Source organism: Coregonus lavaretus, assembly GCF_964263955.1.
Source record: "Coregonus lavaretus genome assembly, chromosome: 30".
Classification (NCBI taxonomy): Eukaryota; Metazoa; Chordata; class Actinopteri; order Salmoniformes; family Salmonidae; genus Coregonus; species Coregonus lavaretus.
Window position 1 is genome coordinate 36206649 of NC_140017.1, and position 144179 is coordinate 36350827.

At 48.0% G+C, this 144179-nt stretch overlaps 4 protein-coding genes across 6 annotated transcripts in view; 3 read left to right on the forward strand and 1 right to left on the reverse strand.

The window, feature by feature from the left end:
- Positions 1–7360, forward strand: part of aplp2 (amyloid beta (A4) precursor-like protein 2) — a 96955-nt gene extending 89595 nt beyond the window's left edge. Inside the window, exons 7-10 of the mRNA XM_084148539.1 lie at positions 1297–1385; positions 4171–4251; positions 6237–6392; positions 6922–7360. Coding sequence (XP_084004665.1) covers positions 1297–1385; positions 4171–4251; positions 6237–6392; positions 6922–7023 — 428 coding nt within the window. The 3' untranslated portion in view covers positions 7024–7360. The remainder of the gene's footprint in view (positions 1–1296; positions 1386–4170; positions 4252–6236; positions 6393–6921) is intronic.
- An 8175-nt stretch (positions 7361–15535) lies between these two features.
- On the forward strand, positions 15536–63827 carry st14a (ST14 transmembrane serine protease matriptase a). 3 transcript variants are annotated; one of them, XR_014610280.1, is made up of 19 exons: positions 15536–15923; positions 28511–28670; positions 37519–37649; positions 40762–40832; positions 42392–42600; positions 45944–46178; positions 47060–47202; positions 47386–47489; positions 48052–48164; positions 52590–52723; positions 55696–55800; positions 55946–56053; positions 56270–56386; positions 57082–57207; positions 58573–58756; positions 59832–60103; positions 62124–62260; positions 62558–63095; positions 63415–63824. XR_014610280.1 is itself a non-coding variant. In XM_084147786.1 (18 exons), the coding sequence occupies exons 1-18, from the start codon at positions 15876–15878 to the stop codon at positions 62714–62716; spliced, it is 2556 nt and encodes an 851-aa protein (XP_084003912.1). In that variant the 5' UTR covers positions 15550–15875; the 3' UTR covers positions 62717–63827. The 3 variants fall into 3 exon arrangements, 1 of the variants encoding a protein (XP_084003912.1); XR_014610281.1 differs by having other exon boundaries at positions 15550–15923; positions 62558–63061; positions 63415–63827; XM_084147786.1 differs by having other exon boundaries at positions 15550–15923; positions 62558–63827.
- A 9552-nt stretch (positions 63828–73379) lies between these two features.
- On the forward strand, positions 73380–118808 carry dhx34 (DEAH (Asp-Glu-Ala-His) box polypeptide 34). Its single transcript, XM_084148294.1, has 16 exons — positions 73380–74450; positions 74704–74820; positions 77981–78175; positions 83812–84066; positions 89421–89523; positions 89725–89942; positions 90384–90558; positions 92000–92193; positions 92467–92568; positions 96320–96595; positions 96793–96966; positions 97039–97248; positions 98192–98494; positions 98768–98953; positions 116357–116504; positions 118360–118808. The coding sequence occupies exons 1-16, from the start codon at positions 73752–73754 to the stop codon at positions 118506–118508; spliced, it is 3504 nt and encodes a 1167-aa protein (XP_084004420.1). The 5' UTR covers positions 73380–73751; the 3' UTR covers positions 118509–118808.
- A 7571-nt stretch (positions 118809–126379) lies between these two features.
- The window catches only part of spred3 (sprouty related EVH1 domain containing 3), a gene marked incomplete at both ends in the record, with an annotated part of 27276 nt that continues 9476 nt past the window's right edge, over positions 126380–144179 (reverse strand). The window contains 4 exons of the mRNA XM_084148540.1: positions 126380–127420; positions 129523–129687; positions 139488–139718; positions 139981–140146. Coding sequence (XP_084004666.1) covers positions 126380–127420; positions 129523–129687; positions 139488–139718; positions 139981–140146 — 1603 coding nt within the window. The remainder of the gene's footprint in view (positions 127421–129522; positions 129688–139487; positions 139719–139980; positions 140147–144179) is intronic.

Sequence of the window (144179 nt, forward strand, 5' to 3'; positions counted from 1 at the left end):
CAGTTTTCAGCTCTCTCTCTCTTTCTCCGTTTTCAGCTCTCTCTTTTTCTCAGTTTTCAGCTCTCTCTTTCTCAGTTTTCAGCTCTCTCTCTCTTTCTCCGTCTTCAGCTCTCTCTCTCTTTCTCAGTTTTCAGCTCTCTCTCTTTCTCCGTCTTCAGCTCTCTCTCTCTTTCTCAGTTTTCAGCTCTCTCTCTCTTTCTCCGTCTTCAGCTCTCTCTCTCTCTCCGTCTTCAGCTCTCTCTCTCTTTCTCCGTTTTCACCTCTCTAGCTCTCTCTCTCTGTCTTCAGTTCTCTCTCTCCGTCTTCAGCTCTCTCTGTCTCCATCTTCAGATCTCTCTCTCTTCAGCTCTCTCTCTGTCTTCTGTTCTTTCTCTCGGTCTTTAGCTCTCTCTCTTTCTCCGTCTTCAGCTCTGTCTTCAGCGCTCTCTCTCTCTCAGCTCTCTCCGATTTCAGCTCTCTCCGTTATCAGCTCTCTCGGTCTTCAGCTCTCTCTCTCTCTCCATCCGACTTCAGCTCTCTCTCTTTCTCTCTCTCTCTCTCTCTCTCTTCCTCTTGCCATCTTCAGCTCTCTCTCTTTCTCTCTCTCTCTCTCTCTTCCTCTTGCCATCTTCAGCTCTCTCTCTTTCTGTCTTCAGCTCTCTCTCTTTGTCTTCAGCTTGCTCTCTCTCTCACTCTCTGTTATCATCTCTCTCTCTTCAGCTCTCTCTCTCTCACTTTGTCTTCAGCTCTCTCTCTTTCTCCATCTTCAGCTCTCTCGCCCTTTCTTCAGCTCTTTCTCTCTCTCCATCTTCAGCTCTCTCTCTCTCCAGCTCTCCGTCTCCAGCTCTCTCTCTCTTCAGCTCTCTCGCTCTTTGTTAATTTATTCATGGTGTATCTTCTTTGTGTGTATTAATAGATTGTTTTTTTTTAACCATATGGTTTGGTCCCTAGCTTCATAGCTTCGTGTTTGACTCTATGCTCCAGTAGATTCTATAACACTGAACGGAGTTATGAAAGTTATTATTAATGAAGAAGGTGAAAGGACACTGAGTTTAGAACATGAAACTGACTAAGTTTCCTGAAAAAAAACGTATGAATGACGGACTATGAGGAAGCCTGGGGCTCTTCATAGAGGATGGAGCAACTAATAGGAATGTGGTAATATTGCAAGAATTTGATTCAGACAATATCAGCAGTGCGTCCAGCGGGAACTACACAGTCACACAACCCACTGTCTCCCTCTATTTCCTGTTCCTCTATAACTCTGCTGCTGTCCTGTGATTGGCTGACCTCTAACCCCTCTCCTGCCCCCTACAGGTTCAGGGATGTACGGCCAGGACGGGCTGATCGGAGCCGAGGAGAGGATCATCAACAGCAAGCCCAAGATCAACAACAACAACAACATGGTGAGAGATCTGTCCGGCTTTCTTTCTGTCTGTTTTTCTGTCTGTGCATCCGTCTGTCTGGCTTTCTTTCTGTCAGTTTTTCTGTCTGTGCATCCGTCTGTCTGGCTTTCTTTCTGTCTGTTTTTCTGTCTGTGCATCCGTCTGTCCGGCTTTCCGTCTGTCACAGCTATAGACAACTGTATACAGTATAACTTCAATGGTAACAGCGTAAATCAGAGTAGACTACTGATCGCCTGATCAATAATCAATGATAGTGGACAGTGTCTGAGATCCCCCACTTCTCAACTAATGTCCTCCTCCCCCTTAAATACAGCGCCTTCAGAAAGTGTTCACACCCCTTGACTTTTTCCACGTGTTGTTGTTGTTGTTACAGCCTGAATTTTAAAATGGATTAAATTTAGATTTTGTGTCACTGATCTACACACAATACCCCATAACGTCATAGTAGAATTAGGTTTTTAGAAATGTTTACAAATGAATAAAAGCTAAACAGCTGAAAGGAAGGGAGAGGGGGATACCTCGTCAGTTGTACAACTGAATGCATTCAACTGAAATGTGTCTTCTGCATTTAACCCAACCCCTCTGAATCAGAGAGGTGCGGGGGGCTGCTTTAATCGACATCCACGTCTTCGGTGCCCGGGGAACAGTGGGTTAACTACTTTGCTCAGGGGCAGAACGACAGATTCTTACCTTGTCAGCTCGGGAAATGTCTTGAGTGAATAAGTATTCAACCCCTTTGTTATGGCAAGCCTAAATACGTTCAGAAGTAAAAAATGTGCTTAACAAGTCACATAATAAATTGCATGGACTAATAAATTGCAGGGGTTTTTCAGGATAAAAAATTAACGGAATGCTAAGCACAGGCATAATCCTAGAGGAAAACCTAGATCAGTCTGCTTTCCACCAGACACTGGGAGATGAATTCACCTTTCAGCAGGAAAACACAAGGCCAAATCCACACTGGAGTTCCTTACAAAGAACACAGGGAATGTTCCCGAGTGGCTGAGTTACAGTTTTCACTTAAATGTGCTTGAAAATCTATGGCAAGACCTGAAAATGGTCAACAACCAATTTGACAGAGTTTGAATAATTTTGAAAATATTAATTGGCAAATGTTGCACAATCCAGGTGTGGAAAGCTCTTAGAGACTTACCCGGAAAGACTCACAGCTGTAATACGCTGCTAAAGGTGATTCTAACATGCATTGACTCAGGGGGTTGAATACTTATCTAATCAAGATATGTTAGTGTTATATTAGTGTTAAATTTTTACAAATGTTAGAGTGTTTTGTGTAGATCGGTGACAAAATAAGTACAATTAAATCCATTTTAATCCCCTTTGTAACACAACAAAATGTGGAAAAAGTAAAGGGGTGTGAATACTTTCTGAAATGACCCTAAAACAACTCTGGTGAATAGGCTGGAATATCCAGATATAATATTAGATAGATCAAATATATCTAATTATAGATAGTAATGTATCTCTTTGACATCAGGCTGCTTAGCTCCTTAGCTCTGACATATCATCAAGCTTTAGATGAGTTGCATCATCCTTCTGGTAACTATGATGCCATAGTTACAGCAGCGAGCAGTGCTGCTCTTAGCAGTATGCCTGTGGGCCTCTGATCACCACCACCCTCAGATCACCACCCCCTCCAAACCCTCAGATCTCCAAACCCTCAGATCACCACCCCCTCCAAACCCTCAGATCACCACCACCACCCTCAGATCACCAAAACCTCGGATCACCACCTCCCCTCCCAAACCTTCAGATCAACACTAAAACAGAGAGGATATAGTCCATGGATCAACACTAAAACAGAGAGGATATAGTCCATGGATCAACACTAAAACAGAGAGGATATAGTCCATGGATCAACACTAAAAGAGAGGATATAGTCCATGAATTTCACAGTAGCCATCTTCTGCATGCTCTTATTTACCAGAAGCACCCTGTCTCCTCCTTCCTCTTGGATCCTGAAGTTGAATGTTTGTCATGTGTTTAGCATGCAGATCCAAGGACAAGCGTAGAACTGTGTTTGTAATGCAGTCATGTGCTTTTTGAGATGTTTGTTATGCATGACAGTATTATTGTTTTTGTACATGTGGAGTCCAAACACAGAACAATCAGTTAAAACATTACATTTATATTTTATATTACATTAAACTATAAATGGCTGTTTATCTGTAGCAGGGGCCTAAACATGTGTTCTAAAGAGAACCTCTAGGTATCCATTGACAACCCTAAAGCCGAGAACCTCTAGGTATCCATTGACAACCCTAAAGCCCAGAACCTCTAGGTATCCATTGACAACCCTAAAGCCGAGAACCTCTAGGTATCCATTGACAACCCTAAAGCCCAGAACCTCTAGGTATCCATTGACAACCCTAAAGCCGAGAACCTCTAGGTATCCATTGACAACCCTAAAGCCGAGAACCTCTAGGTATCCATTGACAACCCTAAAGCCCAGAACCTCTAGGTATCCATTGACAACCCTAAAGCCCAGAACCTCTAGGTATCCATTGACAACCCTAAAGCCCAGAACCTCTAGGTATCCATTGACAACCCTAAAGCCCAGAACCTCTAGGTATCCATTGACAACCCTAAAGCCCAGAACCTCTAGGTATCCATTGACAACCCTAAAGCCCAGAACAGACTGAACACACACAACCAGTCTCTGTGCTTCTCTGCCCCCCCCCTCTCAACCAACAGACACACTATGGTAGATAGGTGTAAACAGAGCCATGTCCGCAGTATAACCTGGGCCCTGTGTGTGTGCTGTCAGCAGGTGGTTGATGAGACTCTGGATGTAAAGGAAGTGATATACAGTGCTGAGAGAGTCAGCGTTATGCATGGTGATGAGCTGGTGAGTACACCACACCACAGTGCCCCCATCTGGTTAACATGGGGAAGTACTGGTGAGTACACCACACCACAGTGCCCCCATCTGGTTAACATGGGGAAGTACTGGTGGCAGGAGGGGGAAGCAGGGGGATGGAAAGAGAGGGAGGTATGGGGGAAGGAGGAGGGGGGGGGGGGGGGATAGAGGGAGGGAGGGAGGGAGGAAAGAGAGGGAGGTATGGGGGAAGGGGGGGAAGAGAGAGAGGTATGGGGAAGGAGGGGGGGAGGAAAGAGAGGGAGGTATGGGGGAAGGAGGGAGGAGAAAGAGGGAGGAGAAAGAGGGAGGTATGGGGAAAGAGGGAAAAGAGAGGGAGGTATGGGGGAAGGAGTGAGGAGAAAGAGGGAGGTATGGGGAAGGAGGGAGGGAGGAAAGAGGGAGGTATGGGGAAGGAGGGAGGGAGGAAAGAGAGGGAGTTATGGGGGAAGGAGGGGGGAGGAGAGGGAGGTATGGGGGAAGGAGGGAAAAGAGAGGGAGGTATGGGGGAAGGAGTGAGGAGAAAGAGGGAGGTATGGGGAGGGAGGGAGGAAAGAGGGAGGTATGGGGGAGGGAGGGAGGGAGGGAGGAAAGAAGGAGGTATGGGGGAAAGAGGGAGGTATGGGGAAGGAGGGAGGAAAGAGGGAGGTATGGGGAAGGAAGGAGGGAGGGAGGGAGGAAAGAGGGAGGTATGGGGAAGGAGGGAGGGAGGGAGGGAGGAAAGAAGGAGGTATGGGGGAAAGAGGGAGGTATGGGGAAGGAGGGAGGAAAGAGGGAGGTATGGGGGATGGGGGGAGGAAAGAGGGAGGTATGGGGAAGGAGGGAGGGAGGGAGGGAGGAAAGAGGGAGGTATGGGGGAAGGAAGGAGGGAGGGAGGAAAGAGGGAGGTATGGGGGATGGAGGGAGGGAGGAAAGAGAGGGAGGTATGGGGGAAGGAGGGAGGGAGGAAAGAGGGAGGTATGGGGGATGGAGGGAGGGAGGAAAGAGGGAGGTATGGGGGATGGAGGGAGGGAGGAAAGAGAGGGAGGTATGGGGGAGGGAGGGAGGGAGGTATGGGGGAGGGAGGGAGGGAGGGAGGGGGAAACACCCAGCTATACCTCACCACCAGGGCTGACTCCCACCTTTATTTACTGGCTCATTCTCCCATCGATGTTATTTATTTTCTGCATGGATGCATGTATGTAAATGTATTGGAATGTACACAGGTTCCACTGAATGTGTATGTATTTATTCACACAAAGAGTTGAGGTACCTCAGCGTCTGTGTGTGTGAGAGGGACCAGAAAGATCCTATGGCTGCCTTGTAGATGCACTATTCATTCTGCATCAAACTCAATGGGTTATTACCATCTCAGGGTAGGGCAGTGCATTAGATATAGTCACAATAAGGTAGATATTAATGGCATAATTGTTCAAGAGAAAGTTTGTTTTATATATCATGCATGTGTGTAATCTGTTCACTCTGTATTTGGTCTCATGTCTATGTCATGTCTGTCTTATAGTGTATGTTCTTGTCTTTAAACAAACTAACTGTCTCTCTCGTTCTCTCTCTGACTCTCTCTCTCTCTCTTTCTGTCTGTCTCTCGCTCTCTCTCTCTCTCGCTCTCTGACTCTCTCTTTGTCTGTCTCTCTCTTTCTCTCTCTCTCTCTCTCTGTCTCTCTCTCTCTGTCTCTGTCTCTGTCTGTCTGTCTCTCTCTGTCTCTCTCTCTCTCTCTCTCTCTCTTTCTCTCTCTCTCTGTCTCTGTCTCTGTCTGTCTGTCTCTCTCTGTCTCTCTCTCTCTCTCTCTCTCTCTCTCTCTCTCTCTCTCTGTCTCTCTCTCTCTCTCTCTCTCTCTTTCTGTCTGTCTGTCTCTCTCTCTCTCTCTCTCTCTCTCTCTCTCTCTCTCTCTCTCTGTCTCTCTCTCTCTCTCTCTCTCTCTCTTTCTGTCTGTCTGTCTGTCTCTCTCTCTGCCTCTCTCTCTCTCTCTCTCCTGTAGGAATCCTACCGCCCTCTGGGTGAGGACTTCAGCTTCGGGAGCTCTGCTCTGATTGGTCTGCTGGTGATAGCGGTGGCCATAGCAACGGTGATAGTGATCAGCCTGGTTATTCTGAGGAAGAGGCAGTATGGAACCATCAGTCATGGCATTGTGGAGGTGAGCTACAGCGACACATGCACGCAGTGTGGAATCATTAGTCATGACGCACACTACACACACACACACACACACACACACTACACACACATACACACACACACACTACACACACACACACACACACACACACACACACACACACACTACACACACACACACACACACACACTACACACACATACACACACACACTACACACACACATACACACACACACTACACACACACACACACACACACACACACACACACACTACACACACACACACACACACACATACACTACACACACATACACACACACACTACACACACACACACACACACACACACACACACAGCACTTGTAGCTCAATGGATTCTCTAATTCTAAGGTCTCTGTACTCAGGCTGATAACCTGTTCTCTCTGCTCAGGGCAAATACCTGGCCATAGAGTTTTATTACAGGACTGTTGATGCCTTGTCTTTAAGCCCTGCCTATTTCACCCCTGACCTCTGACCTCCCTCCCTGACCTCTCCTGTGATAGGTTGACCCCATGCTGACCCCAGAGGAGCGCCACCTCAGCAAGATGCAGAACCACGGCTACGAGAACCCCACCTACAAATACCTGGAACAGATGCAGATCTAGGGGTCGCTGTGGCAACAAGCAGAGAGGAGGGGGAACATACTACTGACCAATAATAAAAAAAACTCTCCCCAAAAATCATTTGCATAATTACATCAGATTACAATACATATATACTGGGTTTGTTTCAAATCAATCCTTGAAAAGAATGCTAATTCTACTACTACTACTGCTACCATTGTTATACAGCTCCCTTTGGATCTTTGGGTTTCTTTTAAAAGGTGATGTATGTATCTCTTATGTTTTATATAATATGTGATTCAAAAAATGACTTGGTAATTCATTATTTCATACGATTCTCTCCGAAAATCAAGATGTATTACATTTCTTCTGATGTTTTTTATTTGTTAAAACATGCAACAAGGTAAACCAAGCAACGCATTGAGACTAAATGTATCTCACCATCATCAGACGACATAACAAGGCACTACTGTTTCGTTTCCCGTCGTGCCAGTGTCCATTACCTTCTGATGGTCTTCTCATAATAACAAAGTTATTTTCTTTTCAATAGATTGCTTGTATATGAAGGTTCTTTGTACCTATTAAATGATGTATAGTGAAACTACAAATGAGAAAAAAAATGAAAACAAAATCATGAATTCAGTTACTTTCTGTTCTATATGATTACAAACAAAATATACATAAACAGTTTAACAAATATATATAAAAAGTAGCTGTTTTTATTCCACCAGGGAAGAGGTTGAGACTGGGGTGGTGACTGAGCTGGGTTGGGGGAAGAGGTTGAGACTGGGGTGGTGACTGAGCTGGGTTAAGTAGCTGTTTCTATTCCACCAGGGAAGAGGTTGAGACTGGGGTGGTGGCTGAGCTGGGTTAAGTAGCTGTTTTTATTCCACCAGGGAAGAGGTTGAGACTGGGGTGGTGGCTGAGCTGGGTTAAGTAGCTGTTTCTATTCCACCAGGGAAGAGGTTGAGACTGGGGTGGTGACTGAGCTGGGTTGGGGGAAGAGGTTGAGACTGGGGTGGTGACTGAGCTGGGTTAAGTAGCTGTTTCTATTCCACCAGGGAAGAGGTTGAGACTGGGGTGGTGGCCTGAGCTGGGTTAAGTAGCTGTTTCTATTCCACCAGGGAAGAGGTTGAGACTGGGGTGGTGGCTGAGCTGGGTTGGGGGAAGAGGTTGAGACTGGGGTGGTGGCTGAGCTGGGTTGGGGGAAGAGGTTGAGACTGGGGTGGTGGCTGAGCTGGGTTGGGGGAAGAGGTTGAGACTGGGGTGGTGGCCTGAGCTGGGTTAAGTAGCTGTTTCTATTCCACCAGGGAAGAGGTTGAGACTGGGGTGGTGGCCTGAGCTGGGTTAAGTAGCTGTTTCTATTCCACCAGGGAAGAGGTTGAGACTGGGGTGGTGGCTGAGCTGGGTTAAGTAGCTGTTTCTATTCCACCAGGGAAGAGGTTGAGACTGGGGTGGTGGCTGAGCTGGGTTGGGGGAAGAGGTTGAGACTGGGGTGGTGACTGAGCTGGGTTAAGTAGCTGTTTCTATTCCACCAGGGAAGAGGTTGAGACTGGGGTGGTGGCTGAGCTGGGTTAAGTAGCTGTTTCTATTCCACCAGGGAAGAGGTTGAGACTGGGGTGGTGGCTGAGCTGGGTTGGGGGAAGAGGTTGAGACTGGGGTGGTGGCTGAGCTGGGTTGGGGGAAGAGGTTGAGACTGGGGTGGTGGCCTGAGCTGGGTTAAGTAGCTGTTTCTATTCCACCAGGGAAGAGGTTGAGACTGGGGTGGTGGCCTGAGCTGGGTTAAGTAGCTGTTTCTATTCCACCAGGGAAGAGGTTGAGACTGGGGTGGTGGCTGAGCTGGGTTAAGTAGCTGTTTCTATTCCACCAGGGAAGAGGTTGAGACTGGGGTGGTGGCTGAGCTGGGTTGGGGGAAGAGGTTGAGACTGGGGTGGTGACTGAGCTGGGTTAAGTAGCTGTTTCTATTCCACCAGGGAAGAGGTTGAGACTGGGGTGGTGGCTGAGCTGGGTTAAGTAGCTGTTTCTATTCCACCAGGGAAGAGGTTGAGACTGGGGTGGTGGCTGAGCTGGGTTGGGGGAAGAGGTTGAGACTGGGGTGGTGGCTGAGCTGGGTTGGGGGAAGAGGTTGAGACTGGGGTGGTGACTGAGCTGGGTTAAGTAGCTGTTTCTATTCCACCAGGGAAGAGGTTGAGACTGGGGTGGTGGCTGAGCTGGGTTAAGTAGCTGTTTCTATTCCACCAGGGAAGAGGTTGAGACTGGGGTGGTGGCTGAGCTGGGTTGGGGGAAGAGGTTGAGACTGGGGTGGTGACTGAGCTGGGTTAAGTAGCTGTTTCTATTCCACCAGGGAAGAGGTTGAGACTGGGGTGGTGACTGAGCTGGGTTAAGTAGCTGTTTCTATTCCACCAGGGAAGAGGTTGAGACTGGGGTGGTGGCTGAGCTGGGTTGGGGGAAGAGGTTGAGACTGGGGTGGTGGCTGAGCTGGGTTGGGGGAAGAGGTTGAGACTGGGGTGGTGACTGAGCTGGGTTGGGGGAAGAGGTTGAGACTGGGGTGGTGGCTGAGCTGGGTTGGGGGAAGAGGTTGAGACTGGGGTGGTGGCTGAGCTGGGTTGGGGGAAGAGGTTGAGACTGGGGTGGTGGCTGAGCTGGGTTGGGGGAAGAGGTTGAGACTGGGGTGGTGACTGAGCTGGGTTGGGGGAAGAGGTTGAGACTGGGGTGGTGGCTGAGCTGGGTTGGGGGAAGAGGTTGAGACTGGGGTGGTGGCTGAGCTGGGTTGGGGGAAGAGGTTGAGACTGGGGTGGTGGCTGAGCTGGGTTGGGGGAAGAGGTTGAGACTGGGGTGGTGGCTGAGCTGGGTTGGGGGAAGAGGTTGAGACTGGGGTGGTGGCTGAGCTGGGTTGGGGGAAGAGGTTGAGACTGGGGTGGTGGCTGAGCTGGGTTGGGGGAAGAGGTTGAGACTGGGGTGGTGGCTGAGCTGGGTTGGGGGAAGAGGTTGAGACTGGGGTGGTGGCTGAGCTGGGTTGGGGGAAGAGGTTGAGACTGGGGTGGTGACTGAGCTGGGTTGGGGGAAGAGGTTGAGACTGGGGTGGTGGCTGAGCTGGGTTGGGGGAAGAGGTTGAGACTGGGGTGGTGGCTGAGCTGGGTTGGGGGAAGAGGTTGAGACTGGGGTGGTGGCTGAGCTGGGTTGGGGGAAGAGGTTGAGACTGGGGTGGTGGCTGAGCTGGGTTGGGGGAAGAGGTTGAGACTGGGGTGGTGGCTGAGCTGGGTTGGGGGAAGAGGTTGAGACTGGGGTGGTGGCTGAGCTGGGTTGGGGGAAGAGGTTGAGACTGGGGTGGTGGCTGAGCTGGGTTGGGGGAAGAGGTTGAGACTGGGGTGGTGGCTGAGCTGGGTTGGGGGAAGAGGTTGAGACTGGGGTGGTGGCTGAGCTGGGTTGGGGGAAGAGGTTGAGACTGGGGTGGTGGCTGAGCTGGGTTGGGGGAAGAGGTTGAGACTGGGGTGGTGACTGAGCTGGGTTGGGGGAAGAGGCTGAGACTGGGGTGGTGGCTGAGCTGGGTTGGGGGAAGAGGTTGAGACTGGGGTGGTGGCTGAGCTGGGTTGGGGGAAGAGGTTGAGACTGGGGTGGTGGCTGAGCTGGGTTGGGGGAAGAGGTTGAGACTGGGGTGGTGGCTGAGCTGGGTTGGGGGAAGAGGTTGAGACTGGGGTGGTGGCTGAGCTGGGTTGGGGGAAGAGGTTGAGACTGGGGTGGTGGCTGAGCTGGGTTGGGGGAAGAGGTTGAGACTGGGGTGGTGGCTGAGCTGGGTTGGGGGAAGAGGTTGAGACTGGGGTGGTGGCTGAGCTGGGTTGGGGGAAGAGGTTGAGACTGGGGTGGTGGCTGAGCTGGGTTGGGGGAAGAGGTTGAGACTGGGGTGGTGGCTGAGCTGGGTTGGGGGAAGAGGTTGAGACTGGGGTGGTGGCTGAGCTGGGTTGGGGGAAGAGGTTGAGACTGGGGTGGTGACTGAGCTGGGTTGGGGGAAGAGGCTGAGACTGGGGTGGTGGCTGAGCTGGGTTGGGGGAAGAGGTTGAGACTGGGGTGGTGGCTGAGCTGGGTTGGGGGAAGAGGTTGAGACTGGGGTGGTGGCTGAGCTGGGTTGGGGGAAGAGGTTGAGACTGGGGTGGTGGCTGAGCTGGGTTGGGGGAAGAGGTTGAGACTGGGGTGGTGGCTGAGCTGGGTTGGGGGAAGAGGTTGAGACTGGGGTGGTGGCTGAGCTGGGTTGGGGGAAGAGGTTGAGACTGGGGTGGTGGCTGAGCTGGGTTGGGGGAAGAGGTTGAGACTGGGGTGGTGGCTGAGCTGGGTTGGGGGAAGAGGTTGAGACTGGGGTGGTGGCTGAGCTGGGTTGGGGGAAGAGGTTGAGACTGGGGTGGTGGCTGAGCTGGGTTGGGGGAAGAGGTTGAGACTGGGGTGGTGGCTGAGCTGGGTTGGGGAAGAGGTTGAGACTGGGGTGGTGGCTGAGCTGGGTTGGGATGTTGTGGTGAGGGCATGCGGCTAGACAGACGGGCAGACACAGAGGAGAGTGCACAGACGGACTGACAGACAGACAGGAGAGTGCACAGACGGACTGACAGACAGACAGGAGAGTGCACAGACGGACTGACAGACAGACAGGAGAGTGCACAGACGGACTGACAGACAGACAGGAGAGTGCACAGACGGACTGACAGACAGACAGGAGAGTGCACAGACGGACTGACAGACAGACAGGAGAGTGCACAGACGGACTGACAGACAGACAGGAGAGTGCACAGACGGACTGACAGACAGACAGGAGAGTGCACAGACGGACTGACAGACAGACAGGAGAGTGCACAGACGGACTGACAGACAGGAGAGTGCACAGACGGACTGACAGACAGGAGAGTGCACAGACGGACTGACAGACAGGAGAGTGCACAGACGGACTGACAGACAGGAGAGTGCACAGACGGACTGACAGACAGGAGAGTGCACAGACGGACTGACAGACAGACAGGAGAGTGCACAGACGGACTGACAGACAGACAGGAGAGTGCACAGACGGACTGACAGACAGACAGGAGAGTGCACAGACGGACTGACAGACAGACAGGAGAGTGCACAGACGGACTGACAGACAGACAGGAGAGTGCACAGACGGACTGACAGACAGACAGGAGAGTGCACAGACGGACTGACAGACAGACAGGAGAGTGCACAGACGGACTGACAGACAGACAGGAGAGTGCACAGACGGACTGACAGACAGACAGGAGAGTGCACAGACGGACTGACAGACAGACAGGAGAGTGCACAGACGGACTGACAGACAGGAGAGTGCACAGACGGACTGACAGACAGGAGAGTGCACAGACGGACTGACAGACAGGAGAGTGCACAGACGGACTGACAGACAGGAGAGTGCACAGACGGACTGACAGACAGGAGAGTGCACAGACGGACTGACAGACAGACAGGAGAGTGCACAGACGGACTGACAGACAGACAGGAGAGTGCACAGACGGACTGACAGACAGACAGGAGAGTGCACAGACGGACTGACAGACAGACAGGAGAGTGCACAGACGGACTGACAGACAGACAGGAGAGTGCACAGACGGACTGACAGACAGACAGGAGAGTGCACAGACGGACTGACAGACAGACAGGAGAGTGCACAGACGGACTGACAGACAGACAGGAGAGTGCACAGACGGACTGACAGACAGACAGGAGAGTGCACAGACGGACTGACAGACAGACAGGAGAGTGCACAGATAGCCAGAGAGACAGAGGAGTGCGCAGAGAGACAGAGAGAGAGGAGTGCGCAGAGAGAGGAGAGTGTGCAGAGAGACCGAGAGAGAGGAGTGCGCAGAGAGACAGAGAGACAGAGAGAGGAGAGTGCACAGACAGACAGAGAGAGGAGAGAGAGGAGTGCACAGACAGACAGAGAGAGGAGAGTGCACAGAGAGAGAGGAGAGTGCACAGATAGCCAGAGAGAGAGGAGAGTGCACAGATAGCCAGAGAGAGAGGAGAGTAAACAGACAGAGGGAGTGGAGTGCACAGACGGACTGACGGACAGGAGAGTGCACAGACGGACTGACGCACAGACAGGAGGAGGAGAGTGCACAGACAGGAGGAGGAGAGTGCACAGGCGGACTGACGGACAGGAGAGTGCACAGACGGACTGACGCACAGACAGGAGGAGGAGAGTGCACAGACAGGAGGAGGAGAGTGCACAGACAGGAGGAGGAGAGTGCACAGACGGACTGACGGACAGGAGAGTGCACAGACGGACAGACAGGAGGAGGAGAGTGCACAGACGGACTGACGGACAGGAGAGTGCACAGACGGACTGACGGACAGACAGGAGGAGGAGAGTGCACAGACGGACTGACGGACAGACAGGAGGAGGAGAGTGCACAGACGGACTGACGGACAGACAGGAGGAGGAGAGTGCACAGACGGACTGACGCACAGACAGGAGGAGGAGAGTGCACAGACGGACGGACAGACAGGAGGAGGAGAGTGCACAGACGGATGGACAGACAGGAGGAGGAGAGTGCACAGACGGACCGACGGACAGGAGGAGGAGAGTGCACAGACGGACTGACAGACAGACAGGAGGAGGAGAGTGCACAGACGGACTGACGGACAGGAGAGTGCACAGACGGACTGACGGACAGACAGGAGGAGGAGAGTGCACAGACGGACTGACGGACAGGAGAGTGCACAGACGGACTGACGGACAGACAGGAGGAGGAGAGTGCACAGGCCCCCAGCTGATCTCACACAACTCAGACTTACCCTGACCCATCTAAATGAATGTGATCATACGCCCCGTTCGTAGTCCACACATTCATATGTGAATGTACTGTGGAAGTGTGGCCATATTTTGGCTCTTGATATGTTCTCTGATGGTCCTGATGGGTTGTAGCGGTCCAAGTAACGCAATGCTTTTAAAATCAAGTAGAAATGAATCTGAGAACCATTATGGATTCACATGAACAACTGCTGTCTTTGCTGGCCCTTAAGCACAGAACGGTTTGAATAGTATTTCTCAAATCAACCCCAACACTCACTGGGGGCTTTTGACAGACCGAGAGACAGACAGACTGATGGAAAGACAGACAGACAGACGGACGGACGGGGATGGAAAGAAAATGTGTGTAGGCTACTTTTAACAGGAAGAGAAGGAAAGGGTTGTTTTGATTTCTCAATGTCTTATACCTGTGTCTGTATAGTCGGAGTTGCAATCTGTATAGTTGGAGTTGCAATCATGGCTTCTCTTGGAGGATTATCTGTGGTGTGCATTGTTCTTATATGAAAATTGATATCTATTTTTACGTTTTTCTTTTCTATTTTTCTCCTGTGACAGTTCCTCAGTATGTCTGCCTCACTATGCACTCTAAAGGCTATCATCCTGTAACCTGCTTGACTGTAGCGATGGGAACTAATATTATATAACATATTAGTGATCAAATAAATTGATTTGATGAATTGATTGACACCAATGGAAACAAACAGATTCTGGTTACAGGGGGGGAGCACATCAATAAACCCACTACTTCCATAAGGTGCTTCCTGTCTCTTTATTGGGGTTCTATTATCTACCTGTATGTATTTCCTGTAACAGAAACCTGTGGGTCTACGTAGCCCCGCTGAGCGTGACGGGATACCGCAACGTGACTCCACCGTCCTGGCGCTAACAATAGTTCAACATAGATACTGAATTCAATCAACAATCCCAAGAAAAATTGGTTAAAGGCTACATTCTACATCTGAGATATTAAAATGTAATTGAATATGCCATGTTTATCAGCCTACCCTTATCTCAAATCGAAAAAAAAAAACACACCACAACAGCCCAAAGCCCTATCGCCACCTGCCGGCCTTTGGCTACCGCCGCAACAGAAACCTGTGGTACCTGTTCGGTTACACCTGTGACCCATATTTCAAACATTGTCAGGTTCTCGAACTCTTAATGTAAAGCGAATTCGTTGATCTAGATATGAGCTATTACGTTCAGTCACGGCTTTATTCTCTATATCTGGCGATAAGTGTCGTATAAACTGTCTCCTCCTGGTTGTGTCCTATAAACTCTGTCTCCTCCTGGTTGTGTCCTATAAACTCTGTTCCCTCCTGGTTGTGTCCTATAAACTCTGTGTCCCTCCTGGTTGTGTCCTATAAACTCTGTTCCCTCCTGGTTGTGTCCTATAAACTCTGTTCCCTCCTGGTTGTGTCCTATAAATTCTGTTTCCCTCCTGGTTGTGTCCTATAAATTCTGTTTCCCTCCTGGTTGTGTCCTATAAATTCTGTTTCCCTCCTGGTTGTAATGTCCGCTCCGCCACCACCTTCATGCAGGAGGCCAGGGGTGAGTATCGCTCAAACAGAAACACGCCCTGAAACCCGAAGCTCCGGAAAACCTGTATGCAGGAAGTAGACAACAGGTGTGTAATATAAAAAATCCAAACAGTTGTTTTGCAACTAAAACGAGAGTTTCTATTGGACAAATTCAGGTAGGTCACTCCCCGTTTCGTTACGTTTTCTCCCGTTTAAGAAACGTTTTGCAACCGAAACGGCGTAATGAATACGCCTCAGATCTCCGCGATAGGGGCATTTGGGAACATTCTCGGAGGACACTACATTACTAAAAGTGTGATTTGCTGCAAAGGAAATACTCTGATTTCATATTGATTGTATTGAAATTGGTTTCCTTAACCGTCTTCTTTCGGTTGCAGTGGTTGTTTGTTTTGTGCTTGTTTGTGGATCACCTGTGTTCGTGGAGGCCGCAGGACTCCGTTGAAGACGAAAGGCCTATTTTACACTCCCTCCCCTTGGAATTTACCTGAGGGGTAGTTAGCCGACTGGAAGCAGGAACAGACAGGCTTCTCGGGTCGCCAGCCACTATGGACTACATGGACTCTGGAATGAGATACACACCCAATAAGGGCCCGGTATGACCTTTTCTTCCTCTGGTGTTTATTTTGATGTCTTTATGTCTAATACATATGTGTGTGTGTGTGTGTGTGTGTGTGTGTGTGTGTGTGTGTGTGTGGACAAATAGCTTGTTTGATTAGAGACCATAGTGCACCTGTCACAATTAAGCTTCTATTATGTTTGTCATTCATTTGTTAGATAGTAGCGGTAAACTATCTATCAGAACTTGATGTCTAGAGAGCTGCCCAAGCTGGTCTGTTTATTGACGTTTTCATCAGCCACACCTACAGTCAGGAAGTGCCAACACTCATATATAATAATATAATATGCCATTTAGCAGACGCTTTTATCCAAAGCGACTTACAGTCATGCGTGCATACATTTTTGTGTATGGGTGGTCCCGGGGATCGAACCCACTACCTTGGCGTTACAAGCGCCGTGCTCTACCAGCTGAGCTACAGAGGACCATATTAACATTCATGTCCTGGTGACTCTCAGATCCACCTCTACGCAGACGACACCATTTTGTATACATCTGGCCCTTCATTGGACACTGTGTTAACAAACCTCCAAACGAGCTTCAATGCCATACAACACTCCTTCAGTAGCCTCCAACTGCTCTTAAACACTAGTAAAACTAAATGCATGCTCTTCAACCGAACGCTGCTGGCACCCGCCCACCCGACTAGAATCACTACTCTCGACGGGTCTGACCTAGAGTATGTGGACAACTACAAATACCTAGGTGTCTGGTTAGACTGTAAACTCTCCTTCCAGACTCACATTAAGAATCTCCAATCCAAAGTTAAATCTAGAATCGGTTTCCTATTTCGCAACAAAGCCTCCTTCACTCATGCTGCCAAACATGCCCTCGTAAAACTGACTATCCTACCGATGCTTGACTTCGGCGATGTAATTTACAAAATAGCCTCCAACACTCTACTCAGCAAATTGGATGTAGTCTATCACAGTGCCATCCGTTTTGTCTCCAAAGCCCCATATACTACCCACCACTGTGACCTGTACGCTCTTGTTGACTGGTCCTCACTACATAATAATAATAATAATATGCCACTTAGCAGACGCTTTTATCCAAAGCGACTTACAGTCATGCGTGCATACATTTTTGTGTACATGTTCGTTGTCAAACCCACTGGCTCCATGCCATCTATAAATCACTGCTAGGCAAATCCCCGCCTTATCTTAGCTCATTGGTCACCATAGCAGCACCCACCCGTAGTCTGCGTTCCAGCAGGTATATCTCACTGGTCATCCCCAAAGCCAACACCTCCTTTGGCCGCCATTCCTTCCAGTTCTCTGCTGCCAATGACTGGAACGAATTGCAGAAACCTCTGAAGCTGGAGACTCTTATCTCCCTCACTAACTTTAAGCGTCAGTTGTCAGAGCACCTTACCTTACCGATCACTGCACCTGTACACAGCCCATCTGAAATTAGCCCACCCAACTACCTCATCCCTATATTGTTATTTATTTTGCTCTTTTGCACCCCAGTATCTCTATTTGCACATAATCTCTTGCACATCTAGCATTCCAGTGTTAATACTAATTGTAATTATTTTGCACTATAGCCTATTTATTGCCTTACCTCCATAACTTGCTACATTTGCACACACGGTATATATATTTTCTGTTGTATTTTTGACTTCATGTTTTGTTTTACCCCATATGTAACTCTGTGTTGTTGTTATTGCACTGCTTTGCTTTATCTTGGCCAGGTCGCAGTTGTAAATGAGAACTTGTTCTCAACTGGCTTACCTGGTTAAATAAAGATTAAATAAAAAAAAAAAAAAATTGATGTCCTAAAGCATTAGGAAACTGGTGATGGTGGCATCTTAGTCACACAACATAATGATCAAATACTTTAATTGATAGTGCAATTGCATCTACTGTACAGCTTCGCATTAGCCTGATAAAGCCAGCCTGATGATTAATTAGCCTGATAAAGCCAGCCTGATGATTAATTAGCCTGATAAAGCCAGCCTGATGATTAATTAGCCTGATTAAGCCAGCCTGATAAAGCTAGCCTGATCATTTATTGGCCTGATAAAGCCAGCCTGATCATTAATTGGCCTGATATGCAAAAATGTATGCACACATGACTGTAAGTCGCTTTGGATAAAAGCGTCTGCTAAATGGCATATTATTATAAAGCCAGCCTGATCATTTATTGGCCTGATAAAGCCAGCCTGATCATTTATTGGGCTGATAAAGCCAGCCTGATAAAGCCAGCCTGATCATTCATTGGCCTGATAAAGCCAGCCTGATAAAGCCAGCCTGATCATTTATTGGGCTGATAAAGCCAGCCTGATCATTTATTGGCCTGATAAAGCCAGCCTGATAAAGCCAGCCTGATCATTCATTGACCTGATAAAGCCAGCCTGATAAAGCCAGCCTGATCATTTATTGGGCTGATAAAGCCAGCCTGATCATTCATTGGCCTGATAAAGCCAGCCTGATAAAGCCAGCCTGATCATTCATTGACCTGATAAAGCCAGCCTGATAAAGCCAGCCTGATCATTTATTGGGCTGATAAAGCCAGCCTGATCATTCATTGGCCTGATAAAGCCAGCCTGATAAAGCCGGCCTGATCATTTATTGGGCTGATAAAGCCAGCCTGATCATTCATTGGCCTGATAAAGCCAGCCTGATCATTTATTGGCCTGATAAAGCCAGCTTGATCATTCATTGACCTGATAAAGCCAGCCTGATAAAGCCAGCCTGATCATTTATTGGGCTGATAAAGCCAGCCTGATCATTGATTTTGCTTTGTAAATTGGCGTTATGGCCCTGGTCTGCTCGTAACCTAAAGAGATATCTGATAGATGATCCTATCATCAGTCCCATGCATTCACTGCTGTCTTCCAAGCAATCGGGCACCAACATTGTTCATTGAAAATGAAACCAATAAAAGGTAAACTATTTTTTTTTGGGGGGGGGCAGAAAAGCTAGAGTGAGGGGGTCTCACCTTGCCTATACAGTGGTAAGGGAATCACATGCCTGAAGGCTAGAGTGAGGGGGTCTCTCCTTGCCTATACAGTGGTAAGGGAATCACATGCCTGAAGGCTAGAGTGAGGGGGTCTCTCCTTGCCTGTACAGTGGTAAGGGAATCACATGCCTGAAGGCTAGAGTGAGGGGGTCTCTCCTTGCCTGTACAGTGGTAAGGGAATCACATGCCTGAAGGCTAGAGTGAGGGGGTCTCTCCTTGCCTATACAGTGGTAAGGGAATCACATGCCTGAAGGCTAGAGTGAGGGGGTCTCTCCTTGCCTGTACAGTGGTAAGGGAATCACATGCCTGAAGGCTACACTGACCCAAGCCGTGGGTCTCTCACTGTAATGTTCTCTGAGCTAAAGACAGGATTCCATCACATCAATCTCTTGTTAAAAGGCAGCGGCTGAGTAGTGGGGTTGTTTCAGGCTAGCCGTTGGTCTGAAGACTGATTAATGGCATGTCAATATGAAGAGTCTGTACAGATTGAGCTGTAGTGACTAAAAGGTATGTGATGCAGTATAGCTACTATTGTTACAAACTCCGGGCCCTAGTTATAGCTTACACGGTCAGGAAAAACTCTTGGACCTAAATTTAGCTCTGGTTAAATGCTGTGGAAAAGAGTGGGAGTGGAATTAACCAATCAGAAACCACAACACGGTGATGCACCGATCCGATTGTCCTGTCACGACATGTTCCCAGGAACCGTCCTCCAAACAGACAGACGAAGAATCCATTTTGATTGACTGACATGCTTAGTCGACAGGGCTCTAGCTGCCAAAATGGGAGTAGTCCATTCTCCCAACAGAAATGTTTCTACACATTCTACATTCAGTAAACACTGTCGGCAAGACAAGGTTTTTCAGTTGACAGACCGGGGTTGTCATGGATACATTCAACCGCACTATTCAACGATTATTACTGTGAAGTACATGGAGAGGGTGTGACTTACACTTAAAGGCAAAACATCAGTTGAACATTTTAAATCCCTTCGGAGTAGTGATGTTGTAATCTATACCGAAAAAATATATATATATAAACGCAACATGTAAAGTGTTGGTTTCATGAGCTGAAATAAAATATCCCAGAAATGTTCCAGATGCACAAAAAGCTTATTTCTCGCACATTTTGTGCACAAATTTGTTTACATCCCTGTTAGTGAGCATTTCTCCTTCGTCAAGATAATCCATCCACCTGACAGGTGTGGCATATCAAGAAGCTGATTAAACAGCATGATCATTACACAGGTGCACCTTGTGCTGGGGACAATAAAAGGCCACTCTAAAATGTGCAGTTTTGTCACAACACAATGCCACAGATGTCTCAAGTTTTGAGGGAGCGTGCAATGGGCATGCTTACTGCAGGAATGCCCCCTAAAGCTGTTGCCAGAGAATTTAATGTTAATTTCTCTACTAACGTCGTTTTTAGAGAATTTGGCAGTACGTCCAACCGGCCTCACAACCGCCAACCATGTGTAACCACGCCAGCCCAGGACCTCCCCAGACCAACGTGTAACCACGCCAGCCCAGGATCTCCCCAGACCAACGTGTAACCACGCCAGCCCAGGATCTCCACATCCAGCTTCTTCACCTGTGGGATCGTCTGAGACCAGCCACCCGGACAGATGATGAAACTGTGGGTTTGCACAACCGAAGAATTTCTGCACAAACTGTCAGAAACCGTCTCAGGAAAGCTCATCTGCGTGCTCGTTGTCCTTATCAGGGTCTTGAACTGATTGCAGTTAGGCGTCATAACCAACTTCAATGGGCAAATGCTCACCTTCGATGGCCACTGGCATGCTGGAAAAGTGTGCTCTTCATGGATGAATCCCGGTTTCAACTGTACCGGGCAGATGGCAGACGGCGTATATAGCATTGTGTGGGTGAGCTGTTTGTTCACAACGTTGCCATCAGCAGAGTGCTCCATGGTGGCAGTGGGGTTATGGTATGGACAGGCATAAGCTACGGACAACGAACACAATTGCATTTTATCTATGGCAATTTGAGTCCCATTGTCGTGCCATTCATCCGCCGCCATCACCTCATGTTTCAGCATGATAATGCACAGCCCCATGTTGAAAGGATCTGTACACAATTCCTGGAAGCTGAAAATGTCCCAGTTCTTCCATGGCCTGCATACTCACCAGATATGTCACCCATTGAGCATGTTTGGGATGCTCTGGATCGTGTACGACAGCGTGTTCCAGCCAATATCCTGCTACTTCGCACAGCCGTTGAAGAGGAATGGGACAACATTCCACAGGCCACAATCAACAGCCTGATCAACTCTATACGAAGGAGATGTGTCGCGCTGCATGAGGCAAATGGTGGTCACACTGACTGGTTTTCTGATCCACACCCCTACATTTTTTTTTTTACGGTATCTGTGACCAACAGATGCACATCCGTATTCCCAGTCATGTGAAATCGATAGATTCGGGCATAATGAATTTATTTAAATTGACTGATTTCCATATATGAACTGTAACTCAGTAAATTCTTTGAAATTGTTGCATTTTGCGTTTTTATATTTTTGTTCAGTGTAATTCATACCTGGGTCATTCCATGTCATTTCAGCAAGCCATGACAGCCACCATCTCAAATTGTTCTGAAATAGTTTATGTAGTTAGAAACAGATAAGATTAGCATTCCTGAAACATTATTTAGTTTATATTTAATTTGATCTCTGAGAAATTAATCTAATAGATTTCATCGAAATTGGCCCTTTTTTTTTAATTTATAGGATTCACATAATATTCAACAAATATAGGACCCAACATCTGATTAAGACCAAACTTCTTCCTGCCATTGAGGAATCCAATAAAATTACCAAAAGCCACCCACGGACCCGGCACACGCCATTCCCACCGCAACAACCAGTATACAGTATCGGTTCTCTGTCTGACAAGTAGTATGGAGCTGCGGCCTGGAGTATTGCTTTCTTCATCCTTTGTAATGTATTTCCTGTGATTCTGGTGATTTTTATTTTTTTCCCCTGTTTAGAGAAATTAGCCATTTGAAGTCTCTTTCATTATTTACCATAAATTAGTGTGAAAGTACCATGTTTTTCCCACCAGCAAAATAGATAGAAGTAGCAGGAACAGCGGCATCTAGTGGGCAAAACCTGGTACTTTCATACACATTTATGGTAAATAATGCAAGCAATTTATAATAATAATATGCCATTTAGCAGACGCTTTTATCCAAAGCGACTTACAGTCATGTGTGCATACATTTTTACGTATGGGTGGTCCCGGGTGGTCCCGGGGATCGAACCCACTACCCTGGCGTTACAAGCGCCATGCTCTACCAATTTGAGCTACAGAGGAACACTGGCTAATTTCTCTGAACAGGGTAAAAGAAAACATCACCAGATTTACAGGGAATACATTACATTATGGAGAAGCAATACTGGTTGTTGGGATTGGTGTGTGGGTGGCTTCTGATCATTGGATTGGATTCCTCTCCTCATGTCCTGTTCATTGTTAGGAAGAATTATGTTCCAAATCGGATTTTAGGTACTATATTTATTGAAGATGATATGAATCCTTGGCCATTAACATTGCCAATTTGAGTGCAATCAATTAGCTTAATTTCTCAGATCAAATTATGTTTCAGGAATGCTAAGTTTATGTTTCTAACTACAGAAACTATTTAAAAAATCTGAGATGGTGGGTGTCAATCTTCTTTCTTGTGCTTTTTGAGGTGGAATGACCCACCTGCTCCTCAGGATCAGAGAGAACTTATGACAAACACACAGGGAGAATATTATTGGCTAAGTCATGACGCGTAAGTGTTGTAGTGTTCAGGTCTGAGCCAACAGCAGAGGTCTTGGCACAGAGAGCATTGTGGGTGTTTGTAGTCAGTCAGGTTGGGTGTTGCATCACTAGAGGTGTTATTGCTGTTGGCTATAAACCAATGGAACAGGCCTGCTTTAGGTTATACAGTGTTGCTGAGTCCCAAAATAGAGCTTTGTTACTTTACGTAATAGTTTTCCATAGTCATAGAATAAGCAAAGAACCAACAAAACTCAAAAACCTTCTATCTGAAGTGAGTTATTTGACCGAGTGATTACTCTAGACCTCGCACCCCTAGCAGCCTCCCTTCTCCCCCCTAGCAGCCAGCCTGCCTGCCTGCTCCCTTCTAGCAGCCTGCCTGCCTGTCTGCTCCCCCCTAGCAGCCTGCCTGCCTGTCTGCTCCCCTCTAGCAGCCTGCCTGCCTGTCTGCTCCCCCCTAGCAGCCTGCCTGCTCCCCCCTAGCAGCCTTCCTGCCTGCCTGCTCCCCCCTAGCAGCCTGCCTGCCTCCCTACTCCCCCCTAGCAGCCTGCCTGCCTTCCTACTCCCCCCTAGCAGCCTGCCTGCCTCCCTACTCCCCCCTAGCAGCCTGCCTGCCTGTCTGCTCCCCCCTAGCAGCCTGCCTACCTGTCTGCTCCCCCCTAGCAGCCTGCCTACCTGTCTGCTCCCCCCTAGCAGCCTGCCTGCCTGTCTGCTCCCCCCTAGCAGCCTGCCTGCCTGTCTGCTCCCCCCTAGCAGCCTGCCTGCCTGTCTGCTCCCCCCTAGCAGCCTGCCTGCCTGTCTGCTCCCCCCTAGCAGCCTGCCTGCCTGTCTGCTCCCCCCTAGCAGCCTGCCTGCCTGTCTGCTCCCCCCTAGCAGCCTGCCTGCCTGCCTGCTCCCCCCTAGCAGCCTGCCTGCCTGCCTGCTCCCCCCTAGCTGCCTGCCTGCCTACTCCCCCCTAGCAGCCTGCCTGCCTGTCTGCTCCCCCCTAGCAGCCTGCCTGCCTGTCTGCTCCCCCCTAGCAGCCTGCCTACCTTCCTACTCCCCCCTAGCAGCCTGCCTTCCTACTCCCCCCTAGCAGCCTGCCTGCCTGCCTGCTCCCCCCTAGCTGCCTGCCTGCCTACTCCCCCCTAGCAGCCTGCCTGCCTGTCTGCTCCCCCCTAGCAGCCTGCCTGCCTGTCTGCTCCCCCCTAGCAGCCTGCCTACCTTCCTACTCCCCCCTAGCAGCCTGCCTTCCTACTCCCCCCTAGCAGCCTGCCTGCCTGTCTGCTCCCCCCTAGCAGCCTGCCTACCTGTCTGCTCCCCCCTAGCAGCCTGCCTGCCTGTCTGCTCCCCCCTAGCAGCCTGCCTGCCTGTCTGCTCCCCCCTAGCAGCCTGCCTACCTTCCTACTCCCCCCTAGCAGCCTGCCTTCCTACTCCCCCCTAGCAGCCTGCCTGCCTGCCTGCTCCCCCCTAGCTGCCTGCCTGCCTACTCCCCCCTAGCAGCCTGCCTGCCTGTCTGCTCCCCCCTAGCAGCCTGCCTGCCTGTCTGCTCCCCCCTAGCAGCCTGCCTACCTTCCTACTCCCCCCTAGCAGCCTGCCTTCCTACTCCCCCCTAGCAGCCTGCCTGCCTGTCTGCTCCCCCCTAGCAGCCTGCCTACCTGTCTGCTCCCCCCTAGCAGCCTGCCTGCCTGTCTGCTCCCCCCTAGCAGCCTGCCTGCCTGTCTGCTCCCCCCTAGCAGCCTGCCTGCCTGTCTGCTCCCCCCTAGCAGCCTGCCTGCCTGTCTGCTCCCCCCTAGCAGCCTGCCTGCCTGCCTACTCCCCCCTAGCAGCCTGCCTGCCTGCCTGCCTACTCCCCCCTAGCAGCCTGCCTGCCTGTCTGCTCCCCCCTAGCAGCCTGCCTGCCTGTCTGCTCCCCCCTAGCAGCCTGCCTACCTCCCTACTCCCCCCTAGCAGCCTGCCTGCCTGTCTGCTCCCCCCTAGCAGCCTGCCTACCTCCCTACTCCCCCCTAGCAGCCTGCCTGCTTGTCTGCTCCCCCCTAGCAGCCTGCCTGCCTGCCCTCCTGCTCCCCCCTAGCAGCCTGCCTACCTCCCTACTCCCCCCTAGCAGCCTGCCTGCTTGTCTGCTCCCCCCTAGCAGCCTGCCTGCCTGCCCTCCTGCTCCCCCCTAGCAGCCTGCCTACCTTCCTACTCCCCCCTAGCAGCCTGCCTGCCTGTCTGCTCCCCCCTAGCAGCCTGCCTACCTGCCTACTCCCCCCTAGCAGCCTGCCTGCCTGCCTACTCCCCCCTAGCAGCCTGCCTTCCTACTCCCCCCTAGCAGCCTGCCTGCCTTCCTACTCCTCCCTAGCAGCCTGCCTACCTGCCTACTCCCCCCTAGCAGCCTGCCTGCCTGCCTACTCCCCCCTAGCAGCCTGCCTGCCTGCCTACTCCCCCCTAGCAGCCTGCCTTCCTACTCCCCCCTAGCAGCCTGCCTGCCTTCCTACTCCCCCCTAGCAGCCTGCCTACCTGCCTACTCCCCCCTAGCAGCCTGCCTGCCTGCCTGCTCCCCCCTAGCAGCCTGCCTGCCTGCCTACTCCCCCCTAGCAGCCTGCCTGCCTGCCTGCTCCCCCCTAGCAGCCTGCCTGCCTGCCTACTCCCCCCTAGCAGCCTGCCTACTCCCCCCTAGCAGCCTGCCTGCTCCCCCCTAGCAGCCTGCCTACCTGCCTACTCCCCCCTAGCAGCCTGCCTGCCTGCCTGCTCCCCCCTAGCAGCCTGCCTGCCTTCCTACTCCCCCCTAGCAGCCTGCCTACCTGCCTACTCCCCCCTAGCAGCCTGCCTGCCTGCCTACTCCCCCCTAGCAGCCTGCCTTCCTACTCCCCCCTAGCAGCCTGCCTGCCTTCCTACTCCCCCCTAGCAGCCTGCCTACCTGCCTACTCCCCCCTAGCAGCCTGCCTGCCTGCCTGCTCCCCCCTAGCAGCCTGCCTGCCTGCCTACTCCCCCCTAGCAGCCTGCCTGCCTGCCTGCTCCCCCCTAGCAGCCTGCCTGCCTGCCTACTCCCCCCTAGCAGCCTGCCTACTCCCCCCTAGCAGCCTGCCTGCTCCCCCCTAGCAGCCTGCCTACCTGCCTACTCCCCCCTAGCAGCCTGCCTGCCTGCCTGCTCCCCCCTAGCAGCCTGCCTGCCTTCCTACTCCCCCCTAGCAGCCTGCCTACCTGCCTACTCCCCCCTAGCAGCCTGCCTGCCTGCCTACTCCCCCCTAGCAGCCTGCCTTCCTACTCCCCCCTAGCAGCCTTCCTACTCACCCCTAGCAGCCTGCCTGCCTCCCTACTCCCCCCTAGCAGCCTGCCTGCCTCCCTACTCCCTCCTAGCAGCCTGCCTGCCTGCCTGCTCCCCCCTAGCAGCCTGCCTGCCTGCCTGCTCCCCCCTAGCAGCCTGCCTGCCTGTCTGCTCCCCCCTAGCAGCCTTCCTGCTCCCCCCTAGCAGCCTGCCTGCCTGTCTGCTCCCCCCTAGCAGCCTGCCTGCTCCCCCCTAGCAGCCTGCCTGCCTGTCTGCTCCCCCCTAGCAGCCTGCCTGCTCCCCCCTAGCAGCCTGCCTGCCTGTCTGCTCCCCCCTAGCAGCCTGCCTGCCTGTCTGCTCCCCCCTAGCAGCCTGCCTGCTCCCCCCTAGCAGCCTGCCTGCCTGTCTGCTCCCCCCTAGCAGCCTGCCTGCTCCCCCCTAGCAGCCTGCCTGCCTTCCTACTCCCCCCTAGCAGCCTGCCTGCCTTCCTACTCCCCCCTAGCAGCCTGCCTGCCTCCCTACTCCCCCCTAGCAGCCTGCCTGCCTTCCTACTCCCCCCTAGCAGCCTGCCTGCTCCCCCCTAGCAGCCTGCCTGCCTCCCTACTCCCCCCTAGCAGCCTGCCTGCCTCCCTGCTCCCCCCTAGCAGCCTGCCTGCCTGTCTGCTCCCCCCTAGCAGCCTGCCTGCCTGTCTGCTCCCCCCTAGCAGCCTTCCTGCTCCCCCCTAGCAGCCTGCCTGCCTGTCTGCTCCCCCCTAGCAGCCTGCCTGCTCCCCCCTAGCAGCCTGCCTGCCTGTCTGCTCCCCCCTAGCAGCCTGCCTGCTCCCCCCTAGCAGCCTGCCTGCCTGTCTGCTCCCCCCTAGCAGCCTGCCTGCCTGTCTGCTCCCCCCTAGCAGCCTGCCTGCTCCCCCCTAGCAGCCTGCCTGCCTGTCTGCTCCCCCCTAGCAGCCTTCCTGCTCCCCCCTAGCAGCCTGCCTGCCTTCCTACTCCCCCCTAGCAGCCTGCCTGCCTTCCTACTCCCCCCTAGCAGCCTGCCTGCCTCCCTACTCCCCCCTAGCAGCCTGCCTGCCTTCCTACTCCCCCCTAGCAGCCTGCCTGCTCCCCCCTAGCAGCCTGCCTGCCTCCCTACTCCCCCCTAGCAGCCTGCCTGCCTGCCTGCTCCCCCCTAGCAGCCTGCCTGCCTGTCTGCTCCCCCCTAGCAGCCTGCCTGCCTGTCTGCTCCCCCCTAGCAGCCTGCCTGCCTGTCTGCTCCCCCCTAGCAGCCTGCCTGCCTGTCTGCTCCCCCCTAGCAGCCTGCCTGCCTGTCTGCTCCCCCCTAGCAGCCTGCCTGCCTGTCTGCTCCCCCCTAGCAGCCTGCCTGCCTCCCTTCTCCCTCCTAGCAGCCTGCCTGCCTCCCTACTCCCTCCTAGCAGGTTTGACAACATTTAACTCAGTGAAACTGTTCCTCCCCACCCACTCTGGCTTCTCTCTCTCTCTCCCTCTTCTCCCTCCCCACCCACTCTGGCTTCTCTCTCTCTCTCTTCTCCCTCCCCACCCCCTCTGGCTTCTCTCTCTCTCTCTCACACTCTCTCTCTCTCTCTCTCTCCCTCTTCTCCCTCCCCACCCCCTCTGGCTTCTCTCTCTCTCTCACACTCTCTCTCTCTCTCTCTCTCTCTCTCTCTCTCTCCCTCTTCTCCCTCCCCACCCACTCTGGCTTCTCTCTCTCTCTCTCTCTCTCTCTCTCTCTCTCTCTCTCCCTCTTCTCCCTCCCCACCCACTCTGGCTTCTCTCTCTCTCTCTTCTCCCTCCCCACCCCCTCTGGCTTCTCTCTCTCTCTCTCACACTCTCTCTCTCTCTCTCTCTCCCTCTTCTCCCTCCCCACCCCCTCTGGCTTCTCTCTCTCTCTCACACTCTCTCTCTCTCTCTCTCTCTCTCTCTCTCTCCCTCTTCTCCCTCCCCACCCACTCTGGCTTCTCTCTCTCTCTCTCTCTCTCTCTCTCTCTCTCTCTCTCCCTCTTCTCCCTCCCCACCCCCTCTGGCTTCTCTCTCTCTCTCTCACACTCTCTCACTTACTCAGCATGCACGGCACCCATTCATTCAAATGGACCAGAGTTAGTATAAATATTTTTCCTTGCTTTTAAACAACATAGTTTTGATTAATTATCCTAATAATTTGCTACTGGTGAAAACATAAAACGTCATTCAGAATGCTCCATTTTGTTGCATATATTTCCATAATAGTGTAGATATATTAGCCTCACACTGCGGTTCAGTCACATTACTGTCCTACTGGTTCCTCCTAACATGTGTCCGGTACAGTATACAGTCAGTCAGTGATAGGTCACAACAAAGTGGTCACATTCCTGAAACACACCTACTGGCCTCTGAGTGAGTGAGACTCCTTCCTTTTAGAAGAAACTAAACTGAGAGGAGGTATCACCAATGCGTCATTGTAAAGCTTTGCCAATACATTCAAAAGCAATGTGCAATAGGTCTTTGTTTTTGGATTTATACAATTGAAGTCTCAAGGCTGTCAAACTTTTTAAGACTAGTTTCAAGGTCTCCTAATATCTACATGGCATCTTGTCGGTGTAACAGTGTCTTACGTCTCTCTCAGGACAGGGACTGGGACCAGGCTGTTACGTTCCTCCCAGCAGCCGACAGTAAGAAGTTAGAGAAGAAGAAAGGACCGGGGAGAGTCGGGGCTGTGATCGGCATCGTTATCTTCGCTGCTGTCATCGCCCTCATGACTGGCCTACTGGTCTGGCACTTCCACTGTGAGTAGCCCTACCCTCTCTTCTCCTCTCCCTCTCTTCCACTGTGAGTAGCCCTACCCTCTCTTCTCCTCTCCCTCTCTTCCACTGTGAGTAGCCCTACCCTCTCTTCTCCTCTCCCTCTCTTCCACTGTGAGTAGCCCTACCCTCTCTTCTCCTCTCCCTCTCTTCCACTGTGAGTAGCCCTACCCTCTCTTCTCCTCTCCCTCTCTTCCACTGTGAGTAGCCCTACCCTCTCCTCTCCCTCTCTTCCACTGTGAGTAGCCCTACCCTCTCTTCTCCTCTCCCTCTCTTCCACTGTGAATAGCCCTACCCTCTCTTCTCCTCTCCCTCTCTTCCACTGTGAGTAGCCCTACCCTCTCCTCTCCCGCTCTTCCACTGTGAGTAGCCCTACCCTCTCTTCTCCCTCTCTTCCACTGTGAGTAGCCCTACCCTCTCTTCTCCCTCTCTTCCACTGTGAGTAGCCCTACCCTCTCTTCTCCTCTCCCTCTCTTCCACTGTGAGTAGCCCTACCCTCTCTTCTCCTCTCCCTCTCTTCCACTGTGAGTAGCCCTACCCTCTCCTCTCCCTCTCTTCCACTGTGAGTAGCCCTACCCTCTCCTCTCCTCTCCCTCTCTTCCACTGTGAGTAGCCCTACCCTCTCCTCTCCCTCTCTTCCACTGTGAGTAGCCCTACCCTCTCTTCTCCTCTCCCTCTCTTCCACTGTGAGTAGCCCTACCCTCTCCTCTCCCCCTCTTCCACTGTGAGTAGCCCTACCCTCTCCTCTCCTCTCCCTCTCTTCCACTGTGAGTAGCCCTACCCTCTCCTCTCCCTCTCTTCCACTGTGAGTAGCCCTACCCTCTCCTCTCCCTCTCTTCCACTGTGAGTAGCCCTACCCTCTCCTCTCCCCCTCTTCCACTGTGAGTAGCCCTACCCTCTCTTCTCCTCTCCCTCTCTTCCACTGTGAGTAGCCCTACCCTCTCTTCTCCTCTCCCTCTCTTCCACTGTGAGTAGCCCTACCCTCTCCTCTCCCCCTCTTCCACTGTGAGTAGCCCTACCCTCTCCTCTCCCCCTCTTCCACTGTGAGTAGCCCTACCCTCTCTTCTCCTCTCCCTCTCTTCCACTGTGAGTAGCCCTACCCTCTCTTCTCCTCTCCCTCTCTTCCACTGTGAGTAGCCCTACCCTCCCCTCTCCCTCTTCCACTGTGAGTAGCCCTACCCTCCCCTCTCCCTCTTCCACTGTGAATAGCCCTACCCTCTCTTCTCCTCTCCCTCTCTTCCACTGTGAGTAGCCCTACCTCCTCTCTTCTCCTCTCCCTCTCTTCCACTGTGAGTAGCCCTACCCTCTCTTCTCCTCTCCCTCTCTTCCACTGTGAGTAGCCCTACCCTCTCTTCTCCTCTCCCTCTCTTCCACTGTGAGTAGCCCTACCCTCTCTTCTCCTCTCCCTCTCTTCCACTGTGAGTAGCCCTACCCTCTCCTCTCCCGCTCTTCCACTGTGAGTAGCCCTACCCTCTCCTCTCCTCTCCCTCTCTTCCACTGTGAGTAGCCCTACCCTCTCCTCCCCCTCTCTTCCACTGTGAGTAGCCCTACCCTCCCCTCTCCCTCTTCCACTGTGAGTAGCCCTACCCTCTCCTCTACCTCTCTTCCACTGTGAGTAGCCCTACCCTCTCCTCTCCTCTCCCTCTCTTCCACTGTGAGTAGCCCTACCCTCTCTTCTCCTCCCCCTCTCTTCCACTGTGAGTAGCCCTACCCTCTCTTCTCCTCTCCCTCTCTTCCACTGTGAGTAGCCCTACCCTCTCTTCTCCTCCCCCTCTCTTCCACTGTGAGTAGCCCTACCCTCTCTTCTCCTCTCCCGCTCTTCCACTGTGATTAGCCCTACCCTCTCTTCTCCTCTCCCGCTCTTCCACTGTGAGTAGCCCTACCCTCTTCTCCTCTACCTCTCTTCCACTGTGAGTAGCCCTACCCCCTCTTCTCCTCTCCCTCTCTTCCACTGTGAGTAGCCCTACCCCCTCTTCTCTTCCCCCGCTCTTCCACTGTGAGAAGCCCTACCATCCCCTCTCCCTCTTCCACTGTGAGTAGCCCTACCCTCTCCTCTCCCTCTCTTCCACTGTGAGTAGCCCTACCCCCTCTTCTCCTCCCCCGCTCTTCCACTGTGAGTAGCCCTACCCCCTCTCCTCTCCTCTCCCTCTCTTCCACTGTGAGTAGCCCTACCCTCTCCTCTCCCTCTCTTCCACTGTGAGTAGCCCTACCCTCTCTTCTCCTCTCCCTCTCTTCCACTGTGAGTAGCCCTACCCTCTCTTCTCCTCTCCCTCTCTTCCACTGTGAGTAGCCCTACCCTCTCTTCTCCTCTCCCCCTCTTCCACTGTGAGTAGCCCTACCCTCTCTTCTCCTCTCCCGCTCTTCCACTGTGAGTAGCCCTACCCTCTCTTCTCCTCTCCCTCTCTTCCACTGTGAGTAGCCCTACCCTACCCTCTCCTCTCCCTCTCTTCCACTGTGAGTAGCCCTACCCTCTCCTCTCCCGCTCTTCCACTGTGAGTAGCCCTACCCTCTCCTCTCCCGCTCTTCCACTGTGAGTAGCCCTACCCTCTCCTCTCCCGCTCTTCCACTGTGAGTAGCCCTACCCTCTCTTCTCCCTCTCTTCCACTGTGAGTAGCCCTACCCTCTCCTCTCCCTCTCTTCCACTGTGAGTAGCCCTACCCTCTCTTCTCCCTCTGTTCCACTGTGAGTAGCCCTACCCTCCCCTCTCCCTCTTCCACTGTGAGTAGCCCTACCCTCTCCTCTCCTCCCCCGCTCTTCCACTGTGAGTAGCCCTACCCTCTCTTCTCCTCTCCCTCTCTTCCACTGTGAGTAGCCCTACCCTCTCTTCTCCTCCCCCTCTCTTCCACTGTGAGTAGCCCTACCCTCTCCTCTACCTCTCTTCCACTGTGAGTAGCCCTACCCTCTCTTCTCCTCTCCCCCTCTTCCACTGTGAATAGCCCTACCCTCTCCTCTCCTCTCCCTCTCTTCCACTGTGAGTAGCCCTACCCCCTCTTCTCCCTCTGTTCCACTGTGAGTAGCCCTACCCTCTCCTCTCCCTCTCTTCCACTGTGAGTAGCCCTACCCTCTCTTCTCCCTCTGTTCCACTGTGAGTAGCCCTACCCTCCCCTCTCCCTCTTCCACTGTGAGTAGCCCTACCCTCTCCTCTCCTCCCCCGCTCTTCCACTGTGAGTAGCCCTACCCTCTCTTCTCCTCCCCCTCTCTTCCACTGTGAGTAGCCCTACCCTCTCCTCTCCCTCTCTTCCACTGTGAGTAGCCCTACCCTCTCCTCTCCTCCCCCTCTCTTCCACTGTGAGTAGCCCTACCCTCTCCTCTCCCTCTCTTCCACTGTGAGTAGCCCTACCCTCTCCTCTCCCTCTCTTCCACTGTGAGTAGCCCTACCCTCTCCTCTCCCGCTCTTCCACTGTGAGTAGCCCTACCCTCTCTTCTCCTCCCCCTCTCTTCCACTGTGAGTAGCCCTACCCTCTCCTCTCCCGCTCTTCCACTGTGAGTAGCCCTACCCCCTCTTCTCCTCTCCCTCTCTTCCACTGTGAGTAGCCCTACCCTCTCCTCTCCTCTCCCTCTCTTCCACTGTGAGTAGCCCTACCCTCTCCTCTCCTCTCCCTCTCTTCCACTGTGAGTAGCCCTACCCTCTCCTCTCCCTCTCTTCCACTGTGAGTAGCCCTACCCCCTCTTCTCCTCTCCCTCTCTTCCACTGTGAGTAGCCCTACCCTCTCTTCTCCTCCCCCTCTCTTCCACTGTGAGTAGCCCTACCCTCTCCTCTCCCGCTCTTCCACTGTGAGTAGCCCTACCCCCTCTTCTCCTCTCCCTCTCTTCCACTGTGAGTAGCCCTACCCTCTCTTCTCCTCCCCCTCTCTTCCACTGTGAGTAGACCTACCCTCTCCTCTCCCTCTCTTCCACTGTGAGTAGCCCTACCCCCTCTTCTCCTCTCCCTCTCTTCCACTGTGAGTAGCCCTACCCCCTCTTCTCCTCTCCCTCTCTTCCACTGTGAGTAGCCCTACCCCCTCCTCTACCTCTCTTCCACTGTGAGTAGCCCTACCCTCTCCTCTCCCTCTCTTCCACTGTGAGTAGCCCTACCCCCTCTTCTCCTCTCCCTCTCTTCCACTGTGAGTAGCCCTACCCCCTCTTCTCCTCTCCCTCTCTTCCACTGTGAGTAGCCCTACCCCCTCCTCTACCTCTCTTCCACTGTGAGTAGACCTACCCTCTCCTCTCCCTCTCTTCCACTGTGAGTAGCCCTACCCCCTCTTCTCCTCTCCCTCTCTTCCACTGTGAGTAGCCCTACCCTCTCCTCTCCCTCTCTTCCACTGTGAGTAGCCCTACCCTCTCTTCTCCCTCTGTTCCACTGTGAGTAGCCCTACCCTCCCCTCTCCCTCTTCCACTGTGAGTAGCCCTACCCTCTCCTCTCCTCCCCCGCTCTTCCACTGTGAGTAGCCCTACCCTCTCTTCTCCTCCCCCTCTCTTCCACTGTGAGTAGCCCTACCCTCTCCTCTCCCTCTCTTCCACTGTGAGTAGCCCTACCCTCTCTTCTCCTCCCCCTCTCTTCCACTGTGAGTAGCCCTACCCTCTCCTCTCCCGCTCTTCCACTGTGAGTAGCCCTACCCCCTCTTCTCCTCTCCCTCTCTTCCACTGTGAGTAGCCCTACCCTCTCCTCTCCCGCTCTTCCACTGTGAGTAGCCCTACCCCCTCTTCTCCTCTCCCTCTCTTCCACTGTGAGTAGCCCTACCCTCTCTTCTCCTCTCCCTCTCTTCCACTGTGAGTAGCCCTACCCTCTCTTCTCCTCTCCCTCTCTTCCACTGTGAGTAGCCCTACCCTCTCCTCTCCTCTCCCTCTCTTCCACTGTGAGTAGCCCTACCCTCTCTTCTCCTCCCCCTCTCTTCCACTGTGAGTAGCCCTACCCTCTCCTCTCCCGCTCTTCCACTGTGAGTAGCCCTACCCCCTCTTCTCCTCTCCCTCTCTTCCACTGTGAGTAGCCCTACCCTCTCTTCTCCTCTCCCTCTCTTCCACTGTGAGTAGCCCTACCCTCTCTTCTCCTCTCCCTCTCTTCCACTGTGAGTAGCCCTACCCTCTCTTCTCCTCTCCCGCTCTTCCACTGTGAGTAGCCCTACCCTCTCTTCTCCTCTCCCCCTCTTCCACTGTGAGTAGCCCTACCCTCTCCTCTCCCCCTCTTCCACTGTGAGTAGCCCTACCCTCTCTTCTCCTCTCCCTCTCTTCCACTGTGAGTAGCCCTACCCTCTCTTCTCCTCTCCCGCTCTTCCACTGTGAGTAGCCCTACCCTCTCCTCTCCCTCTCTTCCACTGTGAGTAGCCCTACCCTCTCCTCTCCCTCTCTTCCACTGTGAGTAGCCCTACCCTCTCTCTTCTCCTCTCTGATGAGTAGGCGTCAGCATGCTTCAGTTCTACTGGCGCCTAGCCGACCTCGGCGAACCCAACCAGTCTGCTCCACACTCCCTTAATAGACCTTTCCTTGAAAAACAAGAAAAAAGATTCAATAGTACTGTTTGTCCATTTTGTGACGCCGTAGCCAGTTCCTCAAAATAGTCAGAATGAATCTAAGATAACTCAAGGAATCTGTCATTCATTTTGACGTTTTTGCTGAGGAGATCGTAGTCGCACAATTTTACATCTAACTAAGATGTTTGGTTCAGTGTTTCTGAAGTGAAACAATGTGCATGAAAACGAGTCGTCTCTCGTTGAATTACAGACTTTATTGAAGAATCCCTACTGTTGACCAATCACCGACTAAGGGGCGTAGACTTCAGCTCCGAACTTCGGCTTACCTCCAGAAAAAGGTTATTGTGCCAGATCAGCCGAAAAACCCTCACCGAAGTCCAAAAACGAACTTTACTGAACTTTTATCTCTGGGAAGCATGCGGATGCATTTACCCCCTCACCTGCCTTCCGCTCTCTACCCCTCACCTGCCTTCCGCTCTCTACCCCTCCCTTCCGCTCTCTACCCCTCCCTTCCCCTCTCTACCCCTCCCTTCCCCTCTCTACCCCTCCCTTCCCTTCCCTACCCCTCTCTACCCCTCCCTTCCCCTCTCTACCCCTCCCTTCCCCTCCCTTCCCCTCTCTACCCCTCCCTTCCCCTCTCTACCCCTCCCTTCCCCTCTCTACCCCTCCCTTCCGCTCTCTACCCCTCCCTTCCCCTCCCTTCCCCTCTCTACCCCTCCCTTCCGCTCTCTACCCCTCCCTTCCCCTCTCTACCCCTCCCTTCCCCTCTCTACCCCTCCCTTCCCCTCTCTTCCCCTCTCTACCCCTCCCTTCCCCTCTCTACCCCTCCCTTCCGCTCTCTACCCCTCCCTTCCGCTCTCTACCCCTCTCTACCCCTCCCTTCCGCTCTCTACCCCTCCCTTCCGCTCTCTACCCCTCCCTTCCCCTCTCTACCCCTCCCTTCCCCTCTCTACCCCTCCCTTCCCCTCTCTACCCCTCCCTTCCGCTCTCTACCCCTCCCTTCCGCTCTCTACCCCTCTCTACCCCTCCCTTCCGCTCTCTACCCCTCCCTTCCGCTCTCTACCCCTCCCTTCCCCTCTCTACCCCTCCCTTCCGCTCTCTACCCCTCTCTACCCCTCCCTTCCCCTCTCTACCCCTCCCTTCCCCTCCGCTCTCTACCCCTCCCTTCCGCTCTCTACCCCTCCCTTCCCCTCCCCTCTCTACCCCTCCCTTCCGCTCTCTACCCCTCCCTTCCGCTCTCTACCCCTCTCTACCCCTCCCTTCCCCTCTCTACCCCTCCCTTCCGCTCTCTACCCCTCTCTTCCCCTCTCTACCCCTCCCTTCCGCTCTCTACCCCTCCCTTCCACTCTCTACCCCTCCCTTCCCCTCTCTACCCCTCCCTTCCCCTCTCTACCCCTCCCTTCCCCTCCGCTCTCTACCCCTCCCTTCCCCTCCCCTCTCTACCCCTCCCTTCCCCTCCCCTCTCTACCCCTCTCTTCCCCTCCCCTCTCTACCCCTCCCTTCCCCTCCCCTCTCTACCCCTCCCTTCCCCTCTCTACCCCTCCCTTCCCTTCCCTTCCCCTCTCTACCCCTCCCTTCCCCTCTCTACCCCTCCCTTCCCCTCTCTACCCCTCCCTTCCCGTCTCTACCCCTCCCTTCCCCTCTCTACCCCTCCCTTCCCCTCCGCTCTCTACCCCTCCCTTCCCCTCCCCTCTCTACCCCTCCCTTCCCCTCCCCTCTCTACCCCTCCCTTCCCCTCCCCTCTCTACCCCTCCCTTCCCCTCCCCTCTCTACCCCTCCCTTCCCCTCTCTACCCCTCCCTTCCCTTCCCTTCCCCTCTCTACCCCTCCCTTCCCCTCTCTACCCCTCCCTTCCCCTCTCTACCCCTCCCTTCCGCTCTCTACCCCTCCCTTCCGCTCTCTACCCCTCCCTTCCGCTCTCTACCCCTCCCTTCCGCTCTCTACCCCTCCCTTCCGCTCTCTACCCCTCCCTTCCGCTCTCTACCCCTCCCTTCCCCTCTCTACCCCTCCCTTCCGCTCTCTACCCCTCCCTTCCCCTCTCTACCCCTCCCTTCCGCTCTCTACCCCTCCCTTCCCCTCTCTACCCCTCCCTTCCCCTCCCCTCTCTACCCCTCCCTTCCCGTCTCTACCCCTCCCTTCCCCTCTCTACCCCTCCCTTCCCCTCTCTACCCCTCCCTTCCGCTCTCTACCCCTCCCTTCCCCTCTCTACCCCTCCCTTCCGCTCTCTACCCCTCCCTTCCGCTCTCTACCCCTCCCTTCAGCTCTCTACCCCTCCCTTCCCTTCCCCTCTCTACCCCTCCCTTCCGCTCTCTACCCCTCCCTTCCGCTCTCTACCCCTCCCTTCCCCTCTCTACCCCTCCCTTCCGCTCTCTACCCCTCCCTTCCGCTCTCTACCCCTCCCTTCCGCTCTCTACCCCTCCCTTCCGCTCTCTCTACCCCTCCCTTCCCCTCTCTACCCCTCCCTTCCCCTCTCTACCCCTCTCTACCCCTCCCTTCCGCTCTCTACCCCTCTCTTCCCCTCTCTACCCCTCCCTTCCGCTCTCTACCCCTCCCTTCCACTCTCTACCCCTCCCTTCCCCTCTCTACCCCTCCCTTCCGCTCTCTACCCCTCCCTTCCGCTCTCTACCCCTCCCTTCCGCTCTCTACCCCTCCCTTCCGCTCTCTACCCCTCCCTTCCGCTCTCTACCCCTCCCTTCCCCTCTCTACCCCTCCCTTCCCCTCTCTACCCCTCCCTTCCGCTCTCTACCCCTCCCTTCCGCTCTCTACCCCTCTCTACCCCTCCCTTCCGCTCTCTACCCCTCCCTTCCGCTCTCTACCCCTCCCTTCCCCTCTCTACCCCTCCCTTCCCCTCTCTACCCCTCCCTTCCGCTCTCTACCCCTCCCTTCCGCTCTCTACCCCTCCCTTCCGCTCTCTACCCCTCCCTTCCGCTCTCTACCCCTCCCTTCCCCTCTCTACCCCTCCCTTCCGCTCTCTACCCCTCCCTTCCGCTCTCTACCCCTCTCTACCCCTCCCTTCCGCTCTCTACCCCTCTCTTCCCCTCTCTACCCCTCCCTTCCGCTCTCTACCCCTCCCTTCCCCTCTCTACCCCTCCCTTCCGCTCTCTACCCCTCCCTTCCCCTCTCTACCCCTCCCTTCCCCTCTCTACCCCTCCCTTCCCCTCTCTACCCCTCCCTAACAATTTCTTCAACTATCCCTCCCTACCTCCTTTCTGCTCTGCCAGATAAACCCGTTTCCTAGGGCCCAGAGTTTGTCCTGGTCAGGCCACAGGGTCAGGAGGCTCTACTCCATCCACAGAACAGCTTGTAATTTTATATAAATAGTTTTGAAACCATTAGGAATAGCTGGTTAATGACTGTTTCTCTGTCTTTCTTGATGACTCCGTGTAGATCGTAAGGATACGCGTATCAGAAAGATGTACAGCGGTTCTATGAAGATCACTAACCAGGTGTTTGAGGATACCTATGAAGACTCCAACAGCACTGAGTACAGAGCACTGGCCGAACAGGTCGTCAAACAGGTCAGAAAACACCTTGGCCGTGTCTGAAATCTGTCTTGCCTTCTACTTACTCAAACTGCATACTATTTAGAACAGGTACAGTGCCTTGCAAAAGTATTCATCCCCCTTGGCGTTTTTCCTATTTTGTTGCATTACAAACTGTAATTTAAATTGATTTTTATTTGGATTTTATGTAATGGACATACACACAACAGTCCAACTTGGTGAGGTGAAATGAAGAAAATAACTTGTTTCAAAACATTATAAAAAAATAAATAACGGAAAAGTGGTGCGTGCATATGTATTCACCCCCTTTGCTATGAAGCCCCTAAATAACATCTGGTGCAACCAATTACCTTCAGAAGTCACATAATTAGTTAGATTGCACACAGGTGGACTTTATTTAAGTGTCACATGATCTCAGTATATATACACCTGTTCTGAAAGGCCCCAGAGTCTGCAAAACCACTAAGCAAGGGGCACCACCAAGCAAGCGGCACCATGAAGACCAAGGAGCTCTCCAAACAGGTCAGGGACAAAGTTGTGGAGAAGTACAGATCAGGGTTGGGTTATAAAATAATATCTGAAACTTTGAACATCCCAAGGAGCACCATTTTAAATCCATTATTAAAAAATTGAAAGAATATGGCACCACAACAAACCTGCCAAGAGTGGGCTGCCCACCAAAACTCACGGACCAGGCAAGGAGGGCATTCATCAGAGCGGCAACAAAGAGACCAAAGATAACCCTGAAGGAGCTGCAAAGCTCCACAGCGGAGATTGGAGTATCTGTCCATAGGACCACTTTAAGCCGGACACTCCACAGAGCTGGGCTTTACAGAAGAGTGTCCAGAAAAAAGCCATTGCTTAAAGAAAAAAATAAGCAAACATGTTTGGTGTTCGCCAAAATGCATGTGGGAGACTCGCCAAACATATGGAAAAGGGTACTCTGGTCAGATGAGAGTAAAAGTGAGCATTTTGGCCATCAAGGAAAAACGCTATGAAACTGGTCAGAATTGAAGGAATGATGGATGGCGCTAAATACAGGGAAATTCTTGAGGGAAACCTGTTTCTGTCTTCCAGAGATTTGAGACTGGGACGGAGGTTCACCTTTCAGCAGGACAATGAACCTAAGCATACTGCTAAAGCAACACTTGAATGGTTTAAGGGGAAACATTTAAATGTCTTGGAATGGCCTAGTTAAAGCCCAGACCTCAATCCAATTGAGAATCTGTGGTATGACTTAAAGATTGCTGTACACCAGCGGAACCCATCCAACATGAAGGAGTTGGAGCGGTTTTGCCTTGAAGAATAGGCAAAAATCCCAGTGGCTAGATGTGCCAAGCTTGTAGAGACATACACCAAGAGACTTGCAGCTGTAATTTCTGCAAAAGGTGGCTCTACAAAGTATTGACTTTGGGGGGGTGAATAGTTATGCACGCTCAAGTTCAGTTTCTTTTGTCTTATTTCTTGTTTGTTTCACAAGAAAAAATATTTTGCCTCTTCAAAGTGGTAGGCATGTTGGGTAAATCAAATGATAAAAGTAATCCTTCTACCCCACCCCTACTCCACCCCGAAATAAAAAATGAAAAAAAATATAAAAAAATATGTGTATATATATATATATATATATATATATATTATATCCGAGTGGCGCAGTGGTCTAAGGCACTGCATCGCAGTGCTAACTGTGCCACTAGAGATCCTGGTTCGAATCCAGGCTCTGTTGTAGCCGGCCGCGACCGGGAGACATGGGGCGGCGCACACTTGGCCCAGCGTCGTCCAAGTTAGGGGAGGGTTTGGCCGGCAGGGATGGCGTTTTCAATGCCAGGGTTGTGGGTTCGATTCCCATGGGGGGCCAGTATGAAAAAAATAATGTATGCACTCACTAACTGTAAGTCGCTCTGGATAAGAGCGTCTGCTAAATGACTAAAATGTAAATGTAATGTAAATGTATATATTGAGAAGAAAAAAAAAATGTTAACATATACTATTGTTAAACATATACTATAAAAAATTAGAAAAAATACAAATTATAAAGTGGTTGTCCCACTGGCTATCATAAGGTGAATGCACCAATTTGTAAGTCGCTCTGGATAAGAGCGTCTGCTAAATGACGTAAATGTAAAATGTAATACAAATCCCCCCCCAAAAAACAATTTTAATTCCAGGTTGTAAGGCAACAAAATAGGGAAAATGCCAAGGGGGGATGAATACTTTCGCAAGCCACTGTATGGGCAACTCCAGTCCTGGGGCACCTGATTGGTGTCACACTTTTCCCCCAGCCCTATAACTAACACACCTTAAGCTAGTTGCATTCCTAACTGAAAACCATGATTGGTTGTTTATAGGAGAGCAGCAGGTCGCAACCAGGCCCCTGAGGACTGGAGTTGCCCATCCCTGATTTTACAACAAACTGTTTAGTAAAATCAAATGCAGTAAGCAACAAATATCAACATACTAGGCTCCTCCTACTGAGAATACGTCATCTACTGCACAATAGCATTGATTCCCGCCATTCATTTGGAAGGGGAGGGGTAGAGTGTGGAAGGGGAGGGGTAGAGTGTGGAAGGGGAGGGGTAGAGTGTGGAAGGGGAGGGGTAGAGTGTGGAAGGGGAGGGGTAGAGGGTGTCCCCTTATCACATTATGAGCTGATAATCAGTACACAGTAAGTCTGGAAAGACTCTTCTCTTCCTCAGAAGTATGCATCTAATTCTACTGGATGAAGAGCTGTAATGAGGATGACATCCTGGCATTTAAAGCAGACTACATTTTTAGAAATTTAACATACTATAAAACTGTATATTTTCGCGTACCCGAAAGGCCTACTATTTAGAACACAAGTATTATGGGTATTCAGACATGGCTCTTCTTTCATACTGGAATACTGTTGGAGTCCCAAATGGCCTATCCCCTTTACAGTGCTCTACTTTTGACTGGGTGTCATTTGGGTTGTAGTCATGGTCTTTCCACTACTGATAAGTCACTTTAATAAATCAATCAATCATTTGTGTCTGAGGATAATACATTGTGCAGCAAGATTCACACGCAAACATTCTAAATGAAAGAAAATATAATCATTTCAGTTAATTCATTCCTGTGTTTTTTTTTTTTTTTTTTTTTCATTTTTCAGCTGAGAACACTCTACAACAAGATGCCCCAGCTGGCCAAGTACTATGTTGGTTCCACCATACAAGCCTTCAGGTACAGTAACTGTATGAGTGTGATCGCATGCTGATAATCTGCGTGATCTTTCCACCATTGCATGCCTGTTTGCTAATCCCCATGTAGCTGATCTGTTTGAATCCATAACAGAGCAGAGATTTACCACACCTTTTGGACACTTTTTAATTTTCTCCTTTTTCAAGTTACACCATTGTTCTGTTACCACCGTTATTTATCTTGTTAAACCATTCAACTATACCACCATTATTCTCAATAAATCATTTGGTCAGCATGCTACACATTGTTCCAATAGCCACATCAGCATAACGGTTAGAAGGAAGCAAGGTGTTGGACCTTCGAACTGTTATTCTACTGTAGATAGAGGGACTGTAGATACTACAGGGCCGTGAAGAAGTATTTGCCCCGCTTTCTAATGTTCTCTACTTTTACATATTTTTGAATATACTGAATGTTATTACATTTTACATTTTAGTCATTTAGCAGACGCTCTTATCCAGAGCGATTTACAGGAGCAATTAGGGTTAAGTGCCTTGCTCAAGGGCACATCGACAGATTTTTCACCTAGTCGGCTCAGGGATTAGAACCAGCGACCTTTCGGTTACTGGCACAACGCTCTTACCCACTAAGCTACCTGCCGCCCTATCAGATCTTCAACCAAAAACCTAATATTAGATAAAGGTAACCTAAGTGAACACAAAACACAACAATTACACTTATTTCATTTATTTCATAAACAAAGTTATGCAGCACCCAATGTCCCTGTGTGAAAAAGTAATTGCATCCCCAACACATCACACCACCACCACCATGCTTGACCGTTGGTTTGAGGTTCTTACTGTGGAATGCAGTGTTTGGTTTTCGCCAGACATAATGGGACCCATCTCGTCCAAAAAGCTATACTTTTGAATCATCTGTCCATAGAACATTCTTCCAACAGTCTTGATGATCATCCAAGTGCATCCAGGTGCTTTTTGGCAAACTTGAGTCAACTGTTTGGACGACATGGGTCCCGTTATGTCTGGCGAAAACCAAACACTGCATTCCACAGTAAGCACCTCATACCAACAGTCAAGCATGATGGGGGTAGTAGGAAGGTTTGGGGATGCTTTGCTGCCTGAGGACCTGGACGACTTGCCTTAATAGAAGGAGCCATTAATTCTGCTCTGTATCAGAGAATTCTACAGGAGAATGTCAGACCATCCGTATGTGAGATGAAGTGCAGCTGGGTCATGCAGCAAGACAATGATCCAAAACACACAATCAAGTCTACATGAAAATGGCTAAAAAGCAACACCTTTTGAAGTTTTGGAATGGCCTAGTCAAAGTCCAGACCTAATCCCAATTGAGATGTTGTGGTAGGACTTGAAACGAGCAGTTCATGCTTGAAAACCCACAAATATTGCTGAGTTAAAGCAGTTCTGCGACGTGAGAGGCTGATCAACAACTACAGGAAGCATTTGGTTGCAGTCATTGAAGCTAAAGGTGTCATGAAGCAAGGTGTTGGATATTCTAACTTATTCCACTGTAGATATTAGAATGAAACACTTGAATAATGTTTGTTTATGTATGTATTCCAGTGAAGGCAGTGTGATAGCCTACTACCTGTCAGAGTTTCAAGTGCCATCTGGTCAGGAGGCAGCGGTGGACAAGGCCATGTCCTCCATGGACAAGATAGTGGATAAGGAGCAGAGGACGTTCTCTCTCAACAAGCCTGGCAACGATCTGGTGTTTGATGATGTCGTGAACTCTGCTCTGGACTCTAGAATGTTCTCAACATCCTTCAGTGGTGAGTTCTGCTCTTATTCCAGCAGCACTTATGAATTATACATAATCTGCTTGCACCTGAGCTTATATCAGTTAGAGTAGAGAATTCCCTCTGAATGTGACCAGTTACCACAGTAAATGCTGTGAAAATTTGGAAGGTGAATTCTGTGAATCAGACATACAGTGGCTTGCGAAAGTATTCCCCCCCCCCTTGGCATTGTTGCCTTACAACCTGGAATTAAAATTGTTTTTTGGGGGGGGGTTTGTATAACATTTTACATTTACGTCATTTAGCAGACGCTCTTATCCATTCACCTTATGATAGCCAGTGCGACAACCACTTTATTTATTTATTTTTTCTAAAATTATAGTATATGTTTATTTTTGTTATTTTTTCTATATGAATATTTTTATATTTTTTTCCTTCTTTTTTTTGTGGGGGGGGGGGGATAGAATGATTACTTTTATCATTTGATTTACACAACATGCCTACCACTTTGAAGATGCAAAATATTTTTATATATTTTTTTCTTGTGAAACAAACAAGAAATAAGACAAAAAAACTGAACTTGAGCGTGCATAACTATTCACCCCCCCAAAGTCAATACTTTGTAGAGCCCCCTTTTGCAGCAATTACAGCTGCAAGTCTCTTGGGGTATGTCTCTATAAGCTTGGCACATCTAGCCACTGGGATTTTTGCCCATTCTTCAAGGCAAAACCGCTCCAACTCCTTCATGTTGGATGGGTTCCGCTGGTGTACAGCAATCTTTAAGTCATACCACAGATTCTCAATTGGATTGAGGTCTAGGCTTTAAATAGGCCATTCCAAGACATTTAAATGTTTCCCCTTAAACCACTCGAGTGTTGCTTTAGCAGTTTGCTTAGGGTCATTGTCCTGCTGGAAGGTGAACTTCCGTCCCAGTCTCAAAACTCTGGAAGACTGAAACAGGTTTCCCTCAAGAATTTCCCTGTATTTAGCGCCATCCATCATTCCTTCAATTCTGACCAGTTTCCCAGTCCCTGCCGATGGAAAAACATCCCCACAGCATGATGCTGCCACCACCATGCTTCACTGTGGGGATGGTGTTCTCGGGTGATGAGAGGTGTTGGGTTTGCACCAGACATAGCGTTTTTCCTTGATGGCCAAAAAGCTCAATTTTACTCTCATCTGACCAGAGTACCTTCTTCCATATGTTTGGCGAGTCTCCCACATGCCTTTTGGCGAACACCAAACATGTTTGCTTATTTTTTTTTTTAAGCAATGGCTTTTTTCTGGACACTCTTCTGTAAATCCCAGCTCTGTGGAGTGTCCGGCTTAAAGTGGTCCTATGGACAGATACTCCAATCTCCGCTGTGGAGCTTTGCAGCTCCTTCAGGGTTATCTTTGGTCTCTTTGTTGCCTCTCTGATGAATGCCCTCCTTGCCTGGTCCGTGAGTTTTGGTGGGCAGCCCACTCTTGGCAGGTTTGTTGTGGTACCATATTCTTTCAATTTTTTAATAATGGATTTAAAATGGTGCTCCATGGGATGTTCAAAGTTTCGGATATTTTTTTATAACCCAACCCTGATCTGTACTTCTCCACAACTTTGTCCTTGACCTGTTTGGAGAGCTCCTTGGTCTTCATGGTGCCGCTTGCTTGGGGGTGCCCCTTGCTTAGTGGTTTTGCAGACTCTGGGGCCTTTCAGAACAGGTGTGTGTATATATACTGAGATCATGTGACAGATCATTTGACACTTGGATTGCACACAGGTGGACTTTATTTAACTAATTTTGTGACTTCTGAAGGTAATTGGTTGCACCAGATCTTATTTAGGGGCTTCATAGCAAAGGGGGTGAATACATATGCACGCACCACTTTTCCGTTATTTATTTTGTAGAATTATTTGAAACAAGTTATTTCTTTCATTCCATTTTAAATTACAGATCGTAATGCAACAAAATAGGAAAAATGCCAAGGGGGATGAATACTTTTGCAAGGCACGGTAGATGTTTATTATCCTAAAGTATGTGGACACTATTTCAAATTAGTAGATTCGGCTATTTCAGCCACACCCGTTGCTGACAGGTGTATAAAATTGAATACACAGCCATGCAATCTCCATAGACAAACATTGGCAGTAGAATGGCCCATACTGAAGAGCTCAGTGACTTTTAACATGGCACCGTCATAGGATGCCACATTTCCAACAAGTCAGTTCGTCAAATTTCTACCATGCTAGAGCTGCCCCGGTAAACTATAAGTGATGTTATTGTGAAGTGGAAACGTCTAGGAGTACCAACGGCTCAGCCGTGAAGTGGTAGGCCACACAAGCTCACAGAACGGGACCGCCGTGGGCTGAAGCGTGTAAAAATAGTCTGTCCTCAGTTGCAAAACTCACTACCGAGTTCCAAACTGCCTCTGGAAACAACGTCAGCACAATAACTGTTCGTCGGGAGCTTCATGAAGGATTTCTATGGCCGAGCAGCCATAGCCTAAGTACGGGCCAAGCCTAAGATCACCATGCTCAATGCCAAGCGTCGGCTGGAGTGGTGTAAAGCTCGCCGCCATTGGACTCTGGAGCAGTGGAAACACGTTCTCTGGAGTGATGAATCACGCTTCACCATCTGGCAGTCCGACGGACGAATCTGGGTTTGGCGGATGCCAGGAGAACGCTACCTGCCCTGATGCATAGTGCCAACTGTAAAGTTTGGTGGAGGAGGAATAATGGTCTGGGGCTGTTTTTCATGGTTTGGGCTAGGCCCCTTAATTCCAGTGAAGGGAAATCTTAACGCTACAGCATACAATGACATTCTAGATTATTCTGTGCTTCCACCTTTGTGGCAACAGTTTGGGAAGGCCCTTTTACTGTTTCAGCACGACAATTCCCCCGTGTACAAAGCGAGGTCCACACAGAAATGGTTTGACGAGATCGGTGTGGAAGAACATGACTGGCCTGCACAGAGCACTGACCTCAACCCCATCGAACACCTTTGGGATGAATTGGAACGCCGACTGCGAGCCAGGCCTAATCGCCCAACATCAGTGCACGGCCTCACTAGTGCTCTTATGGCTGAATGAAAGCAAGTCCCCGCAGCAATGTTTCAACATCTAGCGGAAAGCCTTCCCAGAAGAGTGGAGGCTGTTATAGTAGCAAAGGGGGGACTCCATATTAATGCCCATGATTTTGGAATGAGATGTTGTTTGAGCAGGTGTCCACATACTTTTAGCCATGTAGTGTACTTCCTCCTAGCATGAGAATGAGGACATATCTGAAATGGCACCCTATTCCCTATGTAGAACCTTGTGCGGCTCTGGCCAGAAATAGTGCACTATATAGGGACTAGGGTGCCATTAGGACGTGTTCTGAGTGTCCATGTCTCCTCAGAATACTACAGGTACACAGAACACACCAGAGCAAATCAGATTGGAACAATCGTGTCACCTGGTTTCCCCAATGCTCCATACCCGCCCAACACCTTCATCCAATGGCAGCTGAGAGCCGACCCTGGTCACGTGCTCAAACTGGACTTTGATACCTTTAACCTAGAGGAGGACTGTCGTAACGACTTTGTTAAGGTCTACGACTCCCTGGTGGCCATCGAGAGCTTTGCCATGGAAGAGTGAGTCTGCTGTCTGTCTGCACTGTGGTTAGGGGACCTACTATAACAGCCTGGTTAGGGGACCTAATCTATCAGCCTGGTTAAGGGACTTAATCTATCAGCCTGGTTAGGGGACCTAATCTAACAGCCATTGGTTAGGGGACCTACTATAACAGCCTGGTTAGGGGACCTAATCTAACAGCCTGGTTAGGGGACCTAATCTATCAGCCTTTGGTTAGGGGACCTAATCTAACAGCCTGGTTAGGGGACCTAATCTATCAGCCTTTGGTTAGGGGACCTAATCGAACAGCCTGGTTAGGGGACCTAATCTAACAGCCTGGTTAGGGGACCTAATCTATCAGCCTTTGGTTAGGGGACCTAATCTATCAGCCTTTGGTTAGGGGACCTAATCTATCAGCCTTTGGTTAGGGGACCTAATCTATCAGCCTTTGGTTAGGGGACCTAATCTAACAGCCTGGTTAGGGGACCTAATCTATCAGCCTTTGGTTAGGGGACCTAATCTATCAGCCTTTGGTTAGGGGACCTAATCTATCAGCCTTTGGTTAGGGGACCTAATCTATCAGCCTTTGGTTAGGGGACCTAATCTAACAGCCTTTGGTTAGGGGACCTAATCTATCAGCCTTTGGTTAGGGGACCTAATCTATCAGCCTTTGGTTAGGGGACCTAATCTATCAGCCTTTGGTTAGGGGACCTAATCTATCAGCCTTTGGTTAGGGGACCTAATCTATCAGCCTTTGGTTAGGGGACCTAATCTAACAGCCTGGTTAGGGGACCTAATCTATCAGCCTTTGGTTAGGGGACCTAATCGAACAGTCTGTCATAATGATGAGCACTGATAGATGTGTAACTAGTCTGCATTCTGTTGAATGAATTTTCGTCAGGATTTGTGGCTACCACTCTCCCAGCTCCCCCCTGATCTTCCAGTCCTCCCGGAACGTGATGCTGGTAACCTTGGTTACTAACAACAATAAGAACTACCCAGGACTCAGAGCCCACTTCTCTCAGGTCCCCCAGGGCAGCAAAGGTACAATAACACTACTACTACTGCTACTACTACTACTAGAGTTTTTCCTGGTTAAGTCACATGGTGAGGAATCGTCTGGCCCTTCACATACTGTTATCAACAGTGATACATTATCTACTATTTAAAAATGTTTGATTTGTCTGTTGTGTTTTAATGTGATCATCTCTGATTTTTTGTTTTTAGACCTGGCATGTGGTGGTCAGCTGTCAGGAGAGACAGGGAATTTCACATCCCCAAACTTCCCCAACTACTATGCGCCCAACACCTACTGTGAATGGAATATAAACGTGAGGAAGTGTTTATACTGTACTGGGGTCACAACACAGTGAAGTGTTTATACTGTACTGGGGTCACAACACAGTGAAGTGTTTATAATGTACTGGGGTCACAACACAGTGAAGTGTTTATACTGTACTGGGGTCACAACACAGTGAAGTGTTTATACTGTACTGGGGTCACAACATAGTGAAGTGTTTATACTGTACTGGGGTCACAACACAGTGAAGTGTTTATACTGTACTGGGGTCACAACACAGTGAAGTGTTTATACTGTACTGGGGTCACAATACAGTGAAGTGTTTATACTGTACTGGGGTCACAACACAGTGAAGTGTTTATAATGTACTGGGGTCACAATACAGTGAAGTGTTTATACTGTACTGGGGTCACATCATAGTGAAACGTGGAACAACTTCAGAAGTGTTTTTTTTTAGATTATCAAATAAAATCAGTCAATCAGATATTGAGGATTTTAGATATTGGCTGATAGAGGTTTTATTGTATCAGGCTAAGTGTGTGTAATGTTTGACTGTGCTACTATACCCCCCCCCCCCCCCCCCCCACCCCCAGGTCCCTGCTGGTAAGTCAGTGAAGGTCAAGTTCAGTACCTTCCTGTTATCAGAGCTGGGTCAGGAGAACGCTAAGGACTGTAACAAGGACTATGTAGAGATCAACAAGAAGAGGTGAGATATTTGAGAAGAGCTTCACCCTTCAGTATTATCACCCATTCACTGAACGTTTTTCAAGCCAGGGCAATAGAGACTAAACAAGATATATATATATATATATACACACACACACACACACACACACACACACACACACACACACACACACACACACACACACACACACACACACACACACACACACAAAGCAAAAATTTTACTTCATAATGTTCAAGCTAGCTATATGTGAATTGGAATAATCTAGCTAGCCAGCTAGTTTAACAGGCAAAAAACGACCTAAAAGTAATGTTATGCCAGGTACAGTACCACTAAGTGTTGTTGTTACAGCCTGAATTTAAAATGGATTAAACAGATTTTGTCAATGGCCTACACACAATACCCCATAATGTCAAAGTGGAATTATGATTTAACAAATGTTTACACATTAATTAAAAATGGAAAGAACCAATAAGTATTCAACCCCTTTGTTATGGCAAGCCTAAATAAGTTCAGGAGTAAACATGTACATGACAAGTTGCATGCACTCACTGTGTGTGTAATAATAGTGTTTAACATGATTTTTGAATGACTACCTCATCTCTGTACCCCACACCTACAATTACCTGTAATGTCCCTCAGTCGAGCAGTGAATTTCAAACACAGATTCAACCACAAAGTCCAGGGAGGTTTTCCAACGCCTCGCAAAGAAGGGCACCTATTGGTAGATGGGTAAAACATTTAAATTAAATAAAAAGCAGACGCTGAATATCATGGTGAAGTGATTAGTTACACTTTGGATGGTATATAGAGCGTCTGCTAAATAATGTAAATGTATATCAATACACCCAGTTACTACAAAGATACAGGCGTCCTTCCTAACTCAGTTGCCAGAGAGGAAGGAAACTGCTCAGGGATTTCACCCTGAGGCCAATGGTGACTTTAAAACAGTTACAGAGTCTAATGGCTGTGATAGGAGAAAACTAAGGAGGGATCAACAACATTGTAGTTACTCCACAATACTAACCTAAATGAAAAGAAGGACGCTTGTACGTAATAAAAATATTCCAAAACATGCATCCTGTTTGCAATAAGGCCCTAAAGTAAAACTGCAACAAAAAAAAAAACGTTATGTCCTGAATACAAAGCGTTATGTTTGGGGCAAATCCAACACAACACATCACTGAGTACCACTCTTCATATTTTTAAGTATGGTGGTGGCTGCATCATGTTATGGGTATGCTTGTCATCGGCAAGGACTAGGCAATTTTTTTGGATAACACAACAAAATGTGGAATAAGTCACGGGGTGTGAATACTTTCTAAAGGCACTTGTAAATGTCAATTATTTGTGGGTAGCTAGCTACTAATTCTCCAAGGCTAGCTAGGTAGTTATCCCTATTGACTTACTACAGGGTTGCAATCTATGCGGGTGTTGTAGGCAGGAAAAATGCCATTGTTTTCAATACATTTTGCGTCGTTTTTTTACATGGATGCGTCATATTTCTGTGCATACTTTCCATTGAAGCTTGCATCGATGCATGCTTCAAAATATGTGCAAACGGAGTACGCATCCGAGAAGTACCCTCCGTGCTCAGTTTTGCATACTTTGATTTGGACTCATGCTCCGACCCTCCCGTGCTCCAATTTGTGTTCTCGGAGCACGGTAGTATGCATTTTGGGAACCACCCTTGGAAAGTATTTGAACGATTCAAATACACTGACTTACAGTGCCTTGCAAAAGAATTCATCCCCCTTGGCGTTTTCCTATTTTGTTGCATTTCAACCTGTAATTGAAATTGATTTTTATTTGGATTTCATGTAACGGACATACACAAAATAGTCCAAATTGGTTAAGTGAAATGAAATAAATAAATAACGGAAAGTGGTGCGTGCATATGTATTCACCCCCTTTGCTATGAAGCCCCTAAATAAGATCTGGTGCAACCAATTACCTTCAGAAGTCGCATAATTAGTTAGATTGCACACAGGTGGACTTTATTTAAGTCTCCCGAGTGGTGCAGTTGTCTAAGGCACTGCATCGCAGTGCTAGCTGTGCCACTAGAGATCCTGGTTCGAATCCAGGCTCTTTCGTAGCCGGCCGCGACCGGGAGACCCATGGGGCGGCGCACAATTGGCCCAGCGTCGTCCAGGGTAGGGGAGGGAATGGCCGGCAGGGATGTTTGTAGAGCATGGCGTTTGCAACGCCAGGGTTGTGGGTTCGATTCCCACGGGGGGCCAGTATGAAGAAAAAAAAAATATATATGTATAAAATGTATGCACTCACTAACTGTAAGTCGCTCTGGATAAGAGCGTCTGCTAAATGACTAAAATGTAAATGTAAAAAAATGTTATGAAAGGCCCCAGAGTCTGCAACACCACTAAGCAAGCGGCACCATGAAGACCAAGGAGCTCTCCAAACAGGTCAGGGACAAAGTTGTGGAGAAGTACAGATCAGGGTTGGGTTATAAAACAATATCCAAAACTTTGAACATCCCACGGAGCACCATTTTTAAAATCCATTATTAAAAATGTTTACGAAATATGTCACCACAACAAACCTGCCAAGAGAGGGCCGCCCACCAAAACTCACAGACCAGGCAAGGAGGGCATTCATCAGAGAGGCAACAAAGAGACCAAAGATAACCCTGAAGGAGCTGCAAAGCTCCACAGCGGAGATTGGAGTATCTGTTCATAGGACCACTTTAAGCCATACACTCCACAGAGCTGGGCTTTACGGAAGAGTGGCCAGAAAAAAGCCATTGCTTAAAGAAAAGCATGTGGGAGACTCACCAAACATATGGAAGAAGGTACACAGGTCAGATGAGACTAAAATTGAGCTTTTTGGCCATCAAGGAAAACACTATGTCTGGTGCAATCCCAACACCTCTCATCACCCCGAGAACACCATCCCCACAGTGAAGCATGGTGGTGGCAGCATCATGTTGTGGGTAAGTTTTTCATCGGCAGGGACTGGGAAACTGGTCAGAATTGAAGGAATGATGGATGGAGCTAAATACAGGGAAATTCTTGAGGGGAAACCTGTTTCAGTCTTCCAGAGATTTGAGACTGGGACGGAGGTTCACCTTCCAGCAGGACAATGACCCTAAGCATACTCCTAAAGCAACACTCGAGTGGTTTAAGGGGAAACATTTAAATGTCTTGGAATGGCCTAGTCAAAGCCTAGACCTCAATCCAATTGAGAATCTGTGGTATGACTTAAAGATTCTGTACACCAGCGGAACCCATCCAGCTTGAAGGAGCTGGAGCAATTTTGCCTTGAGGAATGGGCAAAAATCCCTGTGGCTATATGTGCCAAGCTTATAGAGACATACCCCGAGAGACTTGCAGCTGTAATCGCTGCAGAAGGTGGCTCTACAAAGTATTGACTTTGGGGGGGTGAATAGTTATGCACGCTCAAGTTTTCTGTTTTTTTGTCTTATTTCTTGTTTGTTTCACAAGAGAAAATATTTTGCATCTTCAAAGTGGTAGGCATGTTGTGTAAATCAAATGATACAAACCCCTCAAAAATCAATTTTAATTCCAGGTTGTAAGGCAACAAAATAGGAAAAATGCCAAGGGGGGTGAATATTTTCGAAAAGCCACTGTAAATACACTCCCATGCGTTTTAACCCAGGTATTTGAAAATAGCATTTGAAATAAGTATTTGAAAATCCTCTTAAATACAATTTGGTCCACTATTTGTAATTTATTTTATAAATAACAATTTTAAATATTCAAATGTTTTGAAAAATATTTATAAATACCAGATACTGCTATGAAGTGCTTCTGTCCACATTGTGGCCTCCACATGTCTTGTAGTTTGAATGTAGTATTAGATTGACCTTATTATTGTCTGTATCAGGTGTTAGGTTCTCAACAAACAAGAGTAAAAACTCAAACGACTAGAAAAAGCTCAAACCAAGTTTATTCAGCCACTGGGTCACACGGCTGCAGAGAAAACATACAAGTCACACAAGCACATCTGGGCGTGGAAGAGTGTGTGTGTGTTTGTGAGATGGTCTTCGGGGTGGGCCCCTGTGGTCATCCCCAGTTGTCTCTCAAACTGTTGACCTTATCTAGAGTTCCACATCCCTCATGGTCCTGGTTCCACATCCCTCATGGTCCTGGTTCCTCAGCAGCTGGTCTGCCTTCTCAAGAACTGAAACTAGACTGTTGCCCTTTGCCTCCCTCCTTAGGAACATTCATATTCTACAATTAATATATTTGAATATGAACTTTCTGCACTTACCCTTTTCTCACTTAGTAACTTTCCACACACCAAGTTCCTTTTTACCCTTCCTTGACCCCCAACATATACATTTCTTATATATGTAAAGTAATCACTAAGTTCTGGTATGGTAACATGAATAAGTATATTTCAAGCTAGACTCCAACACGGGTATTGTGGCGAGTTGACCTGTTGTTGTAATGTGTCTATCAGGTATTGTGGAGAACTTCCATCCAGTTCTGTAGTAACCAGTGACACAAACACCATGACGGTAGTCTTCTACTCTGATGCCTCCTATGTAGACAGAGGATTCAGCGCCAAGTACGAGACCTTCGAGTCCACAGACCGTAAGTAGAAATCTTGATTGTTCATCAAATCATCTTAAGCAAGTGGCTCATTGCACAATACAAGACAAGCGATGACCTGAGCATTCACTGGTCCCTGGCCACTCATATTGGGGAGGGGAGCATTCACTGGTCCCTGGCCACTCATATTGGGGAGGGGAGCATTCACTGGTCCCTAGCCACTCATATTTGTATTTGTATTTCTTAAGGATCCCCATTAGTTCCTGCCAAGGCAGCAGCTACTCTTCCTGGGGTCCAGCAAAATTAAGGCAGTTATCTAACATTCTAAACATTACAATACATTCATTACAGATTTCACAACACATTGTGTGCCCTCAGGCCTCTACTCTACTACCACATATCTACAATAAAAAATCCATGTGTACATGTGTGTGTATAGTGCATATGTTCTTGTGTGTTTGTCTCTTCACAGTCCCCGCTGTTCCGTAAGGTGTAGTCTTATCAGTTTTTTAAATCTACTTTTACTGCTGGCATGAGTTACATGATGTGGAATAGAGTTCCATGTAGTCATGGCTCTATGTAGTACTGTGCGTCTCCCATAGTCTGTTCTGGACTTGGGGACTGTGAAGAGACCTCTGGTGGCATGTCTTGTGGGGTATGCATGGGTGTCTGAGCTGTGTGCCAGTAGTTCAAACAGACAGCTCGGTGCATTCAACATGTCAACACCTCTCACAAACACAAGCAGTGATGAAGTCAATCTCTCCTCTACTTTGAGCCATGAGAGATTGACATGCATATTATTAATGTTAGCTCTCTATGTACATCTAAGGGCCAGCCGTGCTGCTCTGGGCCAATTGTAATTTTCCTAAGTCCCTCTTTGTGGTTGTGGCACCTGACCATACGACTGAACAGTAGTCCAGGTGCGACAAAACTAGGGCCTGTAGGACCTGCCTTGTTGATAGTGTTGTTAAGAAGGCAGAGCAGTGCTTTATTATGGACAGACTTCTCCCCATCTTAGCTACTGTTGCATCAATATTTTTTGACCATGACAGTTTACAATCCAGGGTTACTCCAAGCAGTTTAGTCACCTCAACTTGCTCAATTTCCACATTTATTCATTACAAGATTTAGTTGAGGTTTAGGGTTTAGTGAATGATTTGTCCCAAATAAAATGCTTTTAGTTTTAGAAATATTTAGGACTAATTTATTCCTTGCCACCCATTCTGAAACTAACTGCAGCTCTTTGTTAAGTGTTGCAGTCATTTCAGTCGCTGTAATAGCTGACGTGTATAGTGTTGAGTCATCCGCATACATAGACACACTGGCTTTACTCAGCGCCAGGTCATTACTAAAGATGGAAAAAAAGTATGGGGCCTAGACAGCTGCCCTGGGGAATGCCTGACTCTACCTGGATTATGTTGGACAGGTCTTCCATTAAAGAACACCCTCTGTGTTCTGTTAGACAAGTAACTCTTCATCCACAATATAGCAGGGGGTGAAAAGCCATAACGCATACGTTTTTCCAGCAGCAGACTATGATCAATAATGTCAAAAGCTGCACTGAAGTCTAACAAAACAGCTCCCACAATCTTTTTATTATCAATTTCTCTCAGCCAATCATCAGTCATTTGTGTAAGTGCTGTACTGTTGTTAATTTATTTACTGTGAAATAGCATTGTATCTGGTCAAACCCAATTTCTTTCCTAAAGTTTACTAAGGGTTGGTAACAGGCTGATTAGTCGGCTGTTTGAGCCAGTAAAGGGGGCTTTACTATTCTTAGGTAGCGGAATGACTTTGCTTCCTCCAGGCTTGAGGGCACACACTTTCCAGTAGGCTTAAATTGAAGATATGGCAAATAGGGGTGGGAATATCGTCCGCTATTATCCTCAGTAATTTTCCAAGCCTGTGGTGCGCGTCGTCAGTCCGGCACAGCCCGTGCCTGTTCCACCGGTGCCTGGTCCGGCACCGGTCAGCTGCTCCACTCCGGAGCTAGAGCAATCCGCTCCACCAGTGTTCAGTCCAGCTCCGGCCAGCAGGGCCAGACCGGACCAGGGGCGCTTTGGTGGGTTGGTTGGAGGGTGGGGGTCAAGCCCGGAGCCGGAACCGCCTCCGAGGAGGAATGCCCACCCGGCCCTCCCCTGTTAAGTTTATGTTTGGCGCGGTCGCAGTCCGCGCCTTTGGGGGGGGTACTGTCACGCCCTGGCTCTGGGACTGTGTTATGTTGAGCCAGGGTGTGTTGTTTCTTTGTGTTTTGTGTTTTGTGTGCTAGTCTAGTTTTGTATTTCTATGTTGGCCAGGGTGGCTCCCAATCAGAGACGGCTGTAGCTCGTTATCTCTGATTGGGAGCCATACTTAGGTAGCCGTTTGGCATTCATTTGGTGTGGTTTCTTGTTCCGTGTTGGTTTGTGTATGTAACCAAGGACGTCACGTTATCGTTTTGTTCGTGTGATCATTATTTAATAAATATGTTCGCATTCCACGCTGCGCCTTGGTCCTCCTCCTTCGACGATCGTAACAATATGGAATTATCATAATTTGGTCAGTTATGCATGGATGTGTAGGTTCAGAATTTGTTGTTGGCATGTCATGCCTAAATTTGCTAATCTTGCCAATGAAAAAATAATTAAAGTAGTTGGCAATATCAGTGGGTTTTGTGATGAATCATTCAATTAATGGAGCCGAGTTTGCCTTGTTGCCCAAAATGTCATTTAAGGTGCTCCAAAGCTTTTTACTATCATTCTTCATATCATTTATCTTTGTTCCATAGTACAGTATTGGGGAGGTGTTAATGAACGGAGAATTCACTGGTCCCTGGCCACTCATATTGGGGAGGGGAGCATTCACTGGTTCCTGGCCACTCATATTGGGGAGGGGAGCATTCACTGGTTCCTGGCCACTCATATTGGGGAGGGGAGCATTCACTGGTTCCTGGCCACTCATATTGGGGAGGGGAGCATTCACTGTTTTCCTTTAGCTGACCCCTCCCACTGTCCCTCCTCTATTTTCATCCCCAGCCTGTCCTGACAAGTTCCAGTGCAATAACCAGCGTTGTATCAAAACACAGCTGAAGTGTGATGGCTGGAACGACTGTGGAGATATGAGCGACGAGATGAACTGCAGTGAGTACTAACAAACTCATTGATTTTTGTCTGCAGAAAACGTTTTAATGGATATTAGATGGATTAATACTAAAGATTGATCATTGTTTACCAAATGTAACCAAGGTGTGTGTGTGTGTGTGTGTGTGTGTGTGTGTGTGTGTAGAGTGTGATGCCACTCAGATCCACTGTAAGAACGGCCTGTGTAAACCCAAGTTCTGGGAGTGTGATGGCGTGAACGACTGTGGAGATGACACTGATGAACTGAACTGTGGTATGTTTCACGGTCCTGTAGTCTGAAGCCTCAGGCCTGTCCACAGATGGAACAGAAGTCACTCACTCTCATCCTGTTTCCAGTTGATTCATGTGTACACACATTAAGTTACATTCAGGAGCAGTGTACCAAAAGTAAAGTTGTGATTGAAGGATATTTCCAGCATACTGTGTTATTATATCATGTCTCCTCTTCTGGTTGTTCTGTTCTCCTCAGGGGCCTGTAAGGCGGGGGAGCTGACATGTCGCAACGGAAAGTGTATTTCGGAGAAGAAGCGCTGTGACGGGAATGATGACTGTGGAGATGGGTCAGACGAGAGCGACTGTGGACGAAGTGAGTAGACATTTCTCTCGATCAGTTCAATCAATCAAGTACATTTTATTTATACAGACGTTTTTACAGGTGGATGTAGCCTGAAATCCAAACGGATAAGTTGGTTCACCATTGTTTCAGAGAGCATATCAGTTCTCTGTATTTAATTTAATAGGATTGGTAGAACTGCATTGTTGAGGAAGAGCTAGTAAGCGTTTCACTGTACTGTTTACACCTGCTGTATCCTGTGTACGTGACGAATAAACACACATTTTAATTTGTATTTGGGTTCCACACTAACACTTATGGCCTGTCTTAGTATTTGCGGATGGATCGTTCATGTGGTTCTGACTCCACCTCTACGTTCATGTGGTTCTTCTCCTCTCCCCAGTTATGGATAATGTGCAGTGTTCTGGCTCCACCTCTACGTTCATGTGGTTCTTCTCCTCTCCCCAGTTATGGATAATGTGCAGTGTTCTGGCTCCACCTCTACGTTCATGTGGTTCTTCTCCTCTCCCCAGTTATGGATAATGTGCAGTGTTCTGACTCCACCTCTACGTTCATGTGGTTCTTCTCCTCTCCCCAGTTATGGATAATGTGCAGTGTTCTGGCTCCACCTCTACGTTCATGTGGTTCTTCTCCTCTCCCCAGTTATGGATAATGTGCAGTGTTCTGGCTCCACCTCTACGTTCATGTGGTTCTTCTCCTCTCCCCAGTTATGGATAATGTGCAGTGTTCTGACTCCACCTATAAGTGTGAGAACAACAAGTGTATCAACAAGGAGAACCCGGAGTGTGATGGAACACCTGACTGTGAGGACAAATCAGATGAGGCCAACTGTGGTAAGACACTCCCTCTGTCCCCGAATCAACACGCCATGGTTCACACCACTCCCCTCACAACACGCCATGGTTCACACCACTCCCCTCACAACACGCCATGGTTCACACCACTCCCCCCACAACACACCATGGTTCACACCACTCCCCTCACAACACGCCGTGGTTCACACCACTCCCCTCACAACACGCCATGGTTCACACCACTCCCCTCACAACACGCCATGGTTCACACCACTCCCCTCACAACACGCCATGGTTCACACCACTCCCCTCACAACACGCCATGGTTCACACCACTCCCCTCACAACACGCCATGGTTCACACCACTCCCCTCACAACACGCCATGGTTCACACCACTCCCCTCACAACACGCCATGGTTCACACCACTCCCCTCACAACACGCCATGGTTCACACCACTCCCCTCACAACACGCCATGGTTCACACCACTCTCCTCACAACACGCCATGGTTCACACCACTCTCCTCACAACACGCCATGGTTCACACCACTCCCCCCACAACACGCCATGGTTCACACCACTCCCCTCACAACACGCCATGGTTCACACCACTCCCCTCACAACACGCCATGGTTCACACCACTCCCCTCACAACACGCCATGGTTCACACCACTCCCCTCACAACACGCCATGGTTCACACCACTCCCCCCACAACACGCCATGGTTCACACCACTCCCCTCACAACACGCCATGGTTCACACCACTCCCCTCACAACACGCCATGGTTCACACCACTCCCCTCACAACACGCCATGGTTCACACCACTCCCCTCACAACACGCCATGGTTCACACCACTCCCCCCACAACACGCCATGGTTCACACCACTCCCCCCACAACACGCCATGGTTCACACCACTCCCCCCACAACACGCCATGGTTCACACCACTCCCCTCACAACACGCCGTGGTTCACACCACTCCCCTCACAACACGCCATGGTTCACACCACTCCCCTCACAACACGCCATGGTTCACACCACTCCCCTCACAACACGCCGTGGTTCACACCACTCCCCTCACAACACGCCGTGGTTCACACCACTCCCCTCACAACACGCCGTGGTTCACACCACTCCCCTCACAACACGCCGTGGTTCACACCACTCCCCTCACAACACGCCATGGTTCACACCACTCCCCTCACAACACGCCATGGTTCACACCAAATGAGCCGTAACTGTTAATTACAGATTTATAAACGATCTATAAACATAGTTTTACTACTTATAAACCCCTTTCTAAATATCTGAATGTAAAATGTTAGTGTGATTGACTACTGCATTGGTCTCAGTGTAGCAGCCTGCTGTTGACTAAATGCTGATTGTGTTGTTTCAGATTGTGGGCGGAGTCTGTTTAAGACGAGCCGTATCGTGGGTGGTCAGGACGCAGAGGAGGGGGAGTTCCCGTGGCAGGTCAGCCTCCACATTAAGAACGCCGGTCACGTCTGTGGTGCATCCATCATCAGCCAGCGCTGGCTGGTTACTGCTGCCCACTGCGTCCAGGATGACGCCAAGACCAGGTACCTGTGGAGGATTCTCCCTGTGTGTGTGTGTCCAGCTGGGTACATGGAGGTCTATATGGGTTAGTGTGTGTGTGCATGCCATCCTAACCTGTGTATCTCTAGGTATTCCCAGCCGGGTGTATGGGAGGCATACCTAGGCCAGCCATCCTAACCTGTGTATCTCTAGGTATTCCCAGCCGGGTGTATGGGAGGCATACCTAGGCCAGCCATCCTAACCTGTGTATCTCTAGGTATTCCCAGCCGGGTGTATGGGAGGCATACCTAGGCCAGCCATCCTAACCTGTGTATCTCTAGGTATTCCCAGCCGGGTGTATGGGAGGCATACCTAGGCCAGCCATCCTAACCTGTGTATCTCTAGGTATTCCCAGCCGGGTGTATGGGAGGCATACCTAGGCCAGCCATCCTAACCTGTGTATCTCTAGGTATTCCCAGCCGGGTGTATGGGAGGCATACCTAGGCCAGCCATCCTAACCTGTGTATCTCTAGGTATTCCCAGCCGGGTGTATGGGAGGCATACCTAGGCCAGCCATCCTAACCTGTGTATCTCTAGGTATTCCCAGCCGGGTGTATGGGAGGCATACCTAGGCCAGCCATCCTAACCTGTGTATCTCTAGGTATTCCCAGCCGGGTGTATGGGAGGCATACCTAGGCCAGCCATCCTAACCTGTGTATCTCTAGGTATTCCCAGCCGGGTGTATGGGAGGCATACCTAGGCCAGCCATCCTAACCTGTGTATCTCTAGGTATTCCCAGCCGGGTGTATGGGAGGCATACCTAGGCCAGCCATCCTAACCTGTGTATCTCTCTAGGTATTCCCAGCCGGGTGTATGGGAGGCATACCTAGGCCAGCCATCCTAACCTGTGTATCTCTCTAGGTATTCCCAGCCGGGTGTATGGGAGGCATACCTAGGCCAGCCATCCTAACCTGTGTATCTCTCTAGGTATTCCCAGCCGGGTGTATGGGAGGCATACCTAGGCCAGCCATCCTAACCTGTGTTTCTCTCTAGGTATTCCCAGCCGGGTGTATGGGAGGCATACCTAGGCCAGCCATCCTAACCTGTGTTTCTCTCTAGGTATTCTCAGCCGGGTGTATGGGAGGCATACCTAGGCCTTCACATCCAGAAGCAGAACACTAAGAACGTTCAGAAGAGGAACCTACGTCAGGTGATCCCCCACCCCTACTACAACGCCTACACCTTCGACAACGACATGGCTCTGATGGAGCTCGACAGCCCTGTGACGTTCTCTGAATACATCAGACCCATCTGTCTGCCCTCGCCCCAACACACCTTCCCCCCGGGCAACTCTGTCTGGATCACGGGTTGGGGCGCCACACGAGAGGGAGGTGAGTCAAAATGGGGGTGGTCTCTGCCTTCATATACAGCATTAGTTACTATGTACTGCATAATATTTTAGTTTATTGCTGTGTAGCTATAATTATTTAATAGCAATGTTATAGTATGTTTTGAATTAGCTTTCTGCTACATATGAATACAAACATGTTGCATGAAGATGTTCCCAAACAGTTAGAGATTGATAATATGCTCCCACTCCCTGATAATATGCTCCCACTTCCTGATAATATGCTCCCACTTCCTGATAATATGCTCCCACTTCCTGATAATATGCCCCCACTCCCTGATAATATGCTCCCACTCCCTGATAATATGCTCCCACTCCCTGATAATATGCTCCCACTTCCTGATAATATGCTCCCACTTCCTGATAATATGCTCCCACTTCCTGATAATATGCTCCCACTTCCTGATAATATGCTCCCACTCCCTGATAATATGCTCCCACTTCCTGATAATATGCTCCCACTCCCTGATAATATGCTCCCACTCCCTGATAATATGCTCCCACTTCCTGATAATATGCTCCCACTTCCTGATAATATGCTCCCACTCCCTGATAATATGCTCCCACTTCCTGATAATATGCTCCCACTTCCTGATAATATGCCCCCACTCCCTGATAATATGCTCCCACTTCCTGATAATATGCTCCCACTCCCTGATAATATGCTCCCACTCCCTGATAATATGCTCCCACTCCCTGATAATATGCTCCCACTCCCTGATAATATGCTCCCACTCCCTGATAATATGCCCCCACTCCCTGATAATATGCCCCCACTTCCTGATAATATGCTCCCACTCCCTGATAATATGCTCCCACTTCCTGATAATATGCTCCCACTCCCTGATAATATGCTCCCACTCCCTGATAATATGCTCCCACTCCCTGATAATATGCTCCCACTCCCTGATAATATGCTCCCACTCACTGATAATATGCTCCCACTTCCTGATAATATGCCCCCACTCCCTGATAATATGCTCCCACTTCCTGATAATATGCTCCCACTCCCTGATAATTGTCATAAATGCTGTAGGTGGGTGTAGTGGTGGAATCAAGCGCAGGACACCGAAGTATAGTCCAAAAGACTTTAGTGGAATATCCAACAAGGAAAACAGAACAAACTTGCCCGAAGGCGAAACTACGCACGTAGGCGACAAACAAAAGGCGCACTACACAGGTGCGTAAAACGCTCCAACACAGTGGAGTAAAGCTCAACCGAGCGAAATAAGGAAATCGACACGCAAACATACGACAGGAACAATCACACACAAACACAGACACACCCAACGAGACTTAAATAGAACACAAATGAGGACTAACTAGACACAGGTGTACAACATCAAGACCAAACCAAACGAACATGAAACATAGATCGGTGGCAGCTAGTACTCCGGGGACGACGACCGCCGATGCCTGCCCGAACCAGGAGGAGGAGCAGCCTCGGCCGAAACCGTGACAATAATATGCTCCCACTCCCTGATAATATGCTCCCACTCCCTGATAATATGCTCCCACTCCCTGATAATATGCTCCCACTTCCTGATAATATGCTCCCACTCCCTGATAATATGCTCCCACTTCCTGATAATATGCTCCCACTCCCTGATAATATGCTCCCACTTCCTGATAATATGCTCCCACTTCCTGATAATATGCTCCCACTTCCTGATAATATGCCCCCACTTCCTGATAATATGCTCCCACTCCCTGATAATATGCTCCCACTCCCTGATAATATGCTCCCACTCCCTGATAATATGCCCCCACTTCCTGATAATATGCTCCCACTCCCTGATAATATGCTCCCACTCCCTGATAATATGCCCCCACTTCCTGATAATATGCTCCCACTCCCTGATAATATGCTCCCACTCCCTGATAATATGCTCCCACTCCCTGATAATATGCTCCCACTTCCTGATAATATGCTCCCACTTCCTGATAATATGCCCCCACTTCCTGCATCATGATAATAACTACTGCATGTGTCTGTATGTTAGGTTCTGGTGCATCCATCCTGCAGAAGGCCCAGGTCCGTATCATCAACAGTACGGTGTGTAACCGTCTGATGGGAGGGCAGATCACCTCCAGGATGATGTGTGCTGGAGTGCTGACTGGAGGAGTGGACGCATGCCAGGTACCTTACTTTGACCTAACTCTCTATCCCTGTGAACCAGGCCATACTGTAGGGCTGCCACACAGGGCTCTGGTCAAAAGGAGTGCTGAGTAGGATGAGATATAGCCATACACTAACACTGTCTCTCTCTGTCTCTCCCTCTGTCTCTCTGTCTCTCTGTCTCTCTCTGTCTCTCTCTCTCTCTCTCTCTCTCTCTCTCTCTCTCTCTCTCTCTCTCTCTCTCTCTCCCTCTGTCTCTCTCCCTCTGTCTCTCTCCCTCTGTCTCTCTCCCTCTGTCTCTCTCTCTCTGTGTCTCAGGGGGATTCTGGCGGTCCTCTGTCCAGTCCTGGTGGTAGTCATATGTTCCTGGCTGGAGTGGTGAGTTGGGGCGACGGCTGTGCCCGTAGGGACAAGCCTGGAATCTATACCACTGTCACCAAGTTCAGGGGCTGGATCAAGGAGAAGACCGGCGTGTAACAGGAAACGGGAAACCATTAGGAACGATGAGGACGTCCGACGACGAACACACCAGTACTGTACAGATTACCGGTTCACCAAGACTCACCCGCTACCCACTTCCATTCTCTAAGAGTGATGAACTATTTTAGAAGTTTTGATCTCAGGCCTCAAAATGCACTCCCTTTCATATCGATGGACTGTGGACCATTGGTTGGTTTTCTCTGTTGAAAGGCATCGCCTTAATGTCTAAATGTGTATTTTAATGACGGGTGTCTGAATGTCTAAATGTGTATTTTTAATGAGGTGGGATAGGTGGTTTGGGGAAAGTGTTTTAAGAATTGTAAATAATGTCTAATTAATTGTGTGCGTCTTTTTATATATATTTGTTTTGCAATCGGTCGTTTGGATTGGATGCACATTTGCTTAAGTACGATTTAGGACATTTTAGGAAAGAACTATAGAACACTGTTACATATAAGGAGACAATGTCCTGTTGCTTGTTTTGTCATTGTATTTCAATAATTTGCCCATAGTTTATTTTCTCTTACATATTTTAGAACAGTGGCTTAAATGTGAATTCAGTCTCTCTTTTACTTGTTGTCCTTGTACTCATGGGTGTGCATCCCAAATAGCACCCTATTCCCTATGAAGTACACTACTTTTGACCAGGGTCCAATAGGGCTCTGTTTAAAGGTATTCCACTATGTAGGGAATAGGGTGCTATTTGGGATCCAGACAGTGACCCCCACCTCCTATGATTTGGTATTTGACACAATCGTTTGTTGAAATACCAGGCCGTCCTGATGTGACATGATGATGACTAATGTGCCTTTTTTAAAGTGTGATACTTTTGTATTTCTCATCAGGGATTTTATTTCATTTTGATCTGACGTAAACACTTTTATTACAGAATAAAGCTCCATTAGAGTTTATAAAAACCATGTCTTTAGTTTAGCATATACATGGATTGATTTCACAACAACTTTGAGGACATAGAAATGATCCAATTTAGGTTAGAAATAAAACATTATTAAGCTTTTATCAAATCAACCACTTACTGTAATTGTTTTATACATGTAAGTGTTTGAAAATAAATATGAACAATTAGTCTTTCATGGCTTTTCTCAGTAGATGTTATATTCTGATTACCCAGCACAGCATTTGACGTCCCTGAAAACACACCAGTTGACACTAGAGCCCCGTCCACCTTCACTCCTCCTTCACTCCTCCTTCACTCCTCCTTCACTCCATCTTCACTCCTCCTTCTGCAGATACACTTCCACTCTCTGGTTCTCTACTGCTGTAAACCTGCAGGTGCTGTAAGATACTAGCCTGTGGGAATTAATGCACAAACACAGGCTTGTTTTTAGTCTTGTGCTACCAGACGTCACACAGACAACTGGGGTCGTAGGTTTTTTCAGTGTTCTTTTAGCAATTTCAATTTTAGTCGAATGAATTCAGATTTGAAGGAGAGTTAAATACAAAATGAATCCAGAAACTCTTCAGTGTTGTGTGGATGTAGTGATGCTATTTACCCCTGGTGTCTGGGTAGTTGTGCTAGTACCAGATGACTGATCCGAATGCTTCTCTTCCTCCAGGCCAAGTACAGGAGACGTTGAGAGTAGAAGTGAAGTGACATGGTTCTGAACGCCGTAACAGGGTGGTCTATGGAAACCATGAACTGGTACATCTGATGGGGCTCAAACTGCACCAGGGAAGGACTAGACACAATTGTCAACGGCACGTTAAGAGTTGGCAAGAAGATTCATCAGATAAAGACATTGGCTACATCCCAAATGGCACCCTGTTCCCTATATAGTGCACAACATTAGGGCCCTATGGGGAGTATATAGTGCACCGTATAGGGTCCCGTTTTGAGACGCACCCATTAACAACTGAAGAACCAGATGACAGTCTCTCACCCGGACACCAACATGACGGGTGTTTTCCTGACGTGTCCCTTCAGCTGAATGAATAGCTGGGCTCCTAATGAGACGTTCCCCTCCAGGTGCACCTCCAACAGGAACGGCGTCACTAGATGGGACATAAAACAGGTTAACCAAACTGTTCTCGCAGTTGTTGAAGCGACTGTAACTGTGTGACACTGTCAGTGTGTGTGTGTGTCCTGAGTTCCTGACCACAGAAAGGGTCCGTTGCTGTGATGTCCAGGACAGCGGTCAGGGGCTGGAAGGTGATTGGTCGATCCGGAGGCAGCCAGCTGATGTCGTAGCCTATAGGAGAGAATAACCAATAGCTGACGGTATCTTGATGATGAAACATCCCTCATTGATATTGCCCATCATCAACTCCAGTTTCTGCATGTGTGAAAGACTCCTCTTTGTTCAGAGAGAAAATGTGTCGGAGAGCTATACAGTCTACATTATCTTGTATTTTACCCAGCTGGGGGCAGGTGTTGAGGCAGGGCAGTGTGTATTTTACCCAGCTGGGGGCAGGTGTTGAGGCAGGGCAGTGTGTATTTTACCCAGCTGGGGGCAGGTGTTGAGGCAGGGCAGTGTGTATTTTACCCAGCCGGGGGCAGGTGTTGAGGCAGGGCAGTGTGTATTTTACCCAGCCGGGGGCAGGTGTTGAGGCAGGGCAGTGTGTATTTTACCCAGCTGGGGGCAGGTGTTGAGGCAGGGCAGTGTGTATTTTACCCAGCCGGGGGCAGGTGTTGAGGCAGGGCAGTGTGTATTTTACCCAGCCGGGGGCAGGTGTTGAGGCAGGGCAGTGTGTATTTTACCCAGCTGGGGGCAGGTGTTGAGGCAGGGCAGTGTGTATTTTACCCAGCTGGGGGCAGGTGTTGAGGCAGGGCAGTGTGTATCTTACCCAGCTGGGGGCAGGTGTTGAGGCAGGGCAGTGTGTATCTTACCCAGCTGGGGGCAGGTGTTGAGGCAGGGCAGTGTGTATTTTACCCAGCTGGGGGCAGGTGTTGAGGCAGGGCAGTGTGTATTTTACCCAGCCGGGGGCAGGTGTTGAGGCCAGGGTGGTGACAGCGGGTACAGAGAGCTCTCTGGAAGTCCTCCACTCCCTGACAGGGGAAGGCTGTGAGAGGGCAGGAGGATCGGATGGAGCTGGTGAACAACCTGTAGGCCCGGTGGTGACTGCACAGCAAGTAATCCTCCCCTGTAACGCACACACACCAACACGCAGGTTGACCTTTATTCAGGTTGACCTTTATTCAGGTTGACCTTTATTCAGGTTGATCTTTATTCAGGTTGACCTTCATTCAGCTGAATCTTGTCCTGGATGCAGAACTGAGCCATTTCCACTAGATGTGCCAGCTGCAAAGTCCAAAATTGCTATATATCTTACAAATTCATGAAAAACAAAACATTTGCTTTTTGATCTTAATTTAAGGTTAAGGTTAGGCATAATGTTAGCAGTGTGGTTAGGGTTAAAAATCCGATTTTATGACTTTGTGGCTGTGCCAGCTAGTGATGACCCTGTAGAGCTGCCTCAAATATACAGTTGAAGTCGGAAGTTTACGTACACCTTAGCCAAATATATTTAAACTCAGTTTTTCACAATTTCTGACATTTATTCCTAGTAAAACTTCCCTGTCTTAGGTCAGTTAGGATCACAACTTTATTTTAAGAATGTGAAATGTCAGAATAATAGTAGAGAGTGATTTATTTCAGCTTTTATTTATTTCATCACATTCCCAGTGGGTCAGAAGTTTACATACACTCAATTAGTATTTGGTACCATTGCCTTTAAATTGTTTAACTTGGGTCAAACGTTTCGGGTAGCCTTCCACAAGCTTCCCACAATAAGTTGGGTGAATTTTGGCCCATTCCTCCTGACAGAGCTGGTGTAACTGAGTCAGGTTTGTAGGCCTCCTTGCTCTCACACGCCTTTTCAGTTCGCCCACACATTTTCTATAGGATTGAGGTCAGGTCTTTGTGATGGCCACTCCAATACCTTGACTTTGTTGTCCTTAAGCCATTTTGCCACAACTTTGGAAGTATGCTTGGGGTCATTGTCCATTTGGAAGACCCATTTGCGACCAAGCTTTAAACTTCCTGACTGATGTCTTGAGATGTTGCTTCAATATATCCACATAATTTTCCTTCCTCATGATGCCATCTATTTTGTGAAGTGCACCAGTCCCTCCTGCAGCAAAGCACCCCCACAGCATGATGATGCCACCCCCGTGCTTCACGATTGGGATGGTTTTCTTCGGTTCGCAAGCGTCCCCCTTTTTCCTCCAAACATAACGATGGTCATTATGGCCAAACAGTTCTATTTTTGTTTCATCAGACCAGAGGACATTTCTCCAAAAAGTACAATCTTTGTCCCCATGTACAGTTGCAAACCGTAATCTGGCTTTTTTATGGCGGTTTTGGAGCAGTGGCTTCTTCCTTGCTGAGCAGCATTTCAGGTTATGTCAATATAGGACACGTTTTACTGTGGATATAGATACTTTTGTACCTGTTTCCTCCAGCATCTTCAAAAGGTCCTTTGCTGTTGTTCTGGGATTGATTTGCACTTTTCGCACCAAAGTACGTTCATCTCTAGGAGACAGAACGCGTCTCCTTCCTGAACGGTATGACGGCTGCGTGGTCCCATGGTGTTTATACTTGCGTACTATTATTTGTACAGATGAACGTGATACCTTCAGGTGTTTGGAAATTGCTCCCAAGGATGAACCAGACTTGTGGAGATCTACAATTTTTTTTCTGAGGTCTTGGCTGATTTCTTTTGATTTTCCCATGATGTCAAGCAAAGAGGCACTGAGTTTGAAGGTAGGCCTTGAAATACATCCACAAGTACGCCTCCAATTGACTCAAATGATGTCAATTAGCCTATCAGAAGCTTCTAAAGCCATGACATCATCTTCTGGACTTTTCCAAGCTGTTTAAAGGCACAGTCAACTTAGTGTATGTAAACTTCTGACCCACTGGAATTGTGATACAGTGAATTATAAGTGAAATAATCTGTCTGTAAACAATTGTTGGAAAAATTACTTGTGTCATGCACAAAGTAGATGTCCTAACTGACTTGCCAAAACTATAGTTTGTTAACAAGACATTTGTGGAGTGGTTGAAAAACGAGTTTTAATGACTCCAACCTAAGTGAATGTAAACTTCCGACTTCAACTGTATAAGTCATCCCAACCTCCTTGTTATAGTAGATAGCTAAGGGAGGTCACATGGGCCCCAGGCATGATGTTTGTCATAATATTTTAGATGATAAAAAACCTGGCACACACTTTTCATGAGAGCCTGAGGACAACCTGGGAGTTGATGTCCTCTGCCGATGTAGAAATCAACATGACCCAACGGTCTGGAAACCCCCAGGGGAGCTACCGGCTCATTGGCTGAAAATACACCAGGTAATGAACTCACTGATTGGTTAAAAATATCTAAATGGTGTACTATACTATTAGGTGTAACTACATGGCTTATTAGGTGTGTTTAAAGTTCCTCACGGTTGAAGTTGGTGTGAATCACATCCACGTACTGGGCATCAGTGGGATCCAGGGACAGGCTTCTGTCTGCCTCAGAAAACAGTGGTGAGAAGGGATCCAGGCCTGAGTTGGATCAGAACACACACAAAAGAAAGAACAAAACACTATTTGACCTGTCAGTTCCTCTGAAACTCAGATTGGACTGTTACCAGATGTAACCCTGTATCATGTTCTGTCTCAGTACCTGTGATCCTGCCAATGGCTCCCTCCAAACAGGCCCCAGCCACACCGGCTACATGGGCCCCAACACCAAACCCTACCAGGTGGAACAGCTCTGGAGAAGAGCCCTGGTCCTCCTGGGGAATAAACATCAACACCTCAACATCCTGGTCCTCCTGGGGAATAAACACCAACACCTCAACATCCTGGTCCTCCTGGGGAATAAACACCAACACCTCAACATCCTGGTCCTCCTGGGGAATAAACACCAACACCTCAACATCCTGGTCCTCCTGGGGAATAAACATCAACACCTCAACATCCTGGTCCTCCTGGGGAATAAACACCAACACCTCAACATCCTGGTCCTCCTGGGGAATAAACATCAACACCTCAACATCCTGGTCCTCCTGGGGAATAAACACCAACACCTCAACATCCTGGTCCTCCTGGGGAATAAACATCAACACCTCAACATCCTGGTCCTCCTGGGGAATAAACATCAACACCTCAACATCCTGGTCCTCCTGGGGAATAAACACCAACACCTCAACATCCTGGTCCTCCTGGGGAATAAACACCAACACCTCAACATCCTGGTCCTCCTGGGGAATAAACACCAACACCTCAACATCCTGGTCCTCCTGGGGAATAAACACCAACACCTCAACATCCTGGTCCTCCTGGGGAATAAACACCAACACCTCAACATCCTGGTCCTCCTGGGGAATAAACATCAACACCTCAACATCCTGGTCCTCCTGGGGAATAAACACCAACACCTCAACATCCTGGTCCTCCTGGGGAATAAACACCAACACCTCAACATCCTGGTCCTCCTGGGGAATAAACACCAACACCTCAACATCCTGGTCCTCCTGGGGAATAAACACCAACACCTCAACATCCTGGTCCTCCTGGGGAATAAACATCAACACCTCAACATCCTGGTCCTCCTGGGGAATAAACACCAACACCTCAACATCCTGGTCCTCCTGGGGAATAAACACCAACACCTCAACATCCTGGTCCTCCTGGGGAATAAACACCAACACCTCAACATCCTGGTCCTCCTGGGGAATAAACACCAACACCTCAACATCCTGGTCCTCCTGGGGAATAAACACCAACACCTCAACATCCTGGTCCTCCTGGGGAATAAACACCAACACCTCAACATCCTGGTCCTCCTGGGGAATAAACACCAACACCTCAACATCCTGGTCCTCCTGGGGAATAAACACCAACACCTCAACATCCTGGTCCTCCTGGGGAATAAACACCAACACCTCAACATCCTGGTCCTCCTGGGGAATAAACACCAACACCTCAACATCCTGGTCCTCCTGGGGAATAAACACCAACACCTCAACATCCTGGTCCTCCTGGGGAATAAACACCAACACCTCAACATCCTGGTCCTCCTGGGGAATAAACACCAACACCTCAACATCCTGGTCCTCCTGGGGAATAAACACCAACACCTCAACATCCTGGTCCTCCTGGGGAATAAACACCAACACCTCAACATCCTGGTCCTCCTGGGGAATAAACACCAACACCTCAACATCCTGGTCCTCCTGGGGAATAAACACCAACACCTCAACATCCTGGTCCTCCTGGGGAATAAACACCAACACCTCAACATCCTGGTCCTCCTGGGGAATAAACACCAACACCTCAACATCCTGGTCCTCCTGGGGAATAAACACCAACACCTCAACATCCTGGTCCTCCTGGGGAATAAACACCAACACCTCAACATCCTGGTCCTCCTGGGGAATAAACACCAACACCTCAACATCCTGGTCCTCCTGGGGAATAAACACCAACACCTCAACATCCTGGTCCTCCTGGGGAATAAACATCAACACCTCAACATGTCTACTACACTATAACAGAGTTAGTCTTGTTCAATTTGGGCCAGTTTCCCTGACCCAGTTAAAGCATATTACTGGACAAAAAAATCATTGGCCACCTTCTACCCAGTGTGGAACATGTCCCCACCTGTAGTGTCTGTATGGCCTGTGTCCCCACCTGTAGTGTCTGTGTGGCCTGTGTCCCCACCTGTAATGTCTGTATGGCCTGTGTCCCCACCTGTAGTGTCTGTGTGGCCTGTGTCCCCACCTGTAATGTCTGTATGGCCTGTGCCCCCACCTGTAATGTCTGTGTGGCCTGTGCCCCCACCTGTAATGTCTGTGTGGCCTGTGCCCCCACCTGTAATGTCTGTATGGCCTGTGCCCCCACCTGTAATGTCTGTGTGGCCTGTGCCCCCACCTGTAATGTCTGTATGGCCTGTGTCCCCACCTGTAGTGTCTGTATGGCCTGTGCCCCCACCTGTAATGTCTGTATGGCCTGTGTCCCCACCTGTAATGTCTGTATGGCCTGTGTCCCCACCTGTAGTGTCTGTATGGCCTGTGTCCCCACCTGTAGTGTCTGTATGGCCTGTGTCCCCACCTGTAGTGTCTGTATGGCCTGTGCCAGCCTCTCTCCCACCTGCCTGGCTCCTTCGGTGATCTCCTGCTCTGGGGGCAGCAGCCAATCAGCTACCAGGACATTAACCAGCCCCGCCTCCAACAGCTCCCCCGCCATCACCCTCGCCCAGCTGGGCTGCAGCCTGGCTGGCCTCCTGCCCGGGACGATCACTACCGTGGGGCACAGGGGGCTCCAGGCCACAGGACCAGGGGCCAGTCCTGGGAGGCCTGGTGGAGGAGAGAGGTCTAAGGGGGAACCACAGGGACCCTGCTCAGAGGAGAAGCTGAGGAGCCTCACCAGAGGAGAGGGAGGACTGAGACAGAGGAACTCAGAGCAGTGGGCATGTTGGTCACCTGGGAGAAGAGAATATCTGTAAACATCAATCATGTTGTTAACAGATGACTGTATTTTAGGTTATTGTGAGGACTTCTCCCCAGTTAATCATGATTAGGCAGCTGCTAGTGTTGGAAAATTTGAGTTTTTAATTTGAATTGACCTCTAATGTGCATCTGAGCTAATCACACAGTAATCACCCCCATAGTACCTGTGGCAGGACCAGACAGAAGACAGAAGATCAGTAGAGACCAGACGACCAGGCTGCTGTCAGCTCCAGCGTTCTCCACACTGCCACCTGTTCTCTCCATCACTCCAGCAACAATGCAAATCTCCCTCCCTGCTCTACAGCCTTCTGTCCTCTGACACTCTGATAAGCCTCAGCGGAGGTGGAGACTGGAGTGTTTCTGATGCAAATACAGTAGAGAACAGTAGAGCTTTTGTGAGCCAGCCCTTTCTTGATCAGTGGGCCTCCTGTAGCTCAGTTGGTAGAGCATGGCGCTTGCAACGCCAGGGTTGTGGGTTCGATTCCCACGGGGGGGCAGTATGAAAAATGTATGCACTCACTTAACTGTAAGTCGCTCTGGATAAGAGCGTCTGCTAAAATGACTAAAATGTAAATGTGCAGAGTGATACTTAAACTATAAAGAATGAAGTTCAAGATGTTTCTAAAATGAATAATTGCAACCGGTTAAATTATCTGAATATTGCATGTGTTTGCTGTTACATTTACATACATTTTACATTTTACATTTTAGTCATTTAGCAGACGCTCTTATCCAGAGCGACTTACAGGAGCAATTAGGGTTAAGTGCCTTGCTCAAGGGCACATTTACGTCATTTAGCAGACGCTCTAGTCCAGAGCGACTCACAATTTGATGCATTCACCCTATAGCCAGTGGGATAACCACTTTACAATTTTTATTTATTTTTTTTTTATTTATTTTTTTGGGGGGGGGGGGGGGGTAGAAGGATTACTTTATCCTATCCCAGGTATTCCTTAAAGAGGTGGGGTTTCAAATGTCTCCGGAAGGTGGTGAGCGACTCCGCTGTGTGTGGGGGAGGGGGGGGGGGGGGTAGAAGGATTACTTTATCCTATCCCAGGTATTCCTTAAAGAGGTGGGGTTTCAAATGTCTCCGGAAGGTGGTGAGTGACTCCGCTGTGTGTGGGGGGGGGGGGGGGGGGGGGTAGAAGGATTACTTTATCCTATCCCAGGTATTCCTTAAAGAGGTGGGGTTTCAAATGTCTCCGGAAGGTGGTGAGTGACTCCGCTGTGGGGTGGGGGGGGGGGGTAGAAGGATTACTTTATCCTATCCCAGGTATTCCTTAAAGAGGTGGGGTTTCAAATGTCTCCGGAAGGTGGTGAGCGACTCCGCTGTGTGTGTGGGGGGGGGGTAGAAGGATTGCTTTATCCTATCCCAGGTATTCCTTAAAGAGGTGGGGTTTCAAATGTCTCCGGAAGGTGGTGAGCGACTCCGCTGTGTGTGGGGGAGGGGGGGTAGAAGGATTACTTTATCCTATCCCAGGTATTCCTTAAAGAGGTGGGGTTTCAAATGTCTCCGGAAGGTGGTGAGCGACTCCGCTGTGTGTGGGGGAGGGAGGGGGGGGGGGGGGGTAGAAGGATTACTTTATCCTATCCCAGGTATTCCTTAAAGAGGTGGGGTTTCAAATGTCTCCGGAAGGTGGTGAGTGACTCCGCTGTGTGTGTGTGGGGGGGGGGGGGGGGGGTAGAAGGATTACTTTATCCTATCCCAGGTATTCCTTAAAGAGGTGGGGTTTCAAATGTCTCCGGAAGGTGGTGAGTGACTCCGCTGTGGGGTGGGGGGTGGGGGGGGTAGAAGGATTACTTTATCCTATCCCAGGTATTCCTTAAAGAGGTGGGGTTTCAAATGTCTCCGGAAGGTGGTGAGCGACTCCGCTGTGTGTGTGGGGGGGGGGGTAGAAGGATTGCTTTATCCTATCCCAGGTATTCCTTAAAGAGGTGGGGTTTCAAATGTCTCCGGAAGGTGGTGAGTGACTCCGCTGTCCTGGCGTCGTGAGGGAGCTTGTTCCACCATTGGGGTGCCAGTGTTCACAAGCAACATAACCTAAGAACTAAACATGGTTTGAGATTTCTTTTTTTTTTTTTATCCAATAAAGTATTTGATTTGTCAATGTGAAATAAATCAACTTCACCATGCGGAACTATATACCCGATGGCAGCAGTTTTCATCGGACAATAGTTTGGACGGACCGTCGTTATTATTGTTCCGCTGCAAACTTTGTCAATCGTTTGTATGTATTTTCCTGTTGGCGCTATCTTGAATATTGATCTAATGAAACAGGAAAGCATAACCCAGACAGAATACTGGATTGATTATGCGTATTTGGATTATTAAAGAAATGAAATCAAGATAACCTGTAGCTATAGCTAGCTTACACATTATTTATCTTGAATGCAGAGGAGTTGCTAGCTAGTAGCGAACTGCTCTACTAGTAGCTAACTAAGTCAGACTTCTATGTTGGAGACCCTTGACTATTGAGTGTGTCTAGCTAGCCTTATTGACTTACTAATCATCTGGTTGACTTGACGTCAGAATCGCGAGTGTGTGTTATATAAAGTTGTAACGTTAGAGATGTCGGAGAGGAGGAGGGACAGCCGTAGCTGGGACTGGGACAGCCCTCAGTGCCGAGCTCAGATGGATCAGATTTTCTTCCGCCAGCATGACTACATCCAGAACGGAACCACGGAACACAAAGAGTTCTGGGGCTTCTTCGACCGCTTCCAGAGGTTCAAAACCAGGAAGGACATGTCAGGGGGCAGCACGAAGGAAGACATGGAGGAGGGCAGAGACAGGAAGAAGACTGTAGATCTGGGTCTGCCTAAGGAATATGACGCCCGCTATCGGATCAACGTGTCCGTTTGTACCAAAGACGCAGAGGAGAGGCTGGAGACGGGGAGGTCTGATCAGAGACACAGCCACAGACAGAGCTCCTCCGGCCCAGGGAGTCAGGTGGTCGCTGACTGTCGCCTGGCGTTGCTGCACTTCCTGGACTTCAGCCAAAGGCAGAGCTTTGGGAAGCTGGTCAAGCTGAGGACGGAGCAGAAAGCCCTTCCTATCTTCCAGTACCGGGACCGGATCGTGGAGTTGGTGCGGGCCAACCCGGTAGTAGTGGTGGCGGGGGATACAGGCTGTGGGAAGTCCACCCAGGTCCCCCAGTACCTCCTCTCCTCTGGGTTCAGTCACATAGCCTGCACTCAGCCTCGACGGATCGCCTGTATCTCCCTCGCCAAGAGGGTCAGCTTCGAGAGTCTCAACCAGTACGGCTCCAAGGTAGGTGGCAGTGCAGCTAGAACTTGTTTATTTACAGTCTTGAAAAATAGTTTTTGGGGAATCACGCTTGGACAGGGATATCAAACAAATGTCATTATTTTCAAACAATAATACGTGTTCTATTTCTCTGAAATAGATGATTTTGTCACAATCTTGTACACTTTACACAAAGTCCAAAAACCAACACCCAGACATTTAGCAGACCTACAAGCAGATGAACCCAAACTGACACACAGCTGTGTTTTATCTGCAGGTTGGGTACCAGATCCGTTTCGAGGGGACCCGTACCCCGTCCACCAAGCTGTTGTTCCTGACAGAGGGGTTACTACTGAGACAGATCCAGGCTGACCCGGCCCTGGAGCAGTACCAGGTAATAGAATATATAGTACCAGTCAAAAGTTTGGACACACCTACTAATTCAAGGGTTTTTCTTTATTTTTACTATTTTCTACATTGTAGAATAATAGTGAAGACATCAAAACTATGAAATAACACATATGGAATCATGTAGTAACCAAAAAAAGTGTTAAACAAATCTAAATCTATTTTATATTTGAGATTCTTCAAAGTAGCCACTGCACTTAGCTTTGCACACTCTTGGCATTCTCTCAACCAGCTTCATGAGGTAGTCACCTGGACTGCATTTCAATTAACAGGTGTGCCTTCTTAAAAGTTAAGTTGTGTAATATAATATATACTAGGTAATATAATATATGCCAGATAAATATAATATATACCAGGTAATATAATATATAATGTAATATATAGCATGTAATATAATATATAATAAATACCAGGAAATATAATATACAGCGCCTTCGGAAAGTATTCAGATCCCTTGATTCTTTACACATTTTGTTACGTTACAGCCTTATTCTAAAATGTAAATTTAAAAATCCCTCATTAATCTACACACAATACCCCATAATGACAAAGTGAAAACAAAGGTCCCACAATTGACAATGCATGTCAGAGCAAAAACACTCCTCAGTAAAAGGCACATGAAATCCCACTTGGAGTTTGCCAAAAGGCCCCTAAAGACTCTCAGACCATGAGAAACAAGATTGTCTGCTCTGATGAAACCAAGATTGAACTCTTTGACCTGAATGCCAAGCGTCACATCTGGAGGAAGCCTGGCACCATCCCTAAGGTGAAGCAATTTTTTTTATAAATTTGCAAACAATTCTAAAAACCTGTTTTTGCTTTGTCATTATGGGGTATTGTGTATAGATTGCTGATTTTTTTTATTTTTTTAAATAAATGTTAAAATAAGGCTGTAACGTAACAAAATGTGGAAAAACTATTTCCAAATGCACTGTATATGCAAGGTAATATAATATATACCAGGAAATATAATATATAGCAGGTAAATATAATATAATATATACCAGGGATTGTAATATATAATATAATATATAGCAGGTAAATATAATATATACCAGGTAATACTGTATAACATATAATATATACCAGGTAATATAATATATACCAGGTAATTCAGTATAACATATAATATAATATATACCAGGTAATATAATATATACCAGGTAATACTGTATAATATAATATATACCAGGTAATACTGTATAACATATAATATATACCAGGTAATATAATATATACCAGGTAATACTGTATAACATATAATATATACCAGGTAATATAATATATACCAGGTATTGTAATATATAATATATACCAGGTAATATAATATATACCAGGTATTGTAATATATAATATAATATATATCAGGTAAATATAATATATACCAGGTATTGTAATATATAATATATATCAGGTAAATATAATATATACCAGGTATTGTAATATATAATATAATATATACCAGGTATTGTAATATATAATATAATATATAGCAGGTAAATATAATTGATTTACACTGAGTGTACAAAACATTAACATTACACTGATTTGAAGTGGATTTAACAAGTGACATCAATAAGGGATCATAGCCTTCACCTGGATTCACCTGGTCAGTCTATGTCATGGAAAGAGCAGGTGTTCTTAATTTTTTTGTCCACCCAGTGTGTTACTAAAACCAACTAGCCCCGAAGCAGTACCAGGTAATATAACATATTATAAACCAGGTCGTTTGGGTCCTGGATGCTGATTGGCTGAAACAGCATTTCAGTCGTGTGTACAGTACCAGTCAAAAGTTTGGACACACCTACTCATTCAATGGTTTTTCTTTATTTGTAAAAAATGTTTACATTGTAGAATAATAGTGAAGACATCAAAACTATGAAATAACACATATGGAGTCATGTAGTAACCAAAAAAGTGTTAAAACAAATCAAAATATATTTTATATGTGAGATTCTTAAAATAGCCACCCTTTGCCTTGATGACAGATTTGTCCCAATTGTGCCCATAGCGCAGGGTTCTTCAATTCTGGTCCTGGAGGGCCGAAACACTTCTGTTTTTTATTTCTACCTGGTAGTTAATTGCACTCACCTGGTGTCCCAGGTCTGAATTAGCCCCTGATTAGAAGGAGAGGATGAAAAACAGAGGTGTTTCGGCCCTCCAGGACCGGAATTGAAGAACCCTGCCATAGCGGCTCTGGTCAAAAGTAGTGCACTATATAGGGAATATGGTGCCATTCTCTGGTCTAAAGTAGTGCACTATATAGGGAATAGGGTGCTATTCTCTGGTCTAAAGTAGTGCACTATATAGGGAATAGGGTGCCATTCTCTGGTCTAAAGTAGTGCACTATATAGGGAATAGGGTGCCATTCTCTGGTCTAAAGTAGTGCACTATATAGGGAATAGGGTGCCATTCTCTGGTCTAAAGTAGTGCACTATATAGGGAATAGGGTGCCATTCTCTGGTCTAAAGTAGTGCACTATATAGGGAATAGGGTGCCATTCTCTGGTCTAAAGTAGTGCACTATATAGGGAATAGGGTGCCATTCTCTGGTCTAAAGTAGTGCACTATATAGGGAATAGGGTTCCATTCTCTGGTCTAAAGTAGTGCACTATGTAGGGAATAGGGTGCCATTCTCTGGTCTAAAGTAGTGCACTATATAGGGAATAGGGTGCCATTCTCTGGTCTAAAGTAGTGCACTATATAGGGAATAGGGTGCCATTCTCTGGTCTAAAGTAGTGCACTATGTAGGGAATAGGGTGCCATTCTCTGGTCTAAAGTAGTGCACTATATAGGGAATAGGGTGCCATTCTCTGGTCTAAAGTAGTGCACTATATAGGGAATAGGGTGCCATTCTCTGGTCTAAAGTAGTGCACTATATAGGGAATAGGGTGCTATTCTCTGGTCTAAAGTAGTGCACTATAGAGGGAATAGGGTGCCATTCTCTGGTCTAAAGTAGTGCACTATATAGGGAATAGGGTGCCATTCTCTGGTCTAAAGTAGTGCTCTATATAGGGAATAGGGTGCCATTCTCTGGTCTAAAGTAGTGCTCTATATAGGGAATAGGGTGCCATTTGGGACGCATCCTAGCCGTTCCGTAACCTGTCTGTGTGTGGATCTACCTCCCTCCCTCCCTGTTGCACCCAGGTTTTGATTGTTGACGAGGTGCATGAGAGACACCTCCACTGTGACTTCCTCCTGGGAGTACTGCGCTCCCTCCTGGCCGCCCGCCCCGACCTCCGCCTGGTCCTCATGTCCGCCACCATCAACATCAAACTCTTCTCCAGCTACTTTAATACTGCACCTGTGCTGCAGGTCCCGGGCAGGCTCTTCCCTATACAGGTGAGAGGACAAACACATTTTAAACCTCTCCTCCTGGAACCCCCTTCAGACATGTTTTGTTGTTGCCCTGAACCAGCTCACCTGATTGACCTAGTCAAGGGGCTTGATGATTAGTTGACAAGTGGAATCAGGTGTGCTCTGGAATAGTTCAAATACATGGAACGGCTTGGGGTTCCCAGGGAGAGGTTTGAAAACCTCTGGACTAGGCTATGTCATAGGTATAGGAGTAGGCAGTACTTAAGAGATATTGTGTAATGTCTAGCAAACTGCAGATCCTATCTGTGGTTACGAATGCCCACCATAAGCTTTAGTGACAGTCAAGAAAAGCACAATCCTTGCATTCATAGCTCTGCCTTCCATTCATAGCTCTGCCTTCCATTCATAGCTCTGCCTTCCATTCATAGCTCTGCCTTCCATTCATAGCTCTGCCTTCCATTCATAGCTCTGCCTATGAATTCTAAAGTGGTTAGGCCTACATTTCTCTAGTCCTATTTTTCATTCTGCCAAACAAAGTGGCAGGGTCAGGCTGTTGAAATTAAAGATTGGGCCTTTCAGTGACAGCTGTTGTTTAATAAATAGTAATGATTGGGCCTTTCAGTGACAGCTGTTGTTTAATACACTGCTCAAAAAAATAAAGGGAACACTTAAACAACACAATGTAACTCCAAGTCAATCACACTTCTGTGAAATCAAACTGTCCACTTAGGAAGCAACACTGATTGACAAATGTCACATGCTGTTGTGCAAATGGAAGAGACAACAGGTGGAAATTATAGGCAATTAGCAAGACACCCCCAATAAAGGACTGGTTTTGCAGGTGGTGACCACAGACCACTTCTCAGTTCCTATGCTTCCTGGCTGATGTTTTGGTCACTTTTGAATGCTGGCGGTGCTTTCACTCTAGTGGTAGCATGAGACAGAGTCTACAACCCACACAAGTGACTCAGGTAGTGCAGCTCATCCAGGATGGCACATCAATGCGAGCTGTGGCAAGAAGGTTTGCTGTGTCTGTCAGCGTAGTGTCCAGAGCATGGATGCGCTACCAGGAGACAGGCCAGTACATCAGGAGATGTGGAGGAGGCCGTAGGAGGGCAATAACCCAGCAGCAGGACTGCTACCTCCGCCTTTGTGCAAGAAGGAGTAGGAGGAGCACTGCCAGAGCCCTGCAAAATGACCTCCAGCAGGCCACAAATGTGCATGTGTCTGCTCAAATGGTCAGAAACAGACTCCATGAGGGTGGTATGAGGGCCCGACGTCCACAGGTGGGGGTTGTGCTTACAGCCCAACACCGTGCAGGACGTTTGGCATTTGCCAGAGAACACCAAGATTGGCAAATTCGCCACTGGCGCCCTGTGCTCTTCACAGATGAAAGCAGGTTCACACTGAGCACATGTGACAGACGTGACAGAGTCTGGAGATGCCGTGGAGAACGTTCTGCTGCCTGCAACATCCTCCAGCATGATCGGTTTGGCGGTGGGTCAGTCATGGTGTGGGGTGGCATTTCTTTGGGGGGCCGCACAGCCCTCCATGTGCTCGCCAGAGGTAGCCTGACTGCCATTAGGTACCGAGATGAGATCCTCAGACCCCTTGTGAGACCATATGCTGGTGCGGTTGGCCCTGGGTTCCTCTTAATGCAAGACAATGCTAGACCTCATGTGGCTGGAGTGTGTCAGCAGTTCCTGCAAGAGGAAGGCATTGATGCTATGGACTGGCCCGCCCGTTCCCCAGACCTGAATCCAATTGAGCACATCTGGGACATCATGTCTCGCTCCATCCACCAACGCCACGTTGCACCACAGACTGTCCAGGAGTTGGCGGATGCTTTAGTCCAGGTCTGGGTGGAGATCCCTCAAGAGACCATCCGCCACCTCATCAGGAACATGCCCAGGCGTTGTAGGGAGGTCATACAGGCACGTGGAGGCCACACACACTACTGAGCCTCATTTTGACTTGTTTTAAGGACATTACATCAAAGTTGGATCAGCCTGTAGTGTGGTCTTCCACTTTAATTTTGAGGGTGACTCCAAATCCAGACCTCCATGGGTTGATGAATTTGATTTCCATTGATAATTTTTGTGTGATTTTGTTGTCAGCACATTCAACTATGTAAAGAAAAAAGTATTTAATAAGATTATTTCATTCATTCAGATCTAGGATGTGTTATTTTAGTGTTCCCTTTATTTTTTTGAGCAGTGTATATAGTAATGATTGGGCCTTTCAGTGACAGCTGTTGTTTAATATATAGTAATGATTGGGCCTTTCAGTGACAGCTGTTGTTTAATATACACTACCAGTCAAAAGTTTGGACGCACCTACTCATTAAAGGGTTTTTCTTTATTTTTACAATTGTTTACATTGTAAAATAATAGTGAAGACATCAAAACTATGAATAACACATATGGAATCATGTAGTAACCAACAAAGTGTTAAACAAATCAAAATATATTTTATACTTGAGATTCTTCAAATAGCCACCCTTTGCCTTGATGACAGCTTTGCACACTCTTGGCATTCTCTCAACCAGCTTCATGAGGTAGTCACCTGGAATGCATTTCAATTAACAGGTGTGCCGCCTTAAAAGTTAATTTGTGGAATTTCTTTCTTTCTTAATGTGTTTGAGCCAATCAGTTGTGTTGTGACAAGGTGGGGGGGTATATAGAAGATAGCCCTATTTGGTAAAATTCAAAGTCCATATTATGGCAAGAACAGCTCAAATAAGCAAAGAGAATCGACAGTCCATCATTACTTTAAGACATGATGGACAGTCAATACGGAACATTTCTTCAAGTGCAGTCACAAAATCCATCAAGCGCTGTGATGAAACTGGCTCTCATGAGGACCGCGACAGGAATAGAAGACCCAGAGTTACCTCTGCTGCAGAGGATAAGTTCATTAGAGTTACCAGCCTCAGAAATTGTAGGCCAAATAAATGCTTCACAGAGTTCAAGTAACAGACACATCTCAACATCAACTGTTCAGAAGGGACTGTGTGAATCAGGCCTTCATGGTCGAATTGCTGCAAAGAAACCACTACTAAAGGACACCAATAAGAAGAAGAGACCTGCGTGGGCCAAGAAACACGAGCAATGGACATTAGACCGGTGGAAATGTGTCCTTTGATCTGAAGTCCAAATTTGAGATTTTTGGTTCAAACCACTGTGTCTTTGTGAGACGCGGTGTAGGTGAACGGATGATCTCCGCATGTGTAGATCCCACCGTAAAGCATGGAGGAGGAGGTGTTATGGTGTGGGGGTGCTTTGCTGGTGACACTGTCTGTAATTTATTTAGAATTAAATTCACAGTTAACCAGCATGGCTACCACAGCATTCTGCAGCGATACGCCATCCCATCTGGTTTGGGCTTAGTGGGACTATCATTTGTTTTTCGACAGGACAATGACTCAACACACCTCCAGGCTGTGTAAGGGCTATTTGACCAAGAAGGAGAGTGATGGAGTGCTGCATCAGATGATCTGGCCTCCACAATACCCCTACCTCAACCCAATTGAGATGGTTTGGGATGAGTCGGACGGCAGAGTGAAGGAAAAGCAGCCAACAAGTGCTCAGCATATGTGGGAACTCCTTCAAGACTGTTGGAAAAGCATTCCAGGTGAAGCTGGTTGAGAGAATGCCAAGAGTGTACAAAGCTGTCATCAAGGCAAAGGGTGGCTATTTGAAGAACCTCAAATATAAAATATTTTTTGATTTGTTTAACACTTTTCTGGTTACTACATGATTCCATATGTGTTATTTCATAGTTTTGATGTCTTCACTATTATTCTACAATGTACAAATAAAGAAAAACCCTTGAATGAGTAGGTGTGTCCAAACTTTTGACTGGTACTGTGTAGTAATGCCTCTTCTTAACCACTCTTACCTGTCTCTCCCAGTGATGTCCAGGAACTCACTTTTCTTCTATGGCTGAGTCCCACCCTATTCCCTATATACAGTGAGGGAAAAAAGTATTTGATCCCCTGCTGATTTTGTACGTTTACCTACTGACAAAGAAATGATCAGTCTGTAATTTTAATGGTAGGTTTATTTGAACAGTGAGAGACAGAATAACAACAACAAAATCCAGAAAAACGCATGTCAAAAATGTTATAAATTGATTTGCATTTTAATGAGGGAAATAAGTATTTGACCCCCTCTCAATCAGAAAGATTTCCTGCTCCCAGGTGTCTTTTATACAGGTAACGAGCTGAGATTAGGAGCACACTCTTAAAGGGAGTGCTCCTAATCTCAGTTTGTTACCTGTATAAAAGACACCTGTCCACAGAAGCAATCAATCAATCAGATTCCAAACTCTCCACCATGGCCAAGACCAAAGAGCTCTCCAAGGATGTCAGGGACAAGATTGTAGACTTACACAAGGCTGGAATGGGCTACAAGACCATCGCCAAGCAGCTTGGTGAGAAGGTGACAACAGTTGGTGCGATTATTCACAAATGGAAGAAACACAAAATAACTGTCAATCTCCCTCGGCCTGGGGCTCCATGCAAGATCTCACCTTGTGGAGTTGCAATGATCATGAGAACGGTGAGGAATCAGCCCAGAACTACACGGGAGGATCTTGTCAATGATCTCAAGGCAGCTGGGACCATGGTCACCAAGAAAACAATTGTTAACACACTATGCCGTGAAGGACTGAAATCCTGCAGCGCCCACAAGGTCCCCCTGCTCAAGAAAGCACATATACAGGCCCGTCTGAAGTTTGCCAATGAACATCTGAATGATTCAGAGGAGAACTGGGTGAAAGTGTTGTGGTCAGATGAGACCAAAATGGAGCTCTTTGGCATCAACTCAACTCGCCGTGTTTGGAGGAGGAGGAATGCTGCCTATGACCCCAAGAACACCATTCCCACCGTCAAAGATGGAGGTAGAAACATTATGCTTTGGGGGTGTTTTTCTGCTAAGGGGACAGGACAACTTCACTGCATCAAAGGGACGATGGACGGGGCCATGTACCGTCAAATCTTGGGTGAGAACTTCCTTCCCTCAGCCAGGGCATTGAAAATGGGTCGTGGATGGGTATTCCAGCATGACAATGACCCAAAACACACAGCCAAGGCAACAAAGGAGTGGCTCAAGAAGGAGCACATTAAGGTCCTGGAGTGGCCTAGCCAGTCTCCAGACCTCAATCCCTTAGAAAATCTGTGGAGGGAGCTGATGGTTCGAGTTGCCAAACGTCAGCCTCGAAACCTTAATGACTTGGAGAAGATCTGCAAAGAGAAGTGGGACAAAATCCCTCCTGAGATGTGTGCAAACCTGGTGGCCAACTACAAGAAACGTCTGACCTCTGTTATTGCCAACAAGGGTTTTTCCACCAAGTACTAAGTCATGTTTTGCAGAGGGGTCAAATACTTATTTCCCTCATTAAAATGCAAATCAATTTATAATATTTTTGACATGCGTTTTTCTGGATTTTTTTGTTTTTATTCTGTCTCTCACTGTTCAAATAAACCTACCATTAAAATTATAGACTGATCATGTCTTTGTCAGTGGGCAAACGTACAAAATCAGCAGGGGATCAAATACTTTTTTCCCTCACTGTAGTGCACTACTTTTGACCAGAAGGATTATGGTGTCATTTGGGATGCAGACTATATCACCCTCCTGTCTCTGTTTGATGTGTAGGTGATCTACCAGCCCACCCCACCAGAGGAGCAGCCGTCCCGCTCTGAGAAGTTGGACCCCCGGCCATACCTCCGGGTGCTGCAGGGCATCGACCAGCGCTACCCGCCCGAGGAGAGGGGCGACCTGCTCCTGTTCCTCAGCGGCGTGGCAGAGATATCCACCATCTTGGAGGCATGCCAGGCCTACGCCACACACACCAAGCGCTGGATCGTCCTGCCCCTCCACAGCACCCTGTCCCTGGTACAGCAGGATAAGGTACAGTAACAGTACCCTAACACTGGCACGGCAGGATAAGGTAACAGTACAGTATAATAAGGTACAGTAGGATAAGGTCCAGTAACGGTATCCTAACACTGGTACGGCAGGATAAGGTACAGTGACAGTACAGTAGGATAAGGTACATTAAAAGTACAGTAAGATAAGGTACAGTACCAGTACAGCAGGATAAGGTACAGTAACAGTACCCTAACACTGGTACAGCAGGATAAATTACAGTAACAGTATAGTAGGATAAGGTACAACAGAATACGGTACAATAACAGTACAGCAGGATAAGGTACAGTAACAGTACAGTAGGATAAGGTACAGTACGATTACAGCAGGATAAGGTACAGTGACAGTACCCTAACACTGGTACAGTAGGATAAGGTACAGCAACAGTACAGCATAAGGTACAGTAACAGTAAAGTAGGATAAGGTACAGTACCAGTACAGTAGGATAAGGTAGAGTAACAGTACAGCAGGATAAGGTACAGTAACAGTATAGCAGGTTAAGATACAGTAGCCGTACAGTAGGATTAGCTACAGTAACAGTACAGCAGGATAAGGTACAGTAACAGTACAGCAGGATAATGTTCAGTAACAGTACAGTAGGATTAGGTACAGTAACAATACCCTAACACTGGTACGGTAGATTAAGGTACAGCAGAATACGGTACAGTAACAGTACAGAAGGATAAGGCACAGTAACAGTACAGCAGGATAAGGTATAGTAACAAGACAGCAGGATAAGGTACAGTAACAGTACAGAAGGATAAGACACAGTAACCGTACAGCAGGATAAGGTAAAGTAACAGCAGGATAAGGTAAAGTAACAGCAGGATAAGGTACAGTAACAGTATAGCAGGATAAGGTACAGTAACAGTACAGCGGGATAAGGTACAGTAACAGCAGGATGAGGTACGGTAACGGTACAGTAGGATAGCTACAGTAACAGTACAGCAGGATAAGGTACAGTAACAGTATAGCAGGATAAGGTACAGTAACAGTACAGCAGGAGAAGGTACAGTAACAGTACAGCAAGATAAGGTACAGTAACAGTACAGCAGGATAAGGTACAGTAACAGTACAATAGGATAAGGTACAGCAACAGTACATCAGGATAAGGTACAGTAGCAGTAGGATAGGGTACAGTAACAGTACGGCAGGATAAGGTACAGTAACAGTAGGATAGGGTACAGTAACAGTACGGCAGGATAAGGTACAGTAACAGTAGGATAGGGTACAGTAACAGTACGGCAGGATAAGGTACAGTAGCAGTAGGATCAGGTACAGTAACCGTACGGTAGGATAAGGTGCAGTAACAGTACAGTGGGATAAGGTACAGTAACAGTACAGTAGGATACGGTACAGTAACAGTAGGATAAGGTACAGTAACAGTACAGTAGGATAAGGTACAGTAACAGTAGGATAAGGTACAGTAACAGTACAGCAGGACAAGGTACAGTAACAGTACGGCAGGATAAGGTACAGTAGCAGTAGGATAAGGTACAGTAAACGTACAGTTGGATAAGGTGCAGTAACAGTACAGTGGGATACGGTACAGTAACAGTAGGATAAGGTACAGTAACCATACAAAATGTTAAGGCACAGTAACAGCACAGCAGGGTAAGGTACAGTACCAGCACAGAATGTTAAGGCACAGTAACAGCACAGTAGGATAAGGTACAGTAACAGTACAGCAGGATAAGGTACAGTAACAGTACAGCAGGATAAGGCACCGTAACATTACAGCAGGATAAGGTATAGCAACAGTACAGCAGGATAAGGTACAGTAAAGCACAGCAGGATAAGGTACAGTAAAGCACAGCAGGATAACGTACAGTAACAGTACAGCAGGATAAGGCACAGTCACAGTAGGATAGGGTACAGTGACAGTACTGCAAGATAGGTTACAGTAACAGTACGGCAGGATAAGGTACAGTAGCAGTAGGATCAGGTACAGTAACCGTACGGTAGGATAAGGTGCAGTAACAGTACAGTGGGATAAGGTACAGTAACAGTACAGTAGGATACGGTACAGTAACAGTAGGATAAGGTACAGTAACAGTACAGTAGGATAAGGTACAGTAACAGTAGGATAAGGTACAGTAACAGTACAGCAGGACAAGGTACAGTAACAGTACGGCAGGATAAGGTACAGTAGCAGTAGGATAAGGTACAGTAAACGTACAGTTGGATAAGGTGCAGTAACAGTACAGCGGGATACGGTACAGTAACAGTAGGATAAGGTACAGTAACCATACAAAATGTTAAGGCACAGTAACAGCACAGCAGGGTAAGGTACAGTACCAGCACAGAATGTTAAGGCACAGTAACAGCACAGTAGGATAAGGTACAGTAACAGTACAGCAGGATAAGGTACAGTAACAGTACAGCAGGATAAGGCACCGTAACATTACAGCAGGATAAGGTATAGCAACAGTACAGCAGGATAAGGTACAGTAAAGCACAGCAGGATAAGGTACAGTAAAGCACAGCAGGATAACGTACAGTAACAGTACAGCAGGATAAGGTACAGTAACAGTAGGATAAGGTACAGTAACCATACAAAATGTTAAGGCACAGTAACAGCACAGCAGGGTAAGGTACAGTACCAGCACAGAATGTTAAGGCACAGTAACAGCACAGTAGGATAAGGTACAGTAACAGTACAGCAGGATAAGGTACAGTAACAGTACAGCAGGATAAGGCACTGTAACATTACAGCAGGATAAGGTATAGCAACAGTACAGCAGGATAAGGTACAGTAAAGCACAGCAGGATAACGTACAGTAACAGTAAGATAAGGTACAGTAACAGTACAGCAGGATAAGGCACAGTAACAGTAGGACAGGGTACAGTGTGGGTACAGCAAGATAAGTTACAGTAACAGTACAGCAGGATAAGGTACAGTAACAGTACGGGAGGATAAGGTACAGTAGCAGTAGGATAAGGTACAGTAACCGCACAGTAGGATAAGGTGCAGTAACAGTACAGCAGGATAAGGTACAGTAACAGTACAGTAGGATACGGTACAGTAACAGTAGGATAAGGTACTGTAACAGTACAGTAGGAAAAAGGTACAGTAACAGTAGGATAAGGTACAGTAACAGTACAGCAGGACAAGGTACAGTAACAGTACAGCAGGAAACGGTATTGTAACAGTACAGCAGGATAAGGTATTGTAACAGTACAGCAGGATAAGGTACAGTAACAGTATAGCAGGATAAGAGACAGTAACAGTACAGCAGGGTAAGGTACAGTAACAGTACAGAAGGATAAGGCACAGTAACAGCACATCAGGATAAGGTATAGTAACAGTACAGCAGAATAAGGTACAGTAACCGTACAGCAGGATAAGCTACAGTAACAGTACAGCAGGATAAGGTACAGTACCAGCACAGAATGTTAAGGCACAGTAACAGCACAGCAGGATAAGGTACAGTAACAGTACAGCAGGATAAGGCACTGTAACATTACAGCAGGATAAGGAACAGTAACAGTTTAGTAGGATAAGGTACAGTAACAGTACAGCAGGATAAGATACAGTAACAGTGAAGTTGGATATGGTACGATAACAGTAGAGTATGGTACGGTAACAGTACAGCAGGATAAGGTTCAGTAACAGTAGGATAAGGTATAGTAATGTGCAGCAGGATAAGGTACGATAACAGTAGAGTAGGATAAGGTACAGTAACATTACAGCATGATATGTGAATGGCAACAGTAGGATAAGGTACAGTAACAGTACAGCAGGATAATGTACAGTAACAGTACAGCGGGATAAGGTATAGTAACAGTACAGCAGGATAAGGTCCAGTGACATTACAGCAGGATAAGGTACAGTAACAGTATAGCAGGATAATGGACAGTAACAGTACAGTAGGATAAGGCACTGTAACAGTACAGCAGGATAAGGCACTGTAACAGTACAGCAGGATAAGGTACAGTAAAAGTACAGCAGGATAAGGTACAGTAACAGTACAGCAGGATAAGGTACAGTAACAGTACAGGAGGATAAGGTAACAGTACAGCAGGATAAGGTACAGTAACAGTACAGCAGGATAAGGCACTGTAACAGTACAGCAGGATAAGGAACAGGAACAGCACAGCAGGATAAAGTACAGTAACAGTACAGGAGGATAAGGTAACAGTACAGCAGGATAAGGTACAGTAACAGTACAGCAGGATAAGGCACTGTAACAGTACAGCAGGATAAGGCACTGTACCCGTACAGCAGGATAAGGTACAGTAACAGTACAGCAGGATAAGGTACTGTAACAGTACAGCAGGATAATGGACAGGAACAGTACAGCAGGATAAGGTACAGTAACAGTACAGCAGGATAAGGTACAGTAACTACAGCAGGATAAGGTACAGTAACAGTACAGCAGGATAAGGTACAACAACAGTACAGAAGGATAAGGCACAGTAACAGTACAGCAGGATAAGGTACAACAACAGTACAGAAGGATAATGGACAGGAACAGTACAGCAGGATAAAGTACAGTAACAGTACAGCAGGATAAGGTACAGTAACTACAGCAGGATAAGGTACAGTAACAGTACAGCAGGATAAGGTACAACAACAGTACAGAAGGATAAGGCACAGTACCAGTACAGCAGGATAAGGCACAGTAACAGTACAGCAGGATAAGGTACAGTAACAGTACAGCAGGATATGGTACAGGAACAGCAGGATAAGGTACAGTAACAGTACAGCAGGATAAGGAACAGGAACAGCAGGGTAAGGTACATCAACAGCAGGATAAGGTACAGTAACAGTACAGCGGGACAAGGTACAGTAACAGCAGGACAAGGTACAGCAACAGCACATCAGGATAAGGTACAGCAACAGTAGGACAAGGTACAGTAACAGTACAGCGGGATAAGGTACAGTAACAGCAACAGCAGGATAAGGCACAGTAACAGTACAGCAGGATAAGGTACAGCGACAGCAGGATAAAGTACAGCAACAGCACATCAGGATAAGGTACAGCGACAGTAGGATAAGGTACAGCAACAGCACTACAGGATAAGGTACAGCAATAGTAGGATAAGGTACAGTAACATCAGGATAAGGTACAATAACATCAGGATAAGGTACAGTAACAGCAGGATAAGGTAAAGTAAGAGCACCCTGACACACTGAGCTCAATTCACAGTTCACAGACCCATATGTATGAATCTGGGACAGTCTATGGGCAGGTATATGGGCAGGTGGACATCCATGCTGGATGGCTTACAATAAGGCTTTTATCAGAATGTTACCATTGCATTGGGGCTGATCTTAAACATGGAACATACATCACCTCTTATTAACTGTGTATTATATGTTCTGTCTGTAGGTGTTTGACATCTCTCCTCCAGGAGTGAGGAAGTGTATCATCTCTACCAACGTAGCAGAGACATCAGTCACCATCGACGGGGTGCGCTTCGTAGTCGACTCAGGTAAGGGAACCAAAGCACTAACTGGAACTACTGGGAGGAGCCAGGTAAATCTCATCATTCTGTCAATCCGGGAAAAACCAGACAAAAGCTTATTTGAAGATCTCACCTATTCGGTCCATGAACAGAACCGTGTTGCTGTGTGCTACTTTCACTGAATCAAATAGAACATAACAATGTGTTACGTCTGTATGTGTCCTCCAGGCAAGGTGAAGGAGATGAGTTTTGACCCGAAGGCTAAGATGCAGCGTCTGCAGGAGTTCTGGATCAGTCGAGCCAGTTCAGAGCAGAGGAAAGGCCGAGCAGGCAGGACAGGCCCGGGGGTGTGTTACCGGCTCTACTCTGAGTCTGACTATGAGGCCTTCGTACCTTACCCCGTCCCAGAGATACACAGGGTGGCTCTGGACTCCCTCGTACTACAGGTATTATAACCCCTAACCCTTCGCACCTTACCCCGTCCCAGAGATACACAGGGTGGCTCTGGACTCCCTCGTACTACAGGTACTATAACCCCTAACCCTTCGCACCTTACCCCGTCCCAGAGATACACAGGGTGGCTCTGGACTCCCTCGTACTACAGGTATTATAACCCCTAACCCTTCGCACCTTACCCCGTCCCAGAGATACACAGGGTGGCTCTGGACTCCCTCGTACTACAGGTATTATAACCCCTAACCCTTCGCACCTTACCCCGTCCCAGAGATACACAGGGTGGCTCTGGACTCCCTCGTACTACAGGTGCTGAACGACTGAAATCCCTCTAAACTTTTCTGGTTTTCTGTTCCCTATAGTTACTTCTGCATGCCAAAAGATTCTGTACCTTTTTTATCCTGCTGTACTGTTACTGTTCTCTGTCCTCACAGATGAAGAGTATGAGTCTGGGAGACCCGCGGTCCTTTGTGTTCATCGACCCTCCTCCTGCGGCCAGCATCCAGACTGCAGTAACCTACCTCAGGGAACAGGGGGCGCTAGACGCTAGAGGAGAACTCACCTCTATAGGCAGCCTGCTGGCACAGCTACCTGTTGACGTGGTCATAGGTACGTCCCTCGGAAATAAACAGATGTCACTGTTGAACTGTTGTGACTGCTGCCATCCTGTACTGGGCCCCCTGAATAGGGCCATGAGGTTTTCCTGACCACATGACATGAGCAGAGAAAACCTCCAGGCCCTAGTTATATTCTATTTATAAACCAGGAGCCCTAACCCATAAATCTGTGTGTGTGTGTGCATGTCAGATCTGGGTTCAAATACATTTGTTATTTAAATACTTATTTTCTGTGTATTTGAGTATTTTCAAATAATATGGCCCGAATCATCTAGTGCTATTGGAAGTATTTGAAAGTATTTTCAAATAATTTCCTATAAATAACCTACTATATGAAAATATTTTCTAATACTTATTTCAAATACCTGGGTTAAATGTATTTGAGTCAGTGTATTTCCAGATACGTTCCAATATTCAACTACTCGTCTTTTAAATACAAAATATCTGAATACTTACTTCCAATGTATGTGAAAGTAATTGAGATATTTGAAATAGTATTTGAACCCAGGTCTGGCATGTGTGTGTCCAGGTAAGATGCTGGCGTCAGTGTTTAACTTGGTGGAGCCGGTCCTGACCCTTAACCCCTGACCCTTAACCCCTGACCCTTAACCCCTGACCCTTAACCCCTGACCTCTGTGTGTCCAGGTAAGATGCTGGTGCTGGGATCAGTGTTTAACTTGGTGGAGCCGGTGCTGACCCTTAACCCCTGACCCTTAACCCCTGACCCTTAACCCCTGACCCTTAACCCCTGACCTCTAACCCCTGGCCTCTAACCCCTGGCCTCTAACCCCTGACCTCTAACCCCTGACCTCTAACCCCTGGCCTCTAACCCCTGACCCAACCCCTGGCCTCTAACCCCTGGCCTCTAACCCCTGGCCTCTAACCCCTGACCTCTAACCCCTGACCCTTAACCCCTGACCCTTAACCCCTGGCCTCTAACCCCTGGTCTCTAACCCCTGACCTCTAACCCCTGACCTCTAACCCCTGACCTCTAACCCCTGGCCTCTAACCCCTGACCTCTAACCCCTGACCTCTAACCCCTGACCCTTAACCCCTGACCCTTAACCCCTGACCTCTGTGTGTCCAGGTAAGATGCTGGTGCTGGGATCAGTGTTTAACTTGGTGGAGCCGGTGCTGACCCTTAACCCCTGACCCTTAACCCCTGACCCTTAACCCCTGACCCTTAACCCCTGACCTCTAACCCCTGACCCTTAACCCCTGACCTCTAACCCCTGACCTCTAACCCCTGACCTCTAACCCCTGACCCTTAACCCCTGACCTCTAACCCCTGACCTCTAACCCCTGACCTCTAACCCCTGACCTCTAACCCCTGGCCTCTAACCCCTGGCCTCTAACCCCTGGCCTCTAACCCCTGGCCTCTAACCCCTGACCTCTAACCCCTGACCTCTGACCCCTGACCTCTGTGTGTCCAGGTAAGATGCTGGTGCTGGGATCAGTGTTTAACTTGGTGGAGCCGGTGCTGACGGTGGCTGCTGCCCTCAGTGTCCAGTCCCCATTTCTCCGCTCGGCCCAACACAACCCCGACTGTGCCACAGCACGCCAGCCCCTGCACTCCAACCAGGGAGACCCCTTCACCCTGCTCAACACCTTCAACGCCTGGGTGCAGGTCAGCCAATCAGGACACAGAAAATCTTTAGTCACCCTCTGTGCAAAGCCACTTACCTTACTTACATATTATAATGGAGAATTTAAGATCACTAAATATTCAATTTAGAGTGATTGACATAATGTGTAGCATATTAGTCTCTATAGACCCTGTTGTCTAGACACTCTGGCCATCCAACCTGAATAAAATGGTGGAGTATGTACTGCAGGTGTCCGGATGGTGGAGTATGTACTGCAGGTGTCCGGGTGGTAATGTTTTATGTGTCTCCTCCAGGTGAAGGGAGAGCGGGGCGGTGCCAGCAGGAAGTGGTGCCGGAGGAGAGGACTGGAGGAACAGAGACTTTATGAGATGGTCAACCTACGAAGACAGTTCAAGGTAGGACAGACGCACCACACCTGAGACTAGTATGTCATAAACGTGTGTCTATTTTGTATGTTCTCCCCCCCCCCCCATCTTCTCTGTGGTCATTCGAGTCAGATCAGTTGTCTGTCGCAGAGAGATTGCTAGAGATCACTACTTGAAAATATCCCGTTTTTTACGTTGCCATTGAGAACGTTCACCATTTTGAAGTAGTTCATGAAGGATCACATAATTCCATCCAGGTCATCAGGAGCGATCAGCCAATGAATTATACCTGGGAGTAAACATTCCATAACTGCAGGTGGCAGTAAATCCAAACAAGGCAGGAAACCACATGTTGACTCTGTTCTATTCAGCCATTACAATGAGCCCGTCCTCCTATAGCTCCTCCCACCAGCCTCCTCTGATATGTGCGTACACATGCAGACCATACTTGCTACAAAAGTTACAGAAACCAACAACTACACAAACTGAAATTGGGTACATTGTAAATGCAGTTCGCTAGCATTGATTTGTTTTTGCGGAGACATCTTTTTTGGGAGCATCTGATGATGACTTAACGTGGTGAGGGGATGAACTGTTGCAGTCATGACGCAAGTGGCGCTATGATTTCAAATCCTCCCACATGTTTCTAGTTTTACCAGCTGTTTTCAGCAACTGGTATTTTTTTTATTTTGGGTTGTCATATTGGCAGGTTTGCTAGCAACAAACTATTTAGCTAGCTTCTAGTGTTTAATATGCAATGCGATCTCCTCGTAATTAACAGGCCTTGTTGACGAGTATCCTGACGAGAAGGAAAACCTTTCTAGCTCGGGCATTATCAGCTCATTGTTATGGATGTATCCAAATGAATGTCTGGCTGCAGAGGTCGTGACTGTGTTAGCCGTAGTTCTACATAAATATCGAACTAATCGAACGAACGACTGGGTCGCGTCTCTAGCAACCAAAAGATGAGAAAGTACGAATTTGTGTATATAAATTAATTTATACAACGGGTGGGTCTAATCCTGAATGCTGATTTGTTTAAAACCGCATTCAAATCAAATCAAATCCAAATGTATTTGCCACATGCGCCGAATACAACAGGTGCAGACATTACCGTGAAATGGTTGCTTACAGCCCTTAACCAACAATGCATTTATTTCTTAATAAAAAAGTAAAATATAACAACAACAACAACAAAAAAGTGTTGAGAAAAAAAGAGCAGAAGTAAAATAAAATAACAGTAGGGAGGCTATATACAGGGGGGTACCGGTGCAGAGTCAATGTGCGGGGGCACCGGCTAGTTGAGGTAGTTGAGGTAATATGTACATGTGGGTAGAGTTAAAGTGACTATGCATAAATAATTAACAGAGTAGCAGCAGCGTAAAAAGATGGGGTGGGGCTGCAAATAGTCCGGGTAGCCATGATTAGCTGTTAAGGAGTCTTATGGCTTGGGGGTAGAAGCTGTTGAGAAGTCTTTTGGCGCTCCGGTACCGCTTGCAGTGCGGTAGCAGAGATAACAGTCTATGACTAGGGTGGCTGGAGTCTTTGACAATTTTGAGGGCCTTCCTCTGACACCGCCTGGTAAAGAGGTCCTGGATGGCAGGAAGCTTGGCCCCAGTGATGTACTGGGCCGTACGCACTACCCTCTGTAGAGCCTTGCGGTCGGAGGCCGAGCAGTTGCCATACCAGGCGGTGATGCAACCAGTCAGGATGCTCTCGATGGTGCAGCTGAATAACTTTTTGAAGATCTGAGGACCCATGCCAAATCTTTTCAGTCTCCTGAGGGGGAATAGGCTTTGTCGTGCCCTCTTCATGACTGTCTTGGTGTGTTTGGACCATGATAGTTCGTTGGTGACGTGGACACCAAGGAACTTGAAGCTCTCAACCTGTTCCACTACAGCCCCATCGATGAGAATGGGGGCGTGCTCAGTCCTCTTTTTTTTCCTGTAGTCCACAATCATCTCCTTTGTCTTGATCACGTTGAGGGAGAGGTTGTTGTCCTGGCACCACACGGCCAGGTCTCTGACCTCCTCCCTATAGGCTGTCTCATCGTTGTCGGTGATCAGGCCTACCACTGTTGTGTCGTCGGCAAACTTAATGATGGTGTTGGAGTCGTGCCTGGCCATGCAGTCATGGGTGAACAGGGAGTACAGGAGGGGACTGAGCACGCACCCCTGAGGGGTCCCCGTGTTGAGGATCAGCGTGGCAGATGTGTTGTTACCTACCCTTACCACCTGGGGGCGGCCCGTCAGGAAGTCCAGGATCCAGTTGCAGAGGGAGGTGTGTAGTCCCAGGATCCTTAGCTTAGTGATGAGCTTTGAGGGCACTATGGTGTTGAACGCTGAGCTGTAGTCAATGAATAGCATTCTCATGTAGGTGTTCCTCTTGTCCAGGTGGGAAAGGGCAGTGTGGAGTGCAATAGAGATTGCATCATCTGTGGATCTGTTGGGGCGGTATGCAAATTGGAGTGGGTCTAGGGTTTCTGGGATAATGGTGTTGATGTGAGCCATGACCAGCCTTTCAAAGCACTTCATGGCTACAGACGCGAGTGCTACGGGTCAGTAGTCATTTAGGCAGGTTACCTTAGTTACCTTAGTGTTCTTGGGCACAGGGACTATGGTGGTCTGCTTGAAACGTTGGTATTACAGACTCAGTCAGGGACAGGTTGAAAATGTCAGTGAAGACACTTGCCAGTTAGTCATTCCAGCTGGTGTCTATTCCACAAGTTACCACCGGCTAAATCTATTATGTTAAAATGCCTATTTACTCTGTTCCATCTAACTGCACAATCCACTGTCTCATCAGCCCAGCCAGGCAATTTATAAACTTGATCGCCACTATAAAAAGCATCTAGACATTATCTCACATTTCTTTTAAACTAACATTTAGTTTTCAACAGCGGATATTTATATAAACCTTGCTGTCTGTCTCTACGACATTTGCAACATTGTTTCAATATTCAAATTCGATCTCCAGCTGTAAAGTTTAAACTAGCTGCACTTCATTTCGTTTGACCTTTTTTCAATTGACATTTCTTTGTATATATCCATAAAAATGATACCAGCTGATTCATGATTTCGACTGGCTGAGAAACGTTGCCTGCCTGCCTGTCTCGTCCCGACTCCCAACACGTTCATTACTATGGGACAGCTGGAGATCGAATTTGAATATTGAAACAATGTTGCAAATGAGAGACAGACAGCAAGGTTTATACAAATCTCTGAAAACGAAATGTTAGTCTAAAAGAAATGTGAGATAATGTCTAGATACTCTTTATAGTGGAGATCAAGTTTATAACTTGCCTGGGCTGGGCTGATGAGACAGTGGATTGGGCAGTCAGATGGAACAGAGTAAATTGGCATTTTAACATAATAGATTTAGCCGGTGGTAACTTGTGGAATAGTTACCAGCTGGAATGCGGTTTTAACCAATCAGCATTCAGGTTTAGACCGACCCGTTGTATAACTGGCAACAAGCAAGGGATAAGAATGTTGCATGGCAACGGTATATAAAGAACGAAGGACTGGGTCGCGTATGTAAATATCGAACTAATCGAACGAACGACTTGGTCGCGTCTCTAGCAACCAAAAGATGAAAAAGTATGAATTTGCTGATAGAAATGGAAATATCAACGAAAATAATTATCTCTACTGGTACGTGTGCTTTCATATTGTTTTCTTTGGCAACTCGGGTCCGCTGCGTCGTCTATTATTTCCAAGGAAATGTACAGAAAGTCGGCGTTTATCCCCTTACGTGTTCCCTGCCTGGTGTGTGGTAACAGGAGCTGTTGCGTAGCCATGGTCTGTTGGAGGTGCTGGAGGAGAGGGCTCCCTCTGGTGGCGAGCGCGGGAAGCGCAGGGAGAGGTTGACCGAGAGGAGGAAGTTACACCAGCTGAAGAGAGAGCATGACCTGGCAGAGGGCGGCAGGAGGAAGGTCCTAAGACTAGAGGAGGGCCAGGACGGGGATGGGGATTCGGGGTCGGACACAGAGCAGGGCACGACGGGACGGGACGGGAAGGACAAGGAGCAGACAGGGGGACACAACCTGGACATACAGGTGAGGAGGACATCACTGTGGACGGAGCCATGGCAACAGACCAGTTGGTTACACTGTCAAATGACCTTCATTAATAAGATAAATGCTTAAATGATATTGTCTATAAATGCATATGAATTGTAATCCTTACAAATGTTTATACCACTTATAGATATTAAAACATATCTGTAATATCTGTCTTGAACCCGCCCCTACAGGAAGTGAAGTTCAAGCTTCGCCACAACGTGTCAGAGCTCCAGGAAGCGGCGTCGGCCAGCCAGGACCTGTCGTCAAGGCAACAAGCCCTTCTGAAGCTGCTGCTTTGTCGAGGCCTTTACCCCCAGCTGGCACTGCCAGACGAACACAACGCCAACCGCAAGGACTCAGAACAGGTGTGTGAGCGTGTGTGAACGGGAGTGTATGTGTGAGCGTGTGAGTGATGATAATGGCCCTGTCTCCTATAGGTGTTCCACACCCGTAACAAGCAGGGGGTAGTGATCCACCCCACCAGTGTGTTTGCCAGCGACCCAGAGGTGCTGCACGTCCCTGAGGAGGGGAACAGAGAGGGACCTGATAAGGGGGAGAGCAGCAGACACCAGCTCCTAGCCTTCGTTACTCTACTAGAGACCAACAAGCCTTATGTATCCAACTGTGTCAGAGTCCCAGCCCTGCAGGTCAGTACTGTGTCAGTCCCAGCCCTGCAGGTCAGTACTGTGTCAGAGTCCCAGCCCTGCAGGTCAGTACTGTGTCAGTCCCGGCCCTGCAGGTCAGTACTGTGTCAGTCCCAGCCCTACAGGTCAGTACTGTGTCAGTCCCAGCCCTACAGGTCAGTACTGTGTCAGTCCCAGCCCTGCAGGTCAGTACTGTGTCAGTCCCGGCCCTGCAGGTCAGTACTGTGTCAGTCCCAGCCCTACAGGTCAGTACTGTGTCAGTCCCAGCCCTACAGGTCAGTACTGTGTCAGTCCCAGCCCTGCAGGTCAGTACTGTGTCAGTCCCAGCCCTGCAGGTCAGTACTGTGTCAGTCCCAGCCCTGCTGGTCAGTACTGTGTCAGAGTCCCAGCCCTGCAGGTCAGTACTGTGTCAGTCCCAGCCCTGCAGGTCAGTACTGTGTCAGTCCCGGCCCTGCAGGTCAGTACTGTGTCAGTCCCAGCCCTGCAGGTCAGTACTGTGTCAATCCCAGCCCTACAGGTCAGTACTGTGTCAGTCCCAGCCCTGCAGGTCAGTACTGTGTCAGTCCCAGCCCTGCAGGTCAGTACTGTGTCAGAGTCCCAGCCCTACAGGTCAGTACTGTGTCAGAGTCCCAGCCCTGCAGGTCAGTACTGTGTCAGTCCCAGCCCTGCAGGTCAGTACTGTGTCAGTCCCAGCCCTGCAGGTCAGTACTGTGTCAGTCCCAGCCCTGCAGGTCAGTACTGTGTCAGTCCCAGCCCTGCAGGTCAGTACTGTGTCAGTCTCTCTGCAGCTATTGTGCTCGATGCCTGACAAAGATCCACCTTTAGAATGAAGTGTTATCAGCATCACAGGTGGTTTAGTAGCACAGCTTGTATTGTTTCTGTATGCAACGTTCCTCTCCTTGTATAACGTGTCCTGACTGCACTGTCTGTTCCTGTCCCCTCCCAGGCCCTGTTGCTGGTAGCTAATTCCTTGGACAGTAACGCTGACTGCACCAGGCTGGTGGTGGACGGCTGGTTGGAGGTAGGGCTGACAGGAGAAGGGGCTCTGAAGGTTCTGTCCTCCTCCCTCAGCCTCAGGGCTGACTGGGAGCGCCTCCTGCTAGCTCAGCTGGGACAGGGCACCCTGGGGGCCGGAGCGGGGAGCAGGTCCAAGGCTGGGGGAGGAGAGGGGCTGGGGGTGCCTGGCCTCTCCCGTAAAGACCTGGAGAAACTCAGTGAAGGACTGGTCCGCTTCCTGCTGTACACCGAGGTACAGTCACACAACACCTCACCCTTTACACTGAGGTAGAGGACTTTATAGTATGGTACTTTTGGATTTAACAGTGATCTTTTAACTGTGGGTCCTAGTTGGAACATAGAAACTAGGACTTTGTTTTTCCTACCATGTGACCTGACCAGGAAAAGCTCCTATCCGTAATCATCACACGTCCATCTTGTTTATTGTCTAGATAACATCAAGAGAACATCCCACTGAGGTGTCCGTCTGTCTGTCCGTCTGTCTGTCTGTCTGTCTTCTCTCCAGGTGAGCTACAGTCTACGTCGTCTGACAGGCCTGCAGGTACAGAACCTGTACGTAGGTCCCCAGCCCCAGACGGAGCTCTCCGAGCCCCACGCCCCAAACCCTCTTTTCCCTGGGGTGGAGGCACAGCCTGACCCCATCAAGGGAGGCCTCCGAGTCACCAAATACTTCACCTACAACTGCCTCACTGTGAGTAGAGCCAGATTATCATATTACCAACTCGGTAAAGATGGATAGAAGGGTTATGGGACAACTGACTCCACACTCCCAAGAACACATATAACAGTTTTAGCTTTGATTTAACCATCCAGATTAGTCAAAAACAACATGAGCTGACACACACCAATAAGTGTCATAACAGTGCTGAATATTGGAGAGTAAACTTTATGAAAAGAAGGTTAGTCGCACACTATATACACTCCAAACTATTTAATGGGTAAACCTTGGACCCAGTAAATTGTTGGGAGCATATAGAATGTGCAGCTTTCTTTCATTTCATCCAGTTTAAGGAACCAGATTTATCACGTTGTCTGAATGTTTAGCAAAGTTAGCTGGCAAATTTAGTGATCGTGATTTGGTGATCCACCCCTAAGGACCTGTACGGTTTTGTATTATAATGTGTCTGTGTCTGTCCTGTAATGTGTCTGTCCTGTAATGTGTCTGTGTGTCTGTCCTGTAATGTGTCTGTCCTGTAATGTGTCTGTCCTGTAATGTGTCTGTACTGTAATGTGTCTGTACTGTAATGTGTCTGTGATGTAATGTGTCTGTCCTGTAATGTGTCTGTGCTGTAATGTGTCTGTCCTGTAATGTGTCTGTCCTGTAATGTGTCTGTGTGTCTGTCCTGTAATGTGTCTGTCCTGTAATGCGTCTGTCCTGTAATGCGTCTGTCCTGTAATGCGTCTGTCCTGTAATGCGTCTGTGTGTCTGTCCTGTAATGTGTCTGTCCTGTAATGTGTCTGTCCTGTAATGTGTCTGTACTGTAATGTGTCTGTGTGTCTGTCCTGTAATGTGTCTGTCCTGTAATGTGTCTGTCCTGTCCTGTATTGTGTCTGTCCTGTAATGTGTCTGTCCTGTAATGTGTCTGTCCTGTATTGTGTCTGTCCTGTAATGTGTCTGTCCTGTATTGTGTCTGTCCTGTAATGTGTCTGTCCTGTATTGTGTCTGTCCTGTAATGCGTCTGTCCTGTATTGTGTCTGTACTGTAATGTGTCTGTCCTGTAATGTGTCTGTCCTGTAATGTGTCTGTCCTGTAATGTGTCTGTCCTGTCCTGTAATGTGTCTGTCCTGTAATGTGTCTGTCCTGTCCTGTAATGTGTCTGTCCTGTAATGTGTCTGTCCTGTAATGTGTCTGTCCTGTAATGTGTCTGTCCTGTATTGTGTCTGTCCTGTAATGTGTCTGTCCTGTATTGTGTCTGTCCTGTAATGTGTCTGTCCTGTAATGTGTCTGTCCTGTAATGTGGTCTGTCCTGTAATGTGTCTGTCCTGTAATGTGTCTGTCCTGTAATGTGTCTGTCCTGTAATGTGGTCTGTCCTGTAATGTGTCTGTGTGTCTGTCCTGTAATGTGTCTGTCCTGTAATGTGTCTGTCCTGTAATGTGTCTGTCCTGTAATGTGTCTGTGTCTGTCCTGTAATGTGTCTGTGTCTGTCCTGTAATGTGTCTGTGTGTCTGTCCTGTAATGCGTCTGTCCTGTAATGTGTCTGTCCTGTATTGTGTCTGTCCTGTAATGTGTCTGTCCTGTAATGTGTCTGTCCTGTAATGTGTCTGTCCTGTAATGTGTCTGTCCTGTAATGTGTCTGTCCTGTAATGTGTCTGTCCTGTAATGTGTCTGTCCTGTCCTGTATTGTGTCTGTCCTGTAATGCGTCTGTCCTGTAATGTGTCTGTCCTGTAATGTGTCTGTCCTGTAATGTGTCTGTCCTGTAATGTGTCTGTCCTGTCCTGTAATGTGTCTGTCCTGTAATGTGTCTGTCCTGTCCTGTAATGTGTCTGTCCTGTAATGCGTCTGTCCTGTAATGCGTCTGTCCTGTAATGTGTCTGTCCTGTAATGTGTCTGTCCTGTAATGTGTCTGTCCTGTATTGTGTCTGTCCTGTAATGTGTCTGTCCTGTATTGTGTCTGTCCTGTAATGTGTCTGTCCTGTAATGTGTCTGTGTCTGTCCTGTAATGCGTCTGTCCTGTAATGCGTCTGTCCTGTAATGCGTCTGTCCTGTAATGCGTCTGTCCTGTAATGCGTCTGTCCTGTAATGCGTCTGTCCTGTAATGTGTCTGTGTCTGTCCTGTAATGCGTCTGTCCTGTAATGCGTCTGTCCTGTAATGCGTCTGTCCTGTAATGCGTCTGTCCTGTAATGTGTCTGTCCTGTATTGTGTCTGTCCTGTAATGCGTCTGTCCTGTAATGCGTCTGTCCTGTAATGCGTCTGTCCTGTAATGTGTCTGTCCTGTAATGTGTCTGTCCTGTCCTGTATTGCGTCTGTCCTGTAATGCGTCTGTCCTGTAATGTGTCTGTCCTGTCCTGTATTGTGTCTGTCCTGTAATGTGTCTGTCCTGTAATGCGTCTGTCCTGTAATGCGTCTGTCCTGTAATGTGTCTGTGCTGTAATGTGTCTGTCCTGTAATGTGTCTGTCCTGTAATGTGTCTGTCCTGTAATGTGTCTGTCCTGTCCTGTATTGTGTCTGTCCTGTAATGCGTCTGTCCTGTCCTGTAATGTGTCTGTCCTGTCCTGTAATGTGTCTGTCCTGTATTGTGTCTGTCCTGTAATGTGTCTGTCCTGTATTGTGTCTGTCCTGTAATGTGTCTGTCCTGTAATGCGTCTGTCCTGTAATGCGTCTGTCCTGTAATGTGTCTGTCCTGTATTGTGTCTGTCCTGTAATGTGTCTGTCCTGTATTGTGTCTGTCCTGTAATGTGTCTGTCCTGTATTGTGTCTGTCCTGTAATGTGTCTGTCCTGTAATGTGTCTGTGTCTGTCCTGTAATGTGTCTGTCCTGTAATGCGTCTGTCCTGTAATGCGTCTGTCCTGTAATGTGTCTGTGTCTGTCCTGTAATGCGTCTGTCCTGTAATGCGTCTGTCCTGTAATGCGTCTGTCCTGTAATGTGTCTGTCCTGTATTGTGTCTGTCCTGTAATGCGTCTGTCCTGTAATGCGTCTGTCCTGTAATGCGTCTGTCCTGTAATGCGTCTGTCCTGTAATGTGTCTGTCCTGTCCTGTATTGCGTCTGTCCTGTAATGCGTCTGTCCTGTAATGTGTCTGTCCTGTCCTGTATTGTGTCTGTCCTGTAATGTGTCTGTCCTGTAATGCGTCTGTCCTGTAATGTGTCTGTCCTGTAATGCGTCTGTCCTGTAATGCGTCTGTCCTGTAATGCGTCTGTCCTGTAATGTGTCTGTCCTGTAATGTGTCTGTCCTGTAATGTGTCTGTCCTGTCCTGTATTGTGTCTGTCCTGTAATGCGTCTGTCCTGTAATGTGTCTGTCCTGTAATGTGTCTGTCCTGTAATGTGTCTGTCCTGTAATGTGTCTGTCCTGTCCTGTAATGTGTCTGTCCTGTAATGTGTCTGTCCTGTCCTGTAATGTGTCTGTCCTGTAATGCGTCTGTCCTGTAATGCGTCTGTCCTGTAATGTGTCTGTCCTGTAATGTGTCTGTCCTGTAATGTGTCTGTCCTGTATTGTGTATGTCCTGTAATGTGTCTGTCCTGTATTGTGTCTGTCCTGTAATGTGTCTGTCCTGTAATGTGTCTGTGTCTGTCCTGTAATGCGTCTGTCCTGTAATGCGTCTGTCCTGTAATGCGTCTGTCCTGTAATGCGTCTGTCCTGTAATGCGTCTGTCCTGTAATGTGTCTGTGTCTGTCCTGTAATGCGTCTGTCCTGTAATGCGTCTGTCCTGTAATGCGTCTGTCCTGTAATGCGTCTGTCCTGTAATGCGTCTGTCCTGTAATGTGTCTGTCCTGTATTGTGTCTGTCCTGTAATGCGTCTGTCCTGTAATGCGTCTGTCCTGTAATGCGTCTGTCCTGTAATGTGTCTGTCCTGTAATGTGTCTGTCCTGTCCTGTATTGCGTCTGTCCTGTAATGCGTCTGTCCTGTAATGTGTCTGTCCTGTCCTGTATTGTGTCTGTCCTGTAATGCGTCTGTCCTGTAATGCGTCTGTCCTGTAATGCGTCTGTCCTGTAATGTGTCTGTGCTGTAATGTGTCTGTCCTGTAATGTGTCTGTCCTGTAATGTGTCTGTCCTGTCCTGTATTGTGTCTGTCCTGTAATGTGTCTGTCCTGTCCTGTAATGTGTCTGTCCTGTCCTGTAATGTGTCTGTCCTGTAATGTGTCTGTCCTGTCCTGTAATGTGTCTGTCCTGTAATGCGTCTGTCCTGTAATGCGTCTGTCCTGTAATGTGTCTGTCCTGTAATGTGTCTGTCCTGTAATGTGTCTGTCCTGTCCTGTGTCTGTCCTGTCCTGTAATGTGTCTGTCCTGTAATGTGTCTGTCCTGTAATGTGTCTGTCCTGTCCTGTAATGTGTCTGTCCTGTAATGTGTCTGTCCTGTAATGCGTCTGTCCTGTAATGTGTCTGTCCTGTCCTGTAATGTGTCTGTCCTGTAATGCGTCTGTCCTGTAATGCGTCTGTCCTGTAATGCGTCTGTCCTGTAATGCGTCTGTCCTGTAATGCGTCTGTCCTGTCCTGTAATGTGTCTGTCCTGTATTGTGTCTGTCCTGTAATGTGTCTGTCCTGTAATGTGTCTGTGTGTCTGTCCTGTAATGTGTCTGTCCTGTAATGTGTCTGTCCTGTAATGTGTCTGTCCTGTAATGTGTCTGTCCTGTATTGTGTCTGTCCTGTAATGCGTCTGTCCTGTAATGCGTCTGTCCTGTAATGCGTCTGTCCTGTAATGCGTCTGTCCTGTAATGCGTCTGTCCTGTAATGCGTCTGTCCTGTAATGCGTCTGTCCTGTAATGCGTCTGTCCTGTAATGTGTCTGTCCTGTAATGTGTATGTCCTGTCCTGTAATGTGTCTGTCCTGTATTGTGTCTGTCCTGTAATGTGTCTGTCCTGTAATGTGTCTGTGTGTCTGTCCTGTAATGTGTCTGTCCTGTAATGTGTCTGTCCTGTAATGTGTCTGTCCTGTAATGCGTCTGTCCTGTCCTGTATTGTGTCTGTCCTGTAATGCGTCTGTCCTGTATTGTGTGTGTCCTGTAATGTGTCTGTCCTGTAATGTGTCTGTCCTGTAATGTGTCTGTCCTGTAATGCGTCTGTCCTGTCCTGTATTGTGTCTGTCCTGTAATGTGTCTGTCCTGTAATGTGTCTGTCCTGTAATGTGTCTGTCCTGTAATGTGTCTGTCCTGTAATGTGTCTGTCCTGTATTGTGTCTGTACTGTAATGTGTCTGTCCTGTAATGTGTCTGTCCTGTAATGTGTCTGTACTGTAATGTGTCTGTCCTGTAATGTGTCTGTCCTGTAATGTGTCTGTCCTGTAATGTGTATGTACTGTCCTGTAATGTGTCTGTCCTGTAATGTGTCTGTCCTGTCCTGTAATGTGTCTGTCCTGTAATGTGTCTGTCCTGTAATGTGTCTGTCCTGTAATGCGTCTGTCCTGTAATGTGTCTGTGTGTCTGTCCTGTAATGTGTCTGTCCTGTAATGTGTCTGTCCTGTCCTGTAATGTGTCTGTCCTGTAATGTGTCTGTCCTGTAATGTGTCTGTCCTGTAATGCGTCTGTCCTGTAATGTGTCTGTGTGTCTGTCCTGTAATGTGTCTGTGCTGTAATGTGTCTGTCCTGTAATGTGTCTGTCCTGTAATGTGTCTGTGTGTCTGTCCTGTATTGTGTCTGTCCTGTATTGTGTCTGTCCTGTAATGTGTCTGTCCTGTAATGTGTCTGTCCTGTAATGTGTCTGTCCTGTAATGTGTCTGTGTGTCTGTCCTGTAATGTGTCTGTGTGTCTGTCCTGTAATGTGTCTGTGTGTCTGTCCTGTAATGTGTCTGTGTGTCTGTCCTGTAATGTGTCTGTGCTGTAATGTGTCTGTCCTGTATTGTGTCTGTCCTGTAATGTGTCTGTCCTGTATTGTGTCTGTCCTGTAATGCGTCTGTCCTGTAATGTGTCTGTTCTGTAATGTGTCTGTCCTGTAATGTGTCTGTGTGTCTGTCCTGTAATGTGTCTGTGCTGTAATGTGTCTGTCCTGTAATGTGTCTGTCCTGTAATGCGTCTGTCCTGTAATGTGTCTGTGTGTCTGTCCTGTAATGTGTCTGTCCTGTAATGTGTCTGTCCTGTCCTGTAATGTGTCTGTCCTGTAATGTGTCTGTCCTGTAATGTGTCTGTCCTGTAATGCGTCTGTCCTGTAATGTGTCTGTGTGTCTGTCCTGTAATGTGTCTGTGCTGTAATGTGTCTGTCCTGTAATTTGTCTGTCCTGTAATGTGTCTGTGTGTCTGTCCTGTAATGCGTCTGTCCTGTATTGTGTCTGTCCTGTAATGTGTCTGTCCTGTAATGCGTCTGTCCTGTAATGTGTCTGTCCTGTAATGTGTCTGTCCTGTAATGTGTCTGTCCTGTAATGTGTCTGTCCTGTAATGTGTCTGTGTGTCTGTCCTGTAATGTGTCTGTGTGTCTGTCCTGTAATGTGTCTGTGTGTCTGTCCTGTAATGTGTCTGTGTGTCTGTCCTGTAATGTGTCTGTGCTGTAATGTGTCTGTCCTGTATTGTGTCTGTCCTGTAATGTGTCTGTCCTGTATTGTGTCTGTCCTGTAATGCGTCTGTCCTGTAATGTGTCTGTTCTGTAATGTGTCTGTCCTGTAATGTGTCTGTGTGTCTGTCCTGTAATGCGTCTGTCCTGTAATGCGTCTGTCCTGTAATGCGTCTGTCCTGTAATGTGTCTGTCCTGTAATGTGTCTGTCCTGTATTGTGTCTGTCCTGTAATGCGTCTGTCCTGTAATGCGTCTGTCCTGTAATGTGTCTGTCCTGTAATGTGTCTGTCCTGTAATGTGTCTGTCCTGTAATGTGTCTGTCCTGCATTGTGTCTGTCCTGTAATGTGTCTGTGTGTCTGTCCTGTAATGTGTCTGTCCTGTAATGTGTCTGTCCTGTAATGTGTCTGTCCTGTAATGTGTCTGTCCTGTAATGTGTCTGTCCTGTAATGTGTCTGTCCTGTATTGTGTCTGTCCTGTAATGTGTCTGTCCTGTATTGTCTGTCCTGTAATGTGTCTGTCCTGTAATGTGTCTGTGTCTGTCCTGTAATGCGTCTGTCCTGTAATGCGTCTGTCCTGTAATGCGTCTGTCCTGTAATGTGTCTGTGTCTGTCCTGTAATGCGTCTGTCCTGTAATGCGTCTGTCCTGTAATGCGTCTGTCCTGTAATGTGTCTGTCCTGTATTGTGTCTGTCCTGTAATGCGTCTGTCCTGTAATGCGTCTGTCCTGTAATGCGTCTGTCCTGTAATGTGTCTGTCCTGTCCTGTATTGCGTCTGTCCTGTAATGCGTCTGTCCTGTAATGTGTCTGTCCTGTCCTGTATTGTGTCTGTCCTGTAATGTGTCTGTCCTGTAATGTGTCTGTCCTGTAATGCGTCTGTCCTGTAATGCGTCTGTCCTGTAATGTGTCTGTGCTGTAATGTGTCTGTCCTGTAATGTGTCTGTCCTGTAATGTGTCTGTCCTGTAATGTGTCTGTCCTGTCCTGTATTGTGTCTGTCCTGTAATGCGTCTGTCCTGTAATGTGTCTGTCCTGTAATGTGTCTGTCCTGTAATGTGTCTGTCCTGTAATGTCTGTCCTGTATTGTGTCTGTCCTGTAATGTGTCTGTCCTGTAATGTGTCTGTCCTGTAATGTGTCTGTCCTGTAATGCGTCTGTCCTGTCCTGTATTGTGTCTGTCCTGTAATGCGTCTGTCCTGTATTGTGTCTGTCCTGTAATGTGTCTGTCCTGTAATGTGTCTGTCCTGTAATGTGTCTGTCCTGTAATGCGTCTGTCCTGTCCTGTATTGTGTCTGTCCTGTAATGTGTCTGTCCTGTAATGTGTCTGTCCTGTAATGTGTCTGTCCTGTAATGTGTCTGTCCTGTATTGTGTCTGTACTGTAATGTGTCTGTCCTGTAATGTGTCTGTCCTGTAATGTGTCTGTCCTGTAATGTGTCTGTACTGTAATGTGTCTGTCCTGTAATGTGTCTGTCCTGTAATGTGTCTGTCCTGTAATGTGTCTGTACTGTCCTGTAATGTGTCTGTCCTGTAATGTGTCTGTCCTGTCCTGTAATGTGTCTGTCCTGTAATGTGTCTGTCCTGTAATGTGTCTGTCCTGTAATGCGTCTGTCCTGTAATGTGTCTGTGTGTCTGTCCTGTAATGTGTCTGTCCTGTAATGCGTCTGTCCTGTAATGTGTCTGTGTGTCTGTCCTGTAATGTGTCTGTGCTGTAATGTGTCTGTCCTGTAATGTGTCTGTCCTGTAATGTGTCTGTGTGTCTGTCCTGTAATGCGTCTGTCCTGTATTGTGTCTGTCCTGTAATGTGTCTGTCCTGTAATGTGTCTGTCCTGTAATGTGTCTGTGTGTCTGTCCTGTAATGTGTCTGTGTGTCTGTCCTGTAATGTGTCTGTGTGTCTGTCCTGTAATGTGTCTGTGTGTCTGTCCTGTAATGTGTCTGTGCTGTAATGTGTCTGTCCTGTATTGTGTCTGTCCTGTAATGTGTCTGTCCTGTATTGTGTCTGTCCTGTAATGCGTCTGTCCTGTAATGTGTCTGTTCTGTAATGTGTCTGTCCTGTAATGTGTCTGTGTGTCTGTCCTGTAATGTGTCTGTGCTGTAATGTGTCTGTCCTGTAATGTGTCTGTCCTGTAATGCGTCTGTCCTGTAATGTGTCTGTGTGTCTGTCCTGTAATGTGTCTGTCCTGTAATGTGTCTGTCCTGTCCTGTAATGTGTCTGTCCTGTAATGTGTCTGTCCTGTAATGTGTCTGTCCTGTAATGTGTCTGTCCTGTAATGCGTCTGTCCTGTAATGTGTCTGTGTGTCTGTCCTGTAATGTGTCTGTGCTGTAATGTGTCTGTCCTGTAATGTGTCTGTCCTGTAATGTGTCTGTGTGTCTGTCCTGTAATGCGTCTGTCCTGTATTGTGTCTGTCCTGTAATGTGTCTGTCCTGTAATGCGTCTGTCCTGTAATGTGTCTGTCCTGTAATGTGTCTGTCCTGTAATGTGTCTGTCCTGTAATGTGTCTGTGTGTCTGTCCTGTAATGTGTCTGTGTGTCTGTCCTGTAATGTGTCTGTGTGTCTGTCCTGTAATGTGTCTGTGTGTCTGTCCTGTAATGTGTCTGTGCTGTAATGTGTCTGTCCTGTATTGTGTCTGTCCTGTAATGTGTCTGTCCTGTAATGCGTCTGTCCTGTAATGCGTCTGTCCTGTAATGCGTCTGTCCTGTAATGTGTCTGTCCTGTATTGTGTCTGTCCTGTAATGCGTCTGTCCTGTAATGCGTCTGTCCTGTAATGCGTCTGTCCTGTAATGTGTCTGTCCTGTCCTGTATTGCGTCTGTCCTGTAATGTGTCTGTCCTGTAATGTGTCTGTCCTGTAATGCGTCTGTCCTGTAATGCGTCTGTCCTGTAATGCGTCTGTCCTGTAATGCGTCTGTCCTGTAATGCGTCTGTCCTGTAATGTGTCTGTCCTGTAATGTGTCTGTCCTGTAATGTGTCTGTCCTGTAATGTGTCTGTCCTGTAATGTGTCTGTCCTGCATTGTGTCTGTCCTGTAATGTGTCTGTGTGTCTGTCCTGTAATGTGTCTGTCCTGTAATGTGTCTGTCCTGTAATGTGTCTGTCCTGTAATGTGTCTGTCCTGTAATGTGTCTGTCCTGTATTGTGTCTGTCCTGTAATGTGTCTGTCCTGTATTGTGTCTGTCCTGTAATGTGTCTGTCCTGTAATGTGTCTGTGTCTGTCCTGTAATGCGTCTGTCCTGTAATGCGTCTGTCCTGTAATGCGTCTGTCCTGTAATGCGTCTGTCCTGTAATGCGTCTGTCCTGTAATGCGTCTGTCCTGTAATGCGTCTGTCCTGTAATGCGTCTGTCCTGTAATGTGTCTGTCCTGTATTGTGTCTGTCCTGTAATGCGTCTGTCCTGTAATGCGTCTGTCCTGTAATGCGTCTGTCCTGTAATGTGTCTGTCCTGTCCTGTATTGCGTCTGTCCTGTAATGCGTCTGTCCTGTAATGTGTCTGTCCTGTCCTGTATTGTGTCTGTCCTGTAATGTGTCTGTCCTGTAATGTGTCTGTCCTGTAATGCGTCTGTCCTGTAATGTGTCTGTGCTGTAATGTGTCTGTCCTGTAATGTGTCTGTCCTGTAATGTGTCTGTCCTGTAATGTGTCTGTCCTGTCCTGTAATGCGTCTGTCCTGTAATGTGTCTGTCCTGTAATGTGTCTGTCCTGTAATGTGTCTGTCCTGTAATGTCTGTCCTGTCCTGTAATGTGTCTGTCCTGTAATGTGTCTGTCCTGTCCTGTAATGCGTCTGTCCTGTAATGCGTCTGTCCTGTAATGCGTCTGTCCTGTAATGTGTCTGTCCTGTAATGTGTCTGTCCTGTATTGTGTCTGTCCTGTAATGTGTCTGTCCTGTATTGTGTCTCTCCTGTAATGTGTCTGTCCTGTAATGTGTCTGTGTCTGTCCTGTAATGCGTCTGTCCTGTAATGCGTCTGTCCTGTAATGCGTCTGTCCTGTAATGCGTCTGTCCTGTAATGTGTCTGTGTCTGTCCTGTAATGCGTCTGTCCTGTAATGCGTCTGTCCTGTAATGCGTCTGTCCTGTAATGCGTCTGTCCTGTAATGCGTCTGTCCTGTAATGTGTCTGTGCTGTATTGTGTCTGTCCTTTAATGCGTCTGTCCTTTAATGCGTCTGTCCTGTAATGCGTCTGTCCTGTAATGTGTCTGTCCTGTAATGTGTCTGTCCTGTCCTGTATTGCGTCTGTCCTGTAATGCGTCTGTCCTGTAATGTGTCTGTCCTGTCCTGTATTGTGTCTGTCCTGTAATGTGTCTGTCCTGTAATGCGTCTGTCCTGTAATGCGTCTGTCCTGTAATGCGTCTGTCCTGTAATGTGTCTGTGCTGTAATGTGTCTGTCCTGTAATGTGTCTGTCCTGTAATGTGTCTGTCCTGTAATGTGTCTGTCCTGTCCTGTATTGTGTCTGTCCTGTAATGCGTCTGTCCTGTAATGTGTCTGTCCTGTAATGTGTCTGTCCTGTAATGTGTCTGTCCTGTCCTGTAATGTGTCTGTCCTGTAATGTGTCTGTCCTGTCCTGTAATGTGTCTGTCCTGTAATGCGTCTGTCCTGTAATGCGTCTGTCCTGTAATGTGTCTGTCCTGTAATGTGTCTGTCCTGTAATGTGTCTGTCCTGTCCTGTGTCTGTCCTGTCCTGTAATGTGTCTGTCCTGTAATGTGTCTGTCCTGTAATGCGTCTGTCCTGTAATGTGTCTGTGCTGTAATGTGTCTGTCCTGTAATGTGTCTGTCCTGTAATGTGTCTGTCCTGTAATGTGTCTGTCCTGTCCTGTATTGTGTCTGTCCTGTAATGCGTCTGTCCTGTAATGTGTCTGTCCTGTAATGTGTCTGTCCTGTAATGTGTCTGTCCTGTCCTGTAATGTGTCTGTCCTGTAATGTGTCTGTCCTGTCCTGTAATGCGTCTGTCCTGTAATGCGTCTGTCCTGTAATGCGTCTGTCCTGTAATGTGTCTGTCCTGTAATGTGTCTGTCCTGTAATGTGTCTGTCCTGTATTGTGTCTGTCCTGTAATGTGTCTGTCCTGTATTGTGTCTGTCCTGTAATGTGTCTGTCCTGTAATGTGTCTGTGTCTGTCCTGTAATGTGTCTGTCCTGTATTGTGTCTGTCCTGTATTGTGTCTGTCCTGTAATGTGTCTGTGTCTTTCCTGTAATGCGTCTGTCCTGTAATGCGTCTGTCCTGTAATGCGTCTGTCCTGTAATGCGTCTGTCCTGTAATGTGTCTGTCCTGTATTGTGTCTGTCCTGTAATGCGTCTGTCCTGTAATGCGTCTGTCCTGTAATGTGTCTGTCCTGTAATGTGTCTGTCCTGTCCTGTATTGCGTCTGTCCTGTAATGCGTCTGTCCTGTAATGTGTCTGTCCTGTCCTGTATTGTGTCTGTCCTGTAATGCGTCTGTCCTGTAATGCGTCTGTCCTGTAATGCGTCTGTCCTGTAATGCGTCTGTCCTGTAATGTGTCTGTGCTGTAATGTGTCTGTCCTGTAGTGTCTGTCCTGTAATGTGTCTGTCCTGTAATGTGTCTGTCCTGTCCTGTATTGTGTCTGTCCTGTAATGCGTCTGTCCTGTAATGTGTCTGTCCTGTAATGTGTCTGTCCTGTAATGTGTCTGTCCTGTAATGTGTCTGTCCTGTCCTGTAATGTGTCTGTCCTGTAATGTGTCTGTCCTGTCCTGTAATGTGTCTGTCCTGTAATGCGTCTGTCCTGTAATGCGTCTGTCCTGTAATGTGTCTGTCCTGTAATGTGTCTGTCCTGTAATGTGTCTGTCCTGTCCTGTGTCTGTCCTGTCCTGTAATGTGTCTGTCCTGTAATGTGTCTGTCCTGTAATGTGTCTGTCCTGTAATGTGTCTGTCCTGTAATGTGTCTGTCCTGTAATGCGTCTGTCCTGTAATGCGTCTGTCCTGTAATGCGTCTGTCCTGTCCTGTAATGTGTCTGTCCTGTAATGCGTCTGTCCTGTAATGCGTCTGTCCTGTAATGCGTCTGTCCTGTAATGCGTCTGTCCTGTCCTGTAATGTGTCTGTCCTGTATTGTGTCTGTCCTGTAATGTGTCTGTCCTGTAATGTGTCTGTGTGTCTGTCCTGTAATGTGTCTGTCCTGTAATGTGTCTGTCCTGTAATGTGTCTGTCCTGTAATGTGTCTGTCCTGTATTGTGTCTGTCCTGTAATGCGTCTGTCCTGTAATGCGTCTGTCCTGTAATGCGTCTGTCCTGTAATGCGTCTGTCCTGTAATGCGTCTGTCCTGTAATGCGTCTGTCCTGTAATGCGTCTGTCCTGTAATGCGTCTGTCCTGTAATGTGTATGTCCTGTCCTGTAATGTGTCTGTCCTGTATTGTGTCTGTCCTGTAATGTGTCTGTCCTGTAATGTGTCTGTGTGTCTGTCCTGTAATGTGTCTGTCCTGTAATGTGTCTGTCCTGTAATGTGTCTGTCCTGTAATGTGTCTGTCCTGTAATGCGTCTGTCCTGTCCTGTATTGTGTCTGTCCTGTATTGTGTCTGTCCTGTAATGTGTCTGTCCTGTAATGTGTCTGTCCTGTAATGTGTCTGTCCTGTAATGCGTCTGTCCTGTCCTGTATTGTGTCTGTCCTGTATTGTGTCTGTCCTGTAATGTGTCTGTCCTGTAATGTGTCTGTCCTGTAATGTGTCTGTCCTGTATTGTGTCTGTACTGTAATGTGTCTGTCCTGTAATGTGTCTGTCCTGTAATGTGTCTGTACTGTAATGTGTCTGTCCTGTAATGTGTCTGTCCTGTAATGTGTCTGTACTGTCCTGTAATGTGTCTGTCCTGTAATGTGTCTGTCCTGTCCTGTAATGTGTCTGTCCTGTAATGCGTCTGTCCTGTAATGTGTCTGTGTGTCTGTCCTGTAATGTGTCTGTGCTGTAATGTGTCTGTCCTGTAATGTGTCTGTGTGTCTGTCCTGTAATGCGTCTGTCCTGTATTGTGTCTGTCCTGTAATGTGTCTGTCCTGTAATGTGTCTGTCCTGTAATGTGTCTTTCCTGTAATGTGTCTGTCCTGTAATGTGTCTGTCCTGTAATGTGTCTGTCCTGTAATGTGTCTGTCCTGTAATGTGTCTGTGTGTCTGTCCTGTAATGTGTCTGTGTGTCTGTCCTGTAATGTGTCTGTGTGTCTGTCCTGTAATGTGTCTGTGCTGTAATGTGTCTGTCCTGTATTGTGTCTGTCCTGTAATGTGTCTGTCCTGTATTGTGTCTGTCCTGTAATGCGTCTGTCCTGTAATGTGTCTGTTCTTTAATGTGTCTGTCCTGTAATGTGTCTGTGTGTCTGTCCTGTAATGTGTCTGTGCTGTAATGCGTCTGTCCTGTAATGTGTCTGTGTGTCTGTCCTGTAATGTGTCTGTCCTGAAATGTGTCTGTCCTGTCCTGTAATGTGTCTGTCCTGTAATGTGTCTGTCCTGTAATGTGTCTGTCCTGTAATGCGTCTGTCCTGTAATGTGTCTGTGTGTCTGTCCTGTAATGTGTCTGTGCTGTAATGTGTCTGTCCTGTAATGTGTCTGTGTGTCTGTCCTGTAATGCGTCTGTCCTGTAATGTGTCTGTCCTGTAATGCGTCTGTCCTGTAATGCGTCTGTCCTGTAATGTGTCTGTCCTGTAATGTGTCTGTCCTGTAATGTGTCTGTCCTGTAATGTGTCTGTCCTGTAATGTGTCTGTGTGTCTGTCCTGTAATGTGTCTGTCCTGTAATGTGTCTGTGTGTCTGTCCTGTAATGTGTCTGTGTGTCTGTCCTGTAATGTGTCTGTGCTGTATTGTGTCTGTCCTGTATTGTGTCTGTCCTGTAATGTGTCTGTCCTGTATTGTGTCTGTCCTGTAATGCGTCTGTCCTGTAATGTGTCTGTTCTGTAATGTGTCTGTCCTGTAATGTGTCTGTGTGTCTGTCCTGTAATGTGTCTGTCCTGTAATGTGTCTGTCCTGTAATGTGTCTGTCCTGTAATGCGTCTGTCCTGTAATGTGTCTGTCCTGTAATGTGTCTGTCCTGTATTGTGTCTGTCCTGTAATGTGTCTGTCCTGTAATGCGTCTGTCCTGTAATGTGTCTGTCCTGTAATGTGTCTGTCCTGTAATGTGTCTGTCCTGTAATGTGTCTGTCCTGTAATGTGTCTGTCCTGCATTGTGTCTGTCCTGTATTGTGTCTGTCCTGTAATGTGTCTGTGTGTCTGTCCTGTAATGTGTCTGTCCTGTAATGTGTCTGTCCTGTAATGTGTCTGTCCTGTAATGTGTCTGTCCTGTAATGTGTCTGTCCTGTAATGTGTCTGTACTGTAATGTGTCTGTGTCTGTCCTGTAATGTGTCTGTGTCTGTCCTGTAATGTGTCTGTACTGTAATGCGTCTGTCCTGTAATGTGTCTGTCCTGTCCTGTAATGTGTCTGTCCTGTAATGTGTCTGTCCTGTAATGTGTCTGTGTCTGTCCTGTAATGTGTCTGTCCTGTAATGTGTCTGTCCTGTAATGTGTCTGTCCTGTAATGTGTCTGTGTCTGTCCTGTAATGTGTCTGTCCTGTAATGTGTCTGTCCTGTAATGTGTCTGTCCTGTATTGTGTCTGTACTGTAATGTGTCTGTCCTGTAATGTGTCTGTCCTGTAATGTGTCTGTGCTGTAATGTGTCTGTCCTGTAATGTGTCTGTCCTGTAATGCGTCTGTGTCTGTACTGTAATGTGTCTGTCCTGTAATGTGTCTGTCCTGTAATGCGTCTGTGTCTGTCCTGTAATGTGTCTGTCCTGTAATGTGTCTGTCCTGTAATGCGTCTGTGTCTGTCCTGTAATGTGTCTGTACTGTAATGCGTCTGTCCTGTAATGTGTCTGTCCTGTAATGTGTCTGTCCTGTCCTGTAATGTGTCTGTCCTGTAATGTGTCTGTCCTGTAATGTGTCTGTGTCTGTACTGTAATGTGTCTGTCCTGTAATGTGTCTGTCCTGTAATGTGTCTGTCCTGTAATGTGTCTGTCCTGTAATGTGTCTGTCCTGTAATGCGTCTGTGTCTGTACTGTAATGTGTCTGTCCTGTAATGTGTCTGTCCTGTAATGCGTCTGTGTCTGTCCTGTAATGTGTCTGTCCTGTAATGTGTCTGTCCTGTAATGTGTCTGTCCTGTAATGTGTCTGTCCTGTCCTGTAATGTGTCTGTCCTGTAATGCGTCTGTGTCTGTACTGTAATGTGTCTGTCCTGTAATGTGTCTGTGTCTGTCCTGTAATGTGTCTGTGTCTGTCCTGTAATGTGTCTGTACTGTAATGCGTCTGTCCTGTAATGTGTCTGTCCTGTCCTGTAATGTGTCTGTCCTGTAATGTGTCTGTCCTGTAATGTGTCTGTCCTGTAATGTGTCTGTCCTGTAATGTGTCTGTGTCTGTCCTGTAATGTGTCTGTCCTGTAATGTGTCTGTGTCTGTCCTGTAATGTGTCTGTCCTGTAATGTGTCTGTCCTGTAATGTGTCTGTCCTGTAATGTGTCTGTCCTGTAATGTGTCTGTCCTGTAATGTGTCTGTGTCTGTCCTGTAATGTGTCTGTCCTGTAATGTGTCTGTCCTGTATTGTGTCTGTACTGTAATGTGTCTGTCCTGTAATGTGTCTGTGTCTGTCCTGTAATGTGTCTGTGTCTGTCCTGTAATGTGTCTGTCCTGTAATGTGTCTGTGTCTGTCCTGTAATGTGTCTGTCCTGTAATGTGTCTGTCCTGTAATGCGTCTGTGTCTGTCCTGTAATGTGTCTGTACTGTAATGCGTCTGTCCTGTAATGTGTCTGTCCTGTAATGTGTCTGTCCTGTCCTGTAATGTGTCTGTCCTGTAATGTGTCTGTCCTGTAATGTGTCTGTCCTGTAATGTGTCTGTGTCTGTACTGTAATGTGTCTGTCCTGTAATGTGTCTGTCCTGTAATGTGTCTGTCCTGTAATGTGTCTGTCCTGTAATGTGTCTGTCCTGTAATGCGTCTGTGTCTGTACTGTAATGTGTCTGTCCTGTAATGCGTCTGTGTCTGTCCTGTAATGTGTCTGTCCTGTAATGTGTCTGTCCTGTAATGTGTCTGTCCTGTAATGTGTCTGTCCTGTCCTGTAATGTGTCTGTCCTGTAATGCGTCTGTGTCTGTACTGTAATGTGTCTGTCCTGTAATGTGTCTGTGTCTGTCCTGTAATGTGTCTGTGTCTGTCCTGTAATGTGTCTGTACTGTAATGCGTCTGTCCTGTAATGTGTCTGTCCTGTCCTGTAATGTGTCTGTCCTGTAATGTGTCTGTCCTGTAATGTGTCTGTGTCTGTCCTGTAATGTGTCTGTCCTGTAATGTGTCTGTCCTGTAATGTGTCTGTGTCTGTCCTGTAATGTGTCTGTCCTGTAATGTGTCTGTCCTGTAATGTGTCTGTGTCTGTCCTGTAATGTGTCTGTCCTGTAATGTGTCTGTCCTGTAATGTGTCTGTCCTGTATTGTGTCTGTACTGTAATGTGTCTGTCCTGTAATGTGTCTGTGTCTGTCCTGTAATGTGTCTGTGCTGTAATGTGTCTGTCCTGTAATGTGTCTGTCCTGTAATGTGTCTGTGCTGTAATGTGTCTGTCCTGTAATGTGTCTGTCCTGTAATGTGTCTGTCCTGTAATGTGTCTGTACTGTAATGTGTCTGTGTCTGTCCTGTAATGCGTCTGTCCTGTAATGCGTCTGTCCTGTAATGTGTCTGTGTCTGTCCTGTAATGCGTCTGTCCTGTAATGTGTCTGTCCTGTAATGTGTCTGTCCTGTAATGTGTCTGTGTCTGTCCTGTAATGTGTCTGTCCTGTAATGCGTCTGTGTCTGTACTGTAATGCGTCTGTCCTGTAATGTGTCTGTCCTGTAATGTGTCTGTCCTGTAATGTGTCTGTCCTGTAATGTGTCTGTCCTGTAATGTGTCTGTCCTGTAATGCGTCTGTCCTGTAATGTGTCTGTCCTGTAATGTGTCTGTCCTGTAATGTGTCTGTGCTGTATTGCGTCTGTTCCCCAGGACTCTAAGGACCTCTACAGTGAGTGTCTGCGTATGTTCTGGTCCTGTCCCCACTGTGACCTGTACAGTCCTGTCACGCCGCTGGAGAGGATGAGCCACGAGGTCACCTGCAGGCCGCCCGGGGAACAGCAGGACAACCAGGACAAAGGTGAGACGAGCTGAGTCTCAAACGGCACCCTATTCCCTATATAGTGCACTACTTCTGATTTGGCTCTGGTCAAAAGTAGTGCACTATTTAGGGGAAAGGGTGCCATTTGGGATGTAACATGCAGTGTATTCTGAAAATATTCAGACCCCTTTTGTTACGTTAAGACTTATTCTAAAATTGATAAAATACTTTTTCCCTTCATCAATCTACACACAATACCCCATAATGACAAAGCAAAAACTGTTTTTTTGAAGTTTTTGCAAATGTAAGAAAAATAAAAAATAAACGTATTTGCATAAGTATTCAGACCCTTTGCTATGAGACTCTAAATTTAGCTCAGGTGCATCCTGTTTCCATTGATTATCCTTGATGTTTCTACAACTTGATTGGAGTACACCTGTGGTAAATTAAATTGATTGGATGGGCATGATTTGGAAAGGCACACACCTGTCTATATAAGGTCCCACAGTTGACAGTGCATTTCAGAGCAAAACCCAAGCCATGCGGTTAAAGGAATTGTCCATAGAGCTCCGAGACAGGATTGTGTCGAGGCACCGATCTGGGAAGGGTACCAAAACATTTCTGCAGCATTGAAGGTCCCCAAGAACACAGTGGCCTCCATCATTCTTAAATGGAAGAAGTTTGGAACCACCAATACTCTTCCTAGAGCTGGCCGCAGGGCCAAACTGAGCAATCGGGGGAGAAGGGCCTTGGTCAGGGAGGTGACCAAGAACCCAATGGTCACTCTGACAGAGCCCCAGAGTTCCTCTGTGAAGATGGGAGAACCTTCCAGAAGGACAACCATCTCTGCAGCACTCCACCAATCAGGCCTTTATGGTAGAATGACCAGACAGAAGCCACTCCTCAGTAAAAGGCACATGATAGTCCGCTTGGAGTTTGCCAAAAGGCACCTAAAGACTCTCAGACCATGAGAAACAAGATTCTCTGGTCTGATAAACCAAGATTGAACTCTTTGGCCTGAATGCCACATGTCACGTCTGGAGGAAACCTGGCACCATCCCTATGGTGAAGCATGGTGGTGGCAGCATCATGCTGTGGGGATGTTTTTCAACGGCAGGGACTGGGAGACTAGTCAGGATCGAGGCAAAGATGAACGGAGCAAAGTACAGAGAGATACTTGATGAAAACCTGCTCCAGAGCGCTCAGGACCTCAGACTGGGGCGAAGGTTTACCTTCCAACAGGACAACGACCCTAAGCACACAGCCAAGACAACGCAGTAGTGGCTTCGGGACAAGTCTCTAAATGTCCTTGAGTGGCCCTGCCAGAGCCCGGACTTGAACCCGATCTAACATCTCTGGAGAGACCTGAAAATAGCTGTGCAGCAACGCCCCATCCAACCTGACAGAGCTTGAGAGGATCTGCAGAGAAGAATGGGAGAAACTCCCCAAATACAGGTGTGCCAAGCTTGTAGCGTCATACCCAAGAAGACTTGAGACTGTAATCGCTGCCAGAGGTGCTTCAACAAAGTACTGAGTAAAGGGTCTGAATACTTATGTCAATGTGATATTTCCGTTTTTTATTTGTAATACATTTGCAAAAAAATTTAAAAACCTGTTTTTGCTTTGTCGTTATGGGGTATTGTGTGTAGATTGATGAGGGGGAAAAAACTATGTAATCCATTTTAGAATAAGGCTGTAACGTAACAAAATGTGGAAAAAGTCAAGGGGTCTGAATACTTCATGAATGCACTGTAGATATAATTTAATAGGATCTCTAGGAATGAAGCTAACTGATGGATACTGTATCTAATATATATCTATTTAACATGACATAATAATGTTAAATCTATATATCGTAACATAACAGACTGACAGATGCTTTTGTCTGTTTCAGAGGGTGACGATGTGAAGGTAGCCTCCTTCTCCTCCTCTGTGTCCAGTCTGGTCAGAGTCTACCACTGTGATGTCTGTGACAAGGATCTGACGCTCACTTCTACAGAGATCCTCAAACACAAGAGACAGCACATGCACTCTGGACGTTGAAACAGAGATCCTTAAACACCAAGAGACAGCACATGCACTCTGGACGTTGAAACAGAGATCCTTAAACACCAAGAGACAGCACATGCACTCTGGACGTTGAAACAGAGTTCCTTAAACACCAAGAGACAGCACATGCACTCTGGACATTGAGCAACACTAAAGTTTCCTACCTAGAACACCTGATCAGGACAAAGTAATGGCCTTCAATTAACTGCTATGGAAATCAATTACCTGAAGGGGTTTTCTGGTGAATAATGCAATGGACCATTTGTTTTATAATAAAATCAAGAGTCACGCCTCTTTCTTCTCATCATGTGATTTCTGGTTTCATCTCGACTCCCATTGGTTGAAGCTCTGACAGCTCCCCTCCTTCCCTCCTATTCTCATTGGTGACAGACTGAATGACACGCAGGGCGTCATAGATGGAGGAAGCATTTGATTAAAATATAGAGGAGGGTTTAATAATGAGACAAACCCAGGATATGGAACACCTCAAAGCAGCACATTGGCACAAAGTCAGCACGAAGAGAAAAACCTGTCTCCAAAAATAAAGAACCAATCAGAATAAATATCTCATTTAAATAAATAAACAGGTCATATTTCAGTAATTACTTTCGAAACAAATAAATACATATTAAAATGCACATAGGCAGAAATAAATTAATTGACCCCCAAAAAAAAGATAAATAGTACTTAAATACAGAGTTACTTAGAAATCAGGTTATTGATTAATCAAATCAAAAGGCACATTTATTAAGATGTAAGAATGGGGCCTAAGGTTGGGATACCGTGTAGCCTGGCTCTCTCAGTACTGTGTTGGGATACCGTGTAGCCTGGCTCTCTCAGTACTGTGTTGGGTTGGGATACCGTGTAGCCTGGCTCTCTCTCTCGCTCTCAACTGATTGTTGTGTAACAGTGTGCAGATCAATAGATCCTCAGTTGATGTGTGATAGTGATTGTAGGGAATGACAGTTGTGTATCAACACTGTGGTTAGGTTGGAGTTGTACATCTGCCATCTGGGGGCTCTGTGACTGGTCTGGGGAGGACAGGGGAACCCTGCCTGGTCTTATCTGGGTATAGTAACCTGTGTTACACTGATAGACGTCCCCCTCCCATACTGTAGGTACTAGTGTTACACTGATAGACGTCCCCCTCCCATACTGTAGGTACTAGTGTTACACTGATAGACGTCCCCCTTCCATAATGTAGGTACTAGTGTTACACTGATAGACGTCCCCCTCCCATACTGTAGATACTAGTGTTACACTGATAGACGTCCCCCTCCCATACTGTAGGTACTAGTGTTACACTGATAGACGTCCCCCTCACATACTGTAGGTACTAGTGTTACACTGATAGACGTCCCCCTTCCATAATGTAGGTACTAGTGTTACACTGATAGACGTCCCCCTCCCATACTGTAGGTACTAGTGTTACACTGAAATACATCCCTCTCCCATACTCTACATACTAGTGTTACACTGATAGACGTCCCCCTCCCATACTGTACATAAGTGTTACACTGAACAATGTCCCCCTGCTATACTGTACTCATGTTTCCACTGATTTAGCAGGGTGTCATCAATAGAAGGTAGGTTCCTGTTCAATCCTCTGTCTCCTTGTAGATTAACACAGGGATAGCAGAATTAACATAGCAGTTTAAACACTCCATACTCTCAACCAGACACGTCTGCCTGTACATCATCCCTCATGGACAGACGCACGTAACATCTGACACAATTACACAAGATTTTAGTTCTGGGATTTCCGAGATTAGCCAATACAAGATGTCCGAACCGAGATCTGTCTCCTGTGTTCCACCAACTCAATTTTAGTTTCTCTCATCCTAATCTATAACTAGCACATCCCCAGCAGCGATGGAATTGATGGATTTTGAGGACTAGCCGGTTGGGCTAGCAGAACACTATTTCTACTAAAGCCCGGGTCCAAAATCTGTGTCATGCGATACTTGGAAAAGTAGAATTTTCTACTAGCCCGTTCTGGAAAGTACTAGCCTTGGGCTATCTTCATTTTCGTCCCTGATCACCAGCATGTATAGCGTTAACTACAACCATCCTTCTAATTCCAGAGCTATGGGCAGTCTGTCTTGGTGTTTATACAGAGACATGTTTAACTGTGCTTTAACTCCCTGTACCCTTTAAAACGTGGTGTGTGGCGAACACACACCTTACCGTGTTCATCAAAACAGATTTACGGATCACTTTTACCTCACTTCCTCTATTATTACAAAAAATAATCTCATTGCACTATATTTTTTTCGTGGTGCCTACTCACGTTTAGAAGGCCTGGTTTGGGTCTAAAGATTGGTATTTTCCATGGCTGGGTGGGTCTGGTCAGTAGTCAGTCACTTAGTTCAGAGCCTGGACAGGACTGGTGGTGGGTTGGGTTGCAACACAATGCAGGCAGTCTGGCCAAACAGCCCGTTGTTTTAAGTCACGTTATGGGATGTAGGACCTTGTGTGAGTCTGTCAGTGGTTGCTGTGCAGCTGCACTTCATCCTCATAAGTCCCTGTGTGCCTTCGGAAAGTATTCAGACCCCTTGACTTTTTCCACATTTTGTTACGTTACAGCCTTACTCTAGAATTGATTACATTATTTCCCCCCCCTCATCAATCTACACACAGTACCCCATAATGACAAAGCAAAAACAGGTTTTTATACATTTTTGCAAATGTAATAAAAATTTAAAAAGATGTACATTATTTACGTAAGTATTCAGACACACCTGTCTATATAAGGTCCCACAGTTGACAGTGTATGTCAGAGCAAAAACCAAGCCATGAGGTCGAAGGAATTGTCCATAGAGCTCCGAGACAGGATTGTGTCGAGGCACAGATCTGGGGAAGGGTACCAAAACATTTCTGCAGCATTGAAGGTCCCCAAGAACACAGTGGCCTCCATCATTCTTAAATGGAAGAAGTTTGGAACCACCAAGACTCTTCCTAGAGCTGGCCGTCCGGCCAAACTGAGCAATTGGGGGAGAAGGGCCTTGGTCAGGGAGGTGACCAAGAACCCAATGGTCACTCTGACAGAGCTCCAGATTCCTCTGTGAAGATGGGAGAACCTTCCAGAAGGACAACCATCTGTGCAGCACTCCACCAATCAGGCCTTTATGCTAGAGTGGCCAGACGGAAGCCACTCCTCAGTAAAAGTTACATGACAGCCCGCTTGGAGTTTGCCAAAAAGCACCTAAAGGACTCTCAGACCATGAGAAACAAGATTCTCTGGTCTGATGAAACCAAGACTGAACTCCAAGCTTGAATGCCAAGCGTCACATCTGGAGGAAACCTGGCACCATCCCTACGGTGAAGCATGGGGGTGGCAGCATCATGCTGTGGGGATGTTTTTCAACGGCAGGGACTGGGAGACTAGTCAGGATCGAGGGGAAAGATTAACGGAGCAAAGTACAGAGAGATACTTGATGAAAACCTGCTCCAGAGCGCTCAGGACCTCAGACTGGGGCGAAGGTTCACCTTCCAACAGGACAACGACACTAAGCACACAGCCAAGACAACGCAGGAGTGGCTTCGGGACAAGTCTCTGAATGTCCGTGAGTGGCCCAGCCAGAGCCCGGACTTGAACCCGATCTAACATCTCTGGAGAGACCTGAAAATATCTGTGCAGCAACGCTCCCCATCCAACCTGACAGAGCTTGAGAGGATCTGTAGAGAAGAATGGGAGAAACTCCCCAAATACATGTGTGCCAAGCTTGTAGCGTCATACCCAAGAAGACTAGAGGCTTTAATCGCTGCCAAAGGTGCTTCAACAAAGTACTGAGTAAAGGATCTGAATACATATGTCAATGTGATATTTCAGTTTTTGTAGTTATTTTTTTGTTGCAAGAATGTCTAAAAACCTGTTTTTTGCTTTGTCGTTATGGGGTATTGTGTGTAGATTGATGAGGGGGAAAAAACAATTTAATCCATTTTAGAATAAGGCTGTAATGTAAGAAAATGTGGAAAAAGTCAAGGGGTGTGAATACTTTCCGAATGCGCTGTACAGCCTCTTCTTCCACACAGCAGTCTGCTATATACATCCTCATATACTACCCCCTGCCTGCACCCTTTAACACTAACCCAACGCTGTGCTCCTACCCCCTGCCTGCACCCTTTAACACTAACCCAACGCTGTGCTCCTACCCCCTGCCTGCACCCTTTAACACTAACCCAACGCTGTGCTCCTACCCCCTGCCTGCACCCTTTAACACTAACCCAACGCTGTGCTCCTACCCCCTGCCTGCACCCTTTAACACTAACCCAACGCTGTGCTCCTACCCCCTGCCTGCACCCTTTAACACTAACCCAACGCTGTGCTCCTACCCCCTGCCTGCACCCTTTAACACTAACCCAACGCTGTGCTCCTACCCCCTGCCTGCACCCTTTAACACTAACCCAACGCTGTGCTCCTACTTACATATTGAACTCACCCTCAAGACAACAATACTGCTGCTCTTAATACAGTATACTATCTCACTCTCTCTCTCTGGGACTACTATCTCACCTCACCCTCTTCCTCTGGGACTACTATCTCACCCTCACCCTCTGGGACTCTCTCTCTCTCTCTGGGACTACTATCTCACCCTCTTCCTCTGGGACTCTCTCTCTCTCTGGGACTACTATCTCACCCTTACCCTCTTCCTCTGGGACTCTCACCCTCTTCCTCTGGGACTCTCACCCTCTTCCTCTGGGACTCTCACCCTCTTCCTCTGGGACTCTCTCTCTCTCTCTGGGACTACTATCTCACCCTCTTCCTCTGGGACTCTCTCTCTCTCTGGGACTACTATCTCACCCTCACCCTCTTCCTCTGGGACTCTCTCTCTCTCTGGGACTACTATCTCACCCTCACCCTCTTCCTCTGGGACTCTCTCTCTCTCTGGGACTACTATCTCACCCTCACCCTCTTCCTCTGGGACTCTCTCTCTCTCTCTGGGACTACTATCTCACCCTCACCCTCTTCCTCTGGGACTCTCTCTCTCTCTGGGACTACTATCTCACCTCACCCTCTTCCTCTGGGACTCTCTCTCTCTCTCTCTGGGACTACTATCTCACCTCACCCTCTTCCTCTGGGACTCTCTCTCTCTCTGGGACTACTATCTCACCTCACCCTCTTCCTCTGGGACTCTCTCTCTCTCTGGGACTACTATCTCACCTCACCCTCTTCCTCTGGGACTCTCTCTCTCTCTCTGGGACTACTATCTCACCTCACCCTCTTCCTCTGGGACTCTCTCTCTCTCTCTCTCTGGGACTACTATCTCACCTCACCCTCTTCCTCTGGGACTCTCTCTCTCTCTGGGACTACTATCTCACCTCACCCTCTTCCTCTGGGACTCTCTCTCTCTCTCTCTGGGACTACTATCTCACCTCACCCTCTTCCTCTGGGACTCTCTCTCTCTCTGGGACTACTATCTCACCTCACCCTCTTCCTCTGGGACTCTCTCTCTCTCTCTGGGACTACTATCTCACCTCACCCTCTTCCTCTGGGACTCTCTCTCTCTCTCTGGGACTACTATCTCACCTCACCCTCTTCCTCTGGGACTCTCTCTCTCTCTCTCTCTCTCTGGGACTACTATCTCACCTCACCCTCTTCCTCTGGGACTCTCTCTCTCTCTGGGACTACTATCTCACCTCACCCTCTTCCTCTGGGACTCTCTCTCTCTCTCTGGGACTACTATCTCACCTCACCCTCTTCCTCTGGGACTCTCTCTCTCTCTCTGGGACTACTATCTCACCTCACCCTCTTCCTCTGGGACTCTCTCTCTCTCTCTCTCTCTCTGGGACTACTATCTCACCTCACCCTCTTCCTCTGGGACTCTCTCTCTCTCTCTGGGACTACTATCTCACCTCACCCTCTTCCTCTGGGACTCTCTCTCTCTCTCTGGGACTACTATCTCACCTCACCCTCTTCCTCTGGGACTCTCTCTCTCTCTCTCTCTCTCTGGGACTACTATCTCACCTCACCCTCTTCCTCTGGGACTCTCTCTCTCTCTCTGGGACTACTATCTCACCCTCTTCCTCTGGGACTCTCTCTCTCTCTGGGACTTGAGGTGCAGCGACGCTAAAACAGAGGTAAGGGGGTGTGGTCATCTGGTAGTTCCATAGGTCATTTCAAAACACAACATTCCAGTGTCTGTGTGTCTGATGGGGGTCCTGTCAACATGTTTAATAAAATATACCAATCAAAATTCTAATCATATATATATATATAAACGTCCTTTGTTTTTGCGTGTTTTCTCCCTAAATTAAAAAACAAACTGACATTTGAAACAGTGTACACATCATCAGTCACTCTCTTCTCTCCTCTCCTCCCCCAGTCCAGTCTCTGACCTCCGACCCCAGACAGAATAATCAGCAGCCAGTCCTCAGTAACCACGGTAACTCCTCTATGAAGGCTCCTGGTGATTTTCATTAAACCTGGGGCCATTCTGTGTTCCGTGTGCATGGCAGGGTCCAGGTTGAAAGGAGCGAGCGGAACGCAGTGGAAGGCTGTTGGGGGCCGTGGAGGGCCGTGGAGGGCCGTGGAGGGCCAGAGAGGGCCAGAGAGGGCCGTGGAGGGCCAGGGAGGGCCAGAGAGGGCCAGAGAGGGCCGTGGAGGGCCAGGGAGGGCCAGAGAGGGCCAGAGAGGGCCAGGGAGGGCCAGAGAGGGCCAGGGAGGGCCAGAGAGGGCCAGAGAGGGCCAGAGAGGGCCAGAGAGGGCCAGAGAGGGCCAGAGAGGGCCGTGGAGGGCCGTGGAGGGCCGTGGAGGGCCAGAGAGGGCCGTGGAGGGCCGTGGAGGGCCAGAGAGGGCCAGAGAGGGCCAGGGAGGGCCAGGGAGGGCCAGAGAGGGCCAGGGAGGGCCAGAGAGGGCCAGGGAGGGCCAGGGAGGGCCAGAGAGGGCCGTGGAGGGCCAGGGAGGGCCAGAGAGGGCCGTGGAGGGCCAGGGAGGGCCAGAGAGGGCCAGGGAGGGCCAGGGAGGGCTAGGTTAAGAGATCTGGGTCTACCCCTCAAAGAGAGAGTGTATTTATTCTCTGTCCTCCATTCCATACAGACAGTCTATATGTTTCTTCACCCCACTGCCCAACACCCTCCAACCCCCCTGGGTCTAGCTCCCCCTCTCTTCCCACTGCCCAACCCCCTCCAACCCCCCTGGGTCTAGTCCCAACCCCCTCCAACCCCCCTGGGTCTAGTCTTCCCACTGCCCAACCCCCTCCAACCCCCCTGGGTCTAGTCCCAACCCCCTCCAACCCCCCTGGGTCTAGTCTCCCCACTGCCCAACACCCTCCAACCCCCCTGGGTCTAGCTCCCCCTCTCTTCCCACTGCCCAACACCCTCCAACCCCCCTGGGTCTAGTCCCAACCCCCTCCAACCCCCCTGGGTCTAGTCCCCCCCTCTCTCCCCACTGCCCAACACCCTCCAACCCCCCTGGGTCTAGTCTCCCCACTGCCCAACACCCTCCAACCCCCCTGGGTCTAGTCTCCCCCCCTCCCCACTCCCCAACCCCCCTGGGTCTAGTCTCCCCACTGCCCAACACCCTCCAACCCCCCTGGGTCTAGTCTCCCCACTGCCCAACACCCTCCAACCCCCCTGGGTCTAGTCTCCCCACTGCCCAACACCCTCCAACCCCCCTGGGTCTAGTCTCCCCACTGCCCAACACCCTCCAACCCCCCTGGGTCTAGTCCCCCCTCCCTCCCTCCCCAACACCCTCCAACCCCCCTGGGTCTAGTCTCCCCACTGCCCAACACCCTCCAACCCCCCTGGGTCTAGTCTCCCCACTGCCCAACACCCTCCAACCCCCCTGGGTCTAGTCTCCCCTCCCTCCCTCCCTCCCCAACACCCTCCAACCCCCCTGGGTCTAGTCCCCCCCCAGCCTGGCCTCACCGGACGGCCTTGTGCTTTCCACCACAGCAGCCGCACCTCTCTCCACAGCGCAGGCAGGCGCGCAGGGGCAGGTAGCAGCACATGCAGGGCACAAACAGTGACAGGGCCAGGAGGGCCAGCCAGCGGGCGCAGCACAGGGGGTGAGGATGGCCCTCCCCTAAAGAGTCCTCGCAGGAACACGGCTCCCAGAACTCGCCCTCTGAGTCCGACATACAGTGGTAAAGCAGGCTCTCTGCGCACCACACACAGGTCCACTGGCGCAGGCAGTGTAGGGCGGGGTCGGGGGCGTCCCGGCAGCGGCCCCGCCCGTTCTCTGATTGGCTGAACACGGAGCGGCAGTAGACGCAGCGCGACGAACACGACGACCCCGCCGGACACGGACTGTCCTCGTCTGGGGAGATGGCCGGGTCACCATCATTACTATCCCCGCCTCCTGCTGCTGCCCCTCCTCCTCCTCCACCACCACCACCTCCTCGCTTGCGAGTCCGTGAGCGGGGAGTGGCCAGAGAGGTGTGGATGCAACAGGGGGAGGGACTTCCCTTCCCGGTCTCCTGGGGCGAGCCGGCGCCCGACGAGCCTCCAGACACAGCATTGGGCATGGAGGCCATGCAGGTGGGCGAGGAGGAGGAGGAGAGGCGCTGGGAACCTTTACTGTCCAGAGTGACGGTCACCTCGCAGCCCGCCGTGCCCACCCCTGCCACCTCCTTCTCAAAGCGCACAACACACAGCTCTGTGGATTTGTCCTGTATGCTGCCCCCACTGCCCACCACCACCCCCCCAGTCAGACCACCCACCATGGTCCTAGCCGCCCCGGCACGCCGGTAGTCCTCGTACCCCCGGGAGCCCCACAGGTCCTTACAGGGGTCCAGGCTGCGCAGGTCTCCCTCCTCTAGTAGAGAGATGGTGGGGGAGAGGGGGGAGGAGGCTGGGGGGCCCTTTGGAGGAGTGGGGGGAGCAGGGGGAGGTGGAGGGGGGGACGGAGGGTTCAACACAGCTGTGACTTGGGAGAGTTGGTGCTGCGTAGGCCTGGTGTGGATCTGAAGAGAGGAAGATTATCAGAATAGGAGATTGGTAACAATTACAGCAATCTGGATCCATCACAGCACCAGCAGTGCTCAACACGGTGAGGAGTGTTCCAGGCTTTACCTGGGCAGGTGTTGTGAGGTGTGTTCCAGTCTTTACCTGGGCAGGTGTGGTGAGGTGTGTTCCAGTCTTTACCTGGGCAGGTGTGGTGAGGTGTGTTCCAGTCTTTACCTGGGCAGGTGTGGTGTGGTGTGTTCCAGTCTTTACCTGGGCAGGTGTGGTGAGGTGTGTTCCAGTCTTTACCTGGGCAGGTGTGGTGAGGTGTGTTCCAGTCTTTACCTGGGCAGGTGTGGTGAGGTGTGTTCCAGTCTTTACCTGGGCAGGTGTGGTGTGGTGTGTTCCAGTCTTTACCTGGGCAGGTGTGGTGAGGTGTGTTCCAGTCTTTACCTGGGCAGGTGTGGTGAGGTGTGTTCCAGTCTTTACCTGGGCAGGTGTGGTGAGGTGTGTTCCAGTCTTTAACTGGGCGGGTGAGGTGTGTTGCAGTCCTTACCTGAGCAGGTGAGGTGTGTTCCAGTCTTTACCTGAGCAGGTGAGGTGTGTTCCAGTCCTTACCTGAGCAGGTGAGGTGTGTTCCAGTCTTTACCTGGGCAGGTGTGGTGGTGGTGAGGTGTGTTCCAGTTCTTACCTGAACAGGTGAGGTGTGTTCCAGTCCTTACCTGGGCAGGTGTGATGGTGGTGAGGTGTGTTCCAGTCTTTACCTGGGCAGGTGTGGTGGTGGTGAGGTGTGTTCCAGTTCTTACCTGAACAGGTGAGGTGTGTTCCAGTCCTTACCTGGGCAGGTGTGATGGTGGTGAGGTGTGTTCCAGTTCTTACCTGGGCAGGTGTGGTGGTGGTGAGGTGTGTTCCAGTCCTTACCTGGGCAGGTGTGGTGGTGAGGTGTGTTCCAGTGGTGAGGTGTGGTGGTGTTGGTGAGGTGTGTTCCAGTTCTTACCTGGGCAGGTGTGGTGTGTTCCAGTGGTGAGGTGTGGTGGTGAGGTGTGTTCCAGTTCTTACCTGGGCAGGTGTGGTGTGTTCCAGTGGTGAGGTGTGGTGGTGAGGTGTGTTCCAGTTCTTACCTGGGCAGGTGTGGTGTGTTCCAGTGGTGAGGTGTGGTGGTGAGGTGTGTTCCATTGGTGAGGTGTGGTGGTGTTGGTGAGGTGTGTTCCAGTTCTTACCTGGGCAGGTGTGGTGTGTTCCAGTGGTGAGGTGTGGTGGTGAGGTGTGTTCCAGTTCTTACCTGGGCAGGTGTGGTGTGTTCCAGTGGTGAGGTGTGGTGGTGAGGTGTGTTCCATTGGTGAGGTGTGGTGGTGTTGGTGAGGTGTGTTCCAGTTCTTACCTGGGCAGGTGTGGTGTGTTCCAGTGGTGAGGTGTGGTGGTGAGGTGTGTTCCAGTCTTTACCTGGACAGGTGTGATGGTGGTGAGGTGTGTTCCAGTTCTTACCTGGGCAGGTGTGGTGGTGGTGAGGTGTGTTCCAGTCCTTACCTGGGCAGGTGAGGTGTGTTCCAGTCCTTACCTGGGCAGGTGAGGTGTGTTCCAGTCTTTACCTGGACAGATGTGGTGGTGGTGAGGTGTGTTCCAGTTCTTACCTGGGCAGGTGTGGTGGTGGTGAGGTGTGTTCCAGTCCTTACCTGGGCAGGTGTGGTGGTGGTGAGGTGTGTTCCAGTCCTTAACTGGGCAGGTGAGGTGTGTTCCAGTCCTTACCTGGGCAGGTGAGGTGTGTTCCAGTCCTTACCTGGGCAGGTGAGGTGTGTTCCAGTCTTTACCTGGACAGATGTGGTGGTGGTGAGGTGTGTTCCAGTTCTTACCTGGGCAGGTGTGGTGGTGGTGAGGTGTGTTCCAGTCTTTACCTGGACAGATGTGGTGGTGGTGAGGTGTGTTCCAGTCCTTACCTGGGCAGGTGTGGTGGTGGTGAGGTGTGTTCCAGTCCTTACCTGGGCAGGTGTGGTGGTGGTGAGGTGTGTTCCAGTCCTTAACTGGGCAGGTGAGGTGTGTTCCAGTCCTTACCTGGGCAGGTGAGGTGTGTTCCAGCCTTTACCTGGACAGATGTGGTGGTGGTGAGGTGTGTTCCAGTTCTTACCTGGGCAGGTGTGGTGGTGGTGAGCGTGTGGGACGCTCCGAAGCTAAACTCCTCGGAGGTGGAACGTACGAAGCAGGTGGAGGAGGACTCGCTGGTTACTATGGTGACGGGCTTGGGAAGCATCTCCTTCCGGCTATTGGAAGATGACTCACTTCCTGTATGGGACTGACATCATCAAACTACAGGTCAGAGGTCATGTAGACTGACACATACTACAGGTAATCACACTGTAGACTGACACACTACAGGTCAGAGGTCATCAGTGGGCTGTAGTGGAGCAGGTTGAGAGCTTCAAGTTCCTTGGTGTCCACATCGCCAACAAGCTATCATCAAATCAAATTGTATTTGTCACATGCGCCGAATACAACAGGTGTAGATCTTACAGTGAAATGCTTACTTACAAGCCCTTAACCAACAATGCAATTTTAAGAAAGAATACCAAAAAAAACTACAAAAAAAAAACATTAAATACAATTTTATAAATAAAAGTAATACATTATTAATGAGCAGCAGTAAAATAGCAATAGCGAGGCTATATATATATATATCTTTTTTTTATTTAACCTTTATTTAACTAGGCAAGTCTGTTAAGAACAAATTCTTATTTACAATGACGGCCTACACCGGCCAAACCAGGACGACGCTGGGCCAATTGTGCGCCGCCCCTATGGGACTCCCAATCACGGCCGGTTGTGATACAGCCTGGAATCGAACCAGGGAGTCTGTAGTGACGCCTCAAGCACTGAGATGCAGTGCACTAGACCGCTGCGCCACACAGGGGGTACCGGTACCGAGTCAATGTGCGGGGACACCGGTTAGTCTAGGTAATTGAGGTAATATGTACATGTAGGTAGAGTTAAAGTGACTATGCATAGATAATAAACAGAGGGTAGCAGCAGCGTAAAAGAGAGGTGGGGGGCAATGCAAATAGTCTAGGTAGCTATTTGATTAGATGTTCAGGAGTCTTATGGCTTGTAGCTGTGTAGAAGCCTCTTGGATCTAGACTTGGCGCTCCGGTACCGCTTGCCGTGCAGTAGCAGAGAGAACAGTCTATGACTAGGGTGGCTGGAGTATTTGACCATTTTTAGGGCCTTCCTCTGACACCGCCTGGTATAGAGGTCCTGGATGGCAGGAAGCTTGGCCCCAGTGATGTACTGGGCCGTACCCACTACCCTCTGTAGTGCCTTGCGGTCGGAGGCCGAGCAGTTGCCATACCAGGCAGTGATGCAACCAGTCAGGATGCTCTCGATGGTGCAGCTGTAGAACCTTTTGAGGATCTGAAGACCCATGCCAAATATTTTCAGTCTCCTGAGGGGGAATAGGCTTTGTCGTGCCCTCTTCACGACTGTCTTGGTGTGCTTGGACCATGTTAGTTTGTTGGTAATGTGGACACCAAGGAAGCTCTCAACCTGTTCCACTACAGCCCCATCGATGAGAATGGGGGCGTGCTCAGTCCTCATCTTTTTCCTGTAGTCCACAATCATCTCCTTTGTCTTGATCATGTTGAGGGAGAGGTTGTTATCCTGGCACCACACGGCCAGGTCTCTGACCTCCTCCCTATAGGCTGTCTCGTCATTGTCGGTGATCAGGCCTACCATGGTTGTGTCATCGGCAAACTTAATGATGGTGTTGGAGTCGTGCCTGGCCATGCAGTCATGAGTGAACAGGGAGTACAGGAGGGGACTGAGCACGCACCCCTGAGGGTCCCTCGTGTTGAGGATCAGCGTGGCAGATGTGTTGTTACCAACCCTTACCACCTGGGGGCGGCCCGTCAGGAAGTCCAGGATCCAGTTGCAGAGGGAGGTGTTTAGTCCCAGGGTCCTTAGCTTAGTGAGTAGCTTTGAGGGCGCTATGGTGTTGAACGCTGAGCTGTAGTCAATGAATAGCATTCTCACATAGGTGTTCCTTTTGTCCAGGTGTGAAAGGGCAGTGTGGAGCGCAATAGAGATTGCATCATCTGTGGATCTGTTGGGGCGGTATGCAAATTAGAGTGGGTCTAGGGTTTCTGGGATAATGGTGTTGATGTGAGCCATGACCAGCCGTTCAAAGCACTTCATGGCTACAGACGTGAGTGCTACGGGTCAGTAGTCATTTAGGCAGGTTACCTTAGTGTTCTTGGGCACAGGGACTATGGTGGTCTGCTTGAAACATGTTGGTATTACAGACTCAGTCAGGGACAGGTTGAAAATGTCAGTGAAGACACTTGCCAGTTGGTCAGCGCATGCTCGGAGTTCACGTCCTGGTAATCCATCTGGCCCTGCGGCCTTGTGAATGTTGACCTGTTTAATGGTCTTACTCACATCAGCTACGGAGAGCGTGATCATATAGTCATCCGGAACAGCTGATGCTCTCATGCATGCTTCAGTGTTGCTTGCCTCGAAGCGAGCATAGAAGTAATTTAGCTCGTATGGTAGGCTCGTGTCACTGGGCAGCTCGCGGCTGTGCTTCCCTTTGTAGTCTGTAATAGTTTGCAAGCCCTGCCAAATCCGACGAGCGTTGGAGCCAGTGTAGTACGATTCGATCTTAGTCCTGTATTGACTCTTTGCCTGTATTGATGGTTCGTCGGAGGGCATAGCGGGATTTCTTATAAGCTTCCGGGTTAGAGTCCCGCTCCTTGAAAGCGGCAGCTCTACCCTTTAGCTCAGTGCGGATGTTGCCTGTAATCCATGGCTTCTGGTTGGGGTATGTACGTACAGTCATTGTGGAGACGACATCATCGATGCACTTATTGATGAAGCCAGTGACTGATGTGGTGTACTCCTCAGTGCCATCGTAAGAATCCCGGAACATATTCCAGTCTGTGCTAGCAAAACAGTCCTGTAATTTAGCATCTGCTTCATCTGACCACTTTTTTATTGACCAAGTCACTTGTGCTTCCTGCTTTAGTTTTTGCTTGTAAGCAGGAATCAGGAAGATAGAGTTATGGTCAGATTTGCCAAATGGAGGGTGAGGGAGCGCTTTGTATGCGTCTCTGTGTGTGGAGTAAAGGTGGTCTAGAGGTTATTTTCCCTCTGGTTGCACATTTAACATGCTGGTAGAAATGAGGTAAAACGGATTAAAGTTTCCCTGCATTAAAGTCCCCGGCCACTAGGAGCGCCGCCTCTGGATGAGCATTTTCCTGTTTGCTTATGGCCGTATACAGTTCATTGAGAGCGGTCTTAGTGCCAGCATCGGTTTGTGGTGGTAAATAGACAGCTACAAAGAATATAAATTAGATGAAAACTCTCTAAGGTAGATAGTGTGTTCTACAGCTTATCATGAGATACTCTACCTCAGGCGAGCAAAACCTTGAGACTTAATTAGATATCATGCACTGTTGTTTACAAATATACATACACCGCCACCCCTTGTATTACCAGAGGCCATAAAACGGCAGCCATTTCATCCGGCGCCAAGAATACAGTGGTCCAAACACACCAAGACAGTCGTGCAGAGGGCACGACAAAGCCTATTCCCCCTCAGGAGACTGAAAAGATTTGGCATGGTTGTCAAGCTAAGGACCCTGGGACTAAACACCTCCCTCTGCAACTGGATCCTGGACTTCCTGACGGGCCGCCCCCAGGTGGTAAGGGTTGGTAACAACACATCTGCCACGCTGATCCTCAACACGAGGGACCCTCAGGGGTGCGTGCTCAGTCCCCTCCTGTACTCCCTGTTCACTCATGACTGCATGGCCAGGCACGACTCCAACACCATCATTAAGTTTGCCGATGACACAACCACGGTAGGCCTGATCACCGACAATGACGAGACAGCCTATAGGGAGGAGGTCAGAGACCTGGCCGTGTGGTGCCAGGATAACAACCTCTCCCTCAACATGATCAAGACAAAGGAGATGATTGTGGACTACAGGAAAAAGATGAGGACTGAGCACGCCCCCATTCACATCGATGGGGCTGTAGTGGAACAGGTTGAGAGCTTCCTTGTTGTCCACATCACCAACAAACTAACATGGTCCAAGCACACCAAGACAGTCGTGAAGAGGGCACGACAAAGCCTATTCCCCCTCAGGAGACTGAAAAGATTTGGAATGGGTCCTCAGATCCTCAAAAACTTCTACAGCTGCACCATTGAGAGCATCCTGACTGGTTGCATCACCGTCTGGTATGGCAACTACTCGGCCTCCGACCGCAATGCGCTACAGAGGGTAGTGCGTACGGCCCAGTACATCACTGGGGCCAAGCTTCCTGCCATCCAGGACCTCTATACCAGGCGGTGTCAGAGGAAGGCCCTCAAAATTGTCAAAGACTCCAGCCACCCTAGTCATAGACTGTTCTCTCTGCTACTGCACGGCGGTACCTGAGCGCCAATTCTAGGTCCAAAAGGCTTCTTAACAGCTTCTACCCCCAAGCCATAAGACTGCTGAACAGCTAATCAATTGGCCACCCGGACTATTTGCATTGACCCCCCCCTTTTTTTTTTTACACTGCTGCTACTCACTGTTTATTATCTATGCATAGTCACTTTACCCCTACCTACATGTACAAATTACCTCGACTAACCTGTACCCCCGCACATTGACTCTGTACCGGTATCGTTATTGTTATTTTATTGTTGCTCTTTAATTTTTTACTTTTTTTTGTAAATATTTCTCTTAACTCTTATTTTTCTTAAAACTGCATTGTTGGTTAAAGGCTTGTAAGTAAGCATTTCACTGTTGTATTCGGCGCATGTGACAAATCAAATTTGATTTGATCACACTGTAGACTGACATACTACAGGTCAGAGGTCATCACACTGTAGACTGACATACTACAGGTCAGAGGTCATCACACTGTAGACTGACACACTACAGGTCAGAGGTCATCACAGTGTAGACTGACACACTACAGGTCAGAGGTCATCACACTGTAGACTGACACTACAGGTCAGAGGTCATCACACTGTAGACTGACACTACAGGTCAGAGGTCATCACACGGTAGACTGACACTACAGGTCAGAGGTCATCACACTGTAGACTGACACTACAGGTCAGAGGTCATCACACTGTAGACTGATACTACAGGTCAGAGGTCATCACACTGTAGACTGACACTACAGGTCAGAGGTCATCACACGGTAGACTGACACTACAGGTCAGAGGTCATCACACTGTAGACTGACACTACAGGTCAGAGGTCATCACACTGTAGACTGACACACACTACAGGTCAGAGGTCATCACACTGTAGACTGACACACTACAGGTCAGAGGTCATCACACGGTAGACTGACACTACAGGTCAGAGGTCATCACACTGTAGACTGACACACTACAGGTCAGAGGTCATCACACTGTAGACTGACACTACAGGTCAGAGGTCATCACACGGTAGACTGACACACTACAGGTCAGAGGTCATCACACTGTAGACTGACACTACAGGTCAGAGGTCATCACACTGTAGACTGACACACTACAGGTCAAAGGTCATCACAGTGTAGACTGACACTACAGGTCAGAGGTCATCACACGGTAGACTGACACACTACAGGTCAGAGGTCATCACACTGTAGACTGACAATACAGGTCAGAGGTCATCACACTGTGGACTGACACTACAGGTCAGAGGTCATCACAGTGTAGACTGACACACTACAGGTCAGAGGTCATCACACGGTAGACTGACACACTACAGGTCAGAGGTCATCACACTGTAGACTGACAATACAGGTCAGAGGTCATCACACGGTAGACTGACACACACTACAGGTCAAAGGTCATCACACTGTAGACTGACACACTACAGGTCAAAGGTCATCACAGTGTAGACTGATACTACAGGTCAGAGGTCATCACACGGTAGACTGACACACTACAGGTCAGAGGTCATCACACTGTAGACTGACACACTACAGGTCAGAGGTCATCACAGTGTAGACTGACACTACAGGTCAGAGGTCATCACACTGTAGACTGACACTACAGGTCAGAGGTCATCACACTGTAGACTGACACACTACAGGTCAAAGGTCATCACACTGTAGACTGACACTACAGGTCAGAGGTCATCACACTGTAGACTGACACTACAGGTCAGAGGTCATCACACGGTAGACTGACACTACAGGTCAGAGGTCATCACACGGTAGACTGACACACTACAGGTCAGAGGTCATCACACTGTAGACTGACACTACAGGTCAGAGGTCATCACACTGTAGACTGACACTACAGGTCAGAGGTCATCACACTGTAGACTGACACTACAGGTCAGAGGTCATCACACTGTAGACTGATACTACAGGTCAGAGGTCATCACACTGTAGACTGATACTACAGGTCAGAGGTCATCAGGTCATCACACTGTAGACTGACACTACAGGTCAGAGGTCATCACACTGTAGACTGATACTACAGGTCAGAGGTCATCACACTGTAGACTGATACTACAGGTCAGAGGTCATCACACTGTAGACTGATACTACAGGTCAGAGGTCATCACACGGTAGACTGACACTACAGGTCAGAGGTCATCACACTGTAGACTGACACACTACACGTCATCAAACTTTAGACCAGTGGTATTTGGTCGGGGTCGCGACCCCCAGTGGGGTCTTGGTGCAACTTGGTCGCCAAAATGTTTTATAATTTTTTTTAAATAAAAAATAATCTAGGAACAAAACATTATGGTTTAACAGGTTGTTGCATAGGACACTATACAAATGATTGGATATAATGTTATTGAGTAAATGTATACTGAACAAAAATATAAACGCAACATGTAAAGTGTTGGTCTCATGTTTCATGAGCTGAAATAAAAGATCCCAGAAATGTTCCATTTGCACAAAAAGCTAATTTCCCCCAATTTTGTGCAGAAATTTGTTTACATCCCTGTTAGTGAGCATTTCTCCATTGCCAAGATAATCCACCCATCTGAAAGGTGTGGCATATCAAGAAGCTGATTAAACAGCATGATCATTACACAGGGGCACCTTGTGCTGGGGACAATAAAAGCCCACTCTAAAATGTGCAGTTTTGTCACACAACACAATGCCACAGATGTCTCAAGTTTTGAGGGAATGTCCACCAGAGCTGTTGGCAGAGAATTGAATGTTAATTTCTCTACCATGAGCCACCTCCAACGTCGTTTTAGAGTATTTGGCATTACGTCCAATCGGCCTCATAACAGCAGACCACGTGTAACCATTGCAGCCCAGGACCTCCACATCTGGCTTCTTCACCTGCGGGATCGTCTGTCTATAATAAAGCCCTTTTGTGAGAAAAACAAATTCTGATTGGCTGGTGGGTGGGTCTATGCCCTCCCAGGCCCACACATGGCTGCACCCCTGCCCAGTCATGTGAAATCCATAGATTAGGGCCTAATTAATTTCAATTGTTTGATTTCCTTATATGAACTGTTACTCAGTAAAATCATTGAAATTGTTGCATGTTGCGTTTATATTTTTGTTCAGTATATTTGTTGGTTTATTTTCATTTTCATAAGAGATGAAAATGCAATAAATTGAAGGTTGTTTGTTGTTACATTCGAAAAGTATTCAGACCTTGACTTTTCCACATTTTGTTACGTTACAGCCTTATTCTAAAATGGTTTAAATAAAAAAAATCCCTCATCAGTCTACACACAATACCCCATAATGACAAAGTGAAAACTGGTTTTTAGAAATGTTTGCAAGTTTACTAAAAATTTTAAACAGAAATACCTTATTTACGTAAGTATTCAGACCCTTTGCTATGTGACTCGAAATTGAGTTCAGGTGCATCCTGTTACCATTGATCATCCTTGAGATGTTTCTACAACTTGATTGGAGTACACCTGTGGTAAATTGAATTGATCGAACATGATTTGGAAAGGCACACACCTGTCTATATAAGGTCCCACAGTTGACAGTGCATGTCAGAGCAAAAACCAAACCATGAGGTCGAAGGAATTGTCCGTAGAGCTCCCAGACAGGATTGTGTCGAGGCACAGATCTGGGGAAGGTTACCAAAAACATTCTGCAGCATTGAAGGTCCCCAAGAACACAGTGGCCTCCATCATTCTTAAATGGAAGAAGTTTGGAATCACCCAGACTCTTCCTAGAGCTGGCCACCCGGGCAAACTGAGCAATCGGGGGAGAAGGGCCTTGGTCAGGGAGTTCCTCTGTGAAGATGGGAGAACCTTCCAGAAGGACAACCATCTCTGCAGCACTCCACCAATCAGACCTTTATGGTAGAGTGGCCAGACGGAAGCCACTCCTCAGTAAAAGTTACATGACAGCCCGCTTGGAGTTTGCCAAAAGGCACTAAAGGACTCTCAGACCATGAGAAACAAGATTCTCTGGTCTGATGAAACCAAGATGGAACTCTTTGGCCTGTATGCCAAGCGTCACGTCTGGAGGAAACCTGGCACCATCCCTACGGTGAAGCATGGTGGTGGCAGCATCATGCTGTGGGGATGTTTTTCAGCGGCAGGGACTGGGAGACTAGTCAGGATCGAGGGAAAGATGAACGGAGCAAAGTACAGAGACATCCTTGAGCTCCAGAGACTGAAACACTACAGGTCATCAGAGGTCATGTAGACTGACACACTACAGGTCATCAGAGGTCATGTAGACTGACACACTACAACTCATAGAAATAGAATCTAGATGTTTAGAAAATAGATTATATTTGTATGCTACAGCTCATCACACATGTACCACAGACTCACAGAGACTACAGCTCATCACACATGTACCACAGACTCACAGAGACTACAGGTCTTCACACATGTACATTTTTTACATTTTAGTCATTTAGCAGATGCTCTTATCCAGAGCGACTTACAGTTAGTGAATGCATACATTTTCATTCTGGTCCCCCGTGGGAATCGAACCCACAACCCTGGCGTTGCAAGCGCCATGCTCTACCAACTGAGCTACCACACAGAGACTACAGGTCATCACACATGTACCACAGACTCACATAGACTACAGGTCCATGGACATTCTATTCTCAGTACACAACATGATCCAGGACCGACACAATCATATGACAGTCTTGATCCAGGACCGACACAATCATATGACGGTCTTGATCCAGGACCGACACAATCATATGACGGTCTTGATCCAGGACCGACACAATCATATGACGGTCTTGATCCAGGACCGATACAATCATATGACCATTTTGATCCAGGACCGACACAATCATATTACGGTCTTGATCCAGGACCGACACAATCATATATATGACGGTCTTGATCCAGGACCGACACAATCATATGACCATTTTGATCCAGGACCGACACAATCATATTACGGTCTTGATCCAGGACCGACACAATCATATATATGACGGTCTTGATCCAGGACCGTCACAATCATATGACGGTCTTGATCCATGACCAACACAATCATATGACGGTCTTGATCCAGGACCGACACAATCATATGACGGTCTTGATCCAGGACCGACACAATCATATATATGACAGTCTTGATCCAGGACCGACACAATCATATATATGACGGTCTTGATCCAGGACCGTCACAATCATATGACGGTCTTGATCCATGACCAACACAATCATATGACGGTCTTGATCCAGGACCGACACAATCATATTACGGTCTTGATCCAGGACCGACACAATCATATTACGGTCTTGATCCAGGACCGACACAATCGTATGACGGTCTTGATCCAGGACCGTCACAATCATATGACCATCTTGATCCAGGACCGACACAATCATATGACGGTCTTGATCCAGGACCGGCACAATCATATGACGGTCTTGATCCAGGACCGACAGACAGAGTGAGCAACACAATCTCTGTATGCTCAGCCCACTGATTGTTAAACATTAATTGAACCAATCACATTCGTTCTGGCCCTTGAGGCAGAGCTGCCCTCAGAACAACATTGAATAAAGGAAATTCCAGAGAGCTGCCCTCAGAACAACATTGAATAAAGGAAACGCAACTCCACTAAACAGATCCTATATCTAATCTGATCCTAGATCTGTGTGTATAAAAAGGGACAAAGCCACTCACCGCTTGACCATCGTCCTCGGTGTCACCCTCTTCAGGCGTGGAGGAGGAAGGAGATTCAGAGCCGCGGTCCAGCTTATGGATGACCGCCTGTAGGCCGCGCTCGAAGGAGATGGCGTCGGCAGGACTCTGAAACGTCAGGCCAAACTTACGCTCCTCCATGCGCCAGTGGTGGAAGATGGGGTTCACCTTGTTGTAGACCAGCCCCTTCTGCACAGCACACTCCAGCACTGGCTACACGCACACACACACAGACAGGGAGGTGGAGGGGATCACTGCACCAACTTTTCCATGGTCCTCCAAAAACCAGAGCTCCCACAAACGCCGTACCATAGAGTTAGGGTTAGAACATATATACATTAGTCAAATACTTTAAAAAATACTTGCACTGTGCTTGATATACAATGGAACCAATGGACTAGTCCCATGCAGACCATGTCTCAGATGGGCCCTCAGGTGGCACAGCACTGAAGACAGGCGTGACACACAGACTCACTGCTCGATCGCGTAGCCGCTCTCCGCGTACAATGTATTCTCTCCGTCCCCCGCCTTCATGGCTCCTCCCCTTACATATCACCACGTGACTGAGGCCGCCGCCCCCCAGGGGTACCCAGCCGCCACTGGAGTCGTCACGTGTCATCACCACGGCTCGAACACGCACACTGAGGAGAGAGAACAGGAGATTAGACAACACAGGTACACACACACACACACAGGTGTATGCACACACACAGGTATACACACACACAGGTATACACACACACAGGTATACACACACACAGGTATACACACACACAGGTATACACACACACACAGGTATACACACACACACACAGGTATACACACACACACACAGGTATACACACACACACACAGGTATACACACACACACAGGTATACACACACACACAGGTATATACACACACAGGTATACACACACACACACAGGTATACACACACACACACACACAGGTATACACACACACACAGGTATACACACACACAGGTATACACACACACACAGGTATACACACACACAGGTATACACACACACAGGTATACACACACACAGGTATACACACACAGGTATACACACAGGTATACACACACACACACAGGTATACACACACACACAGGTATACACACACACACACAGGTATACACACACACAGGTATACACACACACAGGTATACACACACACAGGTATACACACACAGGTATACACACACACACATGTATACACACACACACACATGTATACACACACACACACAGGTATACACACACACACACACAGGTATACACACATGCATCACAAACACACTCAACCATACACACAAACACGCAAGCATATACACACACACAGTACAGAACAAAAACACACCCTTTCAAATAACATACACAAACATTCACACACAAAATGCATTCACCCACACACACACACACACACACACACACACACACACACACACACACACACACACACACACTGTTGAAAAGGAGAGAAACAATAATATAACTATATATTACACAACCCCCCTATATAACTATATATTACACAACCCCCCTATATAACTATATATTACACAACCCCCCTATATAACTATATATTACACAACCCCCCCATATAACTATATATTACACAACCCCCCCATATAACTATATATTACACAACCCCCCTATATAACTATATGATATTACACAACCCCCCTATATAACTATATATTACACAACCCCCCTATAACTATATGATATTACACAACCCCCCTATATAACTATATATTACACAACCCCCCTATATAACTATATATTACACAACCCCCCTATATAACTATATATTACACAACCCCCCTATATAACTATATATTACACAACCCCCCTATATAACTATATATTACACAACCCCCCATATAACTATATATTACAAAACCCCCCTATATAACTATATATTACACAACCCCCCCATATAACTATATATTACACAACCCCCCCATATAACTATATATTACACAACCCCCCTATAACTATATATTACACAACCCCCCTATATAACTATATATTACACAACCCCCCTATATAACTATATATTACACAACCCCCCCTATAACTATATATTACACAACCCCCCTATAACTATATATTACACAACCCCCCCTATAACTATATATTACACAACCCCCCTATATAACTATATATTACACAACCCCCCTATATAACTATATATTACACAACCCCCCTATATAACTATATATTACACAACCCCCCTATATAACTATATATTACACAACCCCCCCATATAACTATATATTACACAACCCCCCTATATAACTATATATTACACAACCCCCCCCCATATAACTATATATTACACAACCCCCCTATATAACTATATATTACACAACCCCCCTATATAACTATATATTACACAACCCCCCTATATAACTATATATTACACAACCCCCCTATATAACTATATGATATTACACAACCCCCCTATAGAACTATATATTACACAACCCCCCTATAACTATATGATATTACACAACCCCCCTATATAACTATATATTACACAACCCCCCTATATAACTATATATTACACAACCCCCCTATATAACTATATATTACACAACCCCCCTATATAACTATATATTACACAACCCCCCCATATAACTATATATTACAAAACCCCCCCAAATAACTATATATTACACAACCCCCCCATATAACTATATATTACACAACCCCCCTATAACTATATATTACACAACCCCCCATATAACTATATATTACACAACCCCCCTATATAACTATATATTACACAACCCCCCTATAACTATATATTACACAACCCCCCTATATAACTATATATTACACAACCCCCCATATAACTATATATTACACAACCCCCCTATATAACTATATATTACACAACCCCCCTATATAACTATATATTACACAACCCCCCTATATAACTATATATTACACAACCCCCCTATATAACTATATATTACACAACCCCCCTATATAACTATATATTACACAACCCCCCTATATAACTATATATTACACAACCCCCCTATATAACTATATATTACACAACCCCCCATATAACTATATATTACACAACCCCCCTATATAACTATATATTACACAACCCCCCCCCCATATAACTATATATTACACAACCCCCCTATATAACTATATATTACACAACCCCCCTATATAACTATATGATATTACACAACCCCCCTATATAACTATATATTACACAACCCCCCCATATAACTATATATTACACAACCCCCCTATATAACTATATATTACACAACCCCCCCATATAACTATATATTACACAACCCCCCTATATAACTGTATATTACACAACCCCCCCATATAACTATATATTACACTACCCCCCATATAACTATATATTACACAACCCCCCTATATAACTATATATTACACAACCCCCCTATAACTATATATTACACAACCCCCATATAACTATATATTACACAACCCCCCTATAACTATATATTACACAACCCCCCTATATAACTATATGATATTACACAACCCCCCCATATAACTATATATTACACAACCCCCCTATATAACTATATATTACACAACCCCCCTATATAACTATATATTACACAACCCCCATATAACTATATATTACACAACCCCCCTATAACTATATATTACACAACCCCCCTATATAACTATATGATATTACACAACCCCCCTATATAACTATATATTACACAACCCCCCTATATAACTATATATTACAAAACCCCCATATAACTATATATTACACAACCCCCCTATAACTATATATTACACAACCCCCCTATATAACTATATGATATTACACAACCCCCCATATAACTATATATTACACAACCCCCCAATATAACTATATATTACACAACCCCCCTATATAACTGTATATTACACAACCCCCCTATATAACTGTATATTACACAACCCCCCTATATAACTGTATATTACACAACGCCCCTATATAACTATATATTACACAACCCCCCTATATAACTATATATTACACAACCCCCCTATATAACTATATATTACACAACCCCCCTATATAACTATATATTACACAACCCCCCTATATAACTATATATTACACAACCCCCCATATAACTATATATTACACAACCCCCCTATATAACTATATATTACACAACCCCCCTATATAACTATATATTACACAACCCCCCTATATAACTATATGATATTACACAACCCCCCTATATAACTATATGATATTACACAACCCCCCTATATAACTATATATTACACAACCCCCCATATAACTATATTACACAACCCCCCTATATAACTATATATTACACAACCCCCCTATATAACTATATATTACACAACCCCCCTATATAACTATATATTACACAACCCCCCTATATAACTACAGTGGGGGGAAAAGTATTTAGTCAGCCACCAATTGTGCAAGTTCTCCCACTTAAAAAGATGAGAGAGGCCTATAATTGTCATCATAGGTACACGTCAACTATGACAGACAAAATTAGAAAAATAAATCCAGAAATTCACATTGTAGGATTTTTTATGAATTTATTTGCAAATTATGGTGGAAAATAAGTATTTGGTCAATAACAAAAATTTCTCAATACTTTGTTATATAACCT

What these genes read in the sequence shown, in the direction of transcription:
- st14a (XM_084147786.1), top strand. Translation starts at nt 15,876, where the DNA reads ATGGACTACATGGACTCTGGAATGAGATACACACCCAATAAGGGCCCG. An exon ending in GACCTTCGAGTCCACAGACC is followed by an intron (nt 52,724 to 55,695) that starts GTAAGTAGAAAT and finishes TTTCATCCCCAG; the next exon opens with CCTGTCCTGACAAGTTCCAG. An exon ending in CGAGAGCGACTGTGGACGAA is followed by an intron (nt 56,387 to 57,081) that starts GTGAGTAGACAT and finishes TCCTCTCCCCAG; the next exon opens with TTATGGATAATGTGCAGTGT.
- dhx34 (XM_084148294.1), top strand. Translation starts at nt 73,752, where the DNA reads ATGTCGGAGAGGAGGAGGGACAGCCGTAGCTGGGACTGGGACAGCCCT. An exon ending in TCAACCAGTACGGCTCCAAG is followed by an intron (nt 74,451 to 74,703) that starts GTAGGTGGCAGT and finishes TTTTATCTGCAG; the next exon opens with GTTGGGTACCAGATCCGTTT. An exon ending in ACCTGTTGACGTGGTCATAG is followed by an intron (nt 90,559 to 91,999) that starts GTACGTCCCTCG and finishes CTGTGTGTCCAG; the next exon opens with GTAAGATGCTGGTGCTGGGA.